Source organism: Caloenas nicobarica, chromosome Z (genome assembly GCF_036013445.1).
Source record: "Caloenas nicobarica isolate bCalNic1 chromosome Z, bCalNic1.hap1, whole genome shotgun sequence".
Taxonomy (NCBI): domain Eukaryota; kingdom Metazoa; phylum Chordata; class Aves; order Columbiformes; family Columbidae; genus Caloenas; species Caloenas nicobarica.
In genome coordinates, this window is record NC_088284.1 from 86,291,089 (window position 1) to 86,435,267 (window position 144,179).

Below are 144,179 nucleotides of genomic sequence, written 5' to 3' on the forward strand. Positions count from 1 at the left end.
TTTTTACTTGGCATACATCTCTGAGCCCTGTTTGGTATGAAATACATGTTTTTTTAGAATTCCTATTTTAAGCTTACCTTAAGAGTTAATATCTTAATTTATCCACAAAAATTTCTATTTCAAGTGAAAATTAATGTCTCTATTTTGCTGTTTAATGTTTTAGCTGAAACAGCACCAGTGGTTATTTGCATGAGCTGCAAGCTAAAACCTTATTAAAAGTAAAAGCTGAGCACCCACTGCAGTATTTAATTCTCTTTTTAGTTTTATTAACTGTTGAGAGCTTTCTTGGTCGGAGAAGTATTTTGATAATCATAACATAAGAAAAAATTCTATACATGTATAAATAAAACTGGATGATGAAAAGTAGGTCAGTCCTTCAGTCTGGCTTTTAGCTTCATCTTAAAGATTTGTCTCTGCAGTGACTTGCTGATCCACTTATTCTTAATATCATAATCCTTAAATTTATAATCCTCCGTGATAGATAATGATTGCTAACATGTTTAATTTTCCTCTTCCAGTGTCAAGAGTGCCAGCGATACATTTGGTCATGTGTTTGTAAGTGGCTGGCTGCTTCAGAATCTGGTTATTTAAAGGGTATCTAATTTAATTACCAAACAGCAAATACACTGTCTGCAAAAGTCACTGACCTAGAATGTTGCCTCTAAGCTTTTGAGCGTGGCTGGTAGTGGAATGATGTAAAATGACATGAAAGCTGAAGACATAATTGCTCATTGCAAATCTTTTTTTTCAGTAGCTGACATTGTTCTGAAGATGAAAAGTGACAGTTATATATTTTTGGCAACGTTTCCCTGCAGGAAAGGAACATGCAACCTACTTATTTTTGCTACTGTTAGGGCTGACTCAAAATTATATTCATAAAAAGTTTATTTACTGACACTATGGACTGAATTTTTGAGCGGTCTCTACCCAAGTACTAATTTAGGGCTCCTATAGTCTAGGTATGTAGTCATGAGAAATGGGCTGTTAGAGGTTTATCCGCAAAATATCACAAGAGTTATTTCTAGGAACAAATGCTGTGTTTTGGGAGTATCCAAAAAAATAAAGTGAAGCATCCAAAATTCAGATGCTGCTTCTGAATATCTGGCTGCACAAAACTTAAAAATGCCATCTGGTGACAGCTTTACCTTCTATACAGATTCCATCAGATTGCGTGTGTGTGTTCCCTTTGCTTGCAAATTTACACTTGTAGCTGATGGAAATGATACATATGTGGAAGCTTGGAAAGCAGTTAGTGAGCAACCTTATTTTAAAAAGAGCTGAAGAAACGTAGCAGCCAACAATCTGAAAGTGAACACGGAGCCTCAGCACACGTTGCAGTTTTCTGTGCTTGTAAATACGCGGGCTCTGCGCTCCTTTCAGCGCTGTTACAGCTTCAGGTGACGGCAAAGGTACGTAAACTGCAGTCAGCTTGGCAACCCAGCAGCTTCATCTATGTGCGCTTTAGAGACACCAACTTTATTGCTCGACAAGTCAGGAGGGCTTGTTAAAACTGTGGCTCCTCCTGTTACGAGGAGGATAGTGGCACCAGTGCCCCGTGAGCTCAAGCACAGCAAGCTGCTAATGTAATTTTATCGATTTGGTCGTCCAAGTCAGAATTTCTTTGTAGATGCGACCTATACCAGTTGATTTGTGGTAAAAAAATGGCAAAAGTATAGTCAGTTTAATTTTAAGTACTACAAAGAGTCCTTAAAACATGGTCTGTTATTCGTAGGCACTTTACTGAATTACCTTTCAGGTCAGCAAAGGCAACTATATCCTCCTGGCAAATGATTTTGTCATGGGTACCCCGAGCTAATCTGGCAGAGTCCTCATAGAAAATGAACAAGGCAGGAATACTTCTTCAGGAAAATATGGCTCAGGTGCCTCGTCTAAGTAGAGAGGAACCAGTAGCACGAGACAAAATGAGCTGGAACGCTATGCACCTGAGCTCTATCCAAAAAAAAAGAGCCGTGCAGGTTTGCATGTCTCAGACTGGGATTACTCCTCAGCAATGCTCCTGACTAATTAGCAGCAGGTACGGTAGCGTCCCCGAGAGCTCAGTACAAGGTTTAAAGCAGAAGTCGCATTCCCACGCAGATAAGTCTCTATAAGGAGGAAGGAAGCCTAATGTTTTGGTGGTTTTCTGGTGGTGTGTGGGGTTTTGTGTGTGTGGGTATTTTGGTTTGTTGTTTTGTTGTTGTTTGGGGTTTTGTTTGTTTGGGGTTTTGTTTGGTTTTATTGTTTGTTTGTTTGTTCTATGAAGAGTTTTAGGTGCCTGACTGCATCCACATGGGATGGATGGTGTAGCAAATAGAGAGAGGGGTAAAAGGGGAGGTATTAATATTTTTGGTACTTTTTTGGTTTTTTAAATTGACTATTAACTGTCGGTTTGTAGTATTTACTTCGAACACACCTGTAGTTTGCTTGTCTTACTCTTGATGCATGTGATCTCATTCCAGAAGACACTTGAAGTCAGCAGTTTTAAGTATTTGTACGCACACCTGCAATGTCTAAAATTTTGTAGAATATAAGACATCTTTTGTCCGAAGTCAGTACGTAGTTCTGGACCAGAGGGGGCTGCGCCCCAAATGAAGAAGATCCTGGATATTCTGACAGAGATATTAGAAATGATGTAATGACGTTTTGCCTTTTTTTTTTTTTTCCTCTCAGATGCAACCAATGAATGGCTCAGCTTTACTAGCTCTGTATCAAAATAATGTGCAATGGCGTAAACTGCACAGTGTGAAGGGAGAGGGAGGAAACTAGCTGCCATGGCTTCAAGTAGATACACTTGTGCTGTGGGAGCCATCATCAGATAAAAATACGCTGTGAGCTCTTTCCCACCCACATACCTCAAGCTTCATGAAGCGAAGGAGACTGTCATGTGGTGGCAAAGGCCAGATTACCATAGTGTGGGTGTGACGTTTCTGCCCCAGAATACTCTCCTGCCTGTTGTGTTCCAGAGTTCTTTATTGGTACATGCAAAGCAGTAATCTGCACAAATGGAGTAGTTAGGCATCCAAGTGCTGTGTGTCCAGGGCCACCCACAGTTTGTCTGTGGGCAGAAACGCTCTCTGTAGGTGGGAACGTGTGTTTTTCAAGTACATGTTCTTTTGTTTCTGTGCTCCCCAAGAGTGACATCTACCTCTGATTGCATTTTTATTTAGTGTAAGATATGTGGGACTATATTTTTTACATTTCTCTTGTGCTTGCCAAATCCTCAGCTTGTACAAATTGGCATAATTCCACTGAAATCGATAGAAGTATGTTGACTGAATCCAGCAGAGAATCTGAGTTCATTCATTAGCAGGTGATGATCCACATGCACTTGTGGAATTATCTCCTGCAATTGTTTTGGGGATGTACAGATATCTTCCTGGAGAGCCTACAAAGATTCCTTGAAGGTATTCTGTAGGCCACAGCTCGCAGCTGTCTTAAAGTACTGTCTTTTTTTCCCTTTCCTGAATGTCTGTCTGAAATTGCTGTTAGTTTTGCTAGCACTCTAGCGGTTCCTGGCCTCCGTAGTCTGCGGGACAGCGGACGCAGTGATTTCTTCATGTCTGCCAGTGTGGTAACCAGCGGCATATTGATACGGAGACGGTGAGCTGGATGGCATCTACATGTAAATCTATCATCATGAACTCTAGGCTTATCATGGCTCATTATTTTGAGGCAAACACGGTAATTAGCACAGGGTGTACTTTATGATAATTAGGAATGTTTTACACATCAGATGGTGATGTTGACTTTTGAGGGCAACCACCTGGACTCAGCTCTCACTAGCTAAAATTAATATTTTTGTATTTCTATTTGTTTCGGTGTTTCAAAACGCCTATGATAAAATATTTTAACTGTTTAACCGCTAAATAATAGATCCGTGCAATCAATTAGCTTAATAGCATGATTATTTGGATAACTTGCTGCTACCCATAGGCGATAGTGTAGTTTAGATAAGTAGTTTATGTACTTTGTAGTTTATCTTGAGTGCAAAGTGAAACTCCCACTATCTTAATGGCCAGGTGAAAGTTACTGTCCAGCTACCTTCCCTCTTTGCCTGACCTGGTATCTGAACCTCCTGAACATCGGTATCCATCCTAGAGTTGTGGTATCCAGTCCACTTTAGACTCGTTTTTCATCACAAAGACCTACTGTGACATTTCAAATAGAGAAAATAATGACGATTTTAAAAACCCCAAACCAAATAAACAAAACCACAAAACAACCAGCAAAAGGCGACACAACAACTTACATCATCAGGTCTCATGATAATCTGTTTTCAAACTTAAAATACGTTAAAGTGGCTTTGTTAAAACATCATCAAAATTTTTAGGACTATCTTGGAAGCAGCTGTATCTCATGAAACAGTGAGGAAAGGTGAGAATATGTATAATGGGTGTATACACTAGCTGCAGAGATAGGCGGCTTATTTCCGATTTACTGTGAAACATAGACAAAGTTTCTGTTGTAATTTGTGGTTTGTGTGGATTAGAGTTTATGCACCTGAAGCATTCCCTACATTTTTGGTATCTGTTCAGATCCAGACCTGGGAGAAGGAGACTATTTTTGGTTCCGGTGACAATGTGAAGGCAGTCTCATAACCAGCAAATGTAGAAACTGGCCTATTCTATCCGTTTTTTGGGAAGAGCTATATTTGGAAGCTGCACAATTTGAATACTCTCCCCGCTTCCTCCTCAGGTCAATACTTCCTAAACTTAAACATAAATGTTATCTTATTATTGTCAGACATATTTGTGCATTCATGTTGTGACAACTGGTTGTTATAAAGTGAAGGATCTAACACGACAATGTAAAATACTGAGCTTGTAAATACAATTTGGATGTAGACAGCAGGAGGGGCAGTTAACCATTATGCTAGCTATATGAAAAAAGAATGAGCTGCAATACTGTAAAATAGTGCTGTTATTTTGCGTCTAATACATTTCTTATTGGATGGTACTTAACTTCTGCATTCCAGAAATTGTTTGCTTGAATTATACAACAGTATCAGCAATATCTCCTGATAGCGACAAATAGTAAATGTTTTAATGGTTCTCTTATGTCTATGCACCTTGCAGATACACCTCATTTATATATGAAAAACTTTATTTTTTTTTTTCTTTCTATTGACCCTTTTGCAGTCTGTACTTTGAAAATTAAAATAACGGGGGGAAACGAAATATAGTGACAAGTTTAAATGGTTTTTTTTACCAAAACACGATCGGCTTCTGCTTGTATTCAAAGTTCATTCCTACTATTACATGCTGCCACAGCTTCAAACCCTTAGTGATTTTTTATTTATTTTTTCATTCTCCAGGAGAGAGTAGGAGCTTTATTTTGAAAAATATACTCTAAGTTCAAAAACACGCAAGTGCTGCATTTCAAGGGGATTAAATAATGTATTTCAAACTATGAAAGAATGTATGGACACCAATGTATCTATGGAATAATGTTAGATAAATTTAAATGTGTTAACTGTATGGTGCCATTACAAATGCTATTTTTGGCTGAAAAGGATCAGTGATTGCTTGTAAAATAAGGAGACATCAGGCTATTTCAGCTGGCCTTGGCTGGGCTGTTTGGAATGTGGTCTGCATTTCTGGCACTTGCACTTAGGGAGAAGGCACAAGAAGACTAACAGGGGAAAAAAATGAAGACAAAATTATACAAACCTAAATAAAGGGCAAGAGGTAAGAATTAATCTGGGCCGAATGTCACTATGCAAGCGCTTAAAAAAAATGTTATCATTGTAATTCTGGCAAAGTAACAAAGATAGACATCAAAAAAAAAAAAAAAAAGAAACGGGGGTGGTCAGCAAGAAAAACATGGTGTTCACTTTAGGGAAAAAGCCAGGATTACAGAGTTCTTTATTTTTTTGTTTGTTTGTTTGTTTCCAGAAAGACATGATAGGAGTCCAAGACCAGCTAGATACTGCTTCCAGTTCAACTATACACTACTTCTATATTTAGCTTTTTAACTTACTGTATGTCACTTCACCATCTGTAAAGCAAGAGATGTTAGTGTGGTAGTGTTAGGTTGTGCCAAGAAGTGAGTCTGACATATTCGTCCTGCCACAGTCCTGAATATCACAGACTATTTCTATCATAGGAATTTTTGAACTCGTAGTTTTAGAGGTAAAACCAACTGTCTTTCTGTACTTGCTAAACTTAATGCAGCGACTGTTGGGTTAGAGGTTTTGACCCATCTTATGCCAGAAGTCAGGAAAGAAAACGAACCTTTAGGGGTTAAGTGAAACAAACAAACAAACGACAACTCCAAGCCTTCTAACAAACCCCTCAGTACGACCTCTGCTGTCTTCAAGCACAGCATCGCGTGCACTGGGGAACAGCGACGGATGTCTCATGGATGGGAAGTATATTCCTTCTCCTCCTTCTCTGCTGCTGTAAAACTGGTGCTCCTATTATGTCAAGGTCCATCGCATTTACTGCAACTTTGATACGCTTGACCTAAAAACATTGCTGTGAGTGAATTATTTAGAGCGACACTGAGGAGCAGTTTTCTAGAATGTCTATATGGCCTGTGGGTATTGCACTGAGCACATATGTATCACATTAAAAAAAACCCCAAACAAATACAAACATGAAAATGACCATGAAGCCTTTCCACAGTATTTCACAGCTACTGTTACCAAAATGGGATTGTTCTGTGGCTTTACAGCGTAAGGAAAGATGTGTGTGAGACAACCTCTTGTGGGGTGTGGAATAACGGTATTGTTTTGCCAGTGAACACTCTGTAAATTACTAATCTGTACAAGTTGACTTTTAGTTGAGTTATATGAAATATTGTGTATCCATTCACTAAGAAGTCATTTTTCTGTCTCTAGATGAAAACATAGTGTCACTAAAATCACTGATAAATTTTATACTAGGCACCAATAAAAGTGATCGTTGCTCTGGAGTCTGTTTGTCAGAAACCAGTGAAAACTTGCAGCCCAGGAGAATATATTTGTTGAGTGTGGACTGACGATCTGTGCCCAGGTCCATGCTGGCTGAGGTTTCTGCACCCTGTTCTAGTAGAATGTGGATTGTTGCTGTTTAGTATTTAGTGAGTGCATGAAACAAAATTATGGTAGAAATAAAACTATGCTAGAAGTAAGGGGAAAACCTGTATTTTGAGGAACAGTACTACCTTAGAAAAGGATATAACTAACTTTGTATCTTTCCTGCGCAGGGATCTGTCCTGTCAGTGCTAATCATTCAGACACTATCAATTTGCATCAAAAACATATATACAGAACCACTCATGCTCCAAGGTGCTGATACTTTTCAGTGTTGCCAAATTCCAGAATCTTCTATTTTGATAAGTATTTTCTCTGTTAAAAAGAAATAACAGAATTATAACATTAATAAATGTCTTGCAGAGAGAAGACCTGATTTTTAGTTTCCAATGAGGAACCTTCGTGCATACTGTTGCAAGAACATACCGGCTACAACTTAATTTGAAAGCTTCTCCTTCTAGATAGAATATATACCTTTGAGTCCTGCTTTTAATATGATTTTGTCTAACTGCAACATGTAAGCTGGTACTCATTTTTGCAGAAATGAGTAAACTTAAAGATACAAGCTTATCTCTGAACAGTGTTGCTGAGAAGTCGTACATCCATAGCAACCCTTCCTTTTAGTATTTACCTCTGCTTTCTCTGACCACAGTAGTATCCAGTGAGCCGTAGACCCCAGGGGTTCTTCTCTAGTAAACATTACAATGAAAAACATATAATTTTCTGAAACATCAATTTTAAATAATGTCCAAACAATTCCAGGATTTAATTTGTTAGTATGGCTATGTCTTTGAGGAACTGCTGTTTTGTTTTGGTTTTCCTTTCTTCCTTCCTCCCCGCCCATAAATATCAGTCTCACCTCTTCCATGACTGGAATACATTTCTATCATTTAAGTAGACTGGTAACACAAAGTTCGAGAAGCAACTACAGATGTATCCTCAGATGACAGCTTTGATGTTTGTATCCTGTTTAGTTGCTGCATGGTGAAACCTGGGCAAAACAAGCAAAGTACAGTATGCAAGGTGACTGTTGTGTAACTGATGTACCGAGGAAACTTTGCAAATAATCAGACTAAACTATTCTTAATGGACACCCCATTGTGAGGAGAAGCAATATGAATGCTGTGTGATTACCTAACTTTTGGAAGCAATTCCTACTCCAGAATATCTGAGCTGCACTAAGTCTAAAGGCTGAACTTACCTTGGATGACTGTGTGATGTGAGAAATGTAGACTGGTCCATCTGTGTGTCTGATCCAATTAGCAAGGGTTGTAAGGAAATAAGGACAAAGACATGAGCTTTTTTACGCTTTTATTTTCTTATTACCATCAGCGATACTGAAAGTGTGACACAGGTACCCAAAGTTTACAGCAATTTTACAGTCTAACTATGGTTCTGTTATTATTACTGGATACACATTTCTCTGTCATCTTTCAGATCCCTAAAAAAGCCAATGAAATAGCATTTGCTGTCTAATAGTGTTTATTTAAGTGTTTAAAATAAGTAATGTAAAATTGATTGATCTTTTATTTAATATAACATTTTATCTATATCTTTGAACTCTGTCTCCCATATGTATTTATCATGACAAGCACAGAAGATATATTTGAACTATTCCACGACGCTTAGTTAAAATGAGATTTAAATATTTTTTCCTCTTATGCTCAGTGTCCTTAGGAGTGGATACACACAAAGTTCCCCACATTATTGCTTATTTCAACATAAAGACAGAATAAGAATTTTTTATGTATTCAGTGATGCTGAACCCTGGGAGGACAATATTCCAGAAAAAGGCAGTGATTTTTTTTTTTTTTTTTACATTTGTCAGCTAAATTAAACACACTTAAAAACAAGCAAGCAAAAAGTGAACACCGCAACTATTTTTTTTTACCAGAAAAATGTAGCCTATAAGAAGTGTTTGCTTCTCATTACTGCTGATGTTCCTCTCGATGGCAACTGTAAAATGTGGGGCCACAGTTGCATTCATTGTTCAGTGAGCTTGTCCACATAGTTAAACCCACCGACAGCAATGAATGTTGATTGTGACCTTTTTTTGTAAAGCTTGGCAGGGTGGGGGAGAAACATCGTGTGGTGGTTAGGTTGCTATCTTCGGTGTTAAGGCCTGAAAGCATGAAGTAAGGAGGAGGATGGTTAGCTGGAGGGTACAATCAACGGTCGATGGTTTTCACTTTAATTCCAAACTCACCGACAGCGTTGAATGTTCACTGAAGCAACCACTACAACAGAACTCCATTGACTTGACAGCATCTGAAAATGTCTGAAAGGAGGGGGGGAAATCAACATTGACACAACAATTTTAATCATACGGATGATGCAACTTCAGTCACTTTTCTCTTACCAACACCAACACCCTTCTCTGCTCATCCTATTTCTGTCTTCGTGCAAGGAGGTGGCAGTTTTCCAAACTTCTTTCTGTGAAAAAGAAGATATTTCACTCATTCAGGCTTAGCAACATAGGTTGGAGATCCAGGCACAAGTGGATTAATTCTGTCTACTATTTCACAAAACTGAACTTCACAGCAAGCCAAAACACAAGATCCCATATATTAGCAGAGCTGGCTAGGAGTTTTGTGAATCACTGTTGCCAATTATAGATTGCTCAATTGAGTAAAATTTCTTCTGCTGACATGGTTCGATTGGATTTAAACTTGCTTAGGATTGATGAAAACTATATTTTCTTTTAAGAAGGCTTAATTTCTCCACAAACATCTTAGAGAGAAAGAAGGCCTTTCTTCCTTACCAATTGTCATACATGCAGAGCCTGTTATAATAGTTTTCAGGAGGAAAAAAGACAAATGTACATCAAGGCTTGATTACTTAAATTTCTATTCGTATATTTTTTTTAGGTGGCAACATGCTGTCCATATCCAGAACTTGATCATCACACAATAAAGTGCTTATTCTTAAAAATTTCCATAGTAGCACAACACTTTTTCCAATCTTCAGAGCCATTCAACTCAATTGTCCTTATTCTTAAAATAAATATTTTTTTTAAAAATAGACATTTCTGTGGGGTTGCTATTTTTGTATTGGGGGGAGGGTTTTAGAGGCTGGATCAGAAGGCAAAACGTGGTAACCTAGGAATTTTACCTTATTTGCATTTGCGAGCAGAGTTCTGCAGAAGGTCATCTTGAAGCTCAGCTGGTCTGGGTCCTTTTTTGCTAGGTCTGCTCTTAGCTTGGTGTATAGAAATGATTGTCTTCTAGGAATTGCCGTTTATCTTGTCATTTGGTAAAAGATGTCTTGTACTCTTTCTCATCCATTTCTGATTATTTTAAAAATCACAACCTATCTAAAGGATGGAGTGTCATTAATATAGCCCGTTGGGGAACTAGACAAGAAAGGAATCAACTAATTTTCTCCTGTATGGTAGATTAGATGTGTTTTGTGTAGGAAGGCCACTGTGGTTATGAATACATCTGACTTCTAATCAAATGTGGCAGTCAACTTTTTTCCTTTTTCCTGACAGAGCAGCATGAGATGTTTTGTCTTAAGTTCTGAAGTTTGATTATTATTTCTTTTTTTCTTTTTTCTCCATTCATTTGTACTTACTTTTTGACAGTTTAATTCCGTGACGTTACAAAAGGAGTTCCTCATACCTGCAGGAGTGATGAGAGAATAAGGCTCTCCAACTCAGCAATATTTTGTGCACCTGTTCAACAGGGTCGCTCATGTTTGACATCCATCCTATTAAAAGCTGTCTTTCCATACACTTATTTCTTTCAGTACTTACTCCTATGCCCTTGTTCCCTGCTTCCATCTATCACTTCATATTTCCATATGGGGTCTTGCCCGGCTGGTACCTGGCAGGATGGGCTGCAGGGCAGGAGAGGAGCTATGGAGAGCTTGTGGCTGGGTGGATTGCATCTTAGAAGGAATTACTTCCACAGGCTATTCCCTCCCTGGCCCCCATAATGGAAAAACCTCAGTTCCTTGGTTACTCAGCCTCTGTTGAAACAGGCTGAAACTTGTAAGTACAAAACCACAAAACAATATTCCTGAACTCCAGCTCTGAATCCTGATGTGTGCAGGTTATGCAGGGTAAAAATGCTTTCATCTTCTCTCATCAGGTTTTAATTAAAAAAAAAAAACAAACCCTTACTAGTCTTAGCTAGCTGTTACAAATGCCAGCTTTATTTTAAGTTTTATTTCAGATCTGCAGGCTTATGTGAACATTCAGATTGGATGTATGTTTTTTTTTTATTTAAGGTTAGTAGGTCATAAATAAACCAAAGCACTTTCCTTGCTAGGAGCAATAGGGTCATGGTGTACATGAAATATCGCTTTAAAAAAAATTGGAAGCTAACATGAATTGACAGAGGTACGTGAGGAAGTAGTTCGTTGTGTTGCTGTAAAGGCCATAGGGATTTGGACTGCTGGAGCTGCCCGTCTTAGGAATAGATTAGATATCTTGTCTGATGACCTGTACTTAATTTAAGTGACTGCCTTTGCCAGTCCTTCCAGAGGGCAACTGTGTGAAGTAGAGCATCTCATCCTCAGTCTTCAGTCCTTTTCCTTCTCTTGATGGCCTGACCTAAATTGAAGATATGGGTGTTGCACTGCACAATTACTTCAGTGCTATGTGAACTGCGTGTTTAGTTCTGATTAGTTAGCCTTTCCATCTTTGACCTTGATTTCTTTAATCAAAAGACTAATGTTCAGCTTCATTTTCCTGGTTAATACTGGCAACTATTATACAGTACACTCATGTTTAACAGCTGCTTTGTGTAAAACAATAATGAAAGCTCTCTCTCCTTATGTAGAAATAGTGGCTGGAGCGGTGAAGTGCTGCTCTGCCCTGCTTAGTGCCCCACCTCGTCCTTTTCTTCCTTCTCCCTCCCCCAAATACTTGATGAAATCTAAATAATAGATGTCAGGTCTGGCTTGCAGGCTACTTCAAATAGCTGCTTTAGTACTTTAAACAATGTCACTGCTTGTACAGTGGTGAGATCACTTAGGAAAAAATACTTAGGTGAATACGGACGATCTCAGGTTTGGGGAGTTTCTGACGATTTTAGATAACTTCCCTAATGATGCATTCAAACATTCTATTCAGTTTGTACACTGATTAAAATAGCACGTTAACTTATGTATATGGTAGATACTCTGCATTGTTTACAGCATCTTCTTTAGCTGGCATTGAATTGTTACTGGAGTTAAGACCTTTTGAAGGCAAATATCCATTTGTATAAAAGGAAGACAGCAGAACAATACTCATACTGCAAAGTTATCTCGTGGATACAGTTGTTGGCTACTTCCACCTCCCACTTGCCCTCTCCCACAGTCTGTCAACAGGCTTCCAGTTATACACTTGGGGACAGGAAGAAATGCAATGAGTGGATGTATTTTTAATTGTGTTGCAAAAATGAATTCCAGTGGAAGTGTCTAAAAATGGAACTAACACACTTGGGATCAGATTCTCAGCTAGTGTAAACTGACACAGCTCCGTTGACGTCAGTGGCATCTGCGTTTACACCAGCTGGCACCTGGATGCTCATCTGGAAAAAAAAGTGGAGTAGAATGATCAGTTATCAGTTCTTATCACCTTTTCTGTGTTTTGTGTTGTGTGTTCATCTTTTTTATTAAACCTTTCTCAAATGACAAATTTTCATGTTGCATTGACACTTTACCTACAATAAATTAGCAGTAATACTAAATCTCAGTAAGTATTGACACTGCTGTGCTTCCAAGGGGAATTAAATCCAGCTGACTGTAGTTATTAGAGATTCAATTTATTCTTGGGTGACATTGAGTTATATACTGAAAGTAAAAACTCTGTGCAGCTATCAAGAGGAAGTCCTTTTTCTGGCAAAATGAAAAGTGTTCATTTCTTCTGTGGACTTAAAAACTGCAAGAACAGAATGCAATTATCCTCGTTGTAATTTAAGACTTTCAGTGTATTCCAGAAACACTAACTGCACTTGTTTCTGCAGTGCACTGGAGTGTAGCATCAGCTTTTAATTACTAATGCAGTAATTCTAAGGCCAACATTTTTCAAGAAATCCAACTAGACAATCACAATATTTTCATGTTGCCTTCGACCTATGGAAACGTCTCTGTAAACCTCTGCTGGAAAAAAAGATGTTTTAGAGAGTATTTCATAATTTACTGGAATACAGCCATCTCTGGAGAAAAGTAGCAGCTGCATAATGTCTTGAAGCACTAGGGCATGCAAGCCTGAGACAGGAGGGAGAATTGTGATTGACTTGTTTAAATTCTGCATTCTACAAGGTTGCTTTTTTGTACCTTATTACATGAAGAAATCTAAAGTTATGCAGAATCATCCTTGTTCTTGCTTATGAAATAAGAGGGGAAAAAATATCCTGGCACACCAGAAAGCACTTTTTGAGGTTGAAATAATAACCGCAAGTCTTTTTTTTTGAAAAAAAAAAAAAAAAATCAAAACTTGTTTGACACTCATCCATCACAGATCAATCTGCAGTTCATTCAGTCCTATCAGAGTTCTGCTGGCCCAGAAACCAGGACACCTCCAGGTATGCTAGTTCACGTGTGTGTAGCCTCAGTTGATTTAGTTTTTTAGTAAGTCTGCTGTCCAAAAATTGACTGTGCTCTTGAAATTAAAGCCGTCAGATAATATTATATATTGACAACGCAGGCGATGAGGTGGGATGCTGATTAGCCAAGTTAATTTAGGAACAGAACAAATGTGAGGAGCAGCAATGATGGTAGTTCAATCAAATATTTGATTGCGCTTCCAGAAATAATTCAATTGCAGAGTTAAAAACTATGCTTTGCCCATTAGAATTTTATCTGATTATTATTTTGTTAAATTTTTGATATTAAAGACACTTCCAAAACAAAATTTAGTGTAAAAATACCCGAGGCAATATTTGCTTTTTTGCTTATTGCTTTAGACTTATTGTACCTCAATCAATATAATTTGTTACTCTCATTTACCAAATCATAGTTGCATTCACGTGTTCTAAACAGACCTTTATATCTGAGCTACTGAGCCTGACTCTGCAGTTTATTACTTCATGTTGTTCGTCTTGTTTGAAATTGTCAGAGCTTTTTCGACATACAGGATTGTGGTACTGGACCTATAAACATTGCTTTTTATTTAAAGCCAAGAAATTGGTGAATAAATTCTAATACTGCCTATAGTTTCCCAGCCCTTTGGATGACAATTGTCTACTCTCTGTTACTGGAGCACAGAGTTACTATTTATGGAAGATATACACATATTTCAGCGTCTATAAATCGTATGCAAACATCTGTTCTTTAGATCAGTAGATGGAGTGTGGTAACTGCTTTTTACATTAATATCCATGAAGTAATGGTCACCTACTGACATTATGCTTAAACTTTAATATTTTAGCAAATATTTCAGTGATTTATCTTTTCAGGCAATGCAAGTCAAAACAGTAGAAATTGCAAACACTGTCTGGCATAGAGTTCTGTGTGGCCTGTACCCAAAAAATGTCAAATGGAAGTTGTATGTTCGAGAGGTTAAATATTAAGAGCAACACTATCGACTCAGCTAAAACAGAAGAGGTTCTGTTAGTAATTCTACATCCTCATTGCTGCCTTTGAAGGGAATTTTTTATCCTCCTCCTTCCTGTGATACGCTTAAACAGTCATCCTTTTCTTATTTGATGAATCTAGACTGTGTGCAGCGGTCTACGTTTTTGTCTTAGCAATATGATGCCTTTCCCATGTGATCCTGCAGGCAAGATTCTAAGGCAAATAACTGTGAAACTGCTCTTCAGAAAACATATGGTACATGTGGAAACCAAGACTGTGTACAAGGTAAAATGTAAGATGTGGGAAAGACAATACTGTATGATACGGTGGGTGCCGAATGGAAAGGCAGAGGATAAGAATTTTCTTATTCTGTCTGTCTTCAATATCTGTGTTAGTATTTTTACATGAAGTGTTATCAGCTATAAAGAGAAGAATCTTCAGGATGTATTGTGTTTACATCAAGCATTTATTTGTTTGTCGTATGTGCCAAGACCGTGGATTCATTGGTTGGTTTTTCAGCATCTCCTTGTCTTTGTATTTATTTTATGGGAAAATGGATATTTCGAGGCTAAAGTTATGTCAGCATAGCAATTCAGTTTTCACAGAATGAAAGTATTAATGGAGAATAAAACTATTCTATATTTCTAAAAGTTAGAGTCCTACTGTAGTCAAGTGTTAGACAACAGATTGCAGTTCTTTACCTGCAGAAAATGGGCTGATTACTTTTAACTTGCCTGCTGATCCTCTTGGTTTTTAAAGGGGGAAAAAGGCCAACAAAACCAAAGAAAACAAACAAAAAAACCCAAACACAAGTGCTTCAAGATGAATGGGGATCCTCCTCTTAGGATTTGTGGAGTATTTCAGTACAGTTTGTCTGTTGTCTTTTAGGTTCTTTACAGTGACTATCTGAAATACATATATTCAGAAAAGCAGGTTTGGGGCTTTTAAAATTATTGTTTAGCTTGTGCTTTTGATTTTTTGTTATTTTTTAGAAGTTACCAGTAAAGGTTCTGTTTGAGTGCAAGTTAGCTTAGGGATTCTCCATGTGTCTGTATCTCGCTGCCAGAGCAGAGTGCAGTAGCAACTGGCTTTAATATCCCATCCCCTTCTTCTTTCTGAATCACCATGGGAATGGACTGTGAGAATCCCCAAATTCAAATAATTATGGTCCTGCTGCACAAAGTTTCTTTTGATCAAGAGCAAGTCATTTGAACCCTAATGTTTAGTGGGTAATACTTACAGCCTCATAAAAGTGTAGTGATGGCTGATATCTCATAGTCCTTTGAACATGTGAAGTGCTATATAAACAATATAGGGCTATTGCACACAACTCAAGCTATTAGCGTTTGAGGCACACTGCCCCAGGCCCTTAGAGGGGAAATCACATCTTCACTGGAAAAGAGGCACCTTTTCGAATTCTCTCTCTGCTTCCAGATTAAGTATCAGGAGCTTTCTAGGTAGCCTGTAGATATGGAAGAAAGAAAAAGAGTATATTTTTTCAAATACTGTATTTATTATTCAGTACTGGATACTAGCTAAAGGTAGACAGCATTCAGTTAGAAGTGAGATTCTGAAAATGTAAGGATGGTAAATCATTGCCCGTTTGCATTATTTCCTTTGTTGTAATTGTATTTTGGCATTCTTGTGGGTTTTTTTCCTTTGTGAAATTTGTGCATGCAAATCTACTTGTTGCTAACATACTCAGTATTTTTCATGTGTAATTTGAAACAGATGATTATGCTTCATCTTTGTTCCTAAAAATATCACCATACTTTACAGAAGTTACACTATAAATGCAGTTCGAGAGTAGGTGAACACTCTGTGGATTTCTGTGTGTAAACGTGGGTGAAATCTTGTTCTTAAGATATAAATACAAGTTAAGAAGATAGTGGGGGGCACTTGCTCAACAGTTGATGTAACATCTGTCTGTTAGAGCTGAAGGTACTGCTCAAATGGGAACAACGTTTTCATGGGATGGGTGGAATTGCCTGATTTGCTTTGTTTTGACTCCATCCCATATCCTCTATGCCCTGATAAACGAAGGCTACTGCTTAGGCGTCTCAATACAAGCCTATTGTGCAATGACTCCAGCGTGCAGTCTGGGGTGGTAGAAAGGCTCATAGCTACCTTCAGGGGGAAGAGGAAATTCCTCGAAATCTTTTTATGCCAGTCATTGCTCCAGTTTAAAAACAAAAGTATTTGGTCCAGAGCTGGCAAAACATTCTTTTTGCCTTTTGATGGTGTAACTTCTTATTTTCAACAGCACAGACCATTCTAAAGAATTGCATTTTTTTCTGCTTTTTTTTTTTTTTTTCCTGTTCTTTTGTGTCTTGAGCTAAGATTTTAGGCATGTTAAATGATGTAAACAAGTTTTGGATTTTTGTTACTGTTATCTAGGAACAGCCATTCAAAACAAATATGCTATTGACTCAACCCTACAAAGCTCTGAACACAGAATAAGCTCATACTCCGAAGGACTGGGCATGCAGTTTAAATATTTAGCATAGCAAAACCCATTGCGATACAAATTGCTTGTACTGGATCCAATGATTAACAGCACGAATGCGAAGCATAATCCTGTATAGTCAGGGAGCAAATGCCAGTTTGTTTACTGTTTTCTGTTGGTTTGGGTTTTGTTGGTGGTTTTTTGGTTTGTTTGTTTGTTTTTATAAAGACCAACACACACAAGCTACTCATTTTCTGCCCTGGCAAAAGTATTTTTAAGTAATATATATTCTTCTAAAGGAAAATAGCCCACATTGCAGGAACTGTTATAAAAGCCTTATGAAAAATGGTGCACCCTTAATGTTTTTAATCTGCTTGTATTTTTGAGGCTCTCTCAACATCCTCCTCCCTGTCCCTGTTGAGCTCAGTGGCCCTTTGAAAAGCACTTTGTGCTCCAGTGACCACTTTAAACTTTCTATTGACAAAATTAAACCGGACTCCTCATTTATTTTTCCAACAAAGTGTGAGTTGAAAGTGGTCATTGGCCCAAAAACCTGTGGTGAGAGCAAAGATGATTTTGTTGGGAAGAGGGAATGATGTTTGGTCTCCTTTTCTCTGTCCTTCAGTCCCCTTCTCCTGCTAATTTCTTATAACCCTCTTGCTTCTTCACCCCTCCCAGAGTCCTGGGAAACTGCGGCTCCCGCATCCCTTCCTGAAGTTTCCCTTTTCCAGCCCCACAGCAGCCAGGTTTCCCTTTTTGTGGCCACCCGATGCAGTAAAGAAGGTAGGCCAGGAAACAGAGCAGTGTGGGGGACCTTGGCTGAAACTGGTTTGTGAACCCAAATCCCATCTCTTAAAACAGTGGGGAGACCGACTGGGAGATTGGCAATTAAGTAAATGAGTGAATGGGCTGAGGGAAAGTATGTCTCGGCAAAGGCAGTGGGGACTTTTAAACCATTCCTTTTGCTTCATATGTGCTTCTGTGTGTTTTAAGAATACACGTAAACACTCATGTAGACGCAGTTTAATGTGATAGAAGACAGGGAAATGTCTCTTTCTTTCGGAGATTTAAGGGGATCGGATTTGTAGATCTGTAACATCCAGAAGGCTCAAACATAAAGTGTGTTCTTACACAGCTGGATCTTGTTTTTCTTAAGTATCTAATACATTTAAACACTCAACCTGTAGTGAATTAATAGTTTTTGGAGTAGGTGGATGGCATTTTATGCGGTCAGCACCTTCTCTAAAAATATCTAGGGATCCACTATTACCAGCTCAGTAACCACTCTCAATCAACAAATCATAATCTGAACCACCGTAGGTGACGTTGGCTATTCTGAGAAGTTTGGTTTCTGCATCAAATCAGATTTATAAAACCTTTCTTGTTTAGGTACCTACTAATTTTCTTGCTAAGGGTAATAAAGGAGTTTGAGGCTCACAGATTCAAATGTCTGTGCTGCTTAACAGTGTTCTATTTGTATTTTTCTTCAGAAAATCTGGATGAAATTCCATTCGATGGGAAGGCTCCATCTTTTAAGTCCCCTGGTAACCCTATACTCCGAACACCTAATGCAGAGACATTATGCTGGCTTTTAGGAGATAGGGTGAATTTCATTCTTGGGGAATATGACCCAGGTGCTAAAAAGCTATAGCTGAAAGTGCTAGGTTAAAAGCACAAGTCAGCTAGGTACATAAATATTACATGGCTATATTTTTAATGGGTGCCTGTTGTAGAATTGCTTTGTTTAAAGATCTCAATAACCCTGCTGATTTATTGCGTCTTTTCTAGAAGTATACTGTTAGCAGGAAACTCAGTTGAAGCACTTTCAATCATGTTGGAGGATCATTATACTTTCACTTGAATAACTAATTAGTTGCAAGAAATTAACCACTGCTGTTAAGCACAAAAACACTTCCAAGAAGGGCTTTCATTTTTGTTGTGGAAAATGACCTCAGGCACTTGAGGAAGGGGGCAGAAGGGAGAAATAATGATCCTGCTGTCTTTTAATATAGCTTTTGTTTTCGATTCAACCTGATAACTAGCAGGCAGCATAGCTGCCTGAATAGGGCACTGCTCTTGGACTTGGGATAAATATGTTCTAATTTTGCCGGTCCCATGGATCTGATGACTGACCTCATTCCATTGATTGAAACTGGTTTAAGGTTCCGAATACTGTCCCTTAAGGCTGTGGGAGACAGAATATGAGACTGGGGAAGAAATGAACTGGTGAATAGGATGGAAGGAAGAATATAATATGACCGAAGAAAGGACATAACCAGTCTGTTTATGTCTCTGGAACTTATTTTTCTTGTTGTGAAATGTGGATCATGCTTAATTGGCGTGTGAGGGTCTAGTCTGAGTGTCTTGCATAAGAGCTCTGTTATTGTCATATGCTGTTCACAGCACTGCTAATATAATGTAAGACACAGTGAAGTGTGGAAGGCGAGTGAAGAGCAGCTCAAATACTCTCTGTTGCTGTTATGTAACAAATACCCTTTCCCAGCGCGAATCCTGGAGGGAAATGGAAGGCAAATGCCTTTGGAGATCTAGATTCTTCTCTGATACATAAAATCAATTTAATGAGGCGATAACAGAGTGACAAATCCTGGTCGCCCTTTTTTTTTTTTTTTTTCCTTCTGGAACTGCAATTTCACTCCTGCTATTTGAGAAAATATAAATGAATATTAAATATATTTTTTAAATGATAAAATTTAAAAATAGCTTATGATGCATATACAAATTGGTCATCTCCTTTCAGTCTTCTCCTCCTGCTATTGCAGAGGCAGTGAATTCTTCAAGTATTTGAGAAAAAGAGAAATATTCCTCAGTAATGTGAGGGCAAAGGGGAGGGGAAGCTTAATGGTGTTTCTTGCTCTCCCTTTCCTTCTTGCTACCCACACTTGCAAGATCAGAAATGTAAGTCTTCAAAATGTGTATCTGAGTTGTGGTGATACAGAAGCACTGGGAATTATTCAGTGCAAAAAGGGAGTGGGTTAATGTAGTCATGACAAACTCCTCCTGAATATCAAAAATAAGGGTAGCACTACTCCATTCCTATAATATTTTTAACACTTTCCCATCTCCTCAGGCCTTCTTTCCAATGGTTACTCTCAAGCACCTGTTTTGGGTACCTAAAGATTAGGATCAGAATCTCATTCAGCTGTTTATGTTTATACTGGATTACCTGCACAGTATAAGTGTCTTCTGATAGTACTTGCTGGATATGGGGTTGGTTGGTTTGAGGAGTGTTGGGTTTTTTTGTTTGTTTTGTTCCAAATTTGCAACTTATTGCAACACGAGAATATAGTAGAGAGGAAAGTCATGCCTGACTCTTTTAGGGGAGAGGTTGCATATGTGCCTGCCAGGAAATCTAACTTAATGTGAAAGCAAACAGCAGAGCTGCCTTCTAGAAACAGGACATGAGCAATGCCGTAACAGCCTCAATCAAACCTGTGATAGCATTTTTCTTGACGAGCTGTGGGGCAGACAATTTCAGATAGGGCATGCTGCCACTGAAACAATTCAAGACCAATATAGGCAGCCAAGAGCTTGTGCGTGTGTGCGCGTGTGTTCTTACACATGTGCGAGCCAGTCTGCTTCAGGATAGCTGTACGTAAGAGCTCATTAGGAAAAAGGAAGGGAGAAGGGCTTAGTGAAAGTTCTTTACTACTTTTTAGAAAATTACTTTCCAGACTTTTAAAACATGTTACCCTTAAACTCCATGCAGGGAATTTCAGCAGGACCAAGGGATTTTGAAAAATCCCTTCCCTTGACACTCAGTGGAATTTCTGCTAGAAAATCCAGTCCTTTCTTTTGTGCAGCGCTGAAAAGGGCAATCCGAGCACAAGAAGAGCATAGAAATGTGTTAAATTTAATGCAATGTACCTTTCAGATGAACACTATGCGATAGCCTAAGATTCTTTAGTTCTGTACCTGTGGTTCATGCAAACTATGTAGACATTCACGCTTTGTAGTAACTACAATTGAATAATGTATAACTGAATATAAAACTATTAACAGAAATCCAAGATATAGGCTGTTGACAGACGCCTCAATTTTCCTTTCCCTTTTATGAATCTGTTCTTTGGTTCGTTCCTATTACCTAATTTTGTTTTACTTGCTCTTCCATTTTGATCTGTAGCTGTTCAATGAGATTAATGAGTCTTTAGATAACAGGTACTGATTTTGAGAATAGTTTCAAACTTCAGTTTGGACTTCTGCCTACAGTTCAGATTGGGTTCATTTGAGTTCTTACTCAGATCTAAATTTTTTTCCTTTAATTTCCTTCCCACTTGGACACTCTTATTTATGCTACATCAAATATTGACTTGCTTGTGTTCAGACATCAGCTGTCCCTGTGCTGCGGAAAATATTTGTCCTTCATAGTCTCGTAAAATCAAAAGAATTGGAAAATGTGTAGTCAAAAAAACCCCAACAAACAAAACCAAACCAAAACCAAAAGAAAACAAAACCAATCAACCAAAATAACCCAACAACAACAACCACCACCTTAAATATCTAGGGAGAAGAGAATGTAAGACTCTTCTGTAAAGGAGAACCTTTGAAATACAACTAAAAAGGATAGGCGGCTATGTGTCCCCAGCATTTACACTTCAGTTATTGGATGAAATCACGAGACACAAAAGCTGATCATGAATGAATCAACAGCAGAACAGCTCTAGACCTCTTCACTGAAAAATTGTTTCTATACAGGCAGAGTATGTTGAGCCAAGAGACTGGGGGAGAGGCAGAGAAATAGCACTTTAAGTGAACTATGGGAAAAAGCATGTAACTGTTCCATTCTTTCCATCAGGAAACTCATATGTATTAGTTGTGTGTAAATGTAGTTAATTTCCTATTTCACTAGCTGTGCATGCATGTAGTTGAGAAGATCAAGTAGATGAGAAAGTGGGTTGGGTTGGTCATGCTTTAGAGAATCCTTGCTTCTATTTGGCCTACGCTGAGCAAACCGAATGTGAAGGGATTAGCTCCTCAAGCGTATTCTAGATGATTTCAGACAAATGGAAAGGAAGTTTCACTGAGAATCAAAAAGGTTCTGAACTGGAGAAAGTATGCTTGCTTGCCTAGTGTAGTCCAGTAAGATTTTTATTTTTTTTTTTCCTCTTTCCTCACCCGGTTGTCCTCTACTGAGGACATAAGCCAAGCTTTTTTTGTCTTCCTTTCTGGTTTCCCCAGGTTTAAGTCTGTAAACATGTCTTTATGCTGATGAGTAAACATATTTCTGCAAAATTTTACAGTGCACAAACATTCAAAGCTTGTACGTCTTGTCAGTTGATTCCATTTTGACATCAAGAAAAAAACATGGCTGCTTTTCTCAAGCGATCATTAGTTTTTCATGCAAAGCTGATGGTGATGAGTTGGAGTTTCTATAGTTCAAGATTCCTTACAAGTGTAGTGAGTGAGTACAAATTCACTTACTACATAATTACAAAGGCTTGTCGGAGTTTTACAGCTCTGAGTAGAAATAGGGATAGTTTTATTGGTCAATAAAGATCTGTACTTTGCAGATTATACCATGCTTCATGAACATTAAGAGCAAACAGTCTTTCTTGCATTATGGCTTCTCTGTGCCTAGAATGTTTGATATATGTTAAACGTTTGTCAGAGATGTGTAGTCAGAAGCTGAATGATGAATAATGTCCCTGGCATTCTGTCCACGATTTTTTTCCCCACTGCCTTTATTAAAAGAAAGAAAAAATAATGTAGTCTTGGGGCTTAGGACCTACTCTTTCTCATTCTTTGTTGTACTGTTTTGAGCCCTTGTATAGCACTAGTATCAACTATTCAATCAGCGTCTTTGAAAAGCACCTACCAGACTGCCAGATTCCTGATGCAGAAAAGCTAGATGGTGCCAGAAATCAGTCACTCGGTGCTAAATATTGCTGCTGGCTCCACTCCCTGTCTCTCAGACTCTGTACAAGTCTAATCTACTTTTCTTCAGTGAAAAGATGGATTTAAAAACACCGTCTGAAGTTGCTGTTACATAACAAATGTCTTGCCATCCTGCATGGGTAAGGAGTTAAACTGGTCCCTGGTCTCAAACGGCAGCAAGGTCCTATTTTGTTTCCTTTTGGTCTTATGTCACATGGAATGCCTCCATGCTCAGGTATCGTGGTATTTGTCAATCAGTTCTTGACTTGCCAAGACTGAAGTTTAGTGAATACAGAAATTCTTCTATTTTAAGCAGAGTGTTTTGCTGCCAATCACATCTAAATATCAACATCAAACTGCCTTGCACATGCACAGAACGCCAACGAGGAGAGTACCAATAAAGCAGTTCAGCTGCCCCCAGCTTTCACCACCCAGATGATGTCTGTACAGAGCTGGCATACTGAAAATTAAAATGGTGTAATATTAAAACTTAAATCAGAAAAAGTAATGCCAAAGCTAATGTGCAAACAGTGCCTTTTCACAACTGCAAATGCATTTTAATGGCATTTCTGTTTTTTATGGAATACAGGGACCTTCCCAAAACCACTTAGACACGTTTGACTGCATCAGAAAGACTAGAATGCATTTTCCAATCACACTTATGATCTCCAAATAATTTTAGTAGGCATTTAAAACAGTCATCACAAAATTAGCCCAATGTAAACCTGATCGAACTGTATTATTTTGCTTAAATATAGTCCACAGCTGGCTAGGGTGCTTAAGCAGCACATACAAGCTGAATTCAAAATCTGAATCCTCAAAACACATTATTCAGTGCTTGTCTTGCTACGGAGGTGCCCGAAAGCCTGGCCACCAAAATATCTGCCAGATGAGTTCCCCGTTGCCCCAGCCCGGCCGGCGCTGAGCTCCCCCCAGCAGGAGGGTCCCTCTGGCCTGGCTGCAGCGTGTCTTGCACAACAGGCTGCAGGAGCATGCGGTTCCCTTCCCTGCGCGTTCTGCTCCTGTGAGCAGTCGTTGGAGCAAGTCCTAAAGACGGGGGAAGTTGGTGTCTCAATTCCCAGGCTGTGGCTGAGCATATTCTCTGTTGCCAACTGAATATTTAATTGCTCTTTGCAAATTGGGAAAGCTTATTGAGGAGGCATTTGAGAGCATCTCTCAATCGGAATATCTGGTCATAGGTAGGGAGCGGGTATGGGTTCAAAATCCCATTAGTGAACCTGGCATTAGAATCCAGGTCTTCCATGCCCTGGGTGGGTAAGCTCTTCCTTGAGACAGAGGCAGTAAAAGTGTCAGTTCCTTTGTCAGCTGGGTGAGGAGCGTTTTCAGGGCCAGACTGCAGGAAGAGAGTTCCTGGTCTTGTCGCTGTAATGATACCAACATTAAACCCAGAGTTTCAAGGCTGCGGCTCTAGATCTGTGACTCTCACTATTCTTCTACCTAATTTAGGACCACTCTCTTCAACCTGCTGACTTCTGAGCGCCCTCTTATGTGCATAGTTCTTTAAATAATATACATAGCTGCCTAGATATAAATCTCCATGGATATTTTGGATATAGAGGCTTGGAAGATAACTTCAACGCTTATTATTTCTATAACTTCAACACTTATTATTTCTATAACGTCAGCCCTTCGGTTTCTCTAACCTCCCTTCCTCCCCCAATTAGGAAACGGATGTAATTATTATGGATTTTGGTTGACTCTTCTTCTCCTCAACTAAGAGGCTAATATATTCTTTACTGGATGTTCTGCTTTCTTCTTAGGCCTAACTTGACGTTACTCTTTCTGCCGAAGTGACAGCTCCTGGGTGATGTGTGACACAGCAGAGCCAAGATATGGGGTGTGATTTCTCCAGCTGCACCGTTCTCCAGGAAGAGGCTTAGCAGGTAAGCCAGAGCCACAAAGTCTCGCTCCATTATCAAAGGGTTTAGCTTCAGCTGTTAATTCTAGACATCTGTTGTATGAACCCAGTATTTATGCATATGACTTTAATGGTTGAAAATGTTAGCATATGAATCTGAGGGGCTGAGACAGATTTTTACTATGCAAATTGGCTTTTCGCTAAACCACCCTGAAAGTAAACCTGAGAAGATAAAAGAAAATATTCCTATGTACCAAACTGCAGAGGTTATGTCTATTTATTACTCTGCCAGTGAGTAGTCAGATGGCCCAGATGAATACAGAAGGCTCATTATATCTTACAATTCTTTTCTGGATTTAAAAGGATGTGAAACAGCTCTGAGATAAATTTCTTGGTTTAACATTAATATGGAGAATTACTAATGGGAGCATCCTGTAACTTTCAAGGCACTTTTTCTCCTCCATGTTTAGGAAAGAAAAAAAAAAAAAAAAGCTGCGATAACCTTTATTCTGATAATGTTATGATCCACCTTCAATGTATGGGAAGCTCTAGCTTTGCTTATCTGCAGAGTTGAAGCTTAAAAAGTGCTGTGCAGTTTTCTTCTACTCTGAATATGCTAATTAGAGTCTGTCTTTAAAAAGTGGGATTTTCCAGGAAAGGATTTTGCTTTTCGATTGACTTTGGAAGGAGTTAACTGTGTATTTAGAGCTTCCTTATCCATGTTCACCTGCTTCAGTCTGTTGTTAGACTGCTTTATTACTGAAACTTTACGCTGATCTTTTTTTTGTTGTTTATTATTCAGAAGATTGGGAAATTGAAAATAGTCTAATTACTCCTCCCTAGATGCCTTTGGGAATACTCGGAAAACCTAACTGTAAAAATTTGCTGTAGTATGAATCTTGCTGACTTTAATTTGACTTTTTTCACTCATTAACTTGAGACAATGAAGGGGAATGTTTTTGATGTACAATGAGACTGAGCTCGCGGAAACATGGAAAACGCGCCTGTTCTTGAGAGATGGGGTGTGCAATAGCTTGTGAGGTGCAGTCGAATAGCTGCCATGACTAAGATGGGTGCTGCTTAATACGGGTCTGGTAGAGCTGCTGTTTCTAGTTGAGTATCTCTTCCCTTTGCCTTCCCTGCTGCTTCTCCCGCTGCTGCAGCACTGTCCTACATTTTCCCACCATGGAGGAGGAAGAGTTTGTGGGGGAATACTAGTTGGCAACAGAAGCACGCTTCCAGCTGGATTCTAATGATAACACTCAGAAATATGTTGCAAAAATGCACTGCAAAGAGGGGAAAAGAGAAATAACAGCCTCAAGGGTTATCCTTCTGTAGTGAACTGTGGCAATGTAGATTGCATTGCAAGGGGTTGCGACTGTGGCTTCTGACAAGATGGTAATTATAAACTGAAGATAATTCAGTGTGCTGTTTATATAATTTTTTGTTAAACTCGTCATGGATATTTGTTTGAGTTGTGATTCTCTTTAGGTCTGACTTTTTCATCATACTGTATTCACATTGTTTCCCTGTTATGTTTGGGGAAAAAAATTGTCTGAAATCTTGTCCTAAATTAGGCAATAGAGATACTCTTTTCAGGACCAGAATACAGGCATAGGTGTTTCTAAGGGTTTGAGAAGTCTTTTGGGGCTTGTGCCTGGCTTTGGTTTCTTTCCCCCGAGCAGGGCTCTCCAAATTTCTTTCAAATCAGTTGTAGGCACTTAATAATGAAAAATGATAATGTTTGAACAGCCAGGCACATGATAAAAAATGTGTGTCAAAATTTGCAGCTTAAAAAGAGGTCTCTGGATGAGCTCAGCAAAATGGTTCACAGATTATGTTAATTGATGTTCACTCTAGAAAGTATCTATGGCAAATAGTCTGATTATAAAAGTAATTATTAAACTGATACGGAAACTATTATGGTAGCTTAGATTTTATTCTAATTTGTTTGATTTTCATATCATCAAATCTACAACAGTATTTAAAAATCACGGGTATGGTAGCCCTGCTACAAGTGTCTCTACAGCCCCATGCATTTGAGTAATAAGCAGTGAAAAGCCCCGAGAGGACAGATATTTCCATTTCATTGTCCCCTTCAGTATCATCCCATCTCTGAATATAGGTGCTTGCTACTTGACTACGCAAGGAAATGATTAAATATGTATGGCTGGATTTTTGAATATACAAATTAGGTATTGCAGAAAGTTGTGCTACTTTTGCATGCAAGTTGAAAAATGAAAGAAGGCAAGGAATCTATTTAGCAAAAACAGGCAAAAATGTCTGAAATACTTAAAATAAATGAACACAGGGATATTTTGTCAGAAAATCCAAAATTTCATCGCTGTGAACATGAATAAATGTAAGCAGGTTTGAATAAACAGAGATCTTTGAGACACAAGCACGATAGACTTTTTGATGGTAAAGAGTGAAAAAGGTTTCACAGCGTCATATATTTTGGTTTGTTTGCCGAACCTCACAGAGCAAAAACTTTCTATGGAGTTGAGAAGCAAACCAAAATATTCTTGCGTTGTTTTTTTTGCAAAGGCTGATTTCCATCAACACTCCATAAATAATATCTGTTTGAAAATGTACTGACTTAAGCATTTAATTTTGTGTCTTTTTATGCAAATGTTGAAGACTGCACGTATTGGAAAAAGTAGCATACCTATTTCACTTTGATACATCCTAAATTGAACGATGGATTTGAAAAGGAAGAAGGCAGGAAAATAAATATATAGCAAGGTGTAAAATGGAATGTATTTAATCATTAATATCCCTGACAATCAGGAAAATATGTAGTCTAACTTGACACTTGTGATTTGTAAGAAGGGATACGGAGGATACAGACCATTCTCATACGGTTTTGGCTTGTGTTTAAATGCAATGCTCTCCCTATTCTGTCATAATAATCAGTGAATTTCTATTGATGAGGTCAACAGGGGATATATCAGTAAGTTTAAAAATGGACCTGATTTCCCAGTTCAGAGCAGGGTTAGAGAGGAAGGTATTCTGGTGTTTCCCCAGTAAGTTCTTTCATTTTATACCTGAAACACAAATTACAGCCAGCTAGCAGTCAAGCACATATTAAACCTTTGCCATACAATACCACATCTTTTCAAGCAGATGTCTGAAGGGAATATCTAGTATTTTTACCCTTATTTAAAGGCCAGCAATCAAAATCTTTATTGTACTAATTAAAGGAACCAACTACTATGCAGAAGATCTCCAGTTTCTTTTAAATAGATACTTCTGGGGGTTTGTCATTCACTTATAAACAGTGAATTGTTCTAGGGGTAGCTTTGGGCTAAACAGTTTGTCCTCAAAGTAGATTCTCAAAAGGGTCTGATGTTACTGTACTCTGCTCTCAATGAAGTTAAATGGGATTTTTTTTATGCTGACTTTTAGAGTTGAATTCAGGAAAGGCTAATTACTTCTGCGCAAGGAGGATTTTCTGATCAAATCGTCAGAACGAACCATCAGTACTTGGAAGGAATCCAATCCAGGCTGACTGCACCAGCTTCTGAAGAACATTTGGGAGGCAATTCCAGTGAATTAAGTCAATTTAAAAGAAACGAAGTATTAGGAAGGCACTGATGAGTGTGGTCAGATTAAAATGATGCAAAAGCTAAAAGTAGCTTCAAAGGATCATCCATGGCTAGATTCAGCGATCATTAATAAGCCATTTAATACACCATTACATAGCGGTCTAGACTAAATTGAGAGCGTTTACTAAGAGTTACCATGGGTTAGTATTGGACATATCACAGCTATTTCTTTTTACAAATGAGACTGTAAGTCATGAAAAACAGTTAAATACTATAGCTAAAATGTAGATGTTCTTCCACTTTAGTCACTGGCTGATTATGTAAGCGTATGTGTAGAGTCATTATTAAATAAATGATCAAAGTTTTGTGTCGGGTTATTACTGACATGTCAGTAGAGGCTAGTATCTCAGTTCTTGGTGGTATTTAAAAATCGACTGGACGAGGCACCCGGCAGAGGGTAACGCCAGGTTTTCCCCTGGTTTGAGCAGGACGTTGGACTGGGTGAGGTACGGAGGTCTATTCCGACCTCACTGATTTCAGAAGTCTCTCTGATTTTGATCATTCTGACTATACACTCATGAGGCTTGATGGAACTGCTTTAGAGGCACCTCTGTTAATAAAGATATTTCAGACAGCTCAAGACTTTTAACTAGCTCTATTTCTTCATGGTTTTATCTGCTGTTGGAGAAGAACTTGTATATCCAAAGGATGCTCTGGCCTTCTGTTTGAAAGGTCAGGAATAATAGATATATCTTTTAGACTATTGACATTTTAGAAAAAAAAATATATTTGGGCTCTTCACATGTGTACGTAACTTCCTCCAATGCCTATAGTGTGGTGGGTTTTTTTGTTGTAGTTGTTTGACTGTGAGAAGTGTGAGAGTGAATAGCTGGGAGAAGTTTTGTTTCGCTTTCATACTCTGCTATCCAGCGTCAAATTATAGTGGCTTTGGATGACATTTAAAATGGTGTGCAGGGGGGAAATATTGTAAAAGACGTCACATTGGAGGGGAAAAATAAAATTAAAAAAAAAAAAAAAAGAAATGAGGTCACTCTTAAAATATAAAATACTCTTTTCATTTAGGGAAAAAAACAAAATAATTTCAACATCTCAAAAGAAAATCATAGGCTGATTTTTCTTCTAACCAATGGAAACAATTCTAGGAGTTTAGCTGAACTGTTGAATCTATTCAGTTGCCCTAGATAATCTTGGCAAGTTCAGAGCATGCTCAAAAAACTTCATGGATTCCTGACACTTAGCTCTTCTGAGTTGAGGCTATGCCTTTAATAAACAAAAATCACTGTTATTTTGCATGTGGCATTAGAAACGAGAAATAAACCAACACAGAATACAATTAACTAACTGTAGTTTAATAATGGTTGGTGGTTTTTTTAGTGTGAAAAGTTTGAAACACTAACTGGAGGGTCTGAATGTTCAGACTGGTGAACTGCACATAATTTACATCGCAGAAAATAGGAAACCATGAAATCCTGAAAATTCTTCTTTAGACAAATGAATTCTTTCATCTTAAGTGGAACTAACTGTTTGAGGGCTGCAAGCAGCAGACAAGCTTACAGAGGCAGACTCCGCAGAAAAGCAGTTTTGTGACCTTGAAACGGCTTTCTTTGGGTTTTTGAGATTAAAAAAAAAAGTTTTAAATCCGGACTAAAAATCTGGATTGGCTACCTAGCTCTATTCGTGACTTCATATAGCTACTTTAACTTCTGGAAAACAGTGTTTCAGTACATCTGGAATATTTTACATGAAGTGGAAATGAAAAATACCTAATATTAAAAAAAAAAAAAATCCGGCCTGATCTAGTTTAGAAGCTAGTTTGTTTAAAGCACATTATTTCTATCTGACTCCCTAACCACTTCTATATTTTCATTTTGAGTTCTCCATTAATGTTTCTTATTTGTCTCTCTATTATTTGTAGCTCTAAAAATTTTGTTGGTGTAAATGGGAGTCTTATGTGATAAATGAAGTATTGCAGCAATCTGAGCAAGAAATTTCAGTGGAGTCTAAAGACAGAGTAATCTTTTTTATCTGTTCTTTGGCAGAGAAGGGAGTGATTGACGAGAAGCACAGTATATGAAAGAACGGTTAAAACACAGACACACTGGCATTATAATACAGCGTCTCATTGGGTGATGTGGGTGTTTTGACTACGTGGCTGCAGCAGGTCTGTAATTTAAGTGCCATTAATGGCAGAAAAAGCAAAAGCATGGAGACAGAAATACTGTAAGATCTCTGGGCCTGTACTTACAATGCAGATAAAATAGCCCTTTGAACTTGTGGTGCCAAATGTTGCCCAAAGTTACCATTCTTCCATGAGGAAAGCAGTTTTTGTTTTGGTGGGGTTTTGTTTCTTCCCCCCCTCCCAGCACAGACAGACATTTTCTGTTCAGATCGCTTGGCTCGTGTCACTGCAAAGGTCCCAGGCAACGGGAGGCTGCTGCTGGTTTTGCTTCACTCATGTCCCGTTCACGCATTCGGTACAGAACTCGCTATTGTGAAGAGTCATGACTATGTTTTCTTTGTGCTCGTTGGCTTTTGAATATGCTGCTTTATATTTTTACTGAAGTAGCACACAGAACTAATTCCACCAGAAGCTGTTGGTGTTGAGCCGTAACAGAGTTACACATAGTCCTGTGACCGCATCCCTGTTATAATATCACATTTGTTTCCACTCGGCTATTGTAACGTTCTCTGCCTTTTAGACTTGTCGTCCTTTCCCTTGCTCTCGTTTTTTCTTTTTCTTTCTTTACCCTCATTTGAAATTATAACTGACTTGGTTTTGCCTGTTGAACTTAGCTATGGGTAAGTGCGTGTTTCCGTACCCTCACAGAAGCCAAACGTTTCATGCACCTTAGTGTAACGTGTGCTGCAATTGTTTGCCAAGTTGGAGCGAGTCTTTCCAGAAGCGGTTCCTGATCTTTAAGAACCTTACAAAATGTGCGCAATATTTTAATTGTAAAGATTTTTTTTTTTAAGCATGTATTTGAAAAGAGGAGAAGAAATGCTGTGTAATTGAAACTTGTTTAAAGTGCTCTGCCATTTATAGCAGGAGACTGTTGTAATAGTTGCATTATTTCTTTACACTGATAGAATGCAAACAAAAGAATGAAGCCTTTGTAAATCGCACTTAGAGTTTTTTTTTTTCCTTTAAACTGGTTCTTTGTATATATCTCTGATACTATACCATGTACATACTAGGTATTTCTAGTTTTGGCTAAGTGCGTGGGATCCTTTCAAAATATTCACGCAGCGTTTACAGAGTTTAAATCCTGCTTCAGTGCTGTGAATAAATCAAAAATAAATAGTAATAGCAAGTAAAGGGGTAAATAGGGGGTTTAAGAAAAGTTCTCTTGATAGTACGAGCTTCATGTTCTAAATGTGGTGTGTGCATGTATGCATGTCTTCCCTCACTTGAAAATGAATCGTACCTAAAATTCTCTCCTGCAAAATGGATCTACTTTATATTGAAGGTAAAGAGAAGAGAAATAAAGCTGCTGCATTAATTTAGAGACTTTGGATCTTGGAAGAAGGTAATTATTGAGAATCGCCTTTATCTCGTATCTTTCATGTGTAGCTACTTCTTTTGAGCAGGGTCTTTCGAATCCGTGAAATGGCTTTCTACTGATCCTGTACATTCATATAACAGCTCAGGTTCTTCCAAAATCTAGTACTAGGAGGTGCAAAAAGAAATCTTACGACTGCTTTGACTTTAGAAGGAATCTTGATCAGAGCAGTCAATAAAATGTAACAAGGTACATTGGCCAAATGAAAGCAATTGTCTCTCTTAACGGCCTTTTGAATATTAGTCAAATAAGATTTCACTTAAATCACTATGCATGGCTGCTACAGTCTGTGATTTTTAGTTTTGGCAAGGGGCAAGCGTACTTCTTCAAACAAGTATTTAGTGGCTCTAAATGAAGTTTCTTTGTTGGGCAACCCAAGAATTTTAACTAGAAATTCTACCTATGAGTTATAAAATTCAGGTTAATTTTTCTCAAGTTCTAACGGCAAATGCAACAGATATAACTTTGGGTTATGTTGGGGAACTGCACCATTTCCAGCTTCTGTCTTGCAGAGATCCTTGTTTTCTTTCTTATTATTTGGAAGTGTCAAGAGTAAAATATAGAAATTCTGGGTCTTGGGGTATAAGAAAATCTGTCTTCCCTTTGTTTCCTCTTCCTGTATTTGTTGCTAGTTTCTTCTGTAACTGTCCTGCCAATTGACTAATACCTCATTTTTTGTTACAATTCGCCTTTCTGCTTGAGAGTACGACAGAAGTCACTCGAGCAGAAATGAGACTTGTATTTTCCATTCCTACTGTACATTTTTTTCCTTGCTATCTCAAAGGAATCATTACTTAGGAAATCCTTTGGCTTAGTGTGACTACACTCTTCTCAGTATGGCTTGTCACAGTGATTAAAGCAACTTACCGTGTACCTAGTATTGAAGAACACACTTGTTCAAACGGCTAGAGGCCTTTGACTCTGTGTGTTGAACTTTGCAAACTCAGCGTTTCGCACGCAGACTTGTGCGTCTCTGTCCACATATGGCACGTTTTATCGTGTCCTAGTCACACAGATGTGCAACCTACAGGTGCGAATTTGGGGTAAACTTTTGCTTCTTTAGTTTCTATGATGCCTTCCTATGCAAGGTAAAAATGACAGGAAATGTCTTTCCTTTAAATGTAGAATTTACGTGTGTCAATTGCTGAAAGTGGTGTTGAAGGGGACTGTCTGCTTTTGAAATTCTTACAGACTTTTGAAAAATAATTACAGCTTTCTTAGCACTCTTGTCACAAAAGCTTGGCCTATCAGGCTACGAATTCTTTCTCCCTCTTGCCACCCATAGAAAACTAGAATTTACGTAGAGCTTAATCACCTGTGCTGGAATCTCCTTCAAGTTAGTGGAAGTGTTTGAAAGAATAGTAAAAGTCGTGGAGAGCTTAGGGCTGTTGTGACAGCTGCTTATAAACCACGTTGCTAACCACCCTCACAGGGTGAGGAGTCACAGAATTTGAAAGAAAGGCCTATTTTTTTAAAATATTATAGCTATAATCTTCAGGTCTTTTAATTGCAATATGTTCTAGTAGGAAATTTAGGGGAAGTGCCAGGAAAATCACCTTCCCACACTTACTTTGCCATAATATTCTTCATAATGCTCAAAGGGAAGGAGCATAAGTATCAGATGGTTTTTAAGAACAGAAGAAACTTTGAAATTAAAAATATTGAATAAGATATTTCAGAAATGATCATATATTTGCCCATATTAAGTTATTAATCTATTTGAAACTATCAGCTTGAATAGCACAGAAGCAGTGTTCTGATTTCTTTGTAAATTGTGCCCTCAAGATTGGAAAATATATAATTCATTAAGATGGACTGATATTGGTATCTTAACTGTAGTATTATTACTGATACTGCTTCAAAGACTCTGAATGGAAGAAGGATTTATGGTCTTTAAAGTAATATTGCATTTCCTGTTCTGTACTCTAAAAACTATTGTAACAGCATAATCAGCAGAAAAATTAGTCAGTTGCTGAAAGAAGTGGAAAAAATAAATATGAAGAAACCAAAATGCTCAAGGATTAACAATTTAGTTAAGAGCATTTGGAAATGATAGGATGGTTTGCATGTATTTCACACAGAACACACAGATAGTGTTTGAGTAGCATCTAGTGCTGGGGGAATCTGTGAAGCCAAATAAGCAGTAACGTAATATTTAGTGAGCCACAGTCCTGTGATTTACCTGCACAGAAAAGAAAAACCTGTAAAGATGTGCATGGATGTTGCAAAAAGCTAGAGAGGGCATGAGCGCCATTATGGTAAGAAGTTAATCTGACCTGGCTTCATTTACCTCATATGGATCAAGGTCGCAAGTTGTCACTTCCCTTCATATAACAGAGTTCGACCAAAGGGAAATTAGGGTTTTTTTCCTTGCACTTGTCTCCACAAAGTGTCCATAAGGAAAATATAAAACCAAAGCACAACTTGAGAGAAGTAATGGCTAGTGTTTTCCCAACCTCTTTTTTAAATAAGATCAGGACATAAGTTAGGGAAAAAACTCTTCTTATTGGATGGTTTGGTACTTAAGAAATAATTACTGAAATGAAAGGGAACTATTCCTCATGCTCAACTGGATTTTAAATATAAAGTGAACATGCATAATTTCTCCGTGTCGTACAAGCTTATTATGCACTTAGATAACTTTTTCCTAATAAATGCCTTGTATACAAACGGTTGTTACTTTTCTGCTAAAAGCCTTGAGCATATTCTGTACCAATTAAAACCCCGAGGAGAGCACAGGTCACTTCCTGGTGCAGCGGTGCAGCCCCAGCTGCCCTCAGGAGAGCACAATTCCAGATGTTCCCATTTTGCTCTATGGAGTGGTGCTGTAACTGTTGGACAGCAAGGATGTGATTTGGCTCCCTGAAAATGTTCTATCTATTGAAATACTTTCACTGTGGCTGTAGTGATGTGTATATACAGCATGAAGGAAGACATATTATGGACTGCAGTCTTTTAAAAGCATTCATATTGCTCAAGTGAGTGCAAGAAGTGCTTAGATTTGAGGATATAATAATGGCATTTCAAATCCCATGTAAGAGGGCAATTAGTATCTCAAGCTGCATGTAAGGTAACCTAGCCAATGATTTGGACCTGCCATTCATAGAATCATTTAGGTTGGAGAAGACCTTCAAGAACATAGAGTCCAAGAGTTAATTTAACACTGCCGAGTCCTTAAGCAGCATGTCTACACATCTTTTAAGCACCTCCAGGGATGGTGACTCAACCGCTTCCCTGGGCAGCCTGTTCTAGTGCATGATATAAACCTTTCGGTGAAGAAATTTTTCCTAGTATTCAATTTAAACCTCACCTGGTGCAACTTGCGGCCATTCTCCCTTGTCCTATCACTTGCTACTTGGGAGAAGAGGCCAACACCCTCCTCACTACAACTTCTTTTCAAGTAGTTGTAGAGAGCAATAAGGTCTCCCCTCAGCCTCCTCTTCTGCAACTAAAAAACCCCCAGTCCGCTCAGATGGTCCTTGTACAACTCGTTCTCTAGACCCCTCACCATGCTACTTGCATGATTACAGTGTGTATATAGAGGGGAAGAAGAAAAACCCATCTATGGAAGTGCTTCTAGGTGTTCATCTCTGGTGTTTCTCCCACTGTTTCATAGGGCTGTTTTTACAGGACACTAAAAGCTTAATAAAGCTTGGATTCAGTAAAAACAAAGAATGGGAGAAGAAGTTCAGTTGTGTTTTTTCTCATCTTTGTGGTATTGTTTCAGAATAAGTTCTGCTTGGCTGTGGGAGAAACAGAATGTGTGGGGGTCCCTGTAACCAGCCCCCTCTTTCTCCTTAGTGCGGTGGAATGGCCGCATCTCACGTTGTCCTTGGGCAGCTACAGGAATCTCTCCAGAATCGTATAATGTAAGCTGTGCTTAAAAGGAGGATGCTGGGGGAAAAAAAAAAAATCATTGAACAACAAAGAAATAAGTGAGTTAGCTTCCACTAGCTGATGTGAGACTCCTTCAGAGTAGAAAGAATACCAAATGGGGCTGTGCATTGTGTAATATTGAAATTATAGGCTGGCCCAGTGTTTTTCTTCCACACAGCAAACTTCTGAGGCTTGTGGTCTTCCGTAAAATGCAAACTTGAGAGAAAGCGATCCTGTCGCAACCATTACTAATACAAAGAAGTGTCCTAAGAAAATTGCTATTCACAAGAATAACAACAGATTAGACTGTATTTAACTAAGCAGTAGAACTGATATGTTTCCATTTAAAAAAGAAGAAAAAAAAAAGAAGTAACAAAAATGAAGGCAAAACACCTAACAACGGCCTGAAGGAAAAGCCCCTTTGTTAGTGTTCAAGCACCAGAAAATACTTGGCCTGTTTTGAACAGCAGTGTTTTTATAACATGCTTTTGTTGGATCGCAATCTTGTCTCTCTCTTCTCTGTTTGATCTAAAAGTCCAACTGTGTTAATTTAACAAATTAATGTAATGCATTAATCTTGTAATATGATTAAAGGTATTACGAGAACTTTCTATAAAGAATGTTTTTTTCCTCATTCTGTTAGGAATTTTTGCCTGCAATTGCAGATGTATACAAAACTGTAACTGTATCTGGTTGAAAATTTAATCTATTTTTTTTTTTTCCCCGTGGGGAAAACGCAAGTTGTTTTGAAGAAATATGTTTTTCAATGGACATTTTTCCTGGGAAGGCGTTTTGCATGAGAAGAATAAAAAATACCCCTTGCTGCCCCAGAATGGTTGATAGCGTGGTGGTTTTGGTGTGTCTCCAGAATGTCATAGCTCTGTTGTTGTTGGAGAAGGGCCTGGAAACCTGGGTTTCCAATGCTCTGTGTGATAGTCTTAATGATTGGACTACTATTTATCTGGAAAGCGATCATGCTGCCTGGTTTTTCTCCTCATCTCTCCTTTGCTATGACCTCCTTTCCCCAAAAGAAAATTAAAATAATTTGGACAGGCTTCTCTTTAGTCTAACACAGAAAAAAAAAATCAGAATCTATTTTTATCTGAGAAAGATATTGTTTTCTAATCAGTCTTAACAGTAATGCATCAATCTGTTGTTCATGTTGTATAGTAAAGAACATAATGATATAGAGTTTGCCTTTAGCAGTGAAGTGGAACTGTCCATGTACGGAGAGAAAGGTGCTGTAGCTGTGGCTGAAGAGCTCTGGAGCAATGGAAAATTATTGCATTTATTTCACTGAGTCTTGCAAAGAAGCATCTTGCTGTCTGCGCACTTGTGTACGTACTTAATATTTTGCTTTATTTATGCATAGTGAAAGCTAGAACTAATGTTGACAGTGTGAGGGCTGCTTTAAAAAAATACAAAACCAAAAAAAAACCCCAAAAACAACAACAACAAAAAATCACCAAAAACCACAACACACACACAAAAAATGGGGAAAAAGAAACCCCCTTCATAAAGCCAAAGTGACTCTTTATGGGATAATAAAAAATAATCAGTCTGACTCTCTCTTCCATTCATACAAAACCATGCAAAACCTTAGCATAATTTTATTGTTGACTATTATGGCATCTCTTTTGAAGAACAAATTCTAACTGAAATCAGTAAAGTGTCTTTCAAAAAGTTCTGCATGGATGCTAAGATATTGCAGATTATTTTTTATGTACTTGAACACAGGTATGTCTTTTTTTTTTTTTTTTTTAAATCTTCTATCAGTGTGGAAGGAAAGGTGATGGTCGCATCATGGTCCCATAGGATGCACCTCATTTTTAGTACTTGTTTTAACGTTCATCACTGAAATAAGTTTTTGGGTGTGCTTCTGAATCATTACTTTGCAAAAAGAAACAGACATTGCCCTACACCTCCAGATGGTTTTCCACCTTGTTTAAAGATTGGTGCTGTTCTCCTTCATTCTTTAGAAAATATCATTTTTAATTAGACTCTTCTTTCCAGATAGATGCTCTTCATTTTTAATTGAAGGGAACACGAGGAGGTAGAATTGGGGTATATTTGATCTCTTTGAAATATTTCGGTCGGTCTTTAAAAACTCACAGGGCTGTAACTTTCTCTTGAAAGGCTGCTGTGACATTCAGATATTTCTTGGCTGGACTTGAAAGTATGCTTTGGATACTGTTTAGAAAAATCTAGTGCCCCGTAAGTGCAATACACAATAAAAGGAAGTAATGCTCACAACCTTTTGTGTATGGATTGCTGCAGACTGCTTTTTCTCTTAATGCTTGCCGTTGGCTGACCTGGGGAAAAGGCAGTTTCTACATTTTATTCCAGTTGTCTACGTGAAATTCTTCATTTTGGGTCCTTTTTGGTTTTGCTTTGACCTGCTTTTATAGTCCTTAGTGGCGGCTGTTTAACATGTGTGCAGTGAACAGCTGCACTGCTGACTTCCTGCAGATGTTGGGAGCCAGTGTGAGTTTGTAACTGCCTCTGTGATGTTCCGTCACGGAAGCCTTGATTTAGGAAAAAGAAATCATATTCTCTCATGGATGTCTTCAAATGTCCTGATCTAGAAAAAACCAGCGTGGTATTTTCTGGCACTCTCTGTACTGAGCTGTTTGGGATGGTTTTCTTCTGTGGCTCCTAAACGCATCAGATAAAGTCTGGAGCCGTCCAGTAACTGCATGTTCCGAGTTCCTTTTCATATCTACAGCGATCCTGTTAATGTTACCTCTTTTAAAGCTCTTTGTTAGCAAATATCATCAGATAAAAGGCTATGTACTCTGGATTTCTGCTCTGTAAAAGTCCATTAAGTAAACACAGTGTTACCAGCTGACTTCTGAGCCTAGTTTTACTGAGAGTTTTAGTGGGCTGTTAACAGTTACGTGGCTTTTTTTATTTCCTGATTTGAAAGGCAATTTTGCTTATCAGATCACCTCTGTTTTCCCGATTCCTTCATGTACGAACTTGCCCAAAAGAAGAGCCATCTCTAACTATATCTTCTGTATTGTGAGTTCAAAATACGCATTAATCTGAAAATAATTTTAGAAAGTGTTGAAATAGTGACCACGGCACTACTATTTTGTAGCTGTACTTTAGTATAAGAATTTCCTATATTTAAGATTCCTAATTGAATTTCTTTTCAAGAGACATTTCAGAAAGACAACCCTTAAACAGACCTGTATCAGTGTGCTTATAGGGGAGCTTAGCTGGTGATTAGGGCTGCACGTGGAGCGGGGAGTTAAACTGGAGTGGCAATCCTTCATATGGAGGCACTATGCAGTTGTTTGCAGGGCCTGACATCTTTGTATAGGTTTCAGTTGGGTTTGATGTTCTAGCTCTGGAAAAGCATTTTCTGTGGCATGTGCTAGTCTTTCTCGTTTCCCCCATCTCTACCATCAAATCCCTGTATCATAGATATACGTGCCTAATGTTGCCAAGTTTGAGTCAAAAACGTAATCAGTGCTGTACACAGATTTTTTAGAAACTGAGATTGAAAAGGAAATAAATAGCCAAATCAGCACTGCTGGTCAAGAGTTGCAATGGGGTGTTTTCCAGGGGAAAGAATAGTCACAGTAAAGCCAGGACTCATTGATCCTGTTCTCTGTGCTGGTGCACAGCATTGTCTTTTTGTCCTTTCCTTATGCCCCTCCAAAATACCTTGGCTGCAGGCCCCTCCACTTTGGGGGGAATTCAATATACAAAGATTGAATCTTCACTCTTTAAAAGTAACTTTCTAGCTCTTTTCCTTCCTAGGATAGAATGGAAACCATAAACTAGTGGTAAATGTCAACTAACTGCTAGACTTGAAAGAACCAGCAGCTGGCTTCTGCTTATGCAGCAGAGAAACTGTGTGGGAGGGGATGTAAAGAACCTCCTCAAATACCCACTCCAACAGTGCGGGGGGGTGGGGAGAGACTGTGCTGAATATGGGTTTTAACCTTTAGAATTCTTCTGCTGTTCTCTCATTCATAGACTTGTATGAAAATGCAAAATAGCAATTGGTTTGTTTCAGGTAGAGGCATCAGACAAAGGCCCCATGACACCTAAAATAAATTTCTGATAAGAAATGGGGCACTTAATTTGTCTGTGTCAATTTTGTGTCTGTTAAAGATTTGTTACGAATCTCATAAACGTTTTTTGAAATGTGTTTAATGAATAATTGCTTTCAAAGAGCTTGAGTGTGCCTCAAATCGGGTGCAATGTTTCAATGCAGCAACGTTATTAACATCGTTAGAGTAGTATTGAAATGGCAGCTCTTAAAAAATGCATCTACCACAAATCTGAAATGATGGGTTTGTTTTGAGTACAAATAAACAGAGGGGAAATAGATTGGGTGATATTCATTCATCTGATGTATAAACTGAGATCAAAAATAGTTCACAGATTTATGTTAATATAAATTGAGACAAATTCTAGGTTGGCAATGCTGTTTGACCTAAAAGCTGTCTAAGCAAAGCAACTAATGTTTCTTCTACTCCTAATAGGAAGTCCATACCTGCTGTCAAAGAAGACACAGGGTTGTTTTGCAGGGCGGTGGTGTGGTTTGTTGTTGTTTGGGTTTTTAATAACTTATTTTTGCAACAATTGGTAGATCCTTCATCACATCCGATATAGAAAACAATATATAGCCTCAGTTCATGGCACGGTGATTTTTAGCTTATTGTAAAAAGGTTCAGAGGAAACAGACTAGAAACTGAAAAGTTTTTTGTCTGAAAATAGTCAATTACAAGACACCTAACTAATGTATCTGAAAAATGTGGTGGCCCTCTCTCTGGTTTTTAATTGACAAACTTTCTGTATCTGGATACTGATTTTACTGGGCCGATGAAACTGCTTTCAAGGAATAGTAAATATTGTTCAGTATGGGAAGATTGTTTTTACACGGTTGAGGAACAACTCCCAAATGCCTCCCCTCCACAAAAAAAAAGAAAAAAAAGTAGAACTCTGCAACTCTGTTGTTTCACCTGCTCTTCTTTTAGAAGCGTCCTTTCTTGTTTGCTGACAGCTCCCACTACGGAGCACTTGTCCCCAGTCCTGGGAATTGCTGTTAACTCCCCAAGATGGGGGTGGGAAATTAGAACTGGTGAGCAAGGGCTGGAAGGGTACCAGCTGGAGGATATTTGTGACGGATAAGAATAACAGGAAGAGAGAGGAAAAAAAGAAACGGTCAGCACTTCTGCCTTTTTAAAAGTGAGGTGCAGATGACTTGCTGTTATGTTTTTGCAATGTCTTGTTTCCAGACTGCTGGCTTAGTCAGCCACATCTTTAATTTGCCCAGTCTATAACAACTGCTTCTGTTGCTACCACAGAAAGAGAAATTATAGTTTCCAAGCCTTCATTTCATCCCTCTTACCTATAATCCTCAAGTTCCAGTCTGTCTGACCACTTGACTAGGGTTTTTTAATTAGCAGATCTTTTTGGGCGCCTTTAAATATGTTTTGCTTATACAGAAACACTAAATAGCCTTGGAAACTCTTGATGAGATGAAAAACATCCTGCTGGGAGTCTAAAATGGCACATAGTGCCTAGAATAATGATTTCTATAATTGAGATTTTCATGTGCTGTATTAGGAGGCATCATTTACCTGAGGTCCTGTTCTTAGGAAAATAAAAATGCTTAGCCATTTAAAAACTCATCTGTTTAGTTCAGTCTCTACACTGTGGTGGTGTTTATTCTGAAGAAGGCTTATGGGCTTGGCATGAAAGACACAAAAAACCTGAGTTGAAAACTACCGTTCAAATATTTCTGTGCAATCTGTGGTTCGGATATACTTATTTGATTTGCCCAAATGAGGCAGGCGGAGTTTCATAATGATCTTTTCCTTGTACCTAAGACCACTGTGCTGCCTGATCATTTGGCTGAGGTGGCACATTGTTAATGAAGTGCTAATAAGCAACATAATTTGGGAAGGTATACTCTTCTGTAGAAGGTAATAGCTTTCAGCATTGCAGACATCTTAATGTAATCGAATAAACCAGCTTATTTTAATCAATTACTAATTGTATGGCACAACCAGCTAATGTCTGGGAGGTACCTTGGAGACCCGATAACATGTTTCGTCGACTTCTGGGTAACCGACACAGAAGATGTTGGTCAAATTGCCCTCCGTTCACTTCATTTGCTGGTCTGCAGCTCTGTGGTGATTTGTCTAGAAGACAAAGAAATAAAAGATTTTGTGTCATAGCTTCGTATATGCTCAGTAGATCAGCCAATAATTGGTCTTGACATTACCCAAGGAAAAATTGCTACTGTCACTGTAGAGGTCTGAGTGGTTTTGTACTAATTCTTTCATTTGGATTTTTCAGGTGAAATATGTTGTACTTCAAGCTAGCTCTGAGTGCAATTAGATTATTCAGAATATTAAACTGAGACACAATACTGTGAATAAGCCTTATATTTTCAATAATTTAAACTTCATAAATACATATGTCTGTGGTATTTTGTTTCATGCCGTTCTGGTTTGCTGTTCTTGTGAGATTATTCAGACATATAAAACAATAAAAATTTGCCAGAAAATGAGCTCTAGGCTTACTTTCAGTGCTGCAGATAAGTGTTGATAAGATCCTTCCCTGAAAACTCAAATATTAAACCTGTGTGCATCAGTCTCTTTCTGTAGTGTAGCTTTGAACTAATTTTCTGTCTTAAAGAAAAACAATCCCATTTAATTACCCAAATATGAGTCTTAGGTAATAGTTTGTTCCCTATTGGTACCATGCATCAATCCTGATGAAATCTGCAAAAATCCTGCAGTTTTTCAATAGCTCTCAAAATTGTTCCATCCTTAGCCTGCAATGTCCAAAGGCACTCGAGGAACTACATAAATGACCATGCCCTGTCCCTGAGGTGCAGTGAGTTAGGTGATGGGATTCCCAAAGCCTTCGAAATTCTTGGCAGTTGAGATTGAAAATGCCAGGGCTCAAGTAACAAATATTTGAGCCCCTTGTTTTAAAACCACTTTATTAAAAAGTATTCATCTGAATAAGCTTAGTACCGAGTAAGTATGGTATATTCAATCTAAAAAGAAATATTTTCAAATCTATACTATTCAGTGGTCTAATGATTACTTTTCAAAGAACTCTTGGTCTGCAAAATACTGTAATTACACAACATATGCTTAAAAAGAATGATCCGTAGTTGTAATTTTCATGCAGTTTCATGGAAGACATTTTGAGAATTTCGGGTCCATCTCATTCACACAGAATCACAGAATGTTAGGAATTGGAAGGGACCTCAAAAGATCATCTAGTCCAATCCCCCTGCCAAAGCAGGAAGATCTAGATGAGGCTGCACAGGAAGGTGTCCAGGCGGGTTTTGAATATCTCAAGGAGACTCCACAACCTCCCTGGGCAGCCTGTTCCAGGCTCTGTCACCCTCACTGTGAAGAAATTTCTTCTCATATTTAAGTGGAACCTCCTGTGTTGCAGTTTGTACCCATTGTCCCTTGTCCTATCATTGGTTGTCACCGAGAAGAGCCTGGCTCCATCCTCCTGACACTCACTCTTTATATATTTATAAACATTGATGAGGTCACCCCTCAGTCTCCTCTTCTCCAAGCTAAAAAGACCCAGCTCCCTCAGCCTTTCCTCATAAGGGAGATGCTCCACTCCCTTCATCATCTTCGTTGCCCTGCGCTGGACTCTCTCCAGCAGTTCCCTGTCCTTCTGGAACTGAGGGGCCCAGAACTGGACACAATATTCCAGATGAGGTCTCACCAGGGCAGAGTAGAGGGGAAGGAGAACCTCTCTCGACCTACTAACCACCCCCCTTCTAATCCACCCCAGGATGCCATTGGCCTTCTTGGCCGCAAGGGCACTGTGCTGGCTCATGGTCATCCTGCTGTCCACCAGGACCCCCAGGTCCCTTTCCCCTACACTGCTCTCTAATAGGTCATTCCCCAACTTACACTGGAACCTGGGGTTGTTCCTGCCCAGATGCAAGACTCTACACTTTATCTTGTTATATCTCATTAAATTTCTCCCCGCTCAACTCTGCAGCCTGTCCAGGTCTCTGGATGGCAGCACAGCCTCTGGTGTGTCAGCCACTCTTCCCAGTTTGCTATCATCAGCAAACTTGTTGATAGTGCACTCAATTCCCTCATCCAAGTCATTGATGAATATATTGAATAATACTGGTCCTAGTACCAACCCTTGAAGGACTCCACTAGATACAGGCCTCAACTAGACTCTGCCCCATTGACCACGACTCTCTGGCTTCTTTCCTTCAGCTATACCTTCTCCATTATGATTAATAGAGGAACATGTAAATTTGAATTCTTCGAATAGCTTTGAAAAATCTCACATTTGTTATTTGTCTGTTTTATAGGACATGAAAAAAAAAACCCTGACATCCCTCAGGGAATTAAAGCACAGGGCTTTAATTACATAATGTCCATTAACGCTAATAAATTTAATGCTAAAGACCTATGCTGTACCCGTGCCAACTAAAACATAAGTCTCCTTCCTTTTCAAATCTGGTGCCTGGACATGCGGTCATTAAAATGTAGTTGGTTGCAACGACAGGCATTAGACAAAGATGCAAGATTTCATTTTGACTTTCAAGAGCTTTTATAGGTTGAAATAATTCTAGGGTTTGATCTTGAAGTAATCTTTAAAAGCATTCAAATAGGGATAGTTTTAGCTGAGTGAGGGAACAGGCCACTATATATGTGAAATAAAGTGACAATATTTTTCAACTTCTATAATCTGATATGACTTGAGTTTTCTCTCAAAAGATTGCTTTGTAATGTTAGCCTGAAGAATGAGTTTACCAGCTGTATAAGAGAAAGCATGTTTGTAACTCTTTACTCACAAATCCTGTTTCTTATTTCATTCTCTGCTCTGTATCTATCACCTAGTCAGTAACTGCAGACCTTTTATTTTTTTATTATTATTATTTTTAAATATAGCTGTACTGTTAGTCCTTCCAGAGTTTGATTCCAGAACTAAGTCTTCTCTTGCAGTGTTTCTGGAAATCAGACAATCAAATCACTCTTGATCTATGTGTTGAAGTGCAGCAGTTCTGCTTTCTATGGATGGAGTACAGGAGAAGGTTGGGATTCACTTTATAAAAATTGGAAGAAAAAAAAAAGTATCAGTAAGAGGATCAAATTGGTAGATGTGGACTTTTTTCACATCTCTGTAGTGAGCCAACATTTAGTATCCCTTTATGCTAACAAAACAAAAATGTGATAGCGGTTTGGTCTGGTTGAGAATGGAGACCAAATGGGGATAGCTGTGCATGAGGAGGATGGCCTTTTATCAGAGCAGATGAGAGGATTTTGTGGCAGCAGGAACATGAGATGAGGAGAGGCTGAGCGATAGCTGCATGGTAAAACACCTAAAAAGAGCAAAAAGCATTTAGATACTGTCTGGCTATGAAGACTTAAAAAATGTTTAGTCTTAGCAAGTAGGAGGATAGTGGGATCAGACAAAGGAAGGTGAAGAAATTTAATGAAATATAAATTTAATGAAAAAGTAAACTTGTAACTGAATGTATAATATTCAATGTTCTTGTGTTCCCTGTCCTTCACATCAGATGTAATAAGGAGAACAAGGTTGTTTCTCAGCACATTCTTTGGGTTTTTTCTTATATTGCTCTTGACTACCCCAATCCCCGTATAGTGACGATCAGTGTTGATCTCCTGACGTGCTTTTAGTAGTTACTCAAAGGATTGCCAGCCCTTTCTTTCTGAAGCCCATCATCCGAGCAGGCTCCAGGAGCAGACAGAAGGGAAGGGCGAGGGCTGGGAGGCAGCACGTGTGCTCGGAGGGAGACCCGTGCCGTGGCCTGGGGAGCTGCCTCGCTGCTCTGCCTCCCCGCCGTGCTCTCCTCCTCGAGAGAGAGCTCTCGGCACTTGTGTTTTATCCTCAATTGCAAAACTGTTAATTCAGGGCATCGATCACATTTTTAGTATTTTTGTTACGTAATGTTTCTTATGTCTTTTATACTGCATTAGTGTTTCTGCTGAAAGACTTTGGCTGAATTAGAGTGGCTCTGCCACCACGTACGTGGAAACAGCCTCACATAAGAGAAAAAAGGGCTATTATAAAGGAGAGAGTTTGTAAGAATGCTGTATATTGATGAGCGTTTTGAAAACCTTACTGATGACTAAGCCTCCGCTTTACACCTCTACTTCCCAATTCCCAGTCTGGTGGGAGCTCATGTTATTTTTAACAGCAGCTACTTTTGCCACTGAGTCCCAAGGGATTGCAATCACTCTAAATAGCTCATATTTTTTAATCTTATATGCTGTTGTTGTAAATATCCTTTTTTATTTTTAAATTAATGAGAAACTTGGATCGTCTCAAATCTTTCCACAATCAGTTTCACTTTTTCCCGATTTTCTGACCAGTTGCAAAGAGAAATCATGTTCTTGCTTTTCCTTCCACTTTGCTCGCCTGCATTCACCTCGCTCCTGCTCTCCCTGCTCTCACAGGCAGACCCGTTCCAGCTCAGTGATGGGTGCCAGTCACGATAACATAACAAGCCAAAAGTAGTAAACTTGCTCTGAAAAGCTTCAAACTTGGAAGTGCTTAGGTGCCAGGGTTTTAAACTCATTGCAACTTTATTAATGACACCCTGGGGGAAGAATCTTCTAATAGTAAACACATTCAAACAGATTTGAGCTGAAAAAGCTGGGTTTACTTTGCTTTGGTTGCATGCGTACTACAGCATTATCAGGAGATGATTTAGAGCAACAGTGGTGAACTCTTAGCATGGATCGTGTTGAACTGAAGGTTCTCTACGACTGAAAATGTTTCTTCCAGCTTTATGGAAGCTTCCTCCCTCCCACCCCTTGTAGCACTTCGCAGTTTAAAAAGAGCCATATGTTAAACGGCATTTGTTGAGCTTACTGAATAATCAAATATGATTCCATTTTTTTCTTGAAACGTTCGTTCCTGCTCTGCTTTTGAAACAACACACGTGCTAGCATGCTATTCTTCTCCCTGGTAGTTTCTACATGAAATCTCTTTTCCCTGAGAAAATGGAATCTTTGTGTCTTTGTCTCCCCAGTAGCTTTCAGGCATGTTTTGGCAGGAGCTCCGGCTGTCGAGGCACTGGAGAGGAGGGGCCTTGCGCTCATTTGTCAGCTTCTCTTGCATCTGTAATTTTTGTCCACTCAGCAGTACTGGAGGGGCTTAGAAAAGGGGGAGAGCTCGTAGCTGTTGAAAGTTAAACTCTTGAAATAATTGCTGGACTGTAACAGTTCGGGAAAGGGGTGTGTGGGGGGAGAAACTACCAATGTTTCGGCTAAGCACAGCCTTAGGTTTAAGGTTTTAGCAGCTCTCCATTTGATGTAATTGCATGCCTTTCCCCCATGTACCTGTACAGCCAATGGTAACTGTGTTTATAGACTTGTTTATTGTGTGTTGATAAACTGGCTTTTTTAAACAGCGATGAAAGCTATTTCGCTGGCGTTCAAGACCTGGTTCTTTCCAATCAACAGCTTAATTTAAAACATTTCAAGTAATCTCTAACTTTTGTCCTAATCCTCTGCTGCAATCTTCCTTCTCAGGCCTTGTGCTTTCATCTCCTTGTGTAATGTAACCGAACAGAAATTCGTTGATTTTTTTCTTATTAGAGGACAGATCTCTTCATACTAAAGAAAGTATTTTTCGTCTTCAGCTTTTTATGGAATATTAATGTTGATCTCTCCTCTTCATTTCAGTAGGCTATTTAAGCTCGGGGCTCATACTGTGAGCTGTTAATTAATCAGTGTGACAGATGAAGAAAGTATCCAACTATGAAAGAAAACCTAACTTCGGTGACTAACAATAAGGATGGGAACCCGAGTGATTGAAAGGATTTCTTTTCTTTTGTGAATGTGTGATAAGGAGTCTTAAGCTGTTTGAGGTAACGATGTTTTTTTGCTCAGTTTGTGTCTCTGCACAAACATTAAAGGGCTCATCAATATTTGTCTTGAAAAGTCTAGACAGGAGTTAAAAGAACCTCTCCTGCAGTTTGAAGAGATCCTGTTTCCCATAATTAATAACAGGAAGCAAGTAAATAAGGCTTTACTGACAAATGAAACTGCAACAGTAACATGTACCCAGAAACATTAGCTCCTAGCTGAGAAATGTAGCTGAGGTCTGTTGGGTTTAGCATACAGGAAAAGATTGCTGTAGAAACGCATTAGAGCTTTGCTCAAGTCTAATTCGGTTATGCGATAGCAGTCTAAAAGTCCAAAAGTAACGATAATGCATTTTAGTTATTGAGAGTGATTCCTGACCTTTGTTTACATCTGTGTTATAGACCAAAAACTCTTCCCCCATCATTATTTGAAACTCTTTGAACTCAAAAGGAGGTTTTCGTGTTTACTTAAAAGCTACCAGAAAGCATTTCAGACATTTCCTGGAACAAACTGTATATATATATTTTAGGAAGATAAGAAATGAAAGGAAACTTGAGGAAAAGCTTTTCATTTTCTTCTTTTCTGAAGATAGTATTTTCCCTTCAAAGATACCTTTTCAGAAAGTAGTTGGAAAGCCCTTCCTCCCCCTCCTCAGATCCTCTTGTTAAAATCAGCTAAGCAGCAAAAGAGGAGGTAGATCCTCGTCTCTTCTGTACCAGTGTAAAACCAGAGCAGTGCTATTTATCTCACTGAGCTGTTAAGATCATTTCAGTAACTCCACATTGCGATGACAAAAATTCAGTCTTGCCCTTGCCTGCCATACTTATGACTGCCTTTGGTTTTTGGGCTACAAGGGAGGTAGGTTGAAGGGGGCGAAATAGGAAGAGGTGGTTAGGAGGGGGTGGTTGTTTTCCTGGGGAACAGCAATGACTGAATGCAGAATTCAGAAGCAGTGGAAAGCACATTTAAGTCCTGGTTTGTGCTGGACCTTAAGTCTGAGCTTGTTGAATCATGGGTTCATCATGGGCATGTCGACTATATGACATGACTGTGTAATATAGACTGCATGTCGTCTTAGTGGTCGCCTTGAAAAGTGAATTTGTTTCACTGATTCTTAGATACACGAGACAGTAAATTCCCGCTTTACCTGTTTAATTTACAGTTAACTACTATTTTTTTCTTCCCCTGTAGAACGCTCTGCAGCTTATCTACTAAAAATGACAAGATAGGCCAAAATAACTCTGTTTGTAGAGCTAATGTTTTTCCTTTTCTGTACATTTTAGAGGATTAACAGCCGTTGCTGTACAGGAGCGTGGCGATGCATACTAAATAGTCTGTCCATAAGGCATTTTGGAAGGAATTCAGTAAATTCAAAGAAGATATCCTGACATTGTATCCCATAACTTTGTTTATTTTTTCCACTGACTGTAGGTAGCACTATGAAAGCAAGAGACTATATCCAAAGAGAAGAAACAGTATTTACAATACCTTGTCAGGTTAAAACGTTTACCGTCAGATACACTTTTATCGTTCACTGATTAAATGAGAGATTTGAGCATTTCTACCTAACTTCAAGCGCAGGCCTTTTCTGTTTAACTCAATCAGATTATATATTTTCATAGTTCATAACTGGACTTCTGTTATTTTCTAAATGCATTTCCCTGCCCTGCTGAGTACTGAGCTCTGTCCCATTGAATCATGCGCACCAGTATCCAGCTAGACTTACAGCTCTTAAATGCGACAGTTTATGGAAAATGGTGCTACTTGACACAAGTGCTTGGGTTCTTACTGCAAATAAATATCTCGGATGTCACTTCAAATGACTATTGTAATAGGAAAAAGTCAGAAAGACAACTGACGAAGGTCTTCTTTCAGGGTAACTGTAAGTTATTACGTCGAGTTTTTTTGCTAGCTCAGAAATGTAATAACTAGTCGGTTCCTGAGAGACCCTTACAGCGCACAAGGTGCATTTTCTGTACTACAAACAGAAGTCACGTTACACAGCAAAGCTTTGAAGAAAATTGTGTGAATTTTTCACTTATTTGGGACCCTTGAAAATCAGGAGTTTATACGCTGCACGTGATAAATCTAGGGTTACAAATTTCTCTGATTAAAAATAAAACAATATACAAGTCTCTTTAACAAAAAATTTGAGTATCTTCAGTTGCATATCCCAAAGAGAATTTTACCTATGAAGCCTAAACTTTGTATTCAGCTTTTGATGTGTATTTCACATAACTAAGGAAGAAATTTTCATGTTTAGGGTACTTCTTTTAGAAAGAAAGGTGATCCATCAGTGGGCAGTTTGAATTCTCCGAATTGTTGGATTATACACTACTGGTATTTTGTGTACTGGTACATGGAGGTTAATGAAACACAGAGAGATTAACAAATCTAGTAAATAGTAGAATAGTGTAAAATAAGGTTACCGATATAGACCCAGTTTAATCTAAAAGATGCTAATATGAAAAACTACAGTCCTAACAGGACTGGCTATTGTTAGCAGAATTCTGTTATCTTAAACCTTATAGGTACATAGTTGCCAAATGAAACTCTCTTGATAACTAGTCGTTTCCAGGATATTATCTAGATTTCCCGTTTATTTTATGTGGCATTGGAAGTATATTCTTGTGCCTTTTTCCAAAAGGATGAAGGCTGGTTTTTACAGGGTATTATCCAAAGCCCACTCTGTTAAAGTTGTAAGGTTCAAAGTAACCGTAGGTACCCTGATAATATCACACCTTTTAACACCATTTTTCTTTTTATCCTCTAGGATTTTCAGTTACTTTGAGCATATTTTTCTTTGTGTGCATTTGTGATTAGACCTGATGCATTCCTTCCCCAGTATTTTAAAATATTTTCGATTGTCTAATTTATTCAAGGGCGAAGAGAAGTTTATTTCTGATTCAGTGGTAGGCTCTTTATATGAAACCTTCCTAGAATAAAAAGGAAGGAAAATGCATTTGCATTCAAGTTCAAATATTAAAGTTGCTAATTACATTCCAGACTATTATTTAAGTATTCTAAGGGTTTATTCTTATACTGCTTCACATTGGGGTAGGAACTGTTTTGCAAATCCCTTCAACTGAGAGAAGTTGGGAAGCTCTGCTTATTTCTTTCAAGCAAACCCCTAATTTTGGCACACAATTTTAAGAAGGTATTCCCATTCATCTTCCTTCTAAAGAAAATAACGACTGTATAGGTGAAAATACTGTAAATTACTGTGAACATGTGAAAGTAGATGCATAGAGATGGATTATGATTCTAAAGAATTTGCCTGCAATGTTGCTTTTACCACAACTAATATTGGCCAGCTCTTTGAAAGTTCACTGTACTGTGTGCAGGAGCAGTCCAGGCTGGCAGTAAGCAGTGCGAAAAAAAAGAAAAAAGTGTTCTGTTCTACCAGCAGGTAATAAAAACTGTGGATTGCCAACAGGATATATGAGATCAGGCATTTAATTTTCAAAGATTTTCACTTCAGAGGTTCGGTTAAAAATGTTTTAAACTCTCGGCTTCTTGATTATAGAATATGAAATGGAAGATATGTGCTAACGTTAAAAGATTTTTTTCAAAATTATTATTTTTGTGTAAAGTGGCCGACACAGGCTTCTGGCTCTCTGAAGTCTCTCCCTCTGTCATACAACCAAGAATGGGTTGACAAGGAGGGGCAATGCCCTGGGAGGCTTCGCTGTGCTCTCTCTACTGTGACAGTCAGTTGTAGTGTCAAAAAAGATGAGAGAGAAATGCCATTATTCCAAATGCTGATTCTGAAAGGAAAGACTTTTGCTTTACATACAACAATGATTTAAGAACAGAAGTAAAATTTCTTGCGATACCCATTTCAGCCATCAGAGACTCAAACTTACACGAACCACAGTCAATCGGAGGAGGCAGTACTCATGTAGTAAGAAGTTGCATCTTTTTTTGACAGCCCAGTAAGGGAACGCCTGCTGCTGTTATGTCTTGAGGCCCTATTTTAAGCTCAGACTCGTCAAATCAACGTGTATGATGTTCTTACTCCTTTAAACACAACTTCCTGTATTTTATTGAAAAGCCAAGAGATGGGAATATGTGATGATGAAACTGGTTTTTTGTTTGTTTGCTTAAAAGTTTTCATAAAGGTTTTTATAACTACCTTGGTTTGCTTCTGTCCAGGAGCATTATTTCTCCAAGGTAACCTAAACATAACGTGACCTGTTAAATAAGTGGATTTTTTTGTGTTTATAGTAAAGCATCTAGGAAGACAGGGTAAGGGTCAACAATATTTTCCTCTTCCACTGTGGTGGGTTGGTTTGTTTTTTGTTTGGTTTGGCTTTTTTGTTTGCTGTTGTTGTAATTAGCCAGCACTTTTATTTTTTTTTTTTTTTAATTTCTCATCTTTTATTAGCTTGTATACTTGACACAGATGTAGTAGAAGCCTTCATTGATGATACAAGAAGGGATTTTGACCCTTTTTTTTTTTTTGACCCTTTTTTTTGACCCTTTTTTTTTTTTTTTTTTTTTTTTTTTGCCAAGCTCTGTACGATACTTCTTCCTTCAGTAAAGTTAACACAGCAAGTGGGACTGGTATGGAAACTTGTTTCATGAGTACATTAATCAGACACTTCAACAAGAAATTTTGAATAAATAATTTTCTTTGCAGTGCGCCAAGTAATATTTTGGTGCACGTAGTGAGTCTTGCTCTGGGTAGTAGAGTATAGAATACCTTCATTTTACTAATTAAATTAGCACATATAGACATTACCATGTAAATGCTCCATGCCTTCAAGATAGGACATGAAATACTTTTCAACGGTTCTTCTCCATCTTGCTTAACTTGCAGAATTTAATTCTGCTCTTTCTCTGCAATTAAGTCAAAAAGGTGACAACCAAAAACTTATGGGGCAGACGTTTTTGTAAACTGAGTCTTGAATTGTTGAAAGAATTTGGCCTCTGGTTCTGTTCCATGTCGCTCCGATGATGGTGGCAGAACAGCGCACACCCTGGCAAATGTCACTGCCACTGCACATACTATAGTAGTGATGTTCGCTCATTGAAGTGGTTTAAACAGTTCATTTTAAGTATTTTAAATAGGAAAAAAAGCTTTGAATGATTCTGTATTATTCAAAAACCGTGTACCTCATGACACTGAGTTCTGACATTACTGAAGAGTTCTATGGCTGTAGACAAAATTTCTTTCTGCAAACACAAGTAGTTCTTAGTGAACTAAGACCTGCCCTGTATTCCTTTTGTTGCTTTATTTGATTTACTGTTAATAACTTTTTTCCTCTTAAATACATAATTATGTATCTTTTTAGTGATTATTTCTTTAAAACTCTTATACTGGTCCTTCTACCTTAAAATGCATACAGAAGCTTGTATAAAAATCCATGTAATAAAAACCAACCAACCAACCAACCAACCAAAACCCAACAAAACCAAACAAACACCTAGATTACTAGAATGATTTGAAGTATATAAAAAAGTAGAATGTATTCAAGTTATACTGACTTTTTTTTTCCCTAAAAAAATCCCCTGGAGACGTCTAACCTTCATGAAACGCCTATTAAATCGAATTTGAGGCCAGAAGAAATTTTAGTTAATCTCCACCTTTTAATCTTAAGCACAGTGTCATATGCTTGGCTTGCGCTTGATAGAGGAAGATATATATTTGTTAAATATTTGCATTGTTCTCTCTTAATCATAGAAACCTTTCTAATTTTATGGGGTTTTGTCTTCGGAAAGAAATAATTATATCATTTGTTGGACAATATTCATTTTTATGATACTCTAATAAACAGCTATCATTTTTTATCTTCTGAGGCAACTTTCTAGTGTTAAAAGACAAGAAAAGCAAGTCCAGTACACGATTCACAGTGAGAAATTTCTTTTAAGGGATTTGTCTTAAGTATTAAGATAGCTCAAAAATACACACCAGTTTTGTACTTGCTAGAATTTTTTCTTCATTTCACACCTCGAACAGATCAATCATTAATGATCCTCTCAAGCATTCCCCATTTTTTTGTTTTCCTAAGCACGTACCTAGCCCTCTTAAACAGATATCAAATGGCAGGTGAAGACCGTGCTTATAGCTGGGCTGTTCTGCCAAATTCCTGTAAACCTGGAGGTTTTCTCAGTGAGAAGTCCCCTGCAATGCCTGACATACAAACAGCACAGTCCTGTAACTGCCATAATTTTAATAATTGTTGAAGATGCTTTTCAGCAAGAGTAGCATCTCTAAGCCTTGTTATCCATAATACGGTGATGAAGGTTTTAAAGACCCCAGAAAAGGTTATCGAGTGTCCTTTGCCAACTACGCATTTGCTTGTCTCTGATCATAAGTAGAGGCTGAGATCATCTTTACTTTCTCTGGTTTGTTCCAAGTATTGTCTATGTTGTGACGGTAGAATCTTCTGGCAGTAAAAGAATTATATTAATACGGAGCCAACTCTATCATTCCTTTTCCTCTTCCCCTTGAAATTACACTAATCAAAGTCCAAAAGTCATCCTTCACATCCCCTGAAAGAATTTGCATACCTCTTAACAGCTGCAATTTTTCAAAATACCTAAAAAGTGGATTAGGTTCTGTGATGATATAGTTCTGTTGTTAAAATTAACTGCTTTCTCTGGAGGACTGGTTAGGGCAATTTTTATGTTATATTTACTGGCGTTTCTGGATATTTAATTTGAAAAGTTTGCATAAGTCATTGTGTTTGCCCAAAATGGATGACCAGCTTTTTTACTAGAAATTATGCAGTAAGTACTGCTGCACATAGGATTTCTTGCAGAAGTTCCCCACAAGCTTGGCACTTAGTTCTGTCTTGGGTGGTTAATTACACCAAGCAACTTTGAGGTAGTTCTGATCCATTCTATTAAGTGCTGAATAACTGTCGTTATTCTGCTTGTATGAGGGCGAGAGAAAGTAAGATGACTCAATATGTTGAATACATGTGACCACTGAATGTTAGATTGCTAATTTGTTTGAAGACCTTCACATATAGATATGAGTCACTATGTACCATTCACTGCTATTTTTTTAACTGGCAAACTGATAAATATTTCATGACCACAGGTAAGCAGAAAACTTACTTTTTCCAGCCCACAAAACACTGCGTTCAAAACTAGTTCTGTTCTGCACTAAAACCAATTCTGTTCTGCACCAAATTTCAGTGAAATTTAGGAAGAATGAAGAGATCTGTCTAAAATAGTCTATTTGCTGCTGAATGGGAAACAGCTATTTTGGAGCCAATGTTTCTGGTTTTGACTATAAATTCCCTTTTAATCCTTAGAAATGTTTTCCACAGGAGTTGTCTTTAAAAATGTTACAACCACACATGAAGTTTAACTTCATGAATCACCACCTTCTAGCTTGACAGAAAAGCTGATATTCAAAACCTGCGCTACTTGTGAATTAGGAAGCGAACATGAAGTGAAATCTTCTTACATTTTTGGTGAGAAGCGGCACTTGATCCTTGAGGCAAATGACTTCAACCTACATGACACATCACATTACGAACAAGTGCACCGGCAAGGCTATAAGATGAAATGCCACTTTCTGTTAAGTTAAAAGTAGGACACATTTTTTCCATTTCTGAAGGTTCTATCACTTCATATAGTTGCTTTTGCAAATGCAAAATGGCAGTGGTCCTGTACAGAAGTGCTGTATGGATTACAGAAAAGCAGCTTATGTTGAGTAGTGTGGCACCAGAAGATGCCAAGCATTTTATGAGGAGCGAATGCAGCACAGTCATGAGCAGATTACAAAGCCCACCCAATTTAGTCATGCCAAGTCTCTCATTCTTAACTAGAGAGAAGGATTAATAACATATAATTACAGTTACATTTTTATCTTAGCAGGCTTAACAAATATGGTGATCTTGTAGATGATCAAGATACTTACTTGGTTTTTTTAGTTTTGTTAGCTTCATATGTTTTCATCAGTATTATGATCTAGGTTACTGCTGCCAGGTGTTGAGGGTGAAATACAACTCTATGTAGTCTATAGTCAAGTACTCTGTCTAGAAAGGCTATAGAATTGCTTAGTTTTTTTGTTACCGTATAGGAGTGTCCAAAACAGTCTCAACTTGCTTTGTTTTACAGTAGAATGAATAAAGGGAAAATAATCTTAATATATCTTCTTGCACACTGAAAGTCAGGTAATAAGCAAAGAGGAGTTTCATCATCCTGAATCTGGAACAGGCGCCCAGATGAGCCTGGGTCTCCTGCTGGCTTCGCCAGTAACTTGCTCTTTCCTTCCCCAAAAAGAGGAAAACGAAGCTTTATAAAAATATTTCAATCAACACGAATAGGTTTTGTTTATTAGATATTTTAATGACATTCCAGCGTCTACGTTGAAATCGTGTTCTGCATATGAATAAAAAAAGCAAAAGGTAATGGAATGAATCAAGAGGATTTTGTTCTTTCTTCTATAGTTCAATAAATTGCTTCACTGTAACATTTTTTGCTGATGTTTCAATAGCTTTGGCACAATTTTATTTTCAAGAGTTTGAATCAGTGGAAGAAGAGAAACAAAGTAAAAACAAGAAATAAGATGTAGTGAGGAATGTAGCTCACAAAAGCTTTTGCTTATAATAATAAAGACTGGAGTTGTAATTAGGTTTTTTTGGAGTGTTTTTCACTCCAGCTGCACTAGACAATACTCTGACTTGTAGTTAATACATACAGACATATCTACTTATTTTCCTTTGCATTGCAGCACATGTACTTCCCTAATTGGCAGCTTGCCATTTAGATGTGCAAAACAATATTGTATTAGCAAGAGGGAGAGTCTGAGTTTTCCCGTGTCTGCAGTGCACAAATATCTTAGTTACATTAAAGAAGAAAGAAGAGATTTAAGTTTGAATTTAGTTATTTGGATCATAAAGTGCTTAGAGCCTCATAAGGCTAGCCTTGAGCTACAAATAATCAAGTCCCAGTTAGCACTTTGACTGCCCATGCAAGGTTTACTAGTTAGTTTCAGTTAACGGTGGTGGCTCTATGTAGATATCTAGCAAGAGTACGTACATTCAATAAAGCAAATTATTCTTCTCTTAATGCTGAAACTTGAACTGGTGAGATGCACCTCTCCCCCAAATGCAGAATAGAATAGTGTAGACATTCTATTTTTTATAAAGTTAACATGATACGTAGAAGCAAGATGATTGAATACAACCATTAATATCCCACACTTTCTCACAAATCGGAGAACAACTGATGTAGTAAGAGGAGTTCTATCGGGCACTGTATTACCGCCCTCTTAAATGGATGTATTGCTGATCTTTTTGAGGATTATTTGGCACCAAGTTTGTGTTGTCTGCCTTGGCCAGCATGGTCTAACTTGCAGTAAAGCAGTTGAATGAATTCTGTCTCCTTGGAAACTCTTGCTACATCTTAAGTGACATCGATCATTAGTAGAACCAACTAATTCTAGATCTTGTCTGAGAAGTCAAACATTTCCACTATAAAAAGTCAATTTCTGCATAAAGCTTATATGGAACCAACAATATTTAACCAAATGTCCAAATTCTAGTAGTCGGGACTTTTTTTTTTAGTTATTCTTTTTAAACAAGGGCCTTGCATGTGTTTCTTGTCTTAAAGCCACAGAAATCTAAAATCTTTTAAAAAGAGCTTTCGGGTAGTCTCAGTTTAGGACTTCAGGTTCCTGAAGTCCCTTTCTCTGTTTAGTGCATGACAAGTGTTTGTAGTCATTCAGGTGTTACAGATGATGGAGCGAGGTGCCTAACATTTTCTGTTAATAATTACAGACAGAAAAGTATTGTGTATTTTAGACTCTGTGCCTGCCAACATAAGGAACTGAACAAGTAAATTTTGAGTACTCGAAAGCAATGCCTTTCTAGACAGAGTACTTGAATTAGACAGACTTTGAAGACTTTCTGACATAGGCTGTCTGCCATAGCTTGCACAAATCTGTGCTGAATGAGTACTCAAGGACAATTACTTGAAAAGAGTTGACAGAAGTATTGCCAAATGAAACAAACTGTTCTTTCTTCGTTCTGCAAACCCAAGGTGGTCATCAATGAAACTTAGTCACTAATATATTAATGATTTAATCATTAGAATGATAGGAACAGTGCGCTGCTACATTAAAAAAAGCAAAGTTTGATCATCTCTATTCCAATCTTGCATTTAATAGTTCTTATCATGAATTAGGGAGTTCAGTAGCTTCCCTGCTGTAATCAGCTAGAGGCGACACTATTGAGTCCTTATAATCCACTGGTTTAACCACCTATATGATCTCCATAGGTTTAAATAAAATCTCCAACTGATACAGCTAACCTTCAGCCCAGCTTTGCTGTGAACTGATCCAGTTCTTCCTGCAATGAGCTCATTCACTTCCAGAATGTAAACTGGAGCACATTTCTTCCTCCTTTGCCCCTTTTGTTTCCAAATACAGCAGCCCTGATCCTCTAGATAGGTTTTGTCAACTGAAACGACACAGCAGGTAAACAAATTTTCCAGACAATGCGAAGTGATCTTTTAAGCATCATCAGTAGCCTCTTAAATCCTTTTGATTCAGGTGTTGGTGTGAAAATCCTGATGTCATATGCTTCTCTGGCCCACTTTTATCTAACTTCACCCTGTGAGCTGGCTGGTAAATATGGTAACACTAAAGAGCGAACACATTTCAACAGAGTTCAGAAGAAGTCAAATGGTGTAATTTAATCTCCTTTATCAGTCCCCCGCAATCCCCCCTGAATTCCCTTTGTCTGTCCTTATCAGCCAAATCTATAAAGTCTTGTTAAAGAGCTCTGATTCTGGCTAGTCCCTCTTCCTGGTCCAGTTCCAGAGATTTCTGATGGGAAAACAAATCTTAAAGAATCTTAACTCCAAAAATAAAATGTGAGTTGAGATTCAGCAACCTGATTTTTAAAATGATATGATCACCCATATGTAAGTTTTAAATCATGTTTGCCCTGCTTCATTCCACTAAAAACGTGTTTATCTCCCAAATCTCTGTATTTACTTCCCCATCTTCTTGCCTAGCAGCTAAAATCCATTCACTTTCCCAAGTGCTCAAATGAAGAAATCTATTTTATTAGGCAGCTAAAAGGACAGCTCGCAAATACTTAAAATAACTCCTTACATTTGAAGTTTCTGTGATTCTTTCAGCCTGAAACCGGTTCTATTAACTTTTCACAACATGCCACTTATGGAATATTTGCTTCTACGAGCAATCCTTTAATAAATAGAGGAAACACCTGTTATGATCAGCGTTACAGGACAATGGGTGAGTCATACTTGTGAAGAAATAAATGTAAAAAGTGTTTGAATAAGAAATGTTATTAACTGGAATTTGAATTTTCATTCAAGAGGAGTGAGAGAAATGAGATATTCTTTCAGCATCAATGAGACACGTTCGTGCTGGTGTCTTGCAGTAAAAGGTTACTCACCATTCGTTTTGAGGAGATACTTTGTAGATTTTTGTTAATCTCAGCGAAAGCTGGAGTTACCAGCTCTGGAAGGCAAAGATGCCCAACTTCCATTTGCCTCATGGCAAACTTCTGCATTTGTTTTTAAACAATATGGAAGTAATTTAAGGATGAAAATGAGTGTTCCTGTGAAAAAGTCTGTTTTAGTGTTTCTTTCCACTGCCATGTTTAGGAAATGTGGTCTTGATTTATCAAGATAGGTATTATGAGAGGTAAGATAATGAATGGCACTGTATGAGGGCGGCATTGTCTGCTTGTCTTGCTTAGAGTAGGATAAAATGTGCGACTTTTCTGAGGCTATGGGAAATAAGTTTTCAGTACATTTAAAGTTTTGACTTTTAACTAGAAGGTTGAGTTCTACAGTGCCACCATCTTTTAAAGATTAAGTCCACATGGCACTATATGGAATACAATATCCATTGTTCATACTTCTTGAATAACTTGGAATCATGTGTTAACATGATGAAACCAGATGGGATGTTCAAACACCAAACTCCATTCAGTGCTAGCCAGATGTCTTTCTTGGAGGGTGCGGGAGGGATCCCCCAAATAGCAATGTCAAAAAAGATATTAACAGTCAAATTTTGAGCAATTGATACAAGTGATAAATATGCGCTATTGGCTATTCAGTAATTGCTTATCTGCTTTTAGGTAAGCTTGGTCTGATCTCATCTTCTCGCTTCAGATGTAGATGTATCATCTGATCCAAAATGTGTGTGTGGTTTTGTTTTGTGATTTTTGTTTGGTTTTGTTTCGGTTTTTTGTTTGTTTTGTTTTTTGGTTTTTTCCTTCCCCAACTTAAGTAAGAGGAAAATTAATTTCGCAAGTACACTGGGAGATACAGGGTTTGCTTTTGTGGCTTAACTAGCATCTTACGAAGGAAAAAAAAAGGGGAAAAGAGGGCAGTAGAGAACAAAGTAGGTGAGTCGAAAGCAAGCTGTAGAATTAAAAAAAAAATGCTAAGCAGTCACTCAGAAATCTCTATCTCTAAATTAAATTAACAAATGTCTCTATAATGAGACAGCTATATGTGTAGCAATGTTTGCAGGAAATGCATGGCTATCTTCTCAGTCTTAGAAAACAAACCAAACCAAAAACTCTTCAGTTATGCTACCTTTGGCCCTTACACAAATTCCAGTACAGCGGGCTTGCAGCAGTGTGGAGAAACCGTAAATATGTTTAGACAGCTGGTACAGTCTGGGGCCTTTTTAAGGAAATGGAAAACAATACAGAAGTTCTTAATTCAGCAATATTCTCATATAATGAGAAATGGCCAATGTCTTTCGATACAGAAGGCCTTTTTCAGTGAATCTTATTGCTTGTCACAAAGTATGAGTTTTCAAACAGAACAACTGAGAAGCAGGTCTTCTCCCGCACGTTTCTCTTTTATGCTATGTTAACCTCACTGATTTTACATTTCTACAGTAGAAGAAATGCCAGCCAAGTTTCGTTTCTAAATTTAAAGATACTGGATGATAGATCTTTGGCAAGGAGAGATGCACAATTCTAGTCTTTGTTATGCTTGCCACCGCCTGTTGTAGAGAGCTAAGGAGAAAAAGGAGCGGGAAGCTCCTCGTGATCTTGTAGCCAAAGGCCACAACTCCATCTCCCACAAAAGTCTCAAATTTTCTTGAATGTCTGCTCTCCCTTTGCAATGTCCAAAACCGCACAGTGAATCCTGAGGGCATCCAGCAGGAAATCGTTGCTGTCTGTACTGTGTAAATCCCAAGGAATGGAAGAAAAGGACAGGACGTGGGCACCGCGTAGTGCTCTACCCAGCAGAGAGACATTGGAGGAGAACGGAGCAGAGAGCTAGGTCTCAGCGCAATGAAAAGTTTGTGAATTCCGCCAAGTCCCTCTGGTGATTTCAGTGGCCTTGATGTTCTCATAATCTGTGTACGCAAGGGATTAGTCTCCTTCTCCCGGGGACGTTCATGTGTCTTGGAAACACGTGATGGAGTCCTAACCCATGGAATCCTGCTGGGATGATGCTCAGTGTGATCCCCTGGGCTAGTTGCTGCAAAGCGACCTGCATGGGTACAGGTGTGTTGCCGTCTCCCTTGGGGAACCAAGTCCCACCATTAGGCGATCAAGAAATATGTTCATGTACTTGATGCACATTCAGCGTTAGTACCTGTTTCCTTTGACGTATTTCTTAAAGTTCAGGAATTTTCGTATTCTGCAAATTTAAACTAAAACACCCTGCAAAACTGCAAAAAACCTGCCTAACTCTTCTTTGAAAAAGTTACGAGCTTTATTAGCTTTTTAGGTAACTCAGGTTTCACTTCATTAATGTGGCAAACAGATTTCTTTTTCTTTTTCATGGAAAAGGTCTTAATTAAGTTACCTAAATTTTGCCACTGAACCTGAAAAATTCAGCTAGAATACTGATGCTGATGGAATAGTCATGATGAATGATGCTCTAAATGACGTTATGTAAATTAGTATCCCGAATATAGGTACAAAACTGGCAGAAGATATTGGCTAGCAGGATCTGTTTTCTCTTTTTTTTAATGATGTTTTCTAGAGTTGAAATATGGATTTAACCATAAAACAGTAAAACTTAGTAAAAATAAACAGATAAAACTAAAAAATAAAGTATGAGTCATGAGTGAGATGAGGAAAGAGGAAGCTGGGATTTAGAAACAAAATGTCAGATGAATCCCACAGATTGAAGTAGCAAAGTCTCATATTTTGACTCAGTGAAATTTCGTGAGACAATGTTTGCTTTACTGTACTATTTTGCATTTTGAGGGAATTTATCTCTAATATTGCAAGTAGGAAAGTTATGAAAGAGAGACTAATCAGATTGCAAGCTGGTTATTTATTGGAAATTTCCACTAATAATGAAAATGCAGATTTGAAGTCCTAATCTTTCTCGTACCAATTTAATAAAAGCATTTATGTATCTTTGAAAATTAACTGCCCCACAAAAAGGCAGAATAAAATAAATAAAGATATTATCCTATCTAGAGTAACTTTTCATATTTATGGCAACCAGTTCCAGTTTTAAAATCTTTACATCTTACATGCTTTTTGTAGAGGAATACAGGAATTCAGGGCAGAGTGGTTGAAAGCAGCAGGTTGGATGGGGGTAGGAGAGCTGGGTGAGAAGCCGTTCACCAGTGAACGGATTTCCTGAGGGGAATCTGAGCTCTGATCCTGACTGTGCACAGGATCTGGAAGGAAGGATTTATTCTCTTCCATGTCTGATATACACTAGGAAGTCGTTTACTGGAAGACAACTGATTTTAAGTGTCATGCAAGACTGGAGTATTATATAAGAATTACTGAAGGAGACACCTGTGTTTTGGGGTTTTTTTTTGTTATGGCTTTTTTTAACTGACGTGGAAAACAACTTAAAAACTGAACACAAAGATGGCTTGCTTTAATTTCATTTCTTCAGGTAAAATGCATATTGAAGGCGTCAAGAATGATCGTAAATTAAAGCATGAGGGAAATAGCTGTTCACAGAAAAAGGGGATTCAATGGACAATTTCCTGTATTTTAGGTGCAGTTATTTCATGTAGAAGGGACTAATAACTAAGTAAATGAATATTTTGAAAACATTAAAAAAAAAAAAAAGGGGGAGAATGAATCAAGACAGAAGAATAGTGTCCTATCTCTACCGTGCTATTTTTTCTGCAGATTTGGTATGGTGTGCAATAGTTGGAACAAATCAGTTTAGAATTTATGGAACATCAGCTTTATATGAGTTTTCTCTGAAAAGACGTGATTTTGATGTTCCAAAATAGCGGAAGTCTAAATGAATTTATATTTTTCGTTATCTACCTTTTTCTCTACTTAAATTGTAAACTTGACTAATTTCAGTTTTACTCACTTTTGTACTTGCAAATCATGTAAAATCAGTCATTTATGAACATTACAAGAAAAATTACTTCAATTTATTTCAAATTCAACTCTTCAGAGCTATGTGTTTCCTTCACAGAAACAATGTCTGTTTTCAGTCTAGAGAAGTAGTTGAATTCTCAGCTGTGCAAAAAAATACAATTATGACAAGTACACTTGACCTTCAGTGAAATTAAGGCAAGTACCACCTGCACTAAATATGTCTTGTAAACAGTGTCAGGAGCAAAGGGATACAGTCTGGCTAGAAATCAAATCCAGTTGCATAGCTTACTACAACAAGAACATTTCAGGTTGCTTTAAAGTTTGGACTTCTAATTGTACGCTACTCTTAAACAAGGAGTGTTGATGAGTTGTTAGCAGCTGCACTGTGAACACGAGCAGTCTTTGTGCTGAGATAAAGCTGCCCGGCTCTAGAAATAGTCTGTCATGCAATAAACAACTTTTCATTTTTTTTTTTTTTCCTTGATTCTCTTGTAGTCCAAATGTTACAAATGAAATCAAAGAACATAAGAAAACTGTTACGCGGCACTTCCCAGAATATTTTGATCCCTTGATCTGTGCCTACTTCTAGAATAACCTAGTATTATTAATAGTAAGATCCATGGAGTGAAAGGTTGTTTGGTGTTTGGTGTTTGTGTGTTTGGTTGGTTTTTGAAGAAAAACCTTCAAATCTGAGCCCCTTAAAACCATCTAGATAGTGAAGATGGCCTAAATTAATTTATATATAAATGTCATAGGGAAACTGCAAAATACTCTTTTAGAAAGACACAGTATACTGCAGGCTGCTTGTAATATCTGAAAGACGATAAAGTAAAATAAATGCTTTAGTCCAGATCCGAACACATCTCTGTCATGGAAGTTCCCTCAATGTAAACCCTCATCAGACCTCTTTTTATGCAGGTGTCGCCTTGAAGTAATGCTGGACCTAGAAGAGGCATTATGACGGGTTATTTTGGCTAGGCAGTTCTGGCTAGTAAGATTCTCCACAAAGACTACCTGCCGCTATTCTCCTCTTAAAGCAATCCTTTTCCTATTTTCCACCAGCTTAATGAACATTTCACAGCATAGTTCAGAGAGGAAGGTCTCTGGGGGAAGTCAGTTAGCTGTTTAAAGACTTTAAATACCTAAACCATAATTTCAGATTTTTTAAAAAATTTATTTATTTTATTTTTTTTTTAGGCATAGTTAGCTGGTATAGATCACAAAGTGCAGAAAAAATGTACTGGACAGTTTTGTATTTTCAGTAAGTTTTATACCGCAGTTGAACTGAGTGCATTTCAGTACATGGTGTCATAAGGTGGAAAATTTATGCATCTTAAATGCCAGGTCCACATCTGAAGAAGCCATCAGTCCTGCAGCATAATACGAGTGGGGAAAATGGTTCCTTGCCCACAGGGCAGGAAATGCCCATGGTAGACTTTTTGGAAGCAACACAAAATCTGTCATGGTTTTGAAGATGGTGGTACCCAGCATATGCTTTCTCCCCAGCAAAGTCAAATTGTGAGCCCCCAAAATCTTAGCAACCGTCTAGTGAATATAAGGCATAGATGAACAAATATTACATACGCATGTACAGTCTTTTATATTATCTGTATCACTGACAACTGTAGAATTTATAGCATCTCGTATTTAATGTACATTTTACTACACTCCTGATTTTTGTAAATCAAAACTGAAATTATACAGACTTCGTCGTTTAGCTCTTTGTATTATTAGCCCATAAAATTGTTGTGTTTTTCTTTAAAATTTATATCAGTCCAAATATAATTAATAAGTGAACAAGAAATCAATATATTTCTGAGGAAAATCAGCTGAAGTGCCTTGGCTGTATTGTAGCAATGGGTTCTGGTTTTGTCTTCCATTTCCATAGCAAAGAGAATTAATTTGAGAGAGATCAATAGCTTTGCCGGCATACGTTCCATACTCCTGCTATAATTCACAGTGCTGGGGAGCACACGACATGAGTTTAAACTTAATCTTGTATCTTGTATAGAATTATGCAAATAGCATACCCTTACAAAGAGGCTTTTGTTTTTATTAATTTACCGCCGTAATAACGAATAAGGAAAAATGTGTAAAACAGATCGTGTGTATTTAGGACAAAAAAGCCGCTTAGCCTCGTTATTGGGTGTGTGTAATGGATGTTGCTGTGCGAAACGCTCTGTGCGCTGTGCAGCGTGTGAAACCTGCACAAACGCTGCGATACCGTCGGCACTGGCACAAATGCTGCACCTGGAGCAGGGAGGAGTGAGGAGGGCAAAGGTCAGCCCTGGGCATTAAGACACTGACTAAACAGACTTTACACTCGGTGAAAAGTCCAGACAACCCCTGCAGTGTCATCTTATAACTTTGGTTTTCTTCTTTTCAGGACATAGTAATCCATAAATACACTCAAGTCACCAGCAGCTTAGCTCTTCCCCCGCTTCTCCCCCTTTTTAACTCTCCTTTCATTTTTAATTCTTACATAAAGATCTGAAATTTTAACCCTTTCTATGTCTTTTAATCAACCTTGGGAACTGCTTTTCTCCACTGTTGTAATTCACTGGACTTCTCATATTTTTAAATCCTCTTTTTCTATTTTTTTTTTCGAATTCACTTACAAAAAGTTGTTTCGAATGAGCTAAAAAATAATGCTTGAAAACAGTAGTGCAAAGTCGGTGTATGGATAAGACACTCTGGGAAATTATCGGATTTTTATTTCTAAAAAAAGGCAGTTATCAAACTGTAAACAACTTAAATGCATCCTTTTTTCTGAAGCTTCTTAACCAGAGACTATGTAAAATATTTCATGGTGTGGAGTATAAAATTTGTTTTTACAGCTTCTTCTGAACTTATTTGTTTGGATAGATGAAACCAGTTTTAACTGGGATGCTGCAAGAAGACAATCATCTTGCTTACCACTGTTGGTTTGGTTTCTGTGGTTTTTGTTTGTTTGTTTGTTTGTTTGTTTTTAGTCAAACAAACAAAATTCCACCCTCATCGATTATTTCTCTAAACTGGAAAAATGCAGGGGTAAAACACAAAGAGGTGTTTGAACTTCTATCATACAATTAAGTCTGTCAGTTTTGCATCTGTTATGCTTACTAGCTGAAATCATGAGACCAAACTCATTTTAATAATTGTATCTGATCCCATTATCCACATCCCATGGCTTGAGAGACTGGATAGACTCCTAATATAGTCTGGAGCCTCGACGGTAAAAATAGGCTGGTGAAACACAGCCCATCAATTGCACGTAACTGTGCACATTTTGCTGACTTCCTCTCCTCGTTCAGAGCACCGCACGGGGCTGTACTTCTACGCAGGATATTTCCCTTTTGCCTACTTCTCGCTACCCCAACCCCTCTGCAAACCCACTGAGATGACCACCAGATCTGCCGCGTTGTCTTTTTCTTAATTGATTTTTACAACTCCTGAACAGCACTGACACAAGATAGCTGAAAGTCTGAGTATTTCTTTCATACTGTGCATGAATATTGTTTAATAGAAACATTCAGCAGAAAAACATTGTTTATTCTTTCATGCAGAGATCCCTCGTATTTGGCCATGAGGGAAAACAAAGTTTTCAGTTCCATGTGTGCGACACCATTTCAGTCAGTCACAAAATGGTGGCCTGAAAAAAATCTTCTGTGAAATCTCCTGATCCTCTTCAGACCCACTGATTTCTGTTCTTGTGCAGGGATTTCTAGAGTTGCTGCCCAAGGGTTTTCTAACTCGGTCTCTTCAATGGTGGGAATCAAGGAATTGTCAACAGAAACAGGAAGGCGAAACTGGGAGCACAATTTAATGATGGCCAGCGAAGGAGGCAGAACCCAGCAAAGGTATTTACTTCTCACGGCAAAGAGTTCCACAGAAATTAAAGACCTATTTCAACAGAGTGCTTTAAGCATGTGCTGAACTTGGAGCGTGGAAGTGGTTTGCTGGATCGCCTTCAAGCTTCAGAAGCAAGAATGTGCTCAGCACCATCACAAGACCAGATCCTTGGTGTGCAAATACTGGAGCAGTAAATGCCTGGGGCTGAGGGCTGGTGCTCCTGGGCACGCAGTGCGGCGTTTCAGCCTGCCGGGAGTGCCGCTGCTACCACGGGACAGTCCGTTAAATCAGCCGTTACTCTACAGGAGTAAGCGTTTCAGAGTTAGGCCTTGAGCGGCAGCACTTTATGGTGAGCGTAGAGCATCATTACAGACGGAGTAGAATCTTCTGTTTATCCTACATCCTGATGTTTTGTTGCATGTTAGCAAAAAGTGGATGTTCAAGCACATCAAATACTTAAGAAAATTAAGCTAGAGCTGAACCTCTTGAGCAACAGGTTTCGTACAGTTACAAAGTTTCTTGTCTAGTTACAGAAATACCAGACCAGAAATGACTTGATTTAATAACAACAACCGAAAAAAAAGATTCTTGTTCTGTCTGGAATTTTATATTCTTTTCAAGCACCTGAGGTGTCTTCAGCACCCTTTGCTGTGGTATCTCGATGCCGACCTTGCAATAGTAATCACCAATCCAAAACTTAGAATGCTGCTAATACGACGTAGATGAGAAGCCAGGCAGTTAAATTATTTCCCCAAGGCTACAAAGCATTTTGCTGGAGAGTTGAAACCAGACCTTTTACCATGTCTGCCTGGCCAGTCCCAAAGTCTGTGCTTTGTTTTAGGTTCTCAGGCATGTTTCTTCACGCACATGTTCCTTGGACTGCTTGCTTGACGTATAGCAAAGACCATGCTGCCCACTGCATTTTCTCCTGGAGTGTTTTTCACCTTACGTTTAAAAAGTGTTTGGGGTTTTAATGAAAACCTGGTTCAGCTGAAGAAAATAATTTGAAACTATTTTCGTAATTATTTTTCAGAAATTATTTTTCCAGAGCTGTTTGGTTGTTTCTTGCTTCAAGCTTATAGTGATAATCCGAAACCATCAGCCACTCAGGCATAATATTAAACTAAACACTGAATACTGGGAATAGTAAAGGGAGTTTGTATAAAATACTATAGGAGTAATAAATCTGTTGCTTGTTTTTCTGTGTGGAGAAAAAACCCCACAAAAACACAGAAAACCCCACCAACAAAACAAACAACCCCACACACTAAACAACCAACCAAACTTGCTCTGTATTGCTTTCAATTGATCTTCCTCCCACCTTCCTTTTTCTTCTAAGGGATTCATTTTACCCACTTACCTTATCCATGGGTTATGTAAATGTATGGTTAGGACCTCATGCATATTTTGCATATTCTACTTGCTAAATCTCAATAAATATTGTTATATTACCCCACAGATATCCCACTAAATCCAAACAAAATAGTAGGTAAGACTGTAACGATGTCATCTGTGTGCATATTTCTGTAGATCATGTTTGTGTGTGATACATACACTGTTTACAATCTGTACTTTGCATGTAGATCACACAGACGCAAGCGAGACCATGATCATCAACCCACATAGTGTGGGTGGAGTGTGTGTGCGTAAAATCTATGCAGGCATATTAATAGCAATTGAAGATTACAGGTGTTTTAAGGGTGAGCATTTTGGACAGTGGAAATCTATTTTTCTGACATTTTTAATTTGAGGAGTATAATATTCACGTTTTCTGGCTTCACAAGAAAAGGCAAAGCAGTTTGTGCTTTAATTCACCCATACCTTTCCTTTCTTTTTTTTTTTTTGCTCTCTGCTTGAGGGTTTTTATTTCTTTCTCTTAAATATTTGACAGTGAAATGAGGCCAAGTACCTGTTTGTCTGGTGCGTGGTAGACACATATTCCTTGTTGCACGCATTTGTAAAAGAGGAACTTGCAATGATTTTTGCCTGAACACAACTAGATTTGCTGTTGTACAAATAGTATAAATTAAATATTCTTAATTATTTTAGCTTATGCTAGAAAAGATTCAGGACAAAGGAGAGATTGATGCAGTGTGCCTTACAATGGCCCTACTGATTTCTCTACTGGCCCTTCCTCTGCACATGGTCAATTAGAATTGAAAATCCTGTGCTGATTTCATTCGCTGGAATTTTTAAGCAGGTCAGGAAGAAAGATGTTATTGAAAGGAAAAGTCTCATCTAAATAAGAAAAGAACACGTGGCCATCTGGTCGAACTGTACCATGCTGAAAGTCATTTTGGCTCAGTTGTAGTTTGGTCTTTGCAACAGTTTGCGAAAATATCAAACAGAAATCTGTTTACATTAAAACACTCTATGCTTTTTATCTACAAAAATGCAATGCACAGTTCTCTTTCTATCTGTAATGCATGAGCTCATTTGACCCCCTTACCTTATAGAGACTGCCTATGTTTCTGGTGGGCTCTCAAGTTACTTCTGCTGTGTAAAGTTGTAAGTGAAACAACCAATATTTTGAGAGTTTTGGAAGTAATCCAAGCACTTTATTCTTATGACAAAAACTTACACTTCTGCTTGAACTAGGAAAGGCTCAAACAAGTACATGCGGCGCAGGAAGCATGGGGGGAAGAGAGGAGAGGAGAGTTTAAAAAAAGAAATTAGTACTTGAAGTTTCTGTGAGTAACACCATGGAGTTTGCACAACTAATTGGAGGCCATAGGCTAAGAGGTGAGCTGTAACAAACACCTAATTTTTAAGGAATAGACTCATGTGTACGAGCTCCTGTGGTTGCTTTGTTTCAACATCAACTATTTAAAAGTTTAAAGGAAAAAAACCCACAAAAAACAACAACCCACGGGTCAGAATTTTTGATATTTTTTGATATTTTGATATTATTTGGTAAACTCTTTGTGTAAAAAGCTAAAGCACATAACTCCAAATCTCAGGAGCCTGGACAAGAGCAGCTGGAGGATAACGCCATACGTGCAAAAAGGCTGGGCAGATCTCCTACCTATTTCAGTCAGAGCTGCTGAACACCAGCACTCACAGAAACCAAGAGAACCTACAGCGAGAAGGGGAGAGTGGTGAACTGAACATGGAAGCAAGGGCCCTGTATTCATATGGTCAGGTTTAATGCTTAACACTGATGCGATTAGTCATTACTTGTGCATTGACAAACAACATAGACATTGCCGGTTGAAATGTCCCTTTTAAGACAAGGTAGCGTGTAGATCACTTCTGAAGTTTAGAGGAATTGATTTGCATAGGATTTCAGTCTTTAGAAAATGGATAAAGCTACGATTGCTTGTTGTCGTTACCTTAAGAAAATAAAAGTCAGCACTTCAAAACGTAGCTGCAGGCATTGCTTTGAGTTACATTTGTGAACCATAAATGGCAAAAATTATTTTTTTAAGCACAATATGCCAGGAAAAGTAGAAAAGAAAGTAGCACTTAATATTAGTGAACTCGTGTATATACATATAGATGCAATTTGCAAGTATATACTTCTCATATATGACCATTGTGTTGAGTTAGCTTGCCTATTTCATCTCAGGTATATAAAACATTCCTTCAGAGAAGCGTTAAGCACCTTGTTTTTTAAAACAGTACAGGAATACAAATTTGACCACAGCTTCCAATTCATTGTCTTCATTTATCTGTAATCTCTTTTCTAGAATCTTTACCTTGCCTGTGGATATTGTTGCCACTGCATACAACCTTTTGTTTGTATGTCTCTGCTGCTATTTGAAAAGGAAGTTATTTTTAAGACTAAATTTATGGGATACATATGCTGAATTCTTTCTTTTTTTAATAGTGTTTATTAGAATTATTAAAGAAAAATGCCAAAGAGAGTCCTATCTTTTTATTAAGGATACCTGTTAGTGTGACTAAAATATGGTTTAAGCCTTTTCAGGGAGCAAATTAAAAGCAGCGTGCATGTGCATATAAAAATGTATTTTCTTTTAAGTCTGTTTCACACCAAGTCCATACGTAAAAGAAGAAATTAATCACCATTTGTATCATACCATATTTGTAGCAGAAGACAATGCAATTCCAAAGAACTTTTGCAAAATAGGTCCGCACGGCATACGTTTAAAAAATAAATAGAATAAGCGCTTTGAATCTCCCTTTTCCCTGGATGTGCCTGCAAACCCGACCCACAGCCACACCAAACGGAGGGCGACTATTTTGGGGGAGCCCTGCATTCCCAAGACCAACTTTCTGGCAGCGTTTCCCTGGGCTGTGGCAACAGGGAGGCCGGGGCTGGCGGGGCCGGCGAGCTGCAGCGCTCCCGGCCACGCTCCCGACGGCGCCTGAACACGACCCACTCCACAGCATTTTGCCGCTGCCTCCTTCCAAACTGCCTGGGAGATGTTGCTAATCCCCCTAAAGCCGAGTACGTTAGCGTATTTCAGTTTGACTGCCTTTTAAATGTGGGCCTCCGTACACTAGCTGTTTGCCTTTATGTAGTATCTTGCACACGTATAAATGGTATTTGAGAGCTACGTGGTAATTACATAACTGAGGCATGAACTTAAAATACAGCATTGACTGTAGAGCTAGAGTAGAAACCACTGTAAAACGGGAAAGAGCAGATGCCCCTAGTTACATTGTGTTGGAAAGCGTGTGTGCGTATGCCTGTGTTTCGTACAATAACGCGTGTATACGTTTACGAAGTTTCTTATTTCGTATTTTTCGCGAATCACAATGAAGTTGAAACCCAGCCTGGCCGACATACGGAGGCAAGGCTTGCGTTCGCCTTTAATCGTTCTGCAGCAGGGTTCAGGCTCCTGTCTGATCTGCACATAGCAGAGCAAGGGGCTTGCCGTGCCTTGCGTGCAGGCTCCTTGATTGTGGAGGGAGGAAAAAAAAAAAAAAAAAAAAAAGAAATCTGGCTGGAATCCAGCCAGGCGAGCGCAGCGCTCTGTTGATCATTATGTCTAGCCTTCAGGTGTCTCGGCTCACAGTGGGCGGCGGTGGGGGAGGGGGAGATAACAGGAGGGCAGACAAAGAATAAAATGGTGAATTAAAAAAAAAAAAAAAAAAAAAAAAAAAGTAAAAAAATTCGCGTCAAATCCTTTTTTTTTTTTAAAAAAAAAAAAAAACACGCGTCTTTTAACGTTCCTTTCACTGCGGTGGGAGCAAGCAAACATCTGTCCAGGAAGATTTATTTAAGCCATAATTAGTAGCGTCTGGAGTCTTTCAACAATTTCTCCTTATTGCACTTATTTCTTTTTTTTTTTTTTTTTTGTTAAAAGAAGCCTGCTCATCTTTCACTCAGAAACTGTTTTCACTTCATGCTTTATTAGAGATCCAGCCCAGCCAGGACCGAGTCAGATTTCTATTGTCTTTGCTTTTTCCCTTCTGATTGTAGTTTTCAGAATCTAACTTTTGGTAGGGGAGGGCGGTGGAAAGGAGCGTGCAGGCGGGAGGGGAAAGATCTTAATGAATGTGGGGGGAAGTCAAAAAAATAAAAGGAAAGGAAAGAAAAGAAAAAAATACAAATCAGTGCTTCTTATTGTGCAGTTATCCATTTGGGTTCGATTTCTTTTCCGGAGAAGAAGAAGAAGGGAAAAAAAGAAAAAAAAGCAAAAAAAAAAAAAAAAAAAAGCTCTGCTTTGTCTGTTGCTTCTGTTTGAGAACTCTCATAAATCTTGCCCAGAAAGCAACTTGGGCTTAAGGAGATCTGGCCAGCAAAGCTCTGGGAAGCAATTGCAACGTCTCTTGCTATGGATGTTCTCTTCTTTCTGCCCCCTTGGTCCCCGCTGCCCCCTCCACCCCGACCTCCTGACGTGGTGCTGCTAAGAGCCCCACACCCTTTCCCACCCCGCTAGGAATCTGAGTGAGTGCAAGCCGCAATCTAGAGGTGGTTAAAGTTGCTTATCGAAAAGCCTCTCCTCGTGCTGAGCCAGTCCAGATATTGCACTCGCTGTGTTTTTTCAGTCCAGCCATAACCCTTTTCCAGCGCTCCCCCCCTTGGCTCGCCTCTCCCCCTCCCCCCTGGAAGGGGTGGGATGGGAACCTTGCTCGACTTCATTGTTCCAAATGTAAGAGCTATTTGCCCCAAAGTGTCTTCCCTGTCTTTCATAGCTAATTATAATAACTGTCAGATGTCTGGAAAGTCTGGGCTGCCCTTGCTGGCGGAGTTAAAGTTTGCCTTTATTTTCTTCCCCTTGGGGACAGATCAGGCCTGATTAGACACAGGGTACAAATAAAAGTGAACAACGTACATGTGTAGGGCTTTTTGTCTTTGTTTTTCTTTATGAACAAAGCAGCATGCTGGCTATGTCAGGAGGCAGTGTGGCATGCAGCGTGCGTGCAGGCACTGCCCTGGAGGATAACTCTTTTTTTTTTTTTTTTTTTTCCTTTAAGCATGCAAAAAATATTTTTGAATTTGAGTAGCACTTTAGATACTCGTTCATCTCATAAGAAAAAGTAACCGTTGATTTAGTGCACGTAGCATTTTGACAGTCTTAAGGGATTTGCTTTTCTGTGTGAAAATAAAAATAAATAGACCCCGTACTCACAGTTTTGTTGTGCTGTGCAGGTCACCGGCTCCTTCTGCAGAAACAAGGAGGGTCGGAGTATGTCAAGGGTGCAGAATCCCAGTTTAATTCAGGAGAAATATATAAATGTGCTTCCTGAAGTCGCCTGGAAGTCAGCCACTTGTGCTCAGACATCCCATCGCTGCTCTGCACGCTATACTATCTGCAGTTCTGAATTGAACTAAATACTGCCCATGTGAAAGACGGGGGAAACACAGTCATGTGGGACACACAAATCCACTCTATTGGCTCCGAAGGCACAACTTCAGCATTCTTGCATTTCCACCATTGGTTAACAGTTCAAGCTGAACGAGTCTAGGTCCTCCTAGCGAGTCCGTTTTCCCTTTATGTGTGGAAGAATGACTGTAGGATTTTACAGTGACAGGATTAGTCAAGAAAGGGACTGAAGTCATCCCTTTGACTGAAGCTCGTGGGTGGGGATTGGGAGCTGTGCTTTTCTCAAGTCGACGTTTTTCCTTTTTCTGCCTGCGTTCTGTGTGTCAGGAAATGCTTGCAGTTCACTTGGGCAGCACAGAGAAACTGAAGTGACTTTCTTCGGGTTCAGAGATAGGGACTTGACTTTTAGAGTAACACAGTGTTACGGAAAGTACAAGGATTTTTATGGGAGTAACTCTATTCTGACTGGCTAACGTGTGGTTGTTTTTTCGATATGCATTTATACATACTTTTTTTTTTTTTTTTTTTTTTTTAAGCCCAGAAAGGGCTATATTAGGATCATCTGGTTTGAGTTTTTGCATCATAGAAGCCAGACAAATGAATCCAGCAGCTCCAAAGCCTAGACTAATAATCTGAGTGACAAGAGAAAATAGATTTTACAGAACTATTAGATCTCTGAAAAAATATTATGATGTGGTCATAATAATATTTCGAAAGAAGCAACGAGTTCCATAAAATCTAAAATTGCTGATAGTGGGTCATTTTGAGAATAGTGAAACTATAAAGGTTAAATAGGAGTGAAGAAGATTGACTATTCCCAATTTGGTGTTCTGTCATTTGCCTGATTTAGTTATGCCAGCGTGAGCAGTAATTTGAAACGGTACTCAGTCGTGTGTGACATACTTCTCCAATTAACCCTTATTAAAAAGACCTTTCCCAAATCCCACGTGCATGTTTTCCTAGAACCACGGAAAGCAGAGATATGACAGATTTGTCGGGGTTTGCGTCTGTCCTCCTTTCTGGGCAAGTTTATTTCCTCTTCTGTTTCCAGGCATTGCCTAATGTACTTCTAAACACCCTGAACGTGTGGCTCCTGTTGGTGGATTGTCGAATGTAGGGCCTAATTTAGTAGTTGAAGGGCTTAACTATTCTTGGAAATTTATCAGAATAATTATTCTGGAACAGTAAAATCATTATACGCCTCTGGTATAGGCAAGCCAAGCACAGGCAGACTGCACTGCTGGCGTTTGTACTGTGTACAAGCTCCCATTCAGCAAGTTATGCCTGGCTCTGGGTGTCGGGACATCTTTTTGTCTCTACCAGTCAGGCTTGTTCAGACCACCTTAAAACAATGCTTCTTCCTCTTTGGAGTTCACCCTCTTAAGCTATATATAGAGTTTTATCATCACCTCACTGACCACCCTTGTCATCGCTTAGCTGAACACCATAGTCTAGGCGTAGCTGCGTAAGATATGGGAACGTTCCTCCGCAGCCTGACCCGCTAGCACTGCAGCAAATCGATATGTGTTTGCTTGATATGTGAGCAGGAAAAAATATATTTAAAAAATGTACTTACACACCTGACAAACATGATTTCAAAGAAGATGAATACACTATATGTTCTTTTCTGAGTTAAGAAGGCGGCTTTGTAGGGCTTTCTTTGTTTGTAAGTGCTAAGAAGATGTAGAGCATTTATTTTTCTTTAGCACGCTCACTTCAAAATATTGTTTAGTAGTAATACATAAAAGATGGGGGTTGGCGGTGGTTTTTGTTGTGTGTTTTGGGGGGGGGTTGCTTTGTTTTGTTGGGGTTTTTTGGTTTTGTTTTGTTGTTTTTTTTTTTTTAATTTTCATAAAGAAAGGTAGTTGTCTGGTTTGGATAAAATAAGGCTACAGCAGTAGCATCAAAACTTTCTCTCCTCCCTCCAAAAATGTCTTCAGCTCCACTGGGCTTCCCACATCTGGACTCCAGAACACTCAGGAGAGAGAACTGAAAACCCTGGGAGACATTTTCTTTTTTTCACGGTGCTGGTGGTCTTCATAATTTTGGTTACTTTTTTTGTTGTTATTTAATTCAATTAAAGTGGGAAGAAATACTAATAAAAGAAACCTTACTCCAGAGAGCAGTAAAGTCTTCGGTTTTAAGACCAGTACGTGGGTTTGTCTCAAATACATCTTTTTCATTAATGTTAGTGTCTGATATGAAAATGTTGAAAAGCTATTTAAAGAGAGGGACTAAACATCTGAATAAATGTAGTATTGTTTAGCTCTTTCCTCAAACAAATCATTAGTGAATTTCAGGAAAACTTAGGGAATGTGGAGCAATGATTATTTACCTGCACTTAAGCCATGAATCGAAGATTTGGGTGATACAAGCAGACGGTTTTGTGACTCCTACTATTTCAGAGACCAAATTAATACTTAGTATCACTGTTGTCTGCAGAGAGAGAACAGCATCTTTACCTGTATTCATGTGTCTCAATGGACATCTTATTTTCCATATCGTTTCTATTGAAAACAAATCGAAACGGAGATTTAGGCTACATCAGGTTCGCTCTCCTTGAATAAGAAATGCTTCTTTCTCCGTTATTGGTTACTAGAGAAGAATTCATAACTACAAGAGCCAAAGAATGAGAGCATCATCAAACTACCGCAGTGTGGTAACATTACTTTGCAAACACTGTCATTGCGATGACACTTAAGACTTGAGACAAGTCATTGCTGAACGAACGGGGCTGTCAGAGGCTGGAGGCCACACCGTTACTGTCCTCTGTGACTCCCCCCAGTGACAGATGGGACTTCTATTTCTGGGTTTGGGTTAGAGTTTTGGGGATTTTTTCCCCCTCCCTGATTTAGCAAAGACACAACTCCTGCCTAACAGAGGTCCCGTTCCTGAGAATTTTCACTGTCCCCTGGCCAGTAATTCCAGGAAAGAAAAGAGATGACCGAATTGAGTTAGACATCATCGTCACTAAAATAGCCCTTTTTCATTCCTTGACGTTATTAGGGAGCATATGGTGTGAGGTGGGGAAAGAGTAGGGTGGCCTTGATCCTCTCATATGGGGTGTGTTCCCAAACAACAAAACAGCTACAGATTTTTTCTTGTATAAATCTGAGCTCAGTGACTATTTGGGGGAAAGAGGAGATTTGCCCCTTGGCTTCTTTTTAGCAGTGCATGCTACATGTAGAAAGGCAAGAATAAAAAAGTCCGACAAGTTTATTTCAGAAATGCTTAAAATAAAGGCACTTCAGCAGTTTGTGTGTTGATATGTTGTATTATGTAAATGGATACTTCTGAAAACATTTTAACTGTTTCCTTAGAAAATCCAATTCAATTCTATTGTGTGTGATGTAGACTTCGTGTTGCCCAGCACTTCTAAGCCTTTCCACTTTTCTTTCTGTGGAAAAGAATCGAACTTTACTGTATAGGCTGTGTATTTGCTTGCAACTTTGCCAGAGAATTCTTGCTGTTCCATACACCTTTGCTTTTTATAATTCAGCAGTAGGTGGTATCTGCTAAAGTTTAAATCTTATATTAGTCACTGCTCATAAAATCCCTCAATGTTGGTAATGCATAAGAAAAGAAGAAATCAGTAAAAAAACCCAGAAGATCCTGGAGAAGCTCGAAAAAGGCAGAGAAGTAGCAAAGTCGTTGCAAATCTTTGAGGGCAGGCAAGTGGAAAAGGGCACCCAAAAGCCATTTCACAGAGAAGAATGACCAGCGCCTGGACGCAGGCACATCATTTGCAGTGGGTGCACATGTTCTGGAAATGCTTTTATAACCTAGTTAAGAACAGCCCTAAGCTAACACGAGGAGTTTTGCAAATGCATCTGATACAGGAGGGCTGTGAAGGAAGGTTTGTTCTCATCTCCTGCACCAGGAGGGGTGAAACTTGCTGAAATGCTGTCTGAGCGTCATCTGTGCTCTACACGAACCAGCTGGCCAGGCTGCAGTGTCTACCATTTACATTAAAAAAAAAACAAAAAAAAATCACCAGCAAAGCTGTTTAATAGTGTAACTGATTTTGTGGGGCTTTTGAGGGTTTATGCCTTGTTTGTGCTTGTTTGATTTTTTTGTTTCTTTGTTTGTGGCGGGTTGTGGGGTTTGTTTATTTGTTTGTTTGGGGTATTTTGCTTCTGTTTTTCCTCCCCAAAGTCTTTTCTCGTTCCGCTGGCTCCTCTAGCTATTTCTGTAGGTAAAGTGAATGAAACCACATGAGATACTGGAAAGATTTTCAAAAGGCAGAGAGGAATCTTATATCCCATTACTGGTGAAAGTCAGAAAAAGTTATTGCTGTTTTCTCTGCAGGCCTTCTTTCTGTTTAGGTTCAAATTTGGTGGCTAGCTTAGATAAGCTAGTTGCATTTTAACCACAACAAATACCATCACTATGTTCTTGACCTGTATGGACTGAAATTCATGCATACTTTGAGCTGTTAGTTCTTTCATATTTATAAACCGGATTTTGTTACAGGACTGCTGGTGAGGAATTGAGAGCTCATCACTATCTCATAAAAATGAACTGATAACGTTCGGAAAAGATCCAGGATTTTTAGCTAATAGATTCTAAAATTTTTACAAGGTTTACACAAGGGAAAATTAAAATAATCTCTTAACAACCATATTTGTAGGAGAGAATTTCTAGATAAAATAGAACATTATGTCAACAGTGGGTTGGTAACTGTGTCGTTCAGATGAAACTGAGTGATACAAACATTTTAAAGCTTGGCTATATTTAGGGTGCCATAGAATTATGACATCCAGAAAGATTTGATCAACAAAGCCAGAACCAACCGTGCTTTTAAGCTGATATACGTCAAGTTTGAAATAGACAAAATCCCCTGCAACCATTAAGGTACCATTGAAACGAAAGATACATGAACAATTTTTATACCCCACCTGCATATTGCAGAAAGTCTGGTGATTTCTTTTAAACAATTTCTTTTTCCTGGGTGACTTCCTCAATTTTTGTTGAGTCCTCGCGTTTTTATCCCATTTCTATAGTCACTTATTCCCATAACTCCTTTCAGTATAAACAAATTGTTTTCCCTGAAATACACAGGCCTGAAACTCAGTGGGTCCAATTTTCACCAAAAAAAAGATTTTGTATGGACAGTCTGACTCGGTGACCATAACAGGTCTTTTTCCCTCAGATCACTCTTACAAGGTTATAGAGTTTTCTCCTGGCTTCAGGTAAGTTCTTTCCTGTCCAGTTAACCCAAAATAATAGATAAACATAAATACTTTGTAAATTATCTATCAAACTGGCATTTTACATTCTAATTTCCTTCTGCTGTAAGATATTCTACTGGTTTCAAAATTTGAAAGACATCAAAATTTTGTGCAATCCAATATTTAGTGAAGAATGATAGTATTTAGCAGTTCACATCTCAAATGTAGAAGGCTTTTAATGTAAAAGTCATAAGTGGTCTAACTTTGACTTTATTTTTATTGAATATATCATTCCGTGGGGTAAGTCATCTCTCTTTTCACAGAGGAAATAGATTAATACTTAAGTATTTCACACCGTATGTAACAAAATTAAAGGGAGCGTTCCCTCCATTGTCCAACCCCTACAGCATGGTCTGTAACAGAAGTGTGATGTTATCAGTGAGATTAAAGCATCGCAAGGAAATAAGCTATTAGCAGTTGCAACATCTTTTTTTTTCAGTAAAAATATATTAAAGTTAAAATACATTAAAACTTTTTTTCAAAGTGATATATTGTTTGGGGACCAATATAATAAATCTTGGAGATTATTTTTTCAATAATTTTGATCTAAAGAGATCTCCCATTTTTTCCTTCAGTAGGTAGTTTGCCCCATTTCTGTTCCAATTTTGGGTGGTCTTAAACCAAGATAGTTTCAAAAGGATTTTTTTTAAAAAAACATCTGCCCTCCACATTTTACTCTTTAATGAAATAGTTTATTTAATTCTTTTCTTAAAGAAAGTTAATACTGTATAAAAGCAATAATAATATCATAGTTTTCCTTGCAAGAAGCCAGACCTGTTACTTTAAGGATGTGCATTTTTCCTCTGGTAGCTTATGAAAATTTAAATTAAAGGGATTTAATAATTTAAGCAGCATAGGTTCGTGAATGAATGTTGAAGTACAGAGGGGTTTAAAATTGCTAGCAAAACACTAGACATTTCAGAGAATATAGTTCAATATTGCCTTCCGGCACTGATCCTTGCTAGGTGTGTGCAGGGGAGAGATGCTTTCAGAAATAGATTATTATATAGTTGAATAGAACTGCTACTCTAAACGTGACATTTTCTCTTTGGTTATATCTTATATTAAATATTCTATATTGATTAATAAATTTCTTAGACACTAAAGACCAAAGAATTCCTTTACCAAGAGCATTTTGATCTAGATAAAGAACAAGGTGTTGGCAGAGGGCACAACACTGGGGGGCAGAGAAGGGGAGGTCAATGCAAACTGCAATTGTTCGGGTAATTGCAGTCACCACAGAATGTGCACATATTTGTCTGATCCTTGTAAGAGAATAAAATCTCACCCTGAGCGATCCTAAATATCCTTGTACCTTAAGTAATCTCTATCATATCATGTGTGGGGGTTTTTTTGTTTGGTTTTGGGCTTTTTTTTTTGGTGGTTGTTGTTGGTTTGGGCTTTTTTGCATTTTTGTTGTTGTTGTTGTTTTAGTCTGGGGGGGTTTTGTTTTGTTTTTTCTTTTTTTTCTTTTTCTTTCTTTCTTTTTTTTTTTGTACACAGCCATCATGATGGTGTCTAAGTATCCTATTACTGCATCCCTCCCTCTCTTTCTTTTGTTCCTTTCCACTGTTTAATTATGGACCTCATTTGTGGTATATCGCAATCTAAACTGGAGGTTTCTTGCTTGAGGGACCTTGACGGAGATCCTGACCTTAGTGAAATAAGGAGGAGAGTGGGTTTCAGTGTCTTAAGTGGCACCAGAATTTCACCTCCGCCTTTTTTCAGGACACCCCTGGAGACAAAGGGAACAAGTAAGAATGAAGTGCTTGAGTATTAAGCCAATTATCTCTTTTAATTAGGAAATATATAGGGAACTCTTAAACTGAAGAAAGGGTGATGTCTGCTGAATAAATTATTCGCAGTAAATAGTGCACCCAGCTCTAGTTCTGACAGAGATGAAGCTGCAGTGGCATCAAAGTGTCTGCTATTACAGAGTGTTGCTCTGACACAGATGTCAAATGACAAATCAACATGAGGTGAGCAGATGAGTCTTATTCCCTGCCTTGCTCAGCTGGAGAGATCGCTAAGGGTGGTCAAATAGGCTCCAACGATGCTCTTAGAGCATTCTTTAGCTGTAAAAGATAAATAAAACTGGCCAGGAGGTAACTTCTATAATTCCTTAAAGCTGCTTTGCAGATATTACAAAGGGTAGAGCACAAATAGCTTGGGAGCTTTTTACCACAGCATGGAGGGAGGGAAATCAGTAAAACCTTGTGGCCACCTCCTCTAAGACTGAGGAGGACCTGAAAATTTAAAACAGTTTTTTCTACTGGTGAAATGGGTGTTTTTATAAAGGAGCTTAGCTGTGATTCATTTCATCAGTACTGAATTTACCCCCGTATTCTTTGCTGGTCTCTGGTGAGGTATCTTTGAAAGTAGGTGACAGCGATGGAAATCGCTGAAGATGTTCTAGTGATTCAAGCCCTGTTCTGGGGGTGATGTCCTGACTGTTCATGTTTTTGCAAATGCCATGAAAATCATCGTTTCCTTTGGGCTTCTGTTGTTCCCCTGTGCAATTCCTGTACCACCTGCTGAGTAACTCTATCTTCTTAGCCCATTTTCCATAAAATTGAGTGCTTAATCAGGGAAAACCAAAAACCATTGGACAAAAGGCGGTTTAAATGCTTCCTCAGGACAGGCATGTAGGAAAGGGCCTCCTTCATAATATTCATCATCCATGTAGGACTTTGGTAGAAGTATTTAAGCGTATGCTGTGAGAACAGCCCTGTCTACGTGCAGAACCTGCCGTGGCAGCTGGGGGACATGGAGTCGGGCAGCAGTAGCTCCAGCTCTGTAGCCACAGAGAGGAAATTTCAGGAATCAAATGGGATGCCTCTCTAGCCATCAAGCTGTCATTCATGCATTTTAAATTGCATGCCACTGATAAAGGCTAATTTTGGCTGAAATAATCTTCACAGCATCAGATTTTACTTTGGGTAATGAGACAAACTGTTATAAAAAGAAATAGATTCTTTCGTTCATTAAAAAACCAAAAAATACAAAAGTGAAAATGATTACTTTTCCTGATTTTTTGTCCCTCCTGTGAGACAGCACTTCCTTTACAGTCTTGGTCTTGAGTTTAACTTTTTAAGGCATAATTTAAAATTTGTATAATTTTGTATCAGATTTCCGGCATTCTTGCAATGCTTTTTTAGAAACTCTGTGCAGTGAAGTTAAAATGCAGTTTACAATCCTTTGACATAGCGAAAATCCTTATTTTGCAGTAGCGCGTTTTCACAGAGTAAAGATGATAACTAATGTATATGACATCTTGGTTGAATTTCTGTAGCTTTTTAACTCCAGTAAGCTAAAATTTCTGTAAACTAGTATCTTCCACAAAAGCAGAATTATACTGAAGGTGAATTTATGATACTGTAAAAGACTGTACATCATAGACAAACAATTCATGTAGAAATATGCGCTTGTTCCTTTGAGAGAGGTGAATAGATAAACTGTCCAAGGTACAGGGAAATAGAGCATGGATAATGCGGGTTTGAGATATTCTGTTGCTTAAGTGATGCATTAAATCAATATTCCGCAAAGCTTTTTCTTGTTAAGTTATTTACTTGGCTGCTGTCACAATTCACCATTTAGGTCATCATCTTTAAAAAAAAATATTTTTTCCGGTGGCCTAATTTGACTTTATCTAAATACTTCAATTCCTCAAGTAATGAAAATTCTTCAAATGCTAAAATCATAGCACTATTTTAATGACAATATGTACACTGAAATTCTTTACTTGGTTAATTGACTAAGGAAAGACTTGACTTTCAAGTGAATTTTTAGTTTATCTGCATGAAAATCTACTACTACACATGAATAGCAAAAATAATAAAAAATGGTGTTAATAATTTAATAAAAAGCAGAAATTCTTCAATAAAGTTCTGAAAGTACTAAAAAGAAAGACAAGTGTTCTTTCTTCAGATATTTTCATTTTAATATCTATCTGCACAAATGGAATCTCAGAAGCCGCTGCTTCTCAGCAGTCAAATCCTGATTCAGAAGCAATGGTGGAGATGAGGAGCGCCTTGTTGTCAGAGCAGCCCAAGGTGTGCGCTCCGTGGCGATGTGAGGGCGCCCCAGGGAAACCTTCATCCTCCCGTCCTTCAGACGGCGCAGTAAGAGCCGCAGAACTTCAGCACCCTGGAGGGATTTCGTTTGTCAAAGAAATAGGCACACCCTGGATCATGAATCACTCTTGTGCTAAGGTTTCGCTGAGCTTCAGATAACAAAATCCTCTTAAACCAAGCAATTTATGCAATTATTTTTTTCCTTTAATCAAGATTCAAAAGGGTAAGATCACTTGCTTCCCTTCGTAAACTGTCTTAATGGTATATCATCTACACAGTGCTATCTGTGAGATATCGTTTACATAACATGTGATTAGTCACAGTGCCTACACAGGCGTGTGCTAAGTCTGCACTTCAGTTTTAGATGTTTCTGTACTTTTTTGAAGAATTTTTGAAGGAATTATAATTATGAATGTTGGACACAGGGCTGCGCTGGGTTTTTTTTTCCTTTCTTCGCGGTTCATTTTAATTTTAACTAGACTAAGAAACAGAGTTTCCACAGAGAATTTCCACATCTTTGTTAGGGTATTTTAGAAATATGAGTGTTCGAAAAGTGATGAAAACAGTCCAGAAAACGCAAGCGGTTTGGTAACGGAGGCCGCAAAGATTAGGATTAATCATTTAAGGAAGCAGAAGAATTAAAATGGGTCATGAGGAAAAAAATCGCAAAGTACTGAAGCTTGTAGAGGAGAGAGATTGGGAATGTCTGTTTCTTGTCCCTCTCACAAGGGATGAGAGAGGTCTTCAGCCTAATCTGAAGAGAGAAAAATTGAATTCTTTTGGTAAGAAGGAAGTGCTTTCTCACACCATGTGTGATAAAATTGTGGAGCTCACTGGCAAGATTACTAAGGCTAGACCTGTTTCTTAATTACTATATGGATATGGACTGTTTAGATGACCTTCCTTTTTTCTTCATTCATATTCTCTCCCAACCCCATGGTATTTTATTAATCTGTTTCTATGTGGGTTTTTGTTTGTTTGTGTGTTTTTCTCATGTGCATTTTCCAGTTTCTGGGAACTGAATGCAAAACAAAATATCTACTGTCTTGTTATCTACTTTTCTTCAAGTTGCAGAATCTTTTTAAGAAAATACACAGATAGGGCAGCATAGTTATATTTCACCAGTACTCTGAAAGGTTGTTACATGGTCGTTTAGAAAATAAGCATGATTCACAAACGGGCTATAAAAGAATAAGGTGGATGTTCTTAATGCTGATTAGACAAGAATGTTTTTGGCGTGTATATATTCCCTAAAGAAAGCTACTTTTTTTAAATTCTTGATATCAGGTGAAAAGAGACACAAATCTGATTAATAGAATTTCAACTATGTAAGCCATTGTACTCAGTGAGGTTAATGGTAAAAGAAATTAAAATTGTCTGGGGTAAATTAAGCTGGTTTTCAGATTAATAAGGTAACGAAGAAATATTTATATAAATAAATATTACTGAATAAATAAAAGTGGCAAGACCTTCATTTTTTTCCCACCAATAGGAAAAAAAATTTATACCTTTTATAATTTGTTAATGATTTTGTGAAAGTATTATATTTTCACTGAGGAATGCTGTATGCAGTGAGGCATGTAGTATGACTGTCAAAAGCAGTGGAAACTCCATTTCCTAACTAGACAAAACAGCTAAACTGCATGAGGCAATCGGCTTTGTAATCAAAGTTGTTGTAGAATAGGTAGTATGGCTACTCAAAAATACAGGCAAACTGAATCTCATGTCAAACCCAAAGGTTTCACTATGTTCTTAGTGGGCTAAGAGCACAAGAGGGTGTCATCGCTGACGTGGAACAAAATACACCAAGAAGAAACATGATGGAATAGCTGAACTGATGAGAACAAGAAGTTCCAATGAACCAAAAATTCACTAAATCCAAAAATGTAAAGTGCTGACCCCCGTTGACCTCAACAAGTTGTTAATTAGCAGAGGATTAACACCCTTTTCATGTGGTGGCAATCACTAGAAAATAATGTGCATGCATCAAAGAACTTTAGAGTCTAACAAAAGATTAAACACAAAGATTCTGTGGAGTATAAAAGTGGAATCTGAAAGGGGCACTGCACTGTCCAGTTTGCAATTTCGAACAAATGATCAATACCTTAGAAAATTAAATATTTTGGGAAGAAGAACTCAAATAATACAAATTCACTTTGAAAAAACAAAAAAAAACCAAAAAACAAAAACCCAACTTATTTCTATTGCATTCACTTCTGACTTCAGTGTCTTCAACGTTAACACTTTACAACACAAGTTGTTAGAGTAAAATCTGGACACGTTTTAAAATATCACCAATTTGTTCTAAGGTAGCCAATAAGGAAATATTTTTTCTTAAATTAATTTTCCAAAAGGGCTTCAGACGGTACAGCTGTGACCGGAGGGAGAACAAACCCAGGAGCCCTTGTCAGTGTTAGCTGGGCCGTTGCCTGAGTCCCAGCAGTCAGAAGCTTAAATCGCGACGCATTTCTGTTTAGGCTGACAAGGATCGAAACCACGCCAGCAAACACAAGCAGAAATAAGCCATTTTTGAGACCTTTATCGTGACCGCAACTTTGTAAATGTGTTTCTAATAGTTTTGAATGCAACGCGATTTCAATCAAAGACGTATTGCTTTCTCTAAAAGGGGTTGGTTAGTCCGTAATTCCGAATATGTGGCTAATATTCTAGATGTGCGTGTTGCAAAATAGAACTGATTTCCTTTCAAGATGCACACGATGCTTTCTAGTTCAGTTCTGTAGTAAGTTCCTCACTGGTATTCTGGTTTGGACTCCGGAGGCCCCATGGGTGCTGCCTGTGCGCTGTGCTGCTTTGCAGACAACCATCAGGGCGCAGAGGAAGGGTCGCGTCTCTCCTGGGCGGTTCTGTGTTCACCACCTGGCTGGCAGTGAGGCTGCACACCTCAGCTCCGCGCAGAATGTGAAGAAACGGAAACCCCGTACACGTCGCCGAGAAGCGTGCGGCTCTCACTGCTCTTACAATTGCCAAAGTCAGAAGCTTCTGGACGTCAGCTGTCCACGGGGGAGATGTATGCATAGCCTTGGCCTCACCCAAGCTTGTGATTTGCAGCTTGATGAGCACTTTTCTCTTGTTGTAAGGATCCTCTTTAATTTCACTATCCAGACAAATATGAGCCACGAAACAAGTGAAACTCTTGGTGTGTCAAATCGCTTGTAGGTAGTGAGTTCTGCAGGTTGGTTAAATGTTATAAAAACGTCTCTCTCTCGTTGTAACCAAAAGAGGTAACTTTTGTAGCTTCATTTTTTTCCAAAGTGCGCTATTTCTGCTTTGCAGGGTGATAAATGCCTATTAGAGCATTTCTTGCTGTTTATTTTTACTTCATTCATGTCTAGTTTCATCTTCCTCAGGTCCTTTTTCTTTTGTTCTTCCTGCACTATGAATTTGGCATATCTAAGTCTTCACGATGGACAGATCATGGAGTAATTTGTGTCATGAGGAGGAGTCATGACGATTCCAGCTGTGATTTTCAGTGCTGCTTTCATAGCTGCACTCACCAGAAGGAGAGCCCTTGCTTCTACTCTCATATTTAACACCAGTCTTGCAGGGCTGAAAACTGAGACAAATATTTTTCAGATAAACTGAGCGAATCAGACCTGGAAGTTTCTAAAAGATAATAAACAGGAAACTGTGCAACTTTTAGACTAATTTCTCTACAGAGCCACAATTGAAGCACAATTTCTGTTGTGAATTTGATCTCCTAATACTTGTGGTAGATTCTGTGTTTCCAAGGGGATTTTACATTATCAATTATAGTCCGATTCTGACTAGGACATGTTCTATTGGTGTGTTTGGTTTGCCTCTCTCACCTGTTCAACTATCGGATAAGCATTTAAAGCCCCCTGTTAACACACAGGTCTACAAAAATATACTATTTAATGTTGCCTGGTTAATTCTCTGATTATTGAAACTTTACTTAATTCAGCATCAGACTTCATATGTTAATAGTGAAAAAAGAAAACTAAAAGATACAATCATCTTAAGAGGAAATTAACATAATGTGCTCTAATCATATGTAACCATATATGAGAAAAGGTATTAGTAGCCTAAGTAACCAATACTAACAGGCACTAATTTAAATCTTTTTTCTTCAGGTAACTAGGAAGTTCATTCAGAAAAGGTTTCTATATGTCAACCAAAAGCATGACTGTGTTTGATTCTCTATTACGGTTGCTTCAGGATTCTGATGAAATACTGCCTGTCAGTTCTCTCTTTTCCTAATGAGATAAATGTTCCAAACTAAATTTTTGGAGGGCCAGATTTAAATTGTGCTTCCAGAAAAGCTCCCATAAGCAACTTTGATATTTGCTTTCTGCAAGCGTTCATGCCGGCAGAGTTGATTATTTGAGTACTGTTGGAAAGCAAGTCAATTCAAATACCTATTCATGAAAGGTGTTGCTCTTCCAGATCTAGGAACTGCACCTAGGGAGAGATATTGGATTAGACCTTCAGCTGCACAGCTGTAACTCTTTCCAGCAAAGTCTGTATTATTAGTCCATAGCAGATTAAGCCTCCCTCTTTTTTTATATCTAAGACAATGGTTCTGCAAATACCTTAAACTACTCAAGTCATGCCTCGCCGAAAGGCAGCATTACCCTTTCCAGTAGAAATATATAACCATGGATGGGAGATGTAGGACTTTTGCTAGCATGGTTTTAGATCGGTGTAAATCAACCATGAGCCCTACCCTAAATTATGACAGAGAGAAAAAGCAAGAACAAAACCAGACAATTTTTTTGCAAATGTTTTTCTGCCGCTTAAACTCTTAAGTCTGGACGAATGTTTCATCAGAGTTCTCATACTTTTCTCAAGACTTGATAAGATTATTTTCACTCTTTAAAGGTCACAAATGACATCTTTTGTTGACAATAACTAAAACTCAGAAGTGCTGTCTAAAAATACTCGAAGCCAACATATGAATATTTAAAAGATTCACATTCTGGGAACGTAGTGCCTGTTTCAGTACTTATTGTTTGTTTTCAATCCTTTCTGTTAACAAACTCGGTGAAGTTTGCTGCAATAACAGAAATCCACAGGCGCTGAGGCATGCACTACTTGGAATTAGAATAACGATGGTGGCCACAAACACACTCGTAGGTTCTGCTGGTTTTCCTTTTTCTTTGAGCATCAGATCAGATATGGCAGTTGTATGAAACAACGTGTGCTGAGGGGGTGTGAAATGCTTATCATAGCCAATAAGAATAAGGAATAAAAGCATTAATAAGTGTATGGTACTGAAGTTACTGAGAAATGTAGATTCAGCTCAATTACAAGACTGAATCAATTCAGGGTTTTTTCTTGAAGTCACTGGTTTTCATGATTTTGCATTTTCTTTTCCTGTAAAGGAGTATGGAGAGAGTGAAGGAGCTGATTTCCTTGTTTTTCGGAAGTTGAGTTTGTCATGGAAAGCTTAGTGGATCGACAGAGATCAAAATGTGGGGAAGACATTGGTGTATAATAATCCTACTTTTCTGCTGCTTCTGCTAATTCCAAACTTAACCCCTGCTTATCACATAGTGGGAGCTATTCTTGTTATTATTTTCCTTAATGTTGTTCATGTTCAGAGTTAGGTTAGCACTGCACATCCAATTTATCACAAACTCAGTATGGAAAAGCCATATGGTGATCAAGGCTGGGAATTATGCCCCAAGTTTCACACTAAGTGCACTTATATGGTCTTATGGCTACTTACACTTGGTGCCCATCTGTTGGGATGGCAGGGGGCCCACTGCTAAGTTGGCCAGACAGTTGCCCTTGAGGATAGTTGCCAGACAATGTTTGAGCTTCAGTGGGCAACATAGCAATGGAAAAAACGTCGGTTTTGCTAAAACTGCCTCCTTATACCAACAATGGCTTCTAACACATGCTCTAATTTCTACTTCAGATAGAAAATATATGAAATAAAAATGTGACAACGATGATTTCTGTCCCTTGCAGTGGTACAGGTTGTATTGCAGTGAGCAGATGTAAAAATCATCAAGAAAGAATGTTTCAAGTCAGACTGCAGCAGGTTAAAATTATGAATGTTCATTTCACATCAAATAGGAAACTAGAAAACAGACTGGTGTAATATGTCTGTGGAAAAACTAAAGATGCAAGTTCTAAATATGCTTCAGGAACTTAGGACTCAGCTTCAGAGACAAAAGATTGTGTGATTCAAGTCGATATCCACCATTCAGAAGATGGGAAGATCTTTGCTAATTTCAAACAACCAAACAGATTTTGCTTCATTATAAAGCTAAGGAATGAAAGTATTATTTTGGAAAATATAAAATCCTTCAAGCTTTGCAATCTAGAACAAGTCTGGACATTGAAGACAGTGTATGAAAATAAATGGAGAGAAATATAGTAAGGAATAAACATACACATAATATAGCAAATGAATTTTGCAGGTTATAAAAGTAGAGATTAAGCTAAGAAAAGAGAAAGGAGGAATTGGGCAGCATAGAGTAGGTATCAGGAGACAGAAGAAGTGAAAAAGCAGGCAGGTTTGGTTATTTCCATGAAAAAAAAATACATCGTAGTCAAAATCTTAGCTATAGACTAGGAATTGACTACATTGAAGATAAAAGCAGACAGTCATGACTCCAGGAAGGAGAGAGAAAACATAAGCAGGAAAAAGGCTTCAGTCTAAGAAAGAAAAATAAGCTTTCATGTGAAGGGGAGCTGGGGGTGGAGGGAGAAGAAACAAACAAACAAAAAACTACAAAGAAACACATACAGGTGGTTGCATGTGAAGTTCATCTCTGCCCATACAGACGATTATTTATTGCTCTAATGACACTGCTTTCTGTATCTGTAGCTTTCCGAGAGGCTTTATATTCTCATTTGAAAAATTAAGTTAAACAGAAATACCTGTTACTGAAAAATACCAATAATTTGACGCTTACACTTTGATGGAGATTGTATTGAAAGAGACCTTTGTGTCCAGATGGACAAAACTAACTAAGAACACAGTTTGGTCAGAACAATTGCTCATGACTGAGAAGGTTGCATGTCAGGTCTTGTTGTACCTTACCTGATTAATTCCAGGAAATGTTGGTTTCCTACATGTCAGGCAAGTGCTCTGGTTCTCTGGATTTTCTGGAGGAAAATTACCATCTTCTCCATTGTCTTGTTTTCATCTTGAAAGGGATCGCTGAAATGGGATGTTTTTAAAAATAAAAACTTCCTGGGTCACAGGATGAAGGAGCCATTTTCTCGGAAGCTTTAATGAGCAACAGGAAATTACTGACTCTAGGATGCGGTTTCCCACCACACAAGTGTCCAGTGGGTGAAGGTGGTTGCAGATCCATTGTCAAAAGTCCCATTGGATAACAAAGAGGAAGGCCTAATTTCTGCTACAAAGATTGCTTACTGGCTTGATCCTCTCCAGTCTGCAAGGGGACATCATTCCCTGTTGCACTAGTTGTGTAAAGAAATTATTGAATCAGAATTCTTGTTGGTGAATCCAGTCACTCTTCTGCCCTGTTTCTAATATTAATTTAAGAAATAGGTATGGTACTTTCTCAAATGATCACAACAGACACTATTGCTTCTCTGGGAGATTAGATCAAACCTGCTAAATGATAATGGAACCACTGATGCAAACCAGTAATTTTTCTTAGAATCATATTTTTGTAAGGACCCGTCACTCTGTAAATAAGTTTGGTTATTTTGTGTTGACTTTATGACATTCTGTTGCACTCATAAGATGAAGAGGTTAAAAATGAGGTTCGAGAATCTTTATTATGTCTTTTGGCTGTATAACATTCATAAAGTGAAATTATCTAGATTCATATTGACTTTCTAGGAGACTTTTCGGATGTCAACAGAAATGTTAATTTAATTTTTAGCTTGGCCTAACATCTAAGATTAAACCTGGTTACATGTAGTTCATTCTGGACCTGACCTGTAGCAAAAATTTTTGTGTTTTAAGTTTCCCTGAAATAATTGAAACACAGTACCTATTAGTAACCAGATGTCATTTAAGCAAAATACTTTGAGTTTTAACAGATGGGCTTTTCAAAAGAAACTGTATGAAACTAGTTTATTTTGAGTGTTTTGTTCCTGGAGGGACAGCATTTTATTTAATCATCATAGCTCTTATTTGCATACTGTGTTTCATTTGTTTCATGACCACATTAATTAGAAGAAAAGACTATCTTGCTGTACATGACATTTCAGTTCCTGAATGAACAAGGACATGAGCTTCAGGCAAGTTGCATTGATTTGCTCTGTATAGAAATTAATAACAACTGTACTTCAAACTTTCCCCTCAAAAATAATAATTTGAATATTCATACATTAGAAAAGGCTATTCCTGACCCGTGGCCAAGAATTTATTTACTTGGCTTATTCACAGGAAAACATTTTGTGTTGACAATGCATGACATGAATGATTTTTGAAACATGAGCAGAGCACACTGTTCTTACAAAGGCTGGATAACAAATTTGTTTCCTAGGTTCTTGATTATGACCTGAGAGGCTACTCTTGATCTGGAAAAGGAAATGTCGGATGTCCATTTCTAGAGAAGTTCTAGATATTAAAAAAATGTATTTCCTAATGAAAATCCCAAACGTTAGATTGTGGATCATGTAATGACCTAAAGAAAAGAAATTAAGGAGGAATGCTGATGTAATTAATTAATTTTGAAGCCAGAAGATGACTACATGAAATTTAACTTAGCATATTGCTACCGAAAATGTTCCAAAACTATCTTTTGGAAATATGTCCAATCTTGAAGTGAGGATTCAGGAAAGAGTCCCTGTTAAGGTTACGATACTAGAAAAGTACAACATTATAGGGAGATGTGCTATTAACAATACTTCAATGCCATCCCTGCAGAGGACATTCAGATGGGTAGTGGGAAAGTTGAAAAAAAAAATCTGCTTGGTATTAGAGGAGAAATTTCATCACATATACTTCATTTCTGGGAAGTGGACTTTTAAATCTCAGAAGTTTCATTAGGCACTCTTGATAAGCAAAGCATGCTCAGAGACCATCGCTTCAACGAGAAACCTCGAGTACTCTATAAAGCCATGTTGACACAAATATTTTTCTTTGAAGATATTGCAGTCTCGTGCTTTCCACTGGAGGAGAAAATCCTTTTCCGCTCCACCTTTCCTGGAGTGCTTTGTATTTGCAGACCGCATACCTTTTCAGATCAAGGAGAACTATAGCTGTCCTCGTACCTGAGGCTTTTAGATTGGCTGGAACTAGGGCTAACTCTCTTGCCCTAAACTTCACAAGGTTGCTAATTCTCAGGAACTTGACATTAAAAAACCCTCATCTTTAAAGTCATTGTGAGAAGTGTATAAAAATAAATAAAAATACATTGGATTTAGAAGCTATTTTTTATCATAGCTCTGCTTTTGGCATGGGGAAATTTTGTAGCATGGGTCTTTCCATGCTTTTATTTTATTCATGATATATTCTTTTTGCCATTCGCTTTTGTAAGTGTTCAAGAATTTCAACTATATTTCTACAGTGACAATGTCATTCTGAGAACCACCTCAGAAAACAATTTCATTTTGACTTTGACTTTTCACTTTGACTTTTCACTGACATTTACTTTTTTTCCTGCATTTTGCTTTTACCTTATTTTTCTACCAGTTCAGTGATTCTAGACCTATTTCCAGCTGAACCTGAAGGTTTTGACTTTCAGATGGATTGCAGGAGAACTGCTGGACTCTCAAATAGAGAATGAACTGAGGAAGAGAAAAAGGGATGCCAACTTTTTACACTCCTCAGTGTACCTTTTCCCTATCTTAATCTGAAGACAAAATGTCCACAAACTGATGATGATAATAATAATTTAAAAAGTCATATCCCCTTTCATGTTCATTACGACAATAATTTCTCAAAATAAACTAGACAAGTAATTGTCCAAAGCAGTAGAGAAGATTAGGTTTGTTTGGCAATAATGGTCCATCTCATTCACTTGATTTTACCTATACAATCGGAAAGAAGGGTGCCAGGTTATGGCAGCTCAGATGAGGACAAAGTGTGATCTGTGCCTTGAAATATTTCCTGGGCAGCCCACAGAGAAGCCTCAGACATTTGCAGCCATCTGCTTCAGCGCTGAAGTCAATGATATTGTATCTGCTTCTGCAACAGTTGCATGAATTCCATTCATTTTACCTATATGCATTTATTTTTTTTTTTTAATTCCAAGTTTCCAAATACTTTTCTTGCAGATAATGAAACAGCTTACAAATCCAGTCTAATAAAACAATTGTATCAGATTTTGCACCTAGTCTGTCTAGGGTTCCTATTTAATCTTAGAAAATGAAATATATTGCAGTAGCCATTATGTTGCTAATGCAAGCAAATTATGTTTAAGGAAGCTGGGGTACCCCAGCAAATCTCCTTTTATTCTGCAGCTCTTTTCTCACTTGTGTTTTGTTAATTTTTGAGTGCTGCTCATAAAGCCAGGAAAGCAGTAAAGTCTTTGAAAAGCATGAAATAAATTCTGTTCAGTGAGTGGGTAATTGTTCAAGGTCATCTGTTCGTTGTCTTTGTCTTGATTGTTTGAATTAGTAGCTAATAATGGGGCTGAACCGCGAATGAATTATTATCCATAGGGCATATTTTGGGGAGTGTCAGGAAATATTACAGGGTAATTAAGGTTATCCAATAGCAAGGCTCTGTTACCAGCAGATGTCTAGTAATTACTATGTTTAAAAAGTGTGGGGATTAAACTAAGATTATAGCTTTTATATTGTCTGCCTTTACAAGTCATATTTGGAATTTATTTAGTTTTTTCTGCTGCCCTTTTCCTTTTGTTCTGATTCTGTCACTTAAATTCCAACTTAAACACAGGCCTTTCCTGGTGAATTAAAATAAACATCAGCAGATGGTATGCAGTGCATGCGTATACAAAATAGTAGTGTGGTTATTGAGGACTACAAAGATAACTGCATTGATAAATACTTACTGCTACTGTTTAATTGTTAACAAGTTCTCATTCCGTTCTAGGGCTTGAACATTAGGCTTTTTAGGCCCTAAAATAGTGCAAAAATGAGTTTTTTGAAATATTTTTCAACAGTAGAACAGTGTTTAATATAACAGGACAGCTCATTTTTTTCATTTAATTTTGAGTTGGTCATCTTCAGGCAAAACCAAAAGTCCTGAATTCAAAGTTCTGCTGTTATTACTGACCCAGAGCTGGCTTAGTGCTACCAGAAGCCATGGAAGGGGAAGCATTTGTTTAGCCCTCGATCCAGCAAATTTGATTTTAGCAGATGGGCTGAAGGGAGATAATGTAATGGACAAGTATCTGCGGCATCTGGAATGTCTGGATTTAACACAGTTGAGTGGCACTGGGCGGGGGGAGGTGGCACAGAAGCTTTCTGTGCAGAGTGAGCCTTAGAGGTACTGAGAAACCTCTCAGAAAAGGGTGATGACTGGGAAGAAACTGTCAGGATCTGGAGGGTTTGCAGCCATCAAAGAGGAAAAGTGGGAGGTCCGAAAAATGGAGGAGAGGTACAAAAGGAATGAGACAGGAAAGGGAAACCTGGGCAGGAGTGAATGAAGGCTTCTCAGCAAATGTGTAGGTGCTTTCTGGGAACTCTTCGAAGAGGAGCACACTGGCATCTTGTTTTTTTCCTGAAGAATAATTTCAAAATAATTTCAAAACACAATTGAAATAAAAAGTTCATTTGCAAATTGTAGGTAAAGCATTTTGATCCTGACTCTCCACTCCTTTGCATCCTTTTTTCATCTGACTGGCATTAAGCGTGGCGAGCTTTTTATTTATTTATTTTGGACACTGCTGGCATTGCAAGAGGTGATTACACAGAAGCACTATGGATTTGAAAGTCTAGCTACTGTGTTAGTGACTTTTTTTTTTCTTTTTTTAAAAAATTTATTTATTGGTATGTGTCTAGCAGCAGGTGAATTAGTCTACAGCCAATGCTGCTAGTCGTCGTAGTTCAAGCCTTTGCTCACTCTACCTGGCTTCTCTAGCCATCTTATTTTCACTTGAATAAATTCAAAATTAAAGCTGAAATATGCTCAGAATCAAAGCTCGATCTTCTAGTATTTAAAATTGGCTGTAACCCAAATTGATTTTGTTTGGCATTAATTAAAAAAAAAAAAAGTTATGACTTTTCACTTATTAACCCACATTGGAATTAACACTTCTGGTGTAGAAGAAAAGCTGAGAACATGGAAGGGGAGGGACAGGAAAGGAGGGAAGGGCAGAAACAACCACCAGAATGTTTAGGGTTTGTGCAGTTAAAGGTGAAATACAAGGTGTCTATGACTGTCTCTGTCTCTGGTTATTCTGAGTGTAAGTCCATATTCATCAATACGTATTCCAACAAGATTTTCATCTGTTTAGATTTTCTGAGTTTAAAAAATGCAAGACCCTCATCAAATCAATTAAGAAATTCAATAGCTATTAGTCCCTCCAGTGGAATACTGTAACGTCTCTTGTTTGTATTCCAAGTCATTAATATCCATATGTTAACATGATAAATGGCAAAAGCTGATGTAAAATGCTCCTAGTTTTATGAACGACATCCATCTTTCTCGGTTGTCCAGTTATTACCATACAAATGGCTGAGCTAGAGCATCTTTAAACTTAATGAGGGTATTTTTACTGACCTCATTGTACTTTGGATCCAAATAGAAAGCCGCTCAGTTTTTCTTTTAGCAAGTTATGAGTTTTCTTTAAAGAAAGTAAGATTGACATTTTGTTTGATGGAATTAGTTAAAATACAGCAGTGAGGAAAGCAGAAGTTCAAACACCTAATCTTAACCTTTTGATCTGATTGTAAATTAACAGCCACTGAATTAGCAAAAGCCACTGTAGTTTTTATAGCGTCATTTTTGTATAGTTGGAAAAGAAGCTTAATGGAAAGGCTATATTTTACCCTAAAGCTTTTCTTTCACTTTTTAATGAAAAGAAACACCAATGATCACATTTTCCTATGCTGAGTTTACTGTTGCGGCAATAATGCTTTTACTGAAATCTCAGCACTTACCAAAAATAAGCAAAGGCAGTAACACACAGGGCACTGCGTTACTCGAATGTGCCAGTAACGACCGTGGTTACCTCAGAGAAGAAGAGCAGTCTCTGCAAGTTCACGAGCCTCTTGGATACAAGAAAGGGGATAAAACCAGAGCAGTCATTAATAATGAAGAATAGCCAATGTAATGAAGATCTGTCGTGTGTGAGACCTAGACAGATCCAGTAAAGGTGGAAAACACAACCGCAGTCGTGGTCGGATTTTACAACATCCACAGATTTCCTTAACCTTAATCAACATGTGGCAAAGCCCTGCTTTTGCTTACTTTTGAAAAATGCTCTGTGTGCTTCGCTAAAGCAGGGAATTTCCCACACTTGGAGTAATGTTCAACAACCTTCAATAAATTTAAGGAAAAAAAAAAAAAAAGAAAGTTCTACTTTTGTGATAGGAGACCTTGTTGAGACCTCAGAAGGTGAGCAGAAGACTAAGGCAGGCTTAACAGCAAAAGTTAGATGAACTAATGAGGTATGTTAGGGACTGTGCAGAACATCCTTGTTTTAAAATGTGTGCATATGTTTGTATTGGCATGAGATGTTTTACTATTCACATTGATGCTGTTATGCAGAAGAAGATTGTAAGGGGGTTTTGAACATTTATTCTTTTTCTTTTTTTTTTTTTCCCACCAAAAAGGCAATAAAGAGCACAGAAGAAGATATATAGAGTCAATACATTGCCTTATGATTCAGAGAAGGAAGAATGACCATTTTCTTTAGTCCCCTCCTCCCCGTTTAAGTCTCAAGTGCTGTAAAAAGTTGATATGCAACAGATGTAAAAAAAAAATTAAAGGTTCAGAAATTAGGGATGCTAGTAGACAAAAAAAGACTTTTGAATGTTACTATTTTTGCAGCATTGGTTGAAGAAATGGGAGAACTTTGAACACTTTGTGTTTTCGTTTTGATCCTCAGAACATAAATATTTTAAAGCTGTAATTTTGGGTGGATGATTACCAATGACTTTCTTGGATTTAAACCTGAAATATTTTTAAAATTATCTTGACACACATAAAATTAACTGCGTATGGAAATAGATGAAACAGAATCTGCATGGGCTTAACTCTGGAAATAAATAGGATTGCTCACATATAAGATATTAAAAAGTGTCGGTGTATTCGCATGACCAGAGTTGTAGAGACGGCAAAGTTGCACTGAAGTCCTCAATTTGCCAAGCCAAGGTTTTTAGGATTGTATAAGGCGTCTTTTCTGCGTAAGCATGTGTCCCAAATCGATGTTTGCATGTGTCCCAATCGATGTGTACCCTGGCAAGCTCAGGCTGCTCCCCTGCAGCACAGGGCACTGCTGGCAGGGGTAGTGACCTGGGAATCAGTAAGGAGATGGATCTAGAGGCATCCTGACTTCAGTGTCAAGGAAAATGTGAAAGAATGGCTGATTCACTGTAAGAAAACAATGACCTTTTTGGAAAAGTCAATGTTTTCAGACTTCTGGCTTAAAAAAAGACATTTTTAGTTCAAAACTGTCCATAATCAAAATGTTTTAGTAAAGGTGAGTTTATTTGCAAATCAAATCAAACATTCTATTACAGTTTGGCCTGAACCTATTATTACTTAAAAGTTTTTGATTTGGCCACTCAACTGGGAGACCTATTTTTCACAGAGTTCAATTCTCAATTTCATCACTGGGAATTTGAGGCTGTAACTTTTCCTCTGAGATGAGAATTGTGAAAACTGTACAGCATGTGTGGCAATTCCTCATCAGAGTCTAAAACTTTGTGAACTCTGAGGCAAAACTTCTTGGTGTGAAAGCCTGTAACATTAACTGCTTTTACTTTGAACACCTTTTGGATGACTAAAGCTTAAATCTGACGTATATTAAGCATTCTTGTGGACATTTGTTTTTTATCAATCAAGAATGCATGCTCCAACATAAAATCTTAAAAGTAGAGGAAACAGTTCCCTGCAGTTTCTTCAAATCCCTTTTCTATAGATCCTTAAGAATATCCAGCCTAAAGATTGCTTTCTTTTGTAACTTCAAATGTAAGTTGTTATAGCTGGGAGAAGAACTAATTTTGTGTTTATTTTTGACGTACAAAAGCCTCATCTGGCTCTGGATTTAACAAGAAAGATGGCTGGTGTTTATTTTTAACATGTTAAATCAAAAAGGACATTTCTTGAAACGCGATTTGCCGAACTCTTAAAAAGAAAAGGGTAATTTAGCAAGGTATCCTGTGACAGGAAATGACAAGCTGCCGTCACCAGGGCAGGGGCCGGGCTGCGGCGCTGGGACCAGGCCCGAGATGTTGACTTAGGGGCGAGACGCCTGCGCAGAGAAAGCGACACTTTGTTCAACCACCGGACAGTCTGGGGCTCGGGGAGGGGCCGAGGGGTTACACCGAGCCAGCCAGAGCCATCGGGCTTTAAAATAGCATGTGTGGCCTTGTTCAGTGAAAATAAAGAGTGCTGTGGCTATAAAAAGCAAAGTAAACGACCAGTTGACTGCCTCATTTATGCCATACACATCTTTGAAGCCTGAATTTGCTATTTTAGAAAAACATATGGTAGGTTTGAAAAGAAAACCCGGGTTGTTTGGCTTCAGTTTTTTTTATTAGGTGAACCAAAAAGTCATTTCGCACTGAAGAAGCAAAAATCCTCACCTTTAATGTAGATATATTGGTGGACACAAGTGTGTGCTACCTTTTAAAATTCCATTGATAACATTATTTAGCATTTAATATTTAAGTGCCATTCATAAACGTAAATGTGACTTTCATGTTGACTTGTAACTATAAAAAGGAACTTCACTGGTCCGCAGAAGTGTGAAGATCTAAATGTCCATACTGCAGGTCTTTCTAGTTGTTAAAATTTTCTTTTTAGCATCCAGTTTTCAGATAAATACAATTTATCTTTTGCATATTAATCTTTGTGAGACATAAGCCATGTGCAAAATCACTAATGCACCTTTTGTTTTATAGGATTATTGAAAGGAAAAAAAATTGTAAATAATAGGAAAATAAAAGTAGGCATCTTATCCTAAACATGTAATCCCTGTACTGAGAGACAAGTCTCACATACGTTAGAGACACCTCTGAATTTTCTGGAACAGTAATGCTTAAAATATGGTTATCTCATTTTACTAACTTTTAAAAAAATTTTCTGCTCTTAAGCCTTTATCCAAATATTATCTAACATGAGGAGGATCCGTTTGTTTTCTTTCTGTCTTAGCAACAGTGGAGCTCAGAAAATCCGGGAAACTTTTAGAGCCTTTTAGAAGACCTAGTTTTATTCATCCAATGTTGAAAGCATATCGCTTGCTCTATTTTGGCTCGAATCTGTTAAGTTATTTGGAAGTATCAAGACTTCAGCTCTTCCAAATTCTCTTCTCACACTGTCTCCCATGGAAACTCATTGTCTTTGCAAGAACATTTCTTTGGGTTCTTTGGGTGTTTCAGCTCTTCATTCAGATCTCTAGTGAGCTTTCACGACTAGGAGTAGTAATCAATGTTCTTTAAGGTACACAATTTATTTACCTTTGGTTTCTTTTACAAAAGGGACCAACTATTAGAGACATAATTGTTTTGTACATGTGAATTTTTTTACGGTGAAAATCGTTAATGATTATTGCAGGTCCAGGCAATTTGATAATGTCATTGGGTTTTCCTCTTTTTATGCCTCTGTACCCCTTCTTGAATACAGTAAAAATGGCAATTACAAGAGTTCTTGTTCTTTATCCCTTTTTTCCACTACAGCTCAACTACAACGCTCTCTCCCTTCTTCTAAGGGTTATCCTCCCTACCAAAAGTGCTTTCTAATGCTCAGAAAATTGCTTATCGAAATATATTGATTATTTGGGGAGCATTAGAGTTGTTTGGGAGCATTTTCTTGTCTGTATCATCAGGTGTTCTGTGCAAGCAATTGGTGTGTGCTGTTGGAATTAGGATGGTCGGCTGATTTATGTGATGATGCTTCTGTTCTTCAAGTGGATAAGTACTCGTGTCGCAAATATTTTTGCCTGAACCAGAGTGCTTTCCTTGAATTCTTACACATGTGCCCTTGGACTTGTCTTCCATAACCATTTGAGCTTATATGCTCGTAGGCTCTTTCATGGAACTGATTGCCCAAGGGGACATGGATGCAATGTAGGAAGATTAATTTTTTTAAAAAAACAACACCTAAGTATTGAGTTATTGAGAACATTCAACTGAATTCATTCCTCTCAAGTAGTCACATCTAAAGTGAATATTTGTAAAGGGTGGTTAAAATTGATTTATAGAGTTGAGATAACATTGTTGAGTATACTATTTGTTTTTCTTTTCTCCTATGTAATTTGCTGGCTACTCTTGATATCGCCTTTCTTCTTCTCTTAATGAAACTTGCTTTTATATCTCAGGCGGTATTTTTTTTTAAAAAAAAGGAAATTTGTTTGGATGTTGCTTCAATGCAATGTGATAACCTGAATAGTTCATGACTGAAGGATGTGTATACATCTGTTATCTAGTTTACAATATCTGTCTTATGGCATCAAATCAATAAGGCCGAATGTCTCATCTAGGAAATCAGTAAATAAACATACAGGTGTTCCTCCCAGTGTGCAGATTCATAAGGAAATATTTTTATCCTTGAAAGTCCATTTCCGGTGTCTTTAGCTGTGATATAAGATTTAGCGAGTTGTATTTCAGAGCTTGCAGGTCTGAGAGTTTTTCTCACCCGTGCTCAGAAGCAGAGAGTGCGGGGCTGTCGGGGTTCCTGGAGTGGGAGCTGTGGCAGGGCCACGTGTGCACGAGGTGCTGAGCCCGGGTGCAAGTGTCGCGGGTGGGTGGTGGGAGTGCAGAGGCTGCAGGCCTTGGGCTGGGGAGGTGGGAGAAAGAGAGAGGAGCCGGCCTAAGGAATAGACTGATGTCAACTATCTCATAGGGACCTAGGTGTAGTCGCATAGAATGGCTATGCCTCGCTGAATAAGTCAGGCCAATATGAGAGGATAATCCAGCATTTAATAGCTGAGGAAGATGATCTCCATCTGTGTTTGTGCAGTTTCACAAAAATGAAATAGAATATCTTATTTTCTCATGTCAGTGATCTGTGACAGCCTTTCTCTGCCTTTTCCCTCTGTTATTAAAAAAGGAGGGAAGAGAAGTTTTTGGAGCTCTGCGAGCTAATAAATGTCTGGTTATTGCAAGCTAGAAGAGTATGATAGGAAAACTGCTGTTGTGTGACTTACACTCTACACTAGCATCTCTTGATAGCTAATGGTGGAGGCAGGCCTGATAATAGGACACTTTGGCGTCCTCCAGGAGGATTGTTTTACTTGCTTATAAACAGACCTGGCCCAGACTTAAATGAAATGGCTAGTGCGGTAGGGGAGTTGTTTTCTCCAGGTTTGTACTGGAAGAGATCTTCCAGGTCATAACATATTCCAGGTCTAGAGGGCTGGGAGAGGTGAAATTTTGCAATAGCTGAAAAAGAGGACGAGAAGCCTGTACCCTTGGGGGATTCCCCACAGCAGAACAGAAAACTGAATACGAGAGGAAAAGATGATGAATTCACTGAATTGTCTGTGGAGATGATTTCCACTGCAGGGCTGGGCACACAAGCTAATGAAGCCGGAGGGAAAAGAAGCCAAAACCACCACCACCACCAAATTCTGGAACACTTTCTGTATTTTAGTAAAGAACGTGGATTTCTACCGTTCCAGAGGTCATTCCCCAGCACTGAGGATGCCGAAACAAGGCATTGTGTATTGCAATTCTTTCTTTTTTTTTTTTTTTTTTTTTAAATTCCTGGGCCAGTGTCCCTTTTGTTTTGGAAACCTTTGGGAGGCCTGCCTCTCTTCTTTTACAATTTCATGTACTTAAAGAGGTGTTGCTAAATCAGACAGCCCACAGTGCTAGAGCACTAGAAGCTTAGCTTTGTGCCTGCCAAGTGTTGAAGTCCCACGCTGTGGGCAGGGTGACAGATTTGCTCTGAGACCATGCCAGAAAGGGGAAGAACGAGGCCGCTGCCTGGCTATAGCAGAGGAACATGGGGAGGATATGGGGTGGCAGTCAGGAGGATATGGGGTGACAGAAAGGCACCCAAGCACGGCTTGTCATTTAGTGTCCCATGGGGGCTTCTCTCTTAAGGCTGGATGACAAGAGAAAACAGCTTGGTATTTGTTAGACAAGGTGGGATCTGTGGTTCACCAAATGTTACACAAAAACTGGTGAATCACAGATGATGTGTGCGTATTGAAATTTTCTCACCTATAAATACTATTCTTGCCTCACGAGAGACAAACTTTTTTTTTTCATTCTAACCCTACAGGGTCCTTTCTGGCTTTATGATCCGTCTTATAGACTCGGTAAGCTCTCCCTCAAGCCCCTGTAAGATGATATAAACCAACAGCGTTAACTTCAAAGGTGCTTTATTGAGTATGATCAAGGAACCTCTAATGTCAATACAAGGGGCGTTCATTTTGCAGCTGGTTGGCAGCCAGCCAGTTGCTATGCAGTTATGGAGCTCCTTTATGCTGAAGTGGCTTTAAAAGTGTGCTGAAAAACACTGATGGAAGGCCCACAGCTCTAGACCGTACAGGAAGGGAATTGCTTGTGTAATACAAAGGTAATATTTTTTGGTTTATGTTTAAAAGGGAGGGAAAGGAAAGAAAAAAGAGGAGGAAAATAAAAGGGCAACTATGTATTTTGTCAGCTGTATATGCCAACCTGGTGACCAGTGCGAATCAGTGAAATGTTACCAGCAACCTCTTGTCTCACCAAAGATGAATAAACTGAGGTAGAAAACTTGATGTAAAATATACAGTAGAATAGCACAACCTTTTGTAAGCCTCCTTAGGAATTTTGTGCCTCTGGATTTGAGTCCTTCTTGTGGTGACAGGCAGTAACATGAGACATTTCAGTCCTGCCTGGATTCGTACATACAGTGAGGGCTGAAAATAGCAGCTGCCAGTGCGAATGGCCAAAGGTTGAATACTTCAGCTGTAAATTATGCATTCAAAGGAAGCTTAATGGCAAGATATTTTGTCATTTCTCCCATTTATGTCCTAGTAGAGACTGGGCTTATGAGATGTATTAGCACCTGTACCTTGGGCAGCTGCACACCTTGTTTATGGATGTTCCTTCTGGTACCATTTGGACAAATAATCTTAAAACCGTAGGGGTATTGTCAGGCATCTTCTAGTGGTGTCGAAGGTGTGGAACTGTCTGCAGGCTGGTTTGGTGAGACAGCTGAAAGACAAACAGTCAACTTTTCTCTCTGCCAGGAGATTTTAGAGAAGTGGAACAGCACTACTACCTACAGTATAGGCAGGTTATTTTTTACTCAGTTTTCTGTGTAAATGGATGCTATTCAAGTTACTGTGTTGCCTCCTTGGATTGTATAGGTTTGTTTTTTTCTTTACACAAAATGTGTGCATCTCAGTCTCTGTTAATTCTCCACCATGCCTTCCCCCTCCCTGCTTTCTGAGTCCAAAACCGAAAAAACACCAGTTAAGACTTCAAGCTGCCCCTAGGTGAATGAAATAAGACTCCATTGGTCTGGCATGTTATCAGCTGATGTTCTTGTTAGCCATGAAAGCAGGAATAAATTGTGAATAATAAATTGTGTGCATGGGGCAGTGAATGAGGCCTGAAACGGAGTGTCAGTGAAAGCTCCTCGTCTGATTGCAGTTGCTGGCACAGAAATGGGGAAAGGTTGCTTTACATTCTTATAATCCTAATGTGTTGTATATGAACGTTGTTTACAAAATCCGAAGTCTATTTTAATATTGCAAAATGAATTTATGCAGAGTCTGGAGATGCAGAATGAGAGCTAGATTCGCTGCTCTGAGGATGTGCGTTGTGGCGTATCATGGGCGAGAGGAAGAGGGTGCGGGTGTTTCTGTGCACATTTTCTCATGGAGGGAAAAAAAAAAATGTGTGATAGCTAACAAGCCAGTGCTTGGTGTTCGCACTGACAAGTATATGCATATTTGTGTATGAGGAATTTCCAAACAAGGTCTTAGTGATGTATAAAAATAAACAATCAAATTCTTCTGGTCTGATAAGGGCATAAAATACTTATAATGTTAAATGTGCGTGTTCAAGACTGATTCTCACTTTGATACAACTGTATGGTTTCTACAACAAAATGATGAGTTGTTTCTAATTTTAGTGCTTTACAGGTTCGTTGTTTTAAAAATGAAACTGAAATGTATAAAATGGCTGTTTCTTCAAAAGTTTCGTTGATGCACTGTTTAATTAAAATGTAGTGATTTTAAGATTTTTCCAAGAAAAAGTCTTTACGGTCTTTTAAAACCGGTAAATGTTCTCATTAAAGGAAAAAGATTATAAAATAAAGCTTCTATTTAAAGCAAAAGATTTAAATAAGTTCTTAGTGTCTAAATGAAAACTTTAATTTTAATTTAGGTTGTATCCATGGCTTTAGTTAATGAAAAAGTACAAAACTAGCAAATATTAATTAGCTGCTTTTTTGAGAGTAGTAAATGCAGAAATCAGATGTATTTTTGCAATAGAAAAATTCTGTATCAGTTCTACTAAACTTCTCATTTGAATTGCTTGCACAAAAACAATAAATGAGATGGTTTATGAATTAGAAAAGTGAAAAGAAAACATAAGCCATAGGATAAACTTGTCTGTTGTTTTAACACAAGCATTACAGTAGCTGAAAAATCTTTACATCCTACTAAAATATTGTAATTACGTATTGGAAGTAGAAGTACAGCTATTGTCACTAAATGCTGTAAAAACTTTGCTGAATAATAGTCTTCAGATTTTTGCAAGACAAAAATTCTGGTGAAAAATGCAAACCTGGGATTTCAGAATTTTTCTTTGAGATACCCTCCTAAATATGTAGAGGAAATAAAAATAGTCACCTGCTTATGTTATTGTCTTCGCACCATTTTTGTGAGATATTCTGGGTACTGTTCTTTTTTTTCCTCCTACAGTAAGTTCTTTAGTTCTTTCTGTCTTACGACCACTCCCAAGTCAGTATCCAACACACCCTTCTGACCTGCTGTCAGCAGCCACGCAAGCCCAAATGGTTCTTACTCTTAGATCATAAAAAGCTTTCCAAGAATTAAATTAGTTGTGACTTTCTACTTAGATTTGAGCTGTTCACCTAACTTTTGGTCTTGTCCTCTTTCTTGATGAATTCTATTCTTTATTTTTCCTGTGTTCCTGTGATGCGGAACCTCTTATGAAAATGGAATTCATAAATTTGAATCCATAGTGTAGCCAAACTGAAGTTACAGCATCTCATTCTAATGTTAAGATGTATCACTTTGAACATTTTGCTGCATTCTACATTAAAAACCCCTGCAAACTAGCATGTTTAGTAACATTAGTGACATAACAACGCTATGAATCTTCTTATTAATGCATTTTTTAATGCGTATGTTGTTTGCGGGTTTTTTCCTATGCGTGGTTTTCGGTTTTGTTTGGTTGGTTTTTTTGTTTTGCTTTCTTGGAGGGAGAGGAGATGCTGACTGTTGTGTTTAAGCAGTGGCATAAACATGCTATAAGCAAGTGATGCTAATAAACATGAACTGATTAGAGAGCCCTTTTCCCCTTTGGGTCTGTAGGAGCCACAGAGATCAACCTGGGTAGTTCTCCCGGCTGCCTCACAAACTGCAGCTGAGGTGCTGGGCTGGGCACGTGTTTTAGTGCCAGAGCCCTGGGCTGTTTGGATGTAGATTCATGGACCAGATGATTTTCTCTAAACTCTGATCGTTCATTTTGCTGTCTTCTTCACGAATGCCTCAGAACTGACCTTTCTGGATAATAGGAATTTCTTTTTAATCTAAATTTAACCCTGTCCTCTGATTAATTTGAGTGAGTGGAATATTCTGGTTGTGAACAGCCTATTTTCGACTGGAAAAAAAAAGTTTTAAAATAGGTATTTTAATGTTTCTTTTCCCTTTGATTGCGGACAGTATCCATACTAGTCAGTAAATGCTTCTTGAGCACTTTTCAACTTTATTCCCTACAGACTATCTACGTGCATGTTTCGATTTAAATAAAAGCACTTCTCTCTCTTTTTTTTTTTCTTTTTTCTTTCTTTTTCTGGGGGAACAGGGGCAGGCAAGCTTTAGCATTCTGTACAGAAACTGGGTTGGATTTTTGTTAGAGGCAGGTCTAAAAACAGGTGGCAGTTTAGAATTTTTGAATCATGCCATAATCTTTTACCCTAAATTGAGTTTGGACATGCTTCATGAAATAGCAGTCTGTATGAACAGTCACCAGACTGTCATGTACAGGTTCTGCAGCACTCCTTGTTCTTTTCTTTATAACAGATAAGTAAACTGGATGTGTGTGAGGGAGTGTACAATATTTGTAATAATTTAGAGTCTATGTTAGTATTAAAGCACACTAATTTGGTGGGCTGTTGTGGTACTCTCAGTTACTATCTAAGGAAACACCAGTTATTTATTTCGCTGCAATTTTGAATAAAAGCGTAGGTGAAAGTTTTACCCTGATAAGGTTAAAATATACTTTTGTCAATGCAGCATGAGTTTAAAAAGTCAATTGGGTGGATCTCCAGAGTCTTCTGGAAAATGAAGCAAACATTAAATTTCCCAGAAATGTCAGCATATGTCTGTCAGTAGATAGCAGCTCTTGGGAAAAAAAGAGAGCTTTCATGTATTTTGCTGGTTTTAAGAAAGATTTACTTTCTAAAGTCTCTTGTAATTCAAAACAACATGGTATAATTCAGAACAGTGGGCTTTATTGTGTTAACTATTTATCTTGTAACAGTTACATTGCATGGAACAAGGTCACTTACATTTTCTTGCTGTGGAGTTTTCAGAAAAGACCATTGTATTCTTAGTAAGGGAAAGAGTGTATACCAATCATTTCGGTCACATCTGCTGCCTGCATACCTTCAGGCCTGTTTTGGTTTATTTTCTTTAGACAAGAATTGTACACCTAATTTTAAGTTCTTTGAGATATTATCTCCTTCAACAGCCTGGTGTGCAGATATTTGTAAACCTTCTCCCAAACGAGTCTTTTTTTTTCGAAAAGGTGGAAGTGGTAAGAAACCGTTAAACCGGTGGTTAAGAAGGTAGGTGTCTGTGGGTATTGATGGGAAATAGTCGTTAGAGGAAAGCTGCATCACCACACAGGAAGAAGCATAAAACTCTTGAAAGCATTTTCTCCAGCTGTTGCGGAAGAGAAATTTAGACAGTAGAACTTGAAAGCCACAGATCTTATACCTCATTTCTAGCTGAGAGAGTCCTTCCAGAAAAAGGACTGATTAGCTGCACTCGTTTAACAGCTCTCACAAAGCCTCAGCGTTTTCGCAAAAAACCTGGGTTTAACAGTAGGGAAATAGTAAATTGTGAATGCGCAATCAAATTCATGCAGGATGGCCTTCAAGCTTTGAAGAGAAAATCACCGAATGTGAAAGCAAAATAGTGGATCTTTGATTTCTTGAAACAGAGTATAGCTCCTTCATTTGTTACTGACCTGTTTGCCCATAAATAAAAGGCAGCATAACTTCTACAAAAACGACATTTAAAACTGTTTATGACTGTAAGTAACTCCCCTTCAACCAGTCATATGGTTTCTTTACTCTTTCGTCTGTTATATTTTGCATTAAGGGCTGGGCAAGGTTTCCCTTGCAGTTATCTGCAAGGGCTGTGAGCTGACAGCTCCAGTTCCTCTTTCTCTTCCACTCCCCCTAGTCTGCCTCAAAAACTGGAGACTATTTTTCCCGTATGACTGTTCAGTGCTCCGCCATTAAGTAACTTCAACACTTATTTCGCATGACATATTGTTGGTAGCTATTCTGCTTCTAAAAGATTGCCCACTAGCACCCTTGGAACAAATATTTGCAGCTTTTCTTTGAAGTGTGTATTTGGAGACAAAGCAGACCAGCATGCGCTTTAAGCCAATGTTTTTCTTTCAAGTTAGATTTAAGGGAAGCAATATGATAGTTCATAAGAGTAGTACATGATTCACTTAACCGATGGCATGTTCTATAGTTCTGCTTCTGTTACTGACCTGTTACATCATCATAGGCAAGATTTTTCATGTCTGCTTTTGTCCTTTCCAAGGCAAGGGTGGTCACTAATTTTTTTTTTTGGTCTGTATGTTTGGAAGCTGAATTCAGTAAATTATGTCTTGTGTAGTGAACGTGTTTGCACATATTTATGACGACAAGACTTGCAGTCCTAGCTTTGGTCATCATTCTTCAGAATGCAAAAAAGAGTTACTCCAGTAACAGCTTAGAGTGACATTCTTCTCTAAAGAAGAGCCTGGCTCTCCCCTTCCCCTCTGTAGAAGCCATGTCCTGCTCTTCTCGGGGAGACCCAAATCACCATGTCTCTCAAGCACACAGGAGAGCTTTCCAGTGACAGCAAAACTGAGCGGCACTTAGGGTGGCATGTTTGTAGAGGCATTTTGAAGCAAAAACGTAGTGCAAAAATGTTCTCCAAAAACTAGTTAACTGTCCTGTAAGGTTTATAGCAGTCTCTAATATTAAACAGAGCTGGACTTCTTTTTCATGCTCCTTATGTAGAGAAGACTTCAGGTTTCTCTATGTGTTGTATATTTCCGTATCTTAATTTATAATAGTTCGTTCTAGGATACTTGTGACATCCTGTATTGATGCATGTTTCTAATTTAACAGGCATAGATTTTATTTAGGAGTCATCTGTATGCTAGGAGTAATCTGCTTAATTTCATATGCTAAAGGCTGACAAAGAAGGTAGAGACATTGTCACGGTCCATTCGGCGATGGATGACGGTTCACACATACTGAGAGGTGCAAAGTTGCGCACTGTGCTAGAGCCAGGAGTTGTGGGACCTAACTGAGAAGGGGAAACAGTGCCAGACAGGAAGGACTATTTTGACCATCTTTGGAGTTCAGGACGTGAAGACAGTAATAGACAGCCTTACAGGAAATTTTCTTTGCAAATAATCCATGGTTTTATTGTAGATTACTTTGGTCGCTCCCAAATATGGTCATAGGTAAGTGATGCCCATGTAGGTTTTAGACAACATTGCTTTTACAGGGATATTGTTCATTAAGGTGGGAGACCATGGTGCAATTGTTCAGAAAAAGACTCCTGAAGGGTGACAGTGATCCAAAGAACTTTGTCACAAGTAGGCAAAACCGAGCAGCTCTGTGTCAACTGAAGAGAAGAGCCCCAGGCTGAGAGAAAGGAGGACACAGTATACAGTCTACAGTTCTTTTCCATGATATCTAGCCTCTGCAAGAATAATTTTGGGAAAAGCAACTTTTCTACTCTGTGAGCAACCCCAGAACTCTAAAAATACATAGATGATGCATTTGGTTTGCATTAGCTTGACTTTAATGTCCTGACCCAGAAATTCTGCGTCTCATACTGACAGTCTGCATTCTATGTGAAGTAAAAAGGCAATGGGGGTAGTATACACCTACCGTAGCACAGATGTTGCTGTTTGATACCAAGAACTGAATCGACTGTGGTGTCTTTACTGGAAATCCTACTTAATGTTTTGCTTGCGTTAATATTTCCATGTGCTGATCCTCTTGCACAACACCTCAAACTACTCATATTTCATCACTAAAAAAATGTTAGTTTCGTTGAAAATTGTTGGGATTTGAATTTTTGAGTTTGGCTGTTTTGTTTTCAAGTTCCACTAATTATGACATCAGAGCAATACATAAAACAAGGGTTTTACCTTCTTTGGGCAGATAACCAAAAATATGTGGTCTGAAACATGGGAAATAAGGCATGACTCTATTCTGTGCCACAGATACCTATGTCATTTTGGGCAAGTCATTTAATTTTTGCGTTCCTCACATCTCCACTAATGAAAGGAAAATTGTGGTATTTCTCTCCTTGGAAACGTCACCTTGCAGAGGCTACTATATTTATGTTTGCATGCAAAATATCTTTGGTTACCTCGTTTGCCAGACACCCTGTTTCCACATGTTGTAGCAGTATTGTAACTTTAGAGAAGAGACCCCTGTCAAGGACCCCACATAAGTGGGTGCATCAGGTGCTCCTTCTGTTCTTAAAGGGTAATCTGAGAAATAGTTTAGAGGCAATGAATTGCTGTGCTGTTAATGTTTCAACTCCTCTAATTCAACCGCTAAAAGAAAAAAAGTACCAGGATTTTTTCCACTTACTTTCACAGTGGGGATGGGATTGAAGATGTTGCCCTTTTGTGTCTATGTGCTTCATAAGTGAGTACGATGAAATGCTAGAGATGTATATTCTTATTAGAGCAGATGGTATATGTCCATAGTTCAGGCACCCCGTGAAAGCCAAAAAACTTCTGAAACGCTTCCAAGAATAATGACTTGTTCCCCAAGACAAACTTATTCAGGATGCAGTTACCAGACAGAATTCAACGTTCTCTATTAAGAGAAGCTGTTTGAGCAAGGGCAGTTATTACATGCTATGACATTTTGAAAATGAAATTGATGGATCCTTCTCACGTCTGGAGGAGACACTAATGGAAACTCTTGTGAATGTGCTGAGACCATTTGAACAAGCCACTAGAGAGCTAACTGCTGAAACAGCAGAGTTAAGCCAAGTCATACCACCAGTTCGTGTTCTGTGATTATTGATGCATGACTCCTCTCCTCCCCACCACCCCTGAAGTCATCCAACAAGGAATCTTATTTGTTGCCAAAACATTTAGGGGAGAGAAAAAAGATGGTGCAAACTATTTAAAACATTCTTCAGGTTTAGAAAAAAGTCTCCATTTTTATGGAAGCTTCTAAATCCCTTTCTTTGAACAATTTAGTGGAAAGTTTGTGTCAGGTAACAAAACTATTAAGTGACCAAAGATATCTGAAGACATTCATATTCCTTTGGCTACCACTATTTTATAAATTCTTTTTGAAACATTGTTCAGGGGGATAAGCAGACAAAATTTTATTAAAGCAAGCAAAAGAAAGAGTCGCGTATTGTTGCTGTCCTTTGCCTTTGCTAACTTTTTGAGCTCAATGTAAAGCAAAAATCAGATATTCATCTGCTGGGATTTCAAATAAACCATCTGGCTAACTGATGTGATAATTAAGTGTCTTGAATTCCATCCCACTAATTTGTCATTTAAAACAACAATGACAACATTTTAGTAGTTGAAGTTTTTAAATTATTTTTTTTTAAATTCTATGCAGGTCATGTTTAAATCTCAGAGTCCGAGTAGCTAGGCTGGCAGGCGGACTGTTCAGTTTGAACTGCTGATACTCATTTGCTAAAGTCACTTCACGTAGCGTTAAAGAACTGGTTAATTAGTCTTAAAAAAAAAAGAAAGAAAAGAAAACACGAAAAGGCCTGCTTTAGGAAGGAGTTCTGTTTCTGCACATGCATTTATTATTCCTTAATTTCACTGAATGGATAAGATAAACAGTTTTCTTGTTGTATTGTTTGCAAACTGTTTATGAACTGTCTGTGCAGTGCAGTTTGTTTTGTGGTTGTTCCCTGTTGACGTGTGGATCTATTGGAAAATACATATTACTCACTAATACCCTAAATGTTTCCGGTACAAATGGTGACATTTTGAAGGATTCCATTTCTTTTGATCAATAAAGATAGCTATATAAATATCGTGGAACAATAATGTAGAGCGCTGGAGCAAAGGTTGGGCCAGCTCTGTGCCAGAAGATAAGTCTGCAGCACTGGGCTGTGGCCAATGTCACCAGCGTGTCCTCTCGCACACCCCCTGCGAACACAGCACGAACCGCTCCTCTCAGCACCCTGGGGGAACAGCTGGAGAGGAGCTGAGCCGCTGAAAAGTGCTGGCGTCCACCAAGAATGCTAACAAACTTAGTGGGGAAACTTGTGATATAGTGTTGCCTGAAAAAATAATCTCTTCGTATCTTCTACTAATTTTTCACTAGTACAAATAGAGCTTTAATTCTTATGGAAATCACAGAAATTATACATGGTGTTAATAAAGTGTTAGCTAATGTGTTATTTCTGAGTGTGTAAGACCTATGGACCGTCTCCTTTTTTTAGCTGACACATTTTAGGGAATAAAATGAAACAGGTATCTGATATGTAATTCTGATTTTTGTAGGTGCTGGCTTGAAATTCTCTACTGTTAGTCACCAGAGTATTTCTGATCATTACAGCTGCGAGGAGGTGTACACAAGAATCGGACGTAGCTAAGGAAGGGAAAGTCTGTGAAAAGGTTACCAGCATCTCTATTTAAACCAATGATATAGCAAACTGCTGTGAGTTAGCCTTGCTTTGAGCAGGGGATTGGACCAGATGATCTTCAGAGCTCTTTTCCAAACTACACCAGAAGTATTTTAACTAAACATTTCCCTGTCCAAAAGTCTTGGTTACTTGAAAACAGAATTCCCTGGAGGAAACTCTCGACTTTGCTGAAAGCTCTGCTGGAAATAAGGAGGAGAGAGGCAACAGAGGAGCCCAAAATACCCACATATCTGGGTTGATTACCTGACATGTGGTTATACAAGTTCAGGTCTAAGCTTTGATCCCCAAAGTAAGTGAACCGCTTCTCTTAATCTTCCTGTGTGTTTAATTGATTGTGAAAGGTCTGTTTTATTTTGATGTGTAATAAAACCAAATTATGGAACATCAAATAATGCTGTAAACCTGGTAATTCCTGGTTTCTTGCCAGCCATACTCAACTGGACCTAGTCAGCGAAAACATTAGACCTTTATGTCATCCAATTGTTTCCTTTTCTCTCTAGACTATAATAGAGAATTACTTATTAATATTTCTTGTAAATTATGTCATTCTAATTAGGAATGTCTATTAGTTACTTCAACATATGCTCATAAGAGATACATATGTATTTATTCTTTCATAACGATTTTAGGGTGATTAGTTCTTATCATTCACTCAAAGCTGGGAAGGGGGAGGATGTGGTCCAAAGAGCATATAAGAAATATTGTAGTGATCTAGCTTGTTTACAGTCTGAACTAAAAACATAAAAATCTATCAGAATTTCAATAATAAGAGTAAATATTTTTCTTTTCTATGAGTGGATATCCATATGGTAAGAAAAGGTATGAAAATCTCATATGTTTCATCCTTCAGCTGTAATAAAGTAGAGGAAGAATAGACAGGGCAAAGTAAATTTAAAACAAAAACTTTTCTAGGGAAAAGTCAAATATTTGGACCTTCCACACCATAATTGAATGCCCAAACCAAAGATATCTATTCAATCGACTTCTTCTGTAGCCTAATAAATATTTAAGGTCAAGAGACATATGTAGCTCACTGCTTGACTTGCAACAAATGACACCAATGATCTCACTCGGCATTGGATAAAACAAGGGAGCAGCAGCCTGCCAGAAAAATAGCTGCAGTTCTTCCTGGTGCGGGGAATGTAACTCTGAATAAATGATGATGAGACAGTGTCTTTCAGGAGTCAGGTGGAACCAAATTAGGAAGGATTACCTAGGAGAAACGCCATGTTACAATTTACAGTCTAGTCCTAAACTGAATAATTATCATATGATGTTAATACACATTTTGCTCTTCTACGGAGCAGGTCTGGGATTTAACATCTTGAGATCAACTTAATCTAAAACATACGTGTTTTCTTTTACTTCGCATGTGTGTTCTGCATTTCCCTTTTTCCAAGAGCTAGGACCAGCGTGATAATATGCTGTCATTGTCGTGATATAGCTACAGAAACAATATGGGACCTAAAATAAAATATGTATACTCTTTTTTTATGGGTTTTATTTTGTAGCACAAGCTAGTGTTTCTATTAAGATTAGAAAATGAAAGTTTCCCTGTTGGGCATGGTAAGCGTTTGTACCCCTCCCTCACAAAAAAAAGCTTTAGTAACTTAACTGAATATTTACTAGAATTTGCAGCAAAGGTTGAAGCAGTATGAAATGATAAAACCTCAACGTATGTCTGTCTTTTACCACGGGAAGGCTGTGAAGGAGGATTCTGTCACAGGGTTTGGGATCACTTAGATTTTTGTGGGTCTTTGTGTCTGGATCTATTTAAATCTAGCATTTTGAGACAAAGGACTGAAAGACCTTTTAAAATAAGAGGATAATTTATAGCATTAGTTTATCAAAGCGGAATCAAAATATATATTTAACTTGAAAAGTATTTCATGTAAAGATGTCATTTCCTTTCAGTACTAGAATATAAGTATATCCCATAATATTTTCTTTTGTTATGCAGAGCTACACTACAGCACGGTACAAAACAAATTAAAGTCCCTGTCATAACAATGTGGTGTATGCAATTCTAGCAGAATTGTTTGTCCAACACAATTTTCTTTCTAGTCAGAAAACCCCTAACTGCCATGATGAAACTGTCTTTTCTGGCAAAAGAAGTTCCCTTGATCAGTGCTACATCCCCACAAGGGATTTTCTTTTGTCTTGTTTGGTCATAAGGTTGTCTTACTGTGTGAAACTAGTTCAGTGTGGTAAATGAAGTCTCAGATGAAAACTGATTATGTAGCACAGTGCCTCTTCCTAATGCATTGTTTCCTTTTGCTGGAGCCTCTGTTTTTAAATAAGCGAATACGGAAAGTACATTTGAATTATAAATAGCCTGAAAAGGAAAATCCAGAAAAGAGATTTGCTGTCTTTTTTAACAGGCGTCAAACATCTTTTATGTGTTAACCATTGCATTTTCATGGAGACTCCTCTTCACACTTGCGAGAATCCGAGGGAATTTATGGGGCGTATTTAAAGCATGGTCACTGATGCTGGGAAGTAGTAACAGAAGTTATCTAAAACAAACCTTCTATTTGACCTAACCTACAGTTCTCTTCAGTCTTCAGAAGACTGCAAACATAAAATTCTCTTTCGTGATAACAGTCACGTAACAAGCCTGGGAAGGGCATTAAATCCTACTGTATAATTAATGTCAGACATACAGTCTCTGTGCTGCTATTCTAAATGGAACAGTAAAGAGTTGGAAAAAAAATTAAAACCTGGTATAATCCTGCACAAACTGAATGAAGGAGAAGTTTCAGTCCCCGGTCAGAGCAGAAGAATGAAAGGTATGGGAAGACATTAGGGGGTCACCTGCTGTGGTGCTTGAGAGGGTCGCCTTGTGTGTTGCTCAGCATTGACCAAACACATGGTGGGGCAGAGGGGCAGCCCTGCAGCCTCACCTTCACCAGCATGTGAAATATTTAATGGGAGAAACGTGCAACACTGCCAACTATTTTCTCATCCTTTATTTTCTAAGTTATACCCAATATCGAGGCAGGGTTTTGATTCTAGATTGTGTAGATCAAGCTAGACAGGTAGATCAAACATGTTTTCCCTGCATGGAAAATGAGGGAGGAGCATATTTGGCTGTAGTAGTCATGAAGAAGTCTGGCAGTTTTTGCTCTACTTTTTGCATAGACTCCTCCAAAATGAGGTACAAGTCAGGTACAAGCTGACTCTTACACATTTGGGATTTCTCACCCACTAGATAATGAGATGTTAAAAAGCTGTGTGTGGCTTCCAAGTTTTTAAGAAATGGAAAAATATCTTCTTTTCTTTTTTTTTTTTTTCCCCCTTGCCCTGAAAATTCTGTTTTTGTTTTTTTTTTTTTTTTCGTAAATTGAAATGAATATTGGCCTCAAGGACATTGTTTTCTGAAACTTTTCGGCATCTAAAATGGAAATCCTTAGGTAGCCTGCACACAGTGCAGCAGACATGGCCTCTGCTGAAAGAATAGTACACAAAGTGTGCATTGTTTATCAGTAGTATATGTATAAGGATTAATTAAACCCCCTAAGCAATATTTGCCAAATAAGTAATTTGTGCTGTGTTCCTAGACTATTAGTTCTTAACCAGAGGAACGGGTTCTTCACAACACAGTTTCAAAAGCTACACTCAAAATTTTTTCAGAAACATTCTTAATATACAAAATTTCACCGACCAAAAGCAAAGCTGCGATTTAATCTTTTGTAATGGTGCTACCCAAATTGAATTTCTTTGGCCACTGTGTTGCGTGATGTGTGGACATATAGTTGTACTATTCACCGGACAGATATTTGGATTTTATTAAGCAAATGGTCTTTGCAATGCAGAAATGTGTGTTGTAAAGATGGAGCAAAAATTGTGGTTAAGTATACAAAGGGTGCAGGTAGCAAGGAAATGTCAGATCAGTATTGTTTCTTCCAGCCAACTATTAAAAAGTACAAGCTTAATTTTTTTGCCATTATACTGTCATGTGACTTGAAAACATTCCATGCTAGAAGATGACTGACATTGTATTATTTTATATACGAATGTGTTTGTCAGCCTCTTTGCTCTCTGAAACAACACAGACAGGAAACTGAATGTCTGCTCTACCCATGCTGTGTGTCTTTAACAAATAGAAAAGTCTGCAATCTAGTTTGTATTTTTTTTGTCTCCTGTATTCAGGCTCTATGTCCAAACTAGCCCTCCTCTTAGAAGGCAGCATAAATCTATCCCATGCAAATATTTCATTTATATTGTTACGAGAAAAGCAACAAAAATTAATCTTAGTTATTCTGAGTAAACACTGTATTTTAGCAAAAGAAAACAGTACAAGACAGAAACATAAACAGGGAGAATAGAATAGTGCTTTAATATCTATATGGTTTATCTTGCTGAGAAGCTAGGGAAAGCTTGATTCCTGTGATCCATTTACAAATATTTAAAACCTTTCTATCTTCTAAACTTTTCCAGCTTTAAAACCTTTATAACTTTTCAACTATTCAAAACTTACAGGGAACTGTCTTGGCAGAGACTGAATAATTTATGTGATGGGATTCTATCTTCGATTTCTGTGCTTTGCAAGATATACGTGTGATGTTATGAAATGTAGGTCTTCATTTTAAAAAGGTCGTTTTACATTGGTTAATGAGGCGTTTTCGGTCATTGTTTTTAAGCCATCTGTTTAAATAGAGTGAGTTTTTTGAGGGCTGTTTTGGGGTTTTTGTTTTGTTTTGGTTTTTTTTTTAAGCTTGCGTTTGCTCGTGATTTGTCTCCGAGGAGAACTGCTGTGCAAGAGGAGAAAAAATATGAAAGTGGGTCTATAGACAGTACCAGCAAAACAAAACAAGAAAAGCAATGGAAAATTGAGAACTTTTTTTTTTTTTCTTGTTACTAAGGTGGGTTCATGATTTACAGGTTAGAAACCTGAGCGTGAGAAGGACCAAGAGGGCTGTCAGACTGACAATTCCAGGTGAGCCCCGGGGATGTTTGCTGCTTCTCCTTCCAGAGGCCACGCGGCACTTCTCATACCCTGTAACGAGCCACGACAAACGATCTATGGCCACAACTACAACGTGACACAGGAAGAAGGCGGGAGACCTCAGAAGCTTTATTGGTATCGCAGGACACCGCAGTAGCAGGGGACTTGCTAAGGGCAAGTTCCAAGTGAGCCTGAGATGGAAGGCAGGGTCTGTGCTAGTGGGGAGACCCCTGGCCCAGGCTCTTCTGCCAGGCAGCCCTCTGGGGCAATGCCTTCCTGGCTGCAAGCCGGCCATCTGTAAGTGCTTGAGCCAAGCATCACGCAAGTTTCAGAGGTTTTTATATCAGCCGAAGCATTCTATTTCTAGCTTACAGCTACATGTTTCCTCAGAAAAATACCCCAGAAGTTAGGTAATATATCACCTTGGGCAAGTGGTGGGGAAGAGCAGGTGATGGAAAGAAATGCTGCTAGATCCTGTAGCGATCAGATTGCTGAAGCAAGGGGGAATACAAGCTTAAAACGAATGTCCTTTTGAGCCATCTTGTCACCAGCCGCACGGGGCATACTGAAAATCTGTGTGGTTTTAGAGAAGCGCTCTGCGTCTGCAGAGAGCTGCCTCTCCTGTGCTCTGCATCCCTTCCCACTGAGCAGTTAGGTCAGACACGTGAGGCTCTCTGGATTTCAGTCACTGTGGCCATGAGGTGTGGGACTAGAAAGAAATGCAGGAAGGGTACTTCTCCTGTGCTTCGGTGATGATCAAAGTCAATCCACATCTGACATCAGCAGCTGGCTTCTGTCATGGTTGAAAGAAAAAACAGAATTCAAGAACACTTGTATCATTAGGACAGTCTCCTTGTTAAACATTTCCCAAAACACTCTTGCAATAAAAAGCTAAAAATAAATGTTAACTGCAAATCTGAGATATTTAAATATTACGTATTTTCCTTTGTGGCTATTTATGAGAGCAGCCTGTTTCTGACCAAATAATGCTTGACCGAATCAATTATCAAGGTGGTGATTAATCATACATATGTTAATAGTATTACCATGTTTTAAGTGATACTTCATTGAAACTAGTATCTGTTACCCTGGCTTTGGTCTTTGTAAGGTACTCTGAACTTTAAGGAAACATATGGTAAGGTTGTATATTAGGCCTTTATTAACAACACCTTTGTAGCATTAACACTGAAGTTGAGCACCTGACACTTGTCATTCCTATTTCTCTGTTACACCTTAACACACATGGTAATAAGAACACGACAGGGCTGTGCAGCCCAGCTCTCCTCATAGAGTGTGTTCTTCTCCTCTACCTGCACAGACCTGAGCAAAAGAAAAGCATATGATGTTTCACTCCTTTCTTCCCAAAACAGAGGTAGTGTGAATCTAAGAATATTAAATGTGTCTTCATCGTTAAATCAAAACCTGTTTATTAACCGATGAGTGTTTGATGCATGTCTATAGGTGCCTAGTTCTCATTGCTTCAGATATTAAATTAAATGATCAGTCAAGTCAAATAAATGATTTAAAGAATTTGATATAAGCTGAAACAAGTTAAATGCCTGATTTTAAGCACAGATAACTTACTTTCTGCTTAAGATGTTCAAAATGCTTAATTTCAGTTTCTGATGGATGGTGGTGCTGTTCTATCCAACTGTCTTAGTCCCAGTCTTCTATAAACCATAGCATTTGTGTATTTTTTAACAGAAGACTGAGACAGGAGTTTCCATGTGTATTCTCAGAGAGCGAATGTGATTTGGCAGCCTGAAAACTTTGAGTGAGGCTAACTTACCAGTAACGTTCCTCTGCCTGAAGGGGATACAGCATCCTGCAGAAGTGTGAAGGGGAACATCCCTAATGCAGTGTCCGACAGAGGGTGATGGTGTTGCTAGATAAAGGAGTTGCTCTTTTACTCAAATTGGTTCAGGTCTGTGTTTCAGTGTGGGGTTCCCAGGCTTTAATCCTCTTGACTCCCCTATGAATTGCTATATAGCTCCCTGGTTTTACATTTAGACAGGAATTTTTTAATCACTGTCTTAAACAATTAGCCTTTCAGTGGCGGAAGGAAAAGATCACTAGCACCATTCTGTAGTCCTTGTCTTAAATAATATTATGTCCTCTCCACACCAGCTCACAATCGGTGTAAGCCCAAGACCCCAAAAAGTCAGCTCTGAATCCAGCCTTTCCCAGTGTGAGAAGTTTTCTCCATCCTGGATTTCAGCTCATCCACTCCAGAAACAAAGGCCAAATGCTAAGATTTGAAAGGGATTGGATGCAAACATCGCCCGTCTCTAGTTGTACAATAGGCTGTGACTGCTTTCCTGTTCTAAAGATAATGATTCTTGAGCTGCGATGGAAATAGCTGTGGAGCACAGTTATAGCTGGCATAGATCTAGTGTGGTTCTGTGCATTTTTATAGGATTTAGACATGTTGCCTTATTTGAAGCTATGCCATCAAGAATGTGGCTTACCCTAACAAGTTCTACGAACAGCAGAGTCCAGTTTTATGGACCCTGTAAATGTAATATCTCTACATCCCACATCACCACACCCCTTCTGCTCTTATTTTGCATTTCCATTCACTTTCCCTGCTTCATATATCATTGTCTCTGGTCCCTTTGCTATGCTTCCAGGTATCCCCATGTCTCAGACTTGCTGGACTGAAAATAATTCTACAGAATTATAAATACTTTTGTTAACTGTGAGTGCAGTGTAAATGATAGTATAGGTTTACTTCTTAAAAATTTTAAAAGCACATAAAGACCAAACAAACCTGAAATACACTTAAAATTTTTGCAGGGTTTTTATTTGTTTTTTCCCCACAACCTTTGAGGGCATTGCAGTGCATTCAGATCTTAGATGATAGTGGCACTGAGTAAATGTATCAGAGTTGGGAAAGCTGATAATATTGGAAAACTAAGAAGCACATAGTTGTGTCTGGCACCTAACAGCAATGGCTGATTTAAAGAAAATGTCTATCTGCTAGCTGGGGGTGGTATTAAAGCACGTAACTTCTCTCCCTTTTTTGGAAGGAATGAGGAAGCTTCCGTGTAAAATCAGATACTTTTTCAGCCTCAGTAAACTTTTACAAAGCTTTTGCGTGCTTTAATATAGCCATAAACAAATGGAAGTTTATACCGTATCTTAAGTTTGTATACTGTATCTCAGGTTTGAGTGATGTTCTGGAAACCCTCAAGCTTTCTGCAGAAAGTTGACTTGGGTTTCTTATGCAGGAACACTTTTCCAATCTGCCTTACAGTAGACTTTTTGATCTCCAAGGTTTTTGTCCACTATGACTAAAATCAGGAAGGTTATTTCTTTTTCTTCCCTGTCTAAGCCTATTCATTCCGTGTATGAACCAAGACACTGGTTTTTTTTTCAAAGGTGGTAAATGCTAGCAACGTCAGTTAAGACTAAAGGAGCAGCAAGAATGAAATGAGTTGAGTAATATTAGGAATAAACTTGGCCATAGATGTTTATGAAAAAAAGAAGATATTATATGGAAAGGTTCTTCACTGCCACTACAGAAAGGAAAAAAAACCTGCTTTAATCTTGTGTTTTCTCTTTTCTCCTTAGGGATTTGTGATTATAATTTCTTTCTCTGATACCTAAATTTAGTTTTGAATCAAGTACAATAGCTCAATATAACACCATGCATTGAGATCCACATTGAATTTCACAGGACAGGCTTTACATTTGCTGAAGGCTTGGGGGCTTTAGTTTTAACAGTCATCTCACTCACATTTAGGTTGAACGCAGTTTGATGCACGTCTAGGAAATCTGTGTTTTCCCCACACAGGGGATGATTCAAGTCTACAGCTGTCGAAAACAGTATGTGGGACCTAATTCATGAATAAGCTGTCAGTTACTATGTTCCCACAATAAAAGCAAATTAGAATCACAAAAGGAAATTGGCATGAAACGTGAGAGTTTAATTATATATTTTTTTAAACACATTAGTATCACATTTTGGTGAAGATTCACCTTTAAAATTGGGATACATACCCCTGCCTCAACTTGTATTATTGTACTTGGATCTCTGTAAAGCGCACCTTACCCGTGAATGTAGAGTTCTACACATTATTTACCTTTAAAATACAATAATTCATCTACAATACTGTGAAAATAGCTATAATGAGGAAAACATGTATTAGCCTAATCATGCTGTTCTCCCTGAATTTGTGTTATCAATCATGTAAGAAAAGCACTAAGAAGGAGGTTACCCTTTCATAGCTAAAATGAAAATTCCTCAAGAACTTAAGAAGAAACCCAACAAACCTTTCTGAAAGTGTCTGAAGTTTTCTCCAAAGGCTGGGGAAAAACATCAAACACTGAGAGTACCTTATAGCAGATTTGATTATTTCACCTTTCTGTGTGCAGGACTCTGCCCATTTGGCCGTAATACAGTGTTATGCATTGATTTACGGAAGTTTACCGACATAACATTTCAGATGCTCAAGTGACATTTCTAGTTGTTTTCCAAGCATGAAAATAAGCATGAAGTCCATATTGGTATGGAAGTGCTGGTGCACTGAAGTATTTTGAAAGCTATTGTTTGATCCAACTGTATGTGTTAGTACCCAGACAGTAGAAATTATTATATGTATTATTCAGATAAATATGAACCAGAGTTAGATATATATACATAATATAAAACTAATTAAGGTAGTACTTGCTGAAAAGTAAGTACTGCTAATGATTTGATATCAGAAAATATTGTATGGGGTTAGACACCCATCATTTTTACTGAAATGGATAAACTATAGAAGATTCAGGAGAAAGCATATTTATTGAGTATTAGTATTTCTGACTGTGAATTTTGGAGCCCTCTTATTGTGAAGTTGTCCCCAAAAAGACCACTTCTGTTCATCTGTTCTTGTATGTTCATTTTCACTTACGCTTAGCTGGGATGGTACTTTTAGCCGATTACGTGCATGTCGTTATGCTTTATTTCTAAATCTTAATGTCTGATCTATATTCACAGTTCCCCAGTTTCCCTTCTTTCTATGTCACTTGAATAAAAATCTCCACCCTTATCTTACACACAGAGAAAACTCGCTTTCCCTGAAGGCCTCTTCCAGCCAGACCTTCAGAGGTGCAAAGGTGGCTCCTCATTCTCTGAACACACCTTTCTCTTTTATGCTCAAAGTTTGTTTAACATCCCAATGAGATTACAAGTACACATACGGTAACGCGTGTGCTTAGGTTGCGGCTGGCTCAGATCTCGAGAGACGTATGTGCCCCAATTTATACCAACTGTTGGGTTAGAACAGTTAAATACTGATCTGATAATTATTAGTGGAACATAAGAATTACAGTGCAAGATCGTCTGGCTGGTAGAAACAGGTGCAGTTCATAGTGATCTTTTTTTTGTATGGGAAAGCTCCATCTGTAGCCATTCCTAAATATCATGTGTTGTACAGGGATTATTGTGTGGCATAGTTATTTAAAATCATAAGTTGCAGCATTTAAAATTAAATTCAAACAAGCTTGCGTATTTCAGAAATGAGTATTTCCATACCGTATGTGAAGTACCTGTCATCACACGTTGCCGGTGTTCTATTTGTTAAAGACCACTGGCATGCAAGCTGTATGCCCTGAAACATCCATCAAGCAAGAGCTTTAGTAAATGGAATATCATGGCTACAAACAAGAGCAAGGAATTGTTTCAGACAATTAAAGCTGCACCACACAATAGACCCTTCGTGTATGTAACTTCACTTCCAGTTCGGTTGTTTCTGTGTACAGATCACTCAAGTGCTCTTATCTAGTTCTCTCCAAGCTTGTTCTGACAAGTAGGAATAGCGGTGGTTTGTTCTGCGGCAGTCGCTCCTTCTGACAATGCAAAGAATTAGTCTTTTGTCAGCACATACCAAGCGCAACAAAGGCGCCGTTCTGCTCTGCACAGCCCGACTCGGGGGCTGCTTTTCAGCAGAACTGGTCACTACCTTCCCCAGTTGTGAAAACTTATCGCTGCTAGCGTGGCTGGAGCTGCGTTTGGTTTTTTTCTCATGTGCTCAGTGCCAAAAACGCTCACAGTTTAAGTTGTTGCTATTTTAGAAGAGCTCATTTTATTGTTATGAATGTTGTTGGCTTTTAAAGACGCACATGCCTTACTTTCTGTGTATACATAGTCACACTCGTTTTTATTTGACATTTAGGGGAAATGTCATATCATTTTCTGAAACTTTTTGAAATATTTAGCATAGTCATAGTTTATTATTAATTCTCAAAACCTCTCTAATTTATATTTTAGTAGTCAAAAAGAGAATTACAGGGAAGTGACAGTCGACTATAGTAATAGTTACTGAAATTTATTTTTGTTTATTCTATTTTAATCAGCTTTAGCATAATACTTATTTACTTTTTTTTTTAATTGCATGGATAAATATTTTATATCTAAATTGAAATTATAAATTTTAATTCTTTAGATTGCTATTATCATACAGATATGTGTTCCTACATCAGAAAATGACCTTACCTCATTTGTATTCTGTAAACACTGAGTGATTTTACTTACAGATGTATGAAATTTTCTCTTTCTGTGGAAGTCTTAAGCCCTTCTGAAAGATCTTGCTATAGCTCATGAAAGACTGTTGGTTGTAACACTCATATTATGTGGGGAAACTGTTTATGGAATAATGTGTATTTTAAAAAAAAAAATGAATCGTGATAATCGTCCCCTGAATTCTTTAAATCAATAATTCCTATAATGATTGGAAGGTGTGAGATGTAAAAATATTATACAGGAAAGCAGACAGACAATGCAGTTATACAGGAAAGAAGAATGAATCAGTTTTGATGGAACTGTTTTCAGTTATAAAATACATTTTAGCAGTAAGTCAGTATTTTTATTTCACATCTATGTAATCATTTCTTTTTTACTTGTATTATATTTGTATCTCAAAAATAACTCCTACTGTTGTTAAAAATTTAGTTTCAATAATATTTTAAAAGGTAGTGTATTGATATTTCTTTCCTGAGCAAAATTCTAAAATCCTGACTTATCAAACTTTGTCTTCAGTATGAATAAGATTGAAGGGGCCAAATTCACCTAATAGAGAGAGAGCTCTTCTTCCCCTTTCTAAAAATGGAAATTTTTTTAAAAAAATCTTTTTATAAAATGATTTTCTTTTATTGGAAATTTAAGTATCATTTAGACCTACGTAAGTTAATATATTTTCAGATGGAGACAAAATAATTTAGAAATGTTTGATGGCCCTTTATGTTATGAGACTGTTCTTAACAACATGAGTGTATTGGGAAATACTAATATGCTCTGAATCTATCTAGGGCTGTAGAGAAATATAACTTGTAGAAATTTGAAATGTTAAATGCATCTAATCTATCAAGCATAGGTTGACAAGGACCAAGCTTTATTAATAATTTGGGAGTGGAAACCACCAAGGAACTTGAAGAGGTAGATGGACTGCTAAACTTGTGACTGGAGGTGTAGAAGGGATTCTGGGTAGAGAATGATGTGGCTTGCAGGAAGGACATTACCGTTTAATTTTTGTGGTTTTAATTAGATGGCTTTTTGGGTCAGTGGATATATCTAAGTTCACGTTCCCTAGAATTATGTCACAACTTTGTAGCTGGTATCAGTGATTCAGTAGCAATGACAGAGAGGGGGTATGAAAGATGGTCAAGGAGTATCTGGTCTCCCTTCACACTTGTTACTAGAAAACATCATTTCTGACCTCCAACACCTACATGCTCTGTGTGGCTCTGAAGAGAGAACGTGCAGTAGTTACCTTTGTAGCAGTGAACACTTCATAATTTCAAACATCATCTTTGCTCCGTTATCGTAGCTGTTGTCTCCAGAATGGTCTATTTGAGCTCAGTCCTCAAGTGCTGAACATTATATTGCTTGTGTTTTATTCCAGAATTGGATTGAAAAATAAAAATTATGTTGGAACCCCTCCAAGCTCTTTTCAGTACATCAGAAAATTATAATTTTCTTTTAGCATCAATATTTCAGTTGATCAAATGGATTTGAAGTTAATTCTTCCCTCTGGTGAAGGGACACGATGAATCCCTCTCAGAGCTATTGCTTCCACTATCTGCTTCTTAGAGAACACTACCTTTGAAATATGGAATGTAACCTTCACAACTAAGAGAATTAGAAAGTACCTGTCTTTAACTGAAGTTTTGATTTTGGCTCACCAAAAGCTTTTCTATGAACTTGGTCAATTTTACTTTTAATTTGATGGGCTATTTAAGTTACATCTAGTTGTGGAGTTGATTCTTCTAGGCCAGGAGGTGTATTTAGGATTTGAAGATCTCCAGAGGTTATAACAGCCCCCTTGTTTCACCCCTTCAGTGGAGGCTCTAAAATCAGTGCTAATTCACACAGAGAAATGCTCCCCTGCAAAAAGCGGTCATCTTTTTTTCTAACAAAGAACTTCATTAGAACTTGGAAAATGGCATTGCATCAACTCTGCTCCTTTCTTGTGTAGACTTCTTCCGAAGAGAGATTCCTCCCAAAACTTTCATCCTTCTCTCCTCTGGAGTTGCATGTACAGTCAAGAAGGACCTTGTGAGCTTAATGACCTCAGTGTGACCCAGCTGCAGTACCAAGGTGATCAGTCACCTTGTCAAAGGTGTCAGTCGCGCAGTTACATCTCATTGCTTTAATGTAAAGACCTTGCTATAGCCCAAAGATGAGATGGCTGGGCCGGTGCTTGGGAGCTCAGCCCATGGTGATTGCTGTCAGGGCTTCTAGAAGCTGCAGGCTTGTAGTAGTTAGAGGTGAACACGGGGAGCATGGGCTGCCTGTGCGTTTCCCGAAGCTTGATTTCATATGTATACGAGTTTTGCTCTTCATGATGGGGGCTGAGGAGAGGGTGTTTAGCAGTGCTATATTACCTGCTGCCCAGGCGTACGGCGAGTAGCTTCCAAATGGATGTAAATGATCTGTTTTTTCCTTTGATGTGACTTCACTGAACACAAAACACAGATAAAAGGCTCTCTACAGTTTATTATAAAATTACTAGGCAAAATTAGAAACCCTCAGGACATACTTAGATCCTTCAAAATTTGCCAAGTATGTTTAACTGTTCTGTGTCCCTTTATGTCGGTGTAAGCTGCAAGCAAATCTAGGGCCTCCTTTCTCCTCTTACATGACAGAAGTGGTGCTCTCTGAGGGAGGATCACGCGGCTGCAGGACAAGAGGATTACATCTTTTGGTTTGTTGCCTTTAAGTAGACACAAACCGTGCTCCTTTTTGCTACGTTCCATTTTTATTCCTTGTGCCTTCTCTCTGACTTTCATATCTACTTTAGTGGACTGTTTCAGGTCAATACGGAGTTTGCCAGCTGGTCAGTTAGCAATGGAAAGGTTGGTTTTGAAACATAGTTTCCGACTGGATTTCCTGGGAGAAAGGTTCATTCATATTTACAGAAGATGGTATTTGGTGAAACAGGACAGAGAAATCCTTACCATGTCCAGACAACCAAAAAATTTCCAAGAGAGAAGAGGAAAAGAGGCCACTGATTTTCCATAGGAAATTTAGTATCAATCACTGAGTCTTACCCTCCCCGAGTTAAAATATGATCATTGACTTGCACTTATTGAATTTAACCTGTTTTCACATGGTGAATGTAATAGAGCTTTCTGAAATATGGTTTATCATAAACCAACCACACTTAGTAAACAGGCTGTATTGTGTGGAAGATCAAAGGCGGAAACACATTTTCCCACTTGGAAGCTTATGCCCCTATCCCACCATTGTGAATGGTGGTTACGGGCTCAGGGCATGGGGAGAGGAGCAGAGGAGACGCCTGCAAGTCCTCGGGCATGCAGGTTCAGATCATAATGCTGGACATATGTTGGCAGCATGTTTGTCTTGAGGCAGCTGTGCACCAAGACAAGGGTCTGTATTTCTGATATGGGAATGATGAAAACATACTGTAATTAGAAGAAAGTGTTATGAAATAAAACAAAAAATTTAGCCCTTTTGTTCTTCAAGCATAGTAATTACTAGAATGATGTATTTTGTTAGAATTAGAGTTTATACGCAATCTGACAAAGTCTGAAAACCGAGAACACAAACATTTGTCTAAATCTTGCATAATACTCTTGTGCAAAGTAAACACATCATATGGCCATGCTTTTAATTAAAGTGACCGTTGCTAATTCCCCAGTCCTATATATCCTTCCTTACTTAAAAATGCATCTGTCATATTCATCTCACTGTAAAAACCATGATTCCCAAGAATTTGTCTATCCTACAAGCTTAGTCCACATGTCTTGACTAGTTAAGGAACAACATGTGGCAGGATGCACGATGTTTCGATTAAATAATATGAGCATATTAATTATCTACAAGAAAAGTCTACACTCTGGAGTGTGCGTCTGCTAACATTACATCCTGTTTTCTTTTTTCTCTCATTTTTCTTAGCCTTTAATTAAATCTTGCATTTACTTTTAATAAGAGGCTTACTGAAATTTGGTTGCATCAAATCAATTGTTTTTCTTATGTAATATTTTTTAATGGAACAGAAATGTTATGATTTTAAATCCAGACTATTTGTGGTCGTGGCTAAGACATTTGACTTTGGCAAACGTTGCAGTTTTTTCAAATACAGGGTTATTCCTGGTCGTATTTTTAATTGCACTGTTTCTAGTAGGCAATTTATGTAGGCTACTTGGTTTCGTCCCTTCATTTGGAATACTAATATAAAAGCAGATACTTGACAGGAGTCTTTAGCCAAGAACAAGATAAGGCTATTGTCATTTAGCTCTTTTATTATGTGGTAAAGTGTTTATCCATTCCAGAAAGACTTGGCTGACTCCTAAAGAAACAGTAACCTATGAGAACAGGTCTGTCTCTAGAGATTTTGGGGGCTCCTCTGAGACACAAGGAAATATCAAAAACTTCTTGTTATGCCTCTGTACAGTCCGCGAGCTGCTGTAGAGGGCTGTCCTGCTCTGCAATGTCAGCAGAGTGATAGGTAGCAAGATGGAAAAAACACTGACTCTAAGAGACAGGCGCTGCTTCTGTCCTGCGACATTAACTCCCATTACCTGAGAAAGGCAATGCCAGTTCTTCCTGGCCGCGCGGTGGGATCGGGCCAGTAGCCACGCGTGCTGCAGTGCTGGGAGGAGTTTCACTGTACAGGTGTGGGACATCTCGACTCCTGTCTAACAGCGTAGCAAAAAAAATTACTCATTTGTTGTACACGCCTCTGGAAAAACGCCAGTTTACACTGCGCTTGGTGCGGGAATTGCCCCAAAAATGACACTGAGGCACACAATCTAGCTCCACCATCTTACTAAGGCTCTACATCCAACAATCCTCCTGAAAGCACAGGGCAATTTTCCTTTCTCCAATGGCTGCAGAAATAACCTAGTGTCACCACCCTGTCTCCCAGAAGTGAAGCCTCATTGTGTTCACGCTACGCTTCATATCCTCCTGCTTCTTTGCCTGCCTATTTTTGACTTCTACAAGGCCCTAGAATCAATGTGACGTCTGATTTTTTTTTTCCAGCCAAGCAGCAGTTCTGGGGGTAAGAGCCCTCCCTCAAACGACACCTCTGACCAGCACCCCCGGCAGCTCTGGCACAGCACCAGGGGCTCTGGCGAGCCTGAGCCACACGCCTTCCCTCTGCCTTACGGTGGAGATTAAACCAGAGGAACCTCTCTGTGTACCAGCTCGTGTTTCGTCTGATTTCGTTCCTACACCTGCTGATATTTTTGCCAGCTCAATGGATGCCTTATGTGAGCTTACCTGAAGCTTCAATCCTTGTACAATCTTGCAGTGAGAAACAGATCATTGACTCTGATTGTGCAGGGATAGAAGAGATTTTGCTATTGGGGCTATGCATGACCTTTTTATTCAGTTTGTGACTTAAAAAGATATTGGCTCTTAAAAACCTGGCTTTAATTTTGGCTTAAAGAAGGAGGTATTAGTGTGGCAAAGCTCGCCTTTGCCCCCTGCATGTGAGGTGGGAAGTCCCTTCATTGTTCTGACTGGTTTTGGAGTGTCTTGATACTTCTATTTCAATACATGGCTGACTACATGAGGACATGGAACAGGAGGAGGGATCGCTTTCAGTAGTTCATCTGCTGGTGGTTTGGGTGCGTGTTTGCTTATACTGTAATGAACTGTCTTGAGGCAAGACATGTTTTAAGTTAAGGGCTGGAAATGATACAGATTTTTGACAGATAATCACATTTCTGAAACCTCCTACAGAAAACTGTAGTGGATATTTTATCTGAGTAGATTCCCTGCCTGTTACTTAACTATGTTTGTTTAATTCAAAGATTCCCCATCATGGGCTATTGAGAATATTGGTATTTATTGGGATGTCTTTGACAATAACACAGATAAAATGCTATCTAGTGACTTTGTCTGTGCTTGGGGAATACAAATTCCTTGGATAGACTTCTGCTCTGTTGTATCCATTTTTCTTATTACATGCTGTCATCACAAACCACTATACTGCTGCATCTTGATCAGACATCAGAGTCACAGGAACCGTGCAGCTTGGCCTCTGGTTTCAGTATATTTTTACTCAAATTTGTAGCTTTGGGACCCTGTTATAAACATATCGGCAAAATTTTACAAGAAATTTCTAACTATCTATTATGTGATGATGTTGCCTGTTGCTGAATACAACAAATTCGAAGGCCCCGAAGACCTGCTAGCTTGTGCTCATGGGTTCACACCATTGGTACTCAAGGTAAAGGAGTGGTCCTGGGGCGGAATACGGAGCTACACGCCGTGTTTGAGGTTGGCACATAGTCAGTTGTTTGAAAGGAAAGGTGTTTACTTGCAGAGGAGCAGAAAAAAGACAAAGCCAGACTTCTGTTATGTTCTTAGTATTTATGTATTTTAGACATACTTAGCTTAATATTGGATCTGTCTGGACGATTTACAAGATGACTGAAAATCAGGTGTAAAAAAAGAAAAAAAAATCTGCAATTACAGTATTTTAAAAGTGTTTGAAATACTGTTAGCAGCAGAAAAGTGACATTTCCAGAAGATGCAGTGATTTAATATTTCTCTTAAAAAAGGACTCTTATTGAGTGTCAGCTACAGTCCAATTTCTCCAATGGAAATATTTTAGTAGAAACCATAATTATTATCTTGTCAGATGAATTTATTTGGGTTGCACTGAAATATATTTGTTTGGAATATCACTGTCCAGTTGTATTTGAACAATAGTAAATATTTAGACATTACCTTTGAATGAAAGAAGTTTTAATTTGAATGCGTTTATTATTAGATACCTCATATACTAGACACAATGACATGAGCTCATTTTTCAGACAAATAGGTAAAAATTAAAAAAAACTTTCAATCCCTTTCATGCTACATCTAGTTAATAATAGTTTTTTCTTATTGTTCTTACAGGCCCTCAAGCAAATCAGGCTAGAATTCTGTCTGATGTGCTTTTGTTTGTATTTAAGACATTAACCTAAGAAGTGACTATGATAGAGGATCATATTTCAAAACTATGAATGTATTCCAGCTTTGTGAATCAAAGACCTTCTGACAGAGCTTTTACTTGTCAAAATAAAATATGTATTTTCACATTTCTTTCTGCATACCCTGATGTATATCCTCTTCCAACCCGTATTTAAAATGTCAATTGCCTAACACAAATGGAGAACATCCATATAAAAAAAGACTGTCTACGTGTTTCGAATTGTTATGTGGTTGTTACATTGAAAATTCATATGTTAAAAAGAGGGCTTAACAATTTTTCTTTGGTCTTGGTATTGAAAATCACAAGTATTTCTTAAATACTGAAAGCTTCACTAATTCTCTTACTTTAACTGCAGCAAACTTTACTGCTCTGTTGACAAGTTTGTGTTCTATCAGCATTGCACTTCTCTCCTGTTTAGGGTTCTGTATGCGCACATTGGGCAGAAGATAAATTGAACAAGATGATCACAGGTCATTGATAGCCACACAATTCTGTCATGATGCTTTACATTCCCAAGACTTTATGAAACAGTTTTATGGCTGTGAATTTTCTCAATTCCTGAAGGTTGTTTTAACCAAATGGCTGTTGTTATCTTGAATTAATGTATTTTGGGCTCTCATGAGTCTCTTGTCTTCAGCTACAGACTTTTGAGGAGATTTATCCCTTCTAAAGAAATATTCTGATGCCTGCTCCTTCAGAAGCCCACACACATGTACGCAGCAAACCAGAGAGGCCCAGGAGAAAAATCAGGGCATTTTAGATTAAATACCAATGGCTGGTATTGATTTCAGCCAACCTGCAAATCTGACCAATTTGGTGGAAAGAACAGCGTAGACACATTTAACAGCGATCACACTGGGAAGGCCCCTTTTAGGTAAAGAAAAAAGTCCTTAAAATCCTAAAATACCTTGCCAGCACTTGAATAGAGAGGAATCAGATCACTACGTCTCTGCATGCAACGTATCGTTTACCAGCCTGAGATTTCGTGTCTCGTTTGTCAAAACGCCAGCAGTCAGGTCAGCTCTGTGTACCACGACAAAGCACAGGGGTCTGCAGTTACGGGGGGACCATGAGCCAGGTCAGGATCTTCTCCCCATGCCCGCTGACAGGCCTGCCGCACAGCCCCTCGCAGAACTCACCCTTCCAGTACTCCAAGGAATATTTTTTTTTGGTCGGGATAACATGTTCTGTTTATTTGCCGAGGAATATGTTTGATCAAAGATCTCAGGGCTTCTCTCTCTCCGTATTTTTGTCGTTGATTCTACGGTGTCTGTATTTTCTAGGTCACTTACATATTATGCTTATATATGAGCATGTCAAAGAAATGTATTCACTAATGTATGTTTAATGTGAATGCATCTGAACTATTATTCAAAAAATGAATATTTCCTACTCCTTAATATGTTCTACTAAAAAAATTAACATCTCTTATTTTTATATTATCCAGAATGCTGAATACTAACAGCAGATATAATAGATTAAAAAAATAACTCGTAACATTGACAGTTGAGCTTTATACTCTGATGCATGTTTTTCACTAATTAACCTATTTTAGTTGTTTTGTATCCCAAGATGCTCTGTATTCATCATTTATATGCTCTATTTAACTCTTTTCAGGCAGAAGACAATATGAATATATACAAGCAATCTCCTGCATAAGTTGCCCTAGTGAATTGCTTGTTGTTTGATGAATGGAAATCGATTATTGTAACCGAATAGAAAATTCTTGTTCTCTTGTTTAAAAAATAAAAATTTTTTTAAAATATTAGACATTTTTCAGGACACGGTGTTCCTAAAAGTGACAGACTGACTCTGTATGGAATACATACTGAAATTGCCATTTGTTTAAAAAAGAGGTTTTCAAAATTGTCATGGGGCTAATATCTATGAAACACTGAAATATTGTAACACTCCTAAACAACAGACCTTGCAAAAACATTGATGATGCCTCTGTATTGTCTCCCCAGAATCTCTGAATGCATTTACTGATTGGAAACCTGTTTTACCAAAAATGTTTGAACCTGAAGTGTGATTCGTATTCCAACAAACTGATTTGGTAAGTAGATGTTATTTCTTTTGCATAATTCAGTAAGATAAAATTGAAGAATTTTCATTGGAATTATCTGGATTTTTCAAACTAAATAGAGTGTTCCTATATGAATTTTTCCTTTCACATCTGGAGAATGTTACTGACATCCTGAACTGTAACGATTTAGCCGTGCTAACTATCTCTGGCAATGAATGTTTGCCATAATTCTTCATAAAGTGAATAACATTTTTAATACTCCAGAGGTTTGAATGCTTTGTTCTCAAGAAACCAGTGTACACATCCTTAATGCAGATTTGAAAAATCTCAGCCTACCTACGTAATAACACACAGTTTCACCTCTGATGAAACGCTTTATTAAGTGAGTATCGTGTAATCTCCAAACCTTTGGCTTTTCTTTTTATCAAGATGTTTATCTGTGATTGTATTTTCTGGTATGGGTTTCTTGTGATTAGATGGACAAACTATGAATCCTTTCTTAATGCCTAACAGTAAGATGTCAGAAAAGGGGCAAGGTGCTTATGGAAACCATGGACTTGTACGCTATAATGTTTTGGAAAATGTATTTTAGAAATCTAAAGTCATGCAAGAGCAAACTCCATTCAGTAGTGCATCATAAATATCTGTACCATCCACTTTGAGTATAGAACACGTGCTGGGTTTTGGTTTGTTTTGGTTTTTTTTAAATTTTGTTCCGTAACAACAGGAGATGTTACATGGTGCTTATTGTATCACATTGACTTTTAACCTGACAGACATTTCCTGAAGGGACTAGTATTAAAAGCTGGTACAGCAAATAGGAAGGTTCAGAATATTACACTCAAGTACAGAAATCCTTGGAAGTTGCAAAAATATATTGTTACATTTGATTCCAGAGTTGTGTTTGAAAGGTTCTATACACTCCATGATTGTCGAGATGATACCTATGCAGAATGATTGACTTGAGTATTGAGAAGTTTTAAATGCAGGATTAAATTAAGTGGAATATTCCAGTACGGTTTGTGATTTCATCTTTGAACTACAGACTGGTTTAGGCTGTGTGCAAAACCATGCTTTCTCCTCTTTCCTTATACCTATGAGGTGTAAATATTATTGTTATATAGTTTATTGCACTAAAATGAGTTCTAATTAGATTTCTGTTTCCATCGAAGCCTATCCTAAAGCTCCTGTTAGAAACAACTAGGCAGATTTACTTTACTAAAAGGGCAGTGCAAGAAATAAATCAAGTAAAATATGATTCAAAGCCTATAAGCAGGTGAGTGAGAATCGTAAAACACCTTTATTTAAAAATATTTATTGAAAATGGATATTTAGGAGGAAGAACCCTGTGGCTGGAGCAGAAATTAAAATAATTCTCAAAGCAAGCACAGACATGAAACTTCAAAAGACAAATTTGAGACTGACTAGAAAAGGGAGCAAGAAAAGTTTCCGTTTGAAGCAAGTAATTATCTTTTAGGATTTTACCCCACATTTATGAATTCAATGGTACCAAATTTAGCTTAGAGTACAAGTCCTTCCTTCATTACTAAACTCTTTCTATTTCTGTACATGAATTACATATTTTGAGACAACATCATGCAGTGAATGTTTTTAATATGTCATTTGGCAACTTGACATTAATTTTCTAAATTTTGTAATCATCAGTGTATTAAAATCTATGTCTGATTATTTTAAAGAAAATTTCTCTCTATAATATTGTCAATAATATCAGATTAATCTGCAGCCTGAACTTGGTGGTACGAATTCTGGAAAGATGCTAGTTCTTTGGGGGAATTCAGCTTCAAACTAGAAATGGGTCATTTATTAAACAAGTCACAGAAGTAAGAGAAATTCTTTCCTCCTTTGGCATCTCTCCCTTTTTCCTTTCACGCATTTTGCATTACCAATGTGCATTTTTTTTTTTTTCCAGTACCTAAATTTTGCCAGTATGTTAGAATACGTTCCTCTTGCTGGGATTTGTTACATACTCAAGTTTTATTGTAATTGACAGTTCAGGGTAGCACTGTCCCTTGAGTTTTGCATTTTATTTTCTGCTGAAATGTTTACTACCTTGTTCTGGTGATATCTGCCAGAGAGAACAGAATGAAAAAGAAGGAGTGGTGATGTCCTCATTTCAGAAACACTGCAGAGAAACCAAAGATCGGAAGGACAGACATTGGAGTAAGAATTATTCAGAACTGATTTGCGAGCAAATGCAAGAGCTGCCTTCCTTCCTGGATAATACTAGCCACTAAATGTGGGAAGGTCGAGTCTTCCATTTGCCTGGGAGTGCTCAAAGGGATTAATAAAGGGAACCACAATTCCTAAATGAGATTCATCATACAGATCAATAGCTTGGGAGAATTTTGACTGTGTTTAAAGCTCAGCACGGCATTTCAGGCTGGATGACCCCAAATAGCATTTATTAGCATTCAAGTTTCAAACTTTGAGCTTTGTGGGCAGCAAATTATATACATTGCACTATGTTCTACAACTTCCATCATTTTTTATATATTTTAACTAATGCAAAAGGGGAAATATATTGGACATGGACAGATGAAACTATTGCCTGGGGAGGCATCCTCACAGCCATATTTTTGAGAGCTGCAGTAAGCTAGGTATGGTGAATAAAGGGCAGCAGGAGACAGCTGAAAGGACCAGCTGTGCCAAGGTGTTCCATGAGGTTTCCTTCCTGGCCTCACCGTGTGATGGGAGATTTTGAGCCTTATGTAAAACTCGGCCTTATATAAGGACTTTGACTCTTCTGTGTTCACCGAAAGTCACCAAAGAAAGCTGCAGATATTCCTCTGCTTTTTAAATTTTTAATTCAAAACATTTAAAGCCTAACAACTGAATTCCAGAGAAGCAGCAACTGCTGACAGCATCCTTATTTCACAGGGAGCATTCAACATCTTTAAGAACTGATGCTTTCCTGGATGGATTTGGCACTGTCAGCTTGCTTTCACTGTTATTTTCTGGCTGTTTCATCTACATTATTTCTTTAGTTGTCACTGGTGTCAAAAGAGAAATAAGACAACTGATTCAAAGGTCAGAGACATCATTTCAGATTTGATGAGTTAGTGACAATAGAGCTTGGAGAAGTAGCCCTTGGCAAGTTTAAAAGTAGTGACAGTTTTGATGGTGAAATGGTTACAGGCAGCTGGGAAGGAGGCTTCTTTCTACACAGAAAGATAAATAATGAAATAAAACTTCTGTTGGAGATACAGGCAAAAGATTTAATTAGGGACAAGATTGGTCCTTATTTTTCAGACCCTGAAAAGTGATGAAGGTTTGAATGTTTCAGCTGCCTATGTGGTCGGTCATGCTCACCAGCAGGTGATAGGCAGCAGATCCCCTAGGATGGAATCTCACCCCTTATACAATACAAGGGGGTAGAGCCTTGCCCAAATATATCCCTTGTCTTGCCTAAATATATTCCTAATGCAAGTGGTCCTGCACAACTGGGAGACAAGGTGCTACTTATATGGCACCAGTAATGTTGTGTTGTGGGGTTTTTTTGTTTTTCTCCATGAAGCAAGGAAAAAACCAAAAAGTAGCATTGACATGTAAACCTATGTTAATAAGGACGTGACATTTAAATGATGAGACTGCTGTTAATTGTATTCCTCCTCAAACTGAAGGTACATCTTAAAATGGAATTAATGAGCTGCATTAAGTCATACAACAATGTTTCCTGTGTTGGGGGTCCTCAACTGGTAAAAATATGGGCACTGCTCCACACCCTGGCCTCTGCATTCATCATTTAATCACTGGGAAAGCTAGAGGAGGAATCAACATAAAAATGCATTTCTTACAGGGGAAACCACAGACTTTTGTTACCCACTTTGATTTGCAATAGAATTTCACCAAAAATGTCCACATCAAATTTCTTTACTCAAATGTGGAGTCTAAACCAGAGAGGGAATCTTTGATCATATTAATAAAAACTTTCCTGCTTTATGCTTTAGTTGTTGCCTAGAGTAGGAAACTGGTCATGAAAAAGTAGGTCACTGAAATAATTGCTGTACTGAAAATAATATAGCCTGACAGTTCTGGGGTTGAGCTACTGTATGTCCATTGGGCTGTAGCAGATCTTGAGTCTGTATTAACATAAAGATGGAAGTCTTTAGTATTTAATATTAGTTGTGTACTTGTACCTGGTCTCCTCTAAGAGGTGCTTTATTGTCCCCTAGATGAGATTTATTTTCATTTTCAAAGATACCTGCAGACTGTATTTGAAAAAAAAAAAGTGTGATAATTTATGATTGTTCTTGAAAGTACTACTTTTTTATTTTACCAACCTCTGAGTGTATATATATATATCTCTCCTTTCTAATCTTCTTTGCTCCTGTTTTCCAGTTTTGTCCAGTTATTTAGCACTTAGTTCTTCTAAGTTTTCCACAATCTTTTAAGATGGGTTTTTTCTTTTAATAACGTTGCAATTCACTTATATAACAGATGTTTACATTGAATAGAAAAAAAAAAGGCAAAGGGGAGGGGGAAGGTGGAAAAGCAGATCCAAAGGACAACTGAAGGTCAGATTGCAAAGTCTGTATCTTGCATTAATTCCCAACCGTTACCTTGTCTTATATACATGGTGTACCATGGGAGAAAGATTTGACTGTATGAAATACGTTTTCCTGCATTTTGTGATCTCATGTCAAATATGTGCCATATTTAAAAAAAAAAAATCATAACTCAAAGGAATGTTTTAAACCTACTAGTAAATATACTCCTTTCTAAATCATTTACGCAGAGCAAAGTAAAGGTAAGAATAAGGTTATGTCTTCCAGTAAAGATACGTAAATCAACAGGAGAAAAAGTCTCTACAAAACACAGGAATGAGCTCCAAATTATAGGTTTTACTAAGAACAATATTAGAAAAATAAAACATGATTGTAGTTTTAGAGACAACACTATTGCTTCTTATGTTTCACAATTCTATTTTTAGACAGCCAAAAGCTCTAGTGTGTTAAAGAGCCATTCCTCATGAATTATACATTTGTTCTTTTTCATTTGGCTACACTGCCTTTGTCATATGAGTCCTCAGGATACTGAAGATGTGTGTATGGTATGTTGAGATTTTTTGTTGGCAGTAAGCACAGTTGTCTGTTCATGCTTTTTGACTTCTTTTGTATATTTATATGTTGAATAGATTATACACTCTTCATGGCAGTGTAGTTGTTTTTTGTGACAGTGTGGGTTGTGGTTGGGTTTTTTTGTTTGTGGGTTTTTGTTTTGTTTTTGTTGCTGTTTTGGTTTTTTGTTTGGGGTTTTTGTTTTAACCTGGCATTTTTGGACAGATTTAGTGCAATGTTTCTCCCCAGACTTTTTTTTTTTTTTTTTTTTTTTTAATTAAAGGGTCAGGAAGGTGGGTATCAAATCTTTTAAAATATCCTCTTTGATTTTTAAGGAATAGTAGGAAAAAAGTGTTTTTCATTTAGCCTCCTGGCTGCCCTTACACCTTAGAGAGACATGAGAGAGACTGCTCAGTTTGTCGTCAGTGTTGGACTAAACATTCTGGGCACCAGATCACGTTGTAAAATATTTTAGGCTAGTATCTTAACCGTCGCTTTCATGAACAAGAATATAACCCGCTTATGCATGTTGGGAAGAATTTATTTTCCACTTGTTATATTATTTTTGACTTAACATTACCAAAGTTGTACACAGTACTGACAGTATGAAGATTTGTGCTGTAACCCTCAACTGTCCATCAGCAAGGCAGTCCTCTGCCAGTCACAAACCCCACCAAACTGTCCTGCACGCTAATGAGACATTTGGTATATTAAAAAAAAGCAAAGGCAGAGCCAACTAACCTCCAAAACTGCATATGTACTCTGTTTCTTATTATGATGTTATTTAATACGTGGCATAATTCAGTTTGAAAGGATGGCTCTGCACTGGGTAGCAACATAATCTAGGGTACGGGCTCCATTCTGTGTTTTACTAGCTGTGACCCATGTCACGTTCGGTCAACAATTTAGATTTTCTCTCTCTTCTCCATCTGTAAAATGAGCATGAATGCCCTATTATCACTAAAATATTCTGAAGGTAAATCATCTTTCATGAAGCATTCAGGCACCTTCCTTGTAGACGTCAGATAAGAATCCATCAGAGGTCAATGAATTGCAGAAAACAAGACATTTTCTGCCATTGAGAGGACAAATGAACTTATTCGTTTCACTGTCTTACTCAAAGTGTTTCCCCTGACCTCTGCTTCCTTTTCTCCTTAGCTATTTCCTTCATGTCAGATGCCAAAGATTCCTTTACACAGTTCTTCACAGTCATCTGTAAACCTGAGTATTTTGTCTCTGCCTTTCTCTGCCCTGGAAAAGCTATAGATTAAAAATAAATAAAGTGGTTTTTTCTGCTTTCCAAAAGCTCAGTTCGTGCTTCTCAGTAGTTCTACTCTATCGAGTTCGAAGAGGTGAAATTCCACTTAGACTGAGATTTTTCTGTTTGTTTGATTGTTTTGGGGTGTTGCGTATATTTTGTTGATTTTTAGTTTGGTTCTGTGTGGATTTTGATGCCGTTTAGGTTTTTTGTGGTTTTGTTTGGTTGGTGTGGTGGTGTTGTTTTTAAATTTCGTAGACAAAATCATACTTTAACACCTTGTCTTAGCTGCAGCATCTAACTTTATGGGTAACCACCATACATGTTTGCAGAACTTATTCCAACTGAACACCTGCTGAAATTAAGTCTTACTTTGATTAAAACTGCAATTTCTGGTTTTATGTATTTAAAATGTTATATTCTTTACTATTGTCTTCTGTGGTGTGAAGTGAGTTTAAAGCATGGGAGTTTGTATGGTCTGAGTAATATTCAAGAAAATGAGTTAATACAAGTTAACAGTCTTAGAGCCGATGGAGGAATTTTACCCATGTTACGATACTTCTGGTTTTCTTCTGTCAAAATACCTCTCTCTTATTCATGGCAATTATGAACACTCAGGAGTTGTAAATTACTATTATTTTGACACTTTTGTCTTTGCTTCCTTCTTTTTAATTCTGTGGGTATTTTAATTATCTAGGTGCTTTTTTTTTTTTTTTTTTTCCGAACCATACTTTTGTTTGTACTCCTATTTGCCATATTGCTAAAATCTGGAGTGGAATTGCTTTGGATCTTGCATGAGCTCTAGAAGGCAAAGCAGCTGACGAGAAGGGCAGCGTTCCCTGCTGCTGGGGACAGGCTGCAGGGCTGGGCAGGGGCTGGAGCATCCCCCCCCCCATGCCGGGGACAGAACGGGAGCGTTTGTGGGTCACGGGAACAGGAGACGCTGCGTTCCTCTTCCTGAGCACCATGGGGGCTGCACCCCAGCCTGAGCCTGAGATGCAAAATTAAGCATAATTAAGCAAGTACAGCCGCTACCTGGGTGTGAACACTAGTACAGGGTGTAACGCAGAGCCCATGGGATGTGGGGGAAGGACCCTCTGCCTTCCCCAACCTCAGCGCTCCCTAAGGATTGCTAAAATTACATTACTTCTACTGTTAGTAGAAAGAAACTTTATAAATGTTTTGTACACCAGGAAAATAAATGTAAAAGTACAAATGGCTCAAGGAGACTGGTAGAAGTTCTTGCAGCTTCTTGCTTTACTGAAAAAATTAAAATCGTATTTAACATTAGGAAACTGTGACCTTGATTTATCCTTTATTTTCTTTGTAATAAATTGATGATAGTTTTAAAATGTGTTCGCTTACTCGTAGCAGTTATAAAATGACAAATTCTGTAACTAAAAAGGTGATAACAGGACAAAATATAATGATATTTTAGAACACACATGTGGCAAATCCTGGTAGGACATAGCTGGTCTAAGTATAGGAACTAATGTAGGAAGTTGCCATGCTCTGTGTCACTGATGTTATTGCACTGCAAAGACTTCATAAAAATAAATCACAATTTTGCCTCCTTCAAGTCATCAGCATGTATGGTTTGTGTTTATACTGCGTAGTTCAAGTTTTGATTTCTTGTTTTCAGTTTTAAATCACTGTTATCTTTATTCATCTTTTCAGACATTCTCGTGCAGTAGAATTTCCCTTAAACTGAAATTTTGAGAGATGATTCCTATTGTGAACATGTACCAGAGCTCAATTTTTACTTGATATACTATCTGTCTCTTTCTGTATATGGTCTAAAATAGGGAGAGAAGGGAAAAAAAAGTACAAAAATGGGCTTAATATGTTCTTTTCTTACATTGAAAAACTGACCTGCAAAGCTTCCCAGTCTGTAGTAGGATACTATAAAGATAAAGTCTTTTCTTTCCCAAGTACTGTATTTCAACACATTTAAAGCATTTAACTCAAAAAGCTGATAAAAAAAATCAGTCAGTGTATTGTATTTTATCAGTAATTTGGATGGGTCAGAAACAAAATCTAGATGATATGTGGATAGTGCTAAGTCAAATAAATGAACTAGGCAATATTTCTGTAAAGTAGCAGACGAAGCTTTGAAGTCAGAAAAACAGTGAATGCCAAAAAGCAGTCAGTCGTATACTGTCTCAGCACCCGTGATTTTGTTTTCTTCCAAGTCCTAACACTTGAGACCATGATTAACTTTGCAAGTATTTGTAGGCTATTTTTAGCCAAAATAGAAAACGCTATATCTCTTTTCTGCCACAGATCTGTTGAAGTAGAGGCTCACATTGTTTCTACAGCAGTGTTCAAGCAGCAGTGTCAGAAAACTCTCCAAAAAGCAAACTGTCCCCCGGCCCATCACTAAACTTGTCACACATCGGCCGGTCTGTTTGCACCGTGACCGCCACAGAGCGCGGGTCAGCACGGCGGCGGGCAGAAACCTGTCGTTTGGAAACGGGCTCGAAAGGGCAGAGAAGGTGAGCGGGGCGGCTGCGCTCCAGATGCTGCGGTGCGGGGGAGTGACGTTAATCCTTCCTGATGTGGTGGCTGGTGGCTGGGGGACGCCGCGGCCTCTCGGAGGGGAAGGACTGTCCTCCACCACGATGCCCTATGTGTGAAGCTGCCTGAAAACAGCCCTGAAGAAGAAAAGAAAAGAAAAACTGAGGGTTCCACTCACCCCTCCAGTGATGTTTTTAGGCAGCTACATCCAAACAGTTACACGAGAACTAGACGCTTCAAGGGACAACTGTGTTGGCGCTGGGTTTGCTACAGCTTCATGTCGGTCCAGCCACCAGGCAAACACAGAGGATCTGGTGTTCTCCAAAATGGTACTGTTATCTGTCCCGCGTGGGACGAAGAGGCTGCAGCAGTGGCGAACGGCGGTGTAGGAGGGGTGGTGGGTGGCCACGGACGTGGCACGGGGGCTCCACGTGCAGCACAACAGCACACGCAGCCTCTCAGCTGCTCGGTGCGATAGAGTAAAGCGTGTCCGGGCAACCGCGCACTGTGTGTTTGTTGGGATCAGTTTCTCTGCCCCAGTGGGACTGCTGAGCGTTGGCCACTGTGCCAGGACGGGGAGCTGCAGCTTCCTCCAAAGAACCTCACGGTACGGCTTGTGTAGTCCATTGGACAAGCTTGTGTTGGTTCTGTAAAATCCATTGGAAAACGGAGGCAGGGTGAGAACCAGTTGAGAGAGAATTCGATGTTTCTTTGAGGGACAGAGGGATCGACGGAAGAATCAAAAATGGGTGTTAAACGAAGAAAAACGTGAAGCAGCTTGGTAGTACATGGGGGATGGTTTATTGCAACCTGTCAATTCAAGTTTATATTTAAATATCCTAAAAGTACTGAAGGGATTAAAACCATAATGGTCAGGGCATTTAAGCCTGTACAATTGCATGAAAACCCCGGAACAGCAACAAGAAACTGCTCTCAAATGCCAAACCTGCAACTAGCCTAATTTGAAATGCCCGTTAGAAGCTATGGATCTGCAGTTTGCATGCCAATTATCCGGGAGCCAGTGCCTTTCCCTTATTCTTTGCTGTAATAATATTAATAGATAATAGACGGGTTATTTTCTTAGCAATCTTTAAGTTCGGTTATTGGGATGCTGGAGGCGGACGGTTCTTGGAGGAAGTCTGTCAGCCCCAGAATTTGTTTCCCTGTTGGTTTGTCAAAGCTATTCTTTTGACCTTCAAGGTGCAGAACAGGGCTCATCTATTCACTCAAGCTTTTGCCTGAGGAGAGGAGACTGAGGGAAATCAAGCCTGTTCTTGGATCACAGTCTATTTGGCTTGACGTTGTCAGTAAGCGTTATATATCACTGTAAATGTTTACTTAGTCTGTTGGTGAAGCACACTTTATAAGATGAAGAAAATATAAAAGCAGTGCGGATATGTGTAAAGAGGGAGACAGTTAAATGGCACTAGGGCAGAACAAAGAAAAGAAATAAATGAAATTTCTTTTCTGTAATCCCCCCCAATGCATCTGCACTGAGGTGGACTTTGGCAATTGTTTTCCATGGTTTTTGATACTAAAATGGGCCTGCTAAAATGGAAGACTGTAGGCATTGGATATATTGCATTTTACACCTGTACGAAAATATGTGTTTCCATTTAAAATACAATACTGGAAGTCGTGTGGTAGAAGCAGTATGTACAGAAGGTTGATCTGCTCCTCCTTTAGTATGTAGACTGCATTAAAAAGCAAAAGCTGAGCCTGAACATGAGGAAAACCCTGGAGCCAAGTGACAGCGGATCTTTGTTCTGACTGTTCATGATGTGCCCCTGCTCATAGAACAGAGCTCCTGACACCTTTGCACGGTGCAGCTGGCTCCACCTTTCCTGCACAGGAGAGCTCCATCAGCGTTACAAGTAGGGCTGGTAAGAGCCCAAGATCTATCAGGTAAGAAGCTTGTGGCAACGTGATGTAGGGCAAAAATAGGTCTGCCCATGAGCAAGTCCATTTACTTGCATGGATGGGCAGTCACATTTTAAAAGTCGAAACAGGTAGCTTTTACAGATGTGGTAGGTGGTCATGTTTCTAATTCTCGAATTATCTTCAAATTTCAAGCTGTCTGGAATGTTTTGCCTGAAAACTTTTTGCCAACAGAAGTTGGAATTTAAATCGAAACCAGAAGTTTTGTCTGGTAAAAGTAGTAATTCTTCTTCTTTTTAGATGGGAATTTTCTTTTAATCGTAACTTTTGTTCTCTTTCTGCTTGGAAATGAAATAGCAACCAGCTAGATCAAATAAACCAAAAGTTTCTGGGGAAAAAAAAAATTAAAAATACTGCCATTTTTGAGCAGGAGAAAGAGTTGCATTTTCTGGCAACCTTTTTCTGTAATTTTTTTTTTATAAATCTGAAAGGACGCATTGTGGAACTGAAGAAGAAAAATAGTTCTGTCTCTGCTTTTACAAAATACATTCAAAAAGTATCTTATTCTACTGTCTTTTCACTGACATATGCAGAGCACAGGCGGTATAGATCTGTTGTTGTTCTTCACCCAGAGTAGCAGGCCACTCTGATCTCACCCAACAGGCATAGAGTCTTTCCGAATCCAAATGGCAATATCTTACGCCATTTTTGTACAGGTGCCTTCATAACATCATGTTGTGTTGTGTCAGAAAAGCACTTCTGCCATCACTGTGGCACATGAGAAACCTCTGTCTCATCCCATCCAAGTCACAGCAGTTAGAGCTGTGTGAGCGCAGCCAGCACAAAGTGATGCAAATGCTCCCATCCATTTACTGTCACGCAGTGTAAAAATAGAGCACGGCTGGATCGGACTGCTGACTAGACCATCTGAGTGTGGATTTAGGGAGTGAGAGAGATTTTGTGAGTTCGGGTGGGGTTTTTTTAATAATTCCTAGAGACTATAAAAACCTCCTTAAATGTCAAATTTCTGAGAAATTACTTCAATGCATAAATCTGATCAATATAAACTTTGCACCCATCCCATATCCAGCATACTTGGTGAAAACCTCATCTCTAAACGTGCCTTCGAATGTTCTGAAA

General features: G+C 38.3%; 1 long non-coding RNA gene across 1 annotated transcript; it reads right to left on the reverse strand.

Annotated features, from left to right (window-relative positions):
- Window positions 1–12,194: 12,194 nt before the first annotated feature.
- LOC136002586 (uncharacterized) lies at window positions 12,195–73,423 on the reverse strand. The gene is made up of 3 exons (XR_010607926.1): window positions 73,265–73,423; window positions 41,794–41,907; window positions 12,195–12,534 (listed from the first exon to the last, which is right to left on the reverse strand). It is a non-coding gene; the product is annotated as an uncharacterized LOC136002586 (long non-coding RNA).
- Between the last annotated feature and the right edge of the window lie 70,756 nt (window positions 73,424–144,179).